The 144,179-nt window shown below is 41.4% G+C and overlaps 3 protein-coding genes across 4 annotated transcripts in view; 2 read left to right on the top strand and 1 right to left on the bottom strand.

Moving 5' to 3' along the window:
- wnt5a (wingless-type MMTV integration site family, member 5a) overlaps nucleotides 1-504 on the top strand; it is a gene marked incomplete at both ends in the record, with an annotated part of 6,666 nt that extends 6,162 nt beyond the window's left edge. The window contains one exon of the mRNA XM_083976262.1: nucleotides 46-504. Coding sequence (XP_083832388.1) covers nucleotides 46-504 — 459 coding nt within the window. The remainder of the gene's footprint in view (nucleotides 1-45) is intronic.
- Nucleotides 505-23,628: 23,124 nt separating this feature from the next.
- On the bottom strand, nucleotides 23,629-137,344 carry cacna2d3a (calcium channel, voltage-dependent, alpha 2/delta subunit 3a; the record flags this gene model as incomplete). Its single annotated transcript, XM_083974739.1, has 37 exons — nucleotides 137,214-137,344; nucleotides 136,852-136,933; nucleotides 114,778-114,894; nucleotides 101,890-101,949; nucleotides 88,717-88,879; nucleotides 84,022-84,153; nucleotides 83,245-83,456; nucleotides 82,060-82,134; nucleotides 78,463-78,552; nucleotides 77,740-77,853; nucleotides 71,261-71,339; nucleotides 66,365-66,498; nucleotides 64,720-64,737; nucleotides 60,838-60,909; nucleotides 60,393-60,473; nucleotides 59,664-59,738; nucleotides 58,054-58,137; nucleotides 57,878-57,949; nucleotides 57,171-57,232; nucleotides 56,956-57,023; nucleotides 54,949-54,994; nucleotides 54,359-54,456; nucleotides 54,119-54,212; nucleotides 53,835-53,930; nucleotides 53,564-53,685; nucleotides 52,631-52,708; nucleotides 39,387-39,448; nucleotides 38,668-38,712; nucleotides 38,515-38,577; nucleotides 36,552-36,622; nucleotides 34,444-34,519; nucleotides 34,293-34,345; nucleotides 32,417-32,472; nucleotides 29,795-29,909; nucleotides 25,557-25,690; nucleotides 23,867-23,955; nucleotides 23,629-23,721 (listed from the first exon to the last, which is right to left on the bottom strand). Exons 1-37 carry the CDS (start codon nucleotides 137,336-137,338, stop codon nucleotides 23,629-23,631), a joined length of 3,306 nt encoding a protein of 1,101 aa, XP_083830865.1. The 5' UTR covers nucleotides 137,339-137,344.
- Nucleotides 43,752-51,698, top strand: lrtm1 (leucine rich repeats and transmembrane domains 1). 2 transcript variants are annotated; one of them, XM_083974741.1, is made up of 5 exons: nucleotides 43,752-44,128; nucleotides 44,209-44,355; nucleotides 46,547-46,931; nucleotides 47,056-47,261; nucleotides 48,504-51,698. In XM_083974741.1, exons 2-5 carry the CDS (start codon nucleotides 44,319-44,321, stop codon nucleotides 49,034-49,036), a joined length of 1,161 nt encoding a protein of 386 aa, XP_083830867.1. In that variant the 5' UTR covers nucleotides 43,752-44,128; nucleotides 44,209-44,318; the 3' UTR covers nucleotides 49,037-51,698. The 2 variants fall into 2 exon arrangements, with proteins under 2 accessions (XP_083830867.1, XP_083830866.1); XM_083974740.1 differs by having other exon boundaries at nucleotides 43,752-44,355.
- Nucleotides 137,345-144,179: the final 6,835 nt, after the last annotated feature.

The following is a 144,179-nucleotide window of genomic DNA, read 5'->3' as shown; positions in this document are numbered from 1 at the left end:
AGTCGTCTGTTTAATCCAAGGATTTCTTTTCCTTTCTGCTCTCAGACGGTGTCGGATCTCGCCCACGTGTCCTGCAAGTGTCACGGGGTATCGGGCTCCTGCAGCCTGAAGACCTGCTGGCTGCAGCTGGCCGACTTCCGCAAGGTGGGTGACGCACTGAAGGAAAAGTACGACAGCGGTGCCTCCATGAAGCTCAACACGCGTGGAAAGCTGGTGCAAATGCACAGCAAGTTCAACGCTCCCACGAGCCACGACCTGGTGTACATCGAGTCCAGCCCAGACTACTGTCTGAAGAACCAAAGCACGGGCTCTCTGGGCACAGTGGGGCGCCTTTGCAACAAGACGTCAGAGGGCATGGATGGGTGTGAGTTGATGTGCTGTGGCCGCGGTTACGACCAGTACAAGGCCCAGATAGTGGAGCGCTGCCACTGCAAGTTCCACTGGTGCTGCTACGTCAAGTGCAAGCGCTGCACTAAAATCGTAGACCAATTCGTCTGCAAGTGAGAAGAGGAGCGTTGCCTGTGTGTGTTTGCTTGCAGACGATGGCCGTACATCTGTGTGTATTCATGAGCAGAGGAGCAAAGGAGTTGAACACAGTGAGAGAATGGAAGAAAAAACTATATAAATTATATTTATAGAGTTAAACAGTTATGCCATTGCAAAAAGACTGACTCTTTTTTCAAAAAAAATCTTATGTCTTCAGAAACTGAGAGTATCGTGAAATATTTATTTTGAGATTGTTATGTTTTATTTTCGCCCAGACATCACCAGCCGATTTTAACCCCTTCAAGTGCCTGATAATGGCTGGAAGTCCTCCCCCCCAACACCCACCTCACCTTTTTTTTTTTTTTTTTTTGGTCAAATTTCAAAAAACATCCCTTTCCTTGTCAGATGGGTCACGCTGATTGCGAAATTGGACTGTGTTTTCTCATTTCCTGACCAGAGTATAGAGTTTGATATTTGTGGCATAGTTGACTAAGAGGTCCTGATTTGTTGTTTGAGACCGACTGTGTTGAGAGGAGAACGCCTGTGTGCTCGAGTGTATGGATGTTTTCATGGGCCCGGTCCCAAGCCGCCCTTCACATCCTCACCCAAAGTCTGCCTTGTCCCCTCTCATCGCATGTAGAGTCAGGAACACTGTTGGTTCGTTTGGAGTACAGTGGCGACAATGAGAGGGCTGTTTTGGGGATTGGGCCATTTATTAAGCTGTCCCAGAAGCCTTAGTGTTCCCCAGGTGCTGCAACAAGCCCTCCACCATTATGCACTTTGATACAGAGGCTTAAACCTGTCTGTTCATGTCTGTTCAGCTGTTCTTTTTTTTTTTTTTTTCTTACTACAGTGCATCAGAAAATATATCAATATTATAGCCTTCATTCTTTTCCATATTAATTCATAATTCCATTTAACATTATTCTACAATACTTAACATGGTTTGAATATATATGGGCAATGTTGTGGTTACAGTGGTGAAATATTCCATGCTCTGTGTATATAGTATGTCTATCCAACCAATCAGTAAACTGTATTTATTGTCTTTAACCAGATCCTCCTTTTTAAGCTTAAAACAGACAAGCATCTCCATCAGAGATCTGTATTTAGTTGGACATTCCCAAGGTTTTGGAATCACTTTCGAAAAATTTGTTCTCACTAATGCGGCTCCTCACTGATTTTTCTTTTTGTAAAGGGAAAAGCACCTTATAAAAACACATTCTTTTGTTTCCTCACTAATGTTCAGCTTTACTGTTACACACAGACACACACACACATACACACACAAGTATATATAGATATATATCACAGATGTTCAGATCTTATCATTGCCACAAATTTTCCAAAACCACTCAGATAACTGCTCACTATCCCTGTGATCATTCTCAATAGAATTTTTACCAATCCAGCTATGTATTTATAAGCAGGTTTGTTAAACTTAATGTGTTATAGCTGTTATTTTGTTACTTTTTACAAATTGGCTCAATGCTCTACTTTGTTTCAATAAATATCAAATGTAAAACCAGCAGAGAAGTAGTTACTCACAGTATTTATTTGTCTGTGCCTTTGACATTGAAGTTTCCATTTAATCTCCTGACATAAACCTCTTTTCCTCTCTACACATACATTACTAAATAAGTTTGTCTTCCTCAAAAAGTGCTGCAGTAGAGATTTCACTACCAAGATAGAGGCTTTTCTTTTCCGTTTAATTCAAACAGCACACAGGATTTTTATGAACCAGTTACATTCCTTCAGTCGGTCTCCTCACCCATGGGCAGATTTAGTAACAGACAGTCAAACCTATGTTGGATGACAGCTGTTTCAGCCGTGGAGTGAACAAAGACGAAGGAGAGCTTGCTTGAGAGCTTTGGAAGATGGTCTGGAGATTGGGTGTCTCTCAGGAGGACGGTTGAGGTTGTATTGTAAGCGCCCCTCAACAATCCAATGACAGTGGATCAGTTAATGGAATGATTAATCATATTGTGTCAGGAGAATAGGAAGAGGGGGATTTTCGATGTGGGGGGAATGGGGCTGTCTGGGAGACGACTGGGCCTTGTCAGAGTCTCCCGCAACTCAAGAGGAGATGCAGAGAACAGGAGAGAAGATTGGGTAATGAGAAACGGGGGATTACATGAGGGCTGGATGAGAGGGGAGTAATAAGGAGAGTGGTTGTGAGAGGAGAGGCCCGAGGGAGAGGAGTGCTTTAAGGAAAGTAGAGCTGAAGGACTGCCATTACAGTGTAAACGCTCCTGACACTGACTAATATTTACACTGGTAAAATGATACTGACTTTAGGAGCACATCCCATATGTGACCCTGTCAATTGGCCCCATATGTGTGTCCGTGTACTTGCATATGCACCCACTTGCGCAAAATGTGTTACATCATGACAAGTGTTTACATTTCTGATTGGTGTCAAGCAGGCCAATAAGCAAAAGCAGGAGATACAAAGTTTTCGAAAAAGGAGAGAAAGTGAAAGAGAGCTAAATGTTACCAAAAAAAAGAGGAAAGACTCAAAGGAGACCAAGGCCAGCGAGAGGTTTTACATATTTGAACCTTCTGTCAACAGCAAGGTTTATAAGGATATGAAATCACCCTTCAGCTTTGTATTTTTTATGTACATGGAGGTCAGAAACTACTTGCACATGCTGGACTGGGATGTCTGAGTGAGTGACTGCCTTCATACCAGCAGGAGTCTTTTAGCTGTAGCATAAACACAAATCCAGGTGCACAGCAGGCTGATACAGCAGGCGAGCGAAACCTGAAACCCACAGGTGCACAGGTATGACTAACCTGACACAGTCATTTAGAGAAAGAGGTGCGGATACTTCGAAATGTTCAAACAAAAAAAATACTTGGCCTCTGCTCCCATGAAGGGTTTGATAGATAATGCGGGTGGCTGCATAAATATTTATACGCCTGTTCTGCAGAGAACAACGACGTCTTTTTGGGGCTGTGGTCACAGGGTGATAAGGTTGTGATTTAGGTTTGCACACACAATTAACTGTTCACCGCAAAAGCACTTTGTAGCTTCAAGAGTGCACGCACACTTAAAGGCGGAGGTGCTCAGCATCAGATATTTTAAGCCGGTGTAAGACTTGGCTTCTCTGTGTCATCTGCGCTTCACAGTTTATCTAAGAAAACAACAGGCTGTCTAAACGTAGCCCTCTTCCATCTGTCTCACATTGCTGTCATACTTTCTTCCTCATTTAATCTTCCTTTTCTCACAGAAAATAAACAGAGGTAAATGTTGAAATATGCAAGCTTTTTTTTGTGTGTTAAATGCTTGTTTGCTTCTGTGTGCGTGCACGTGTGTTTTTGTATTCGTGCAAAGGTGATAATTATGACGATGCAGCGAACGGGGCTGGATAAAAACTGAGGTTCACACAGCTTACTGAGCGGTTTCACTCTATTCTTCTTCCACTGCATTAAAATTCCTCAGAGGTTCTTCAGGACGATTACGTGACAAGTTGTGTTTTCCTAAAACAAAGCAGCTGGTTGATATAAGAAAACCTCCCCCTGCTGAAGCCAGATCTGCTGACCGCAACTTTGTAGATTCATAAATATTTTGTTGATTCTGTTCCTGTAGTGGAAAAAGGCTGAAGTAATGTTCTACTGTAAGTGCAACACACCAGGCTACACATATTGATGTAATACATTTACACCACATTTTACCATCTGTGAAACAAAACCTCAGCTTGAACTCTGGCCTACACTATAGTTTGTAACCGTGCTACACCGTGCTCCCTAATAACTTTTTGGGGTCTATAGAAACAGTCTTCATTGCCTTTAATCCCTACATCAAACCATGAGCACCAAAAGGCACAGGAGGAAACGTGCAATTGGACAAAAACACACTCCGTATTGATCTATGCTGGCCAGCTTTGTCTTCTAAAGCCTCACAAAACAGAATACATGAGCTGTCAGTGCAGCTCTGGCGAAGCTCATCTCTCCAGGCCAAAATGGAGCTTGTTCCATGCCCCGGCTCTTACTGTAAAACTCTCATAAAGCGAGAATGGGGCCAAAATAAGAGCGCTCCGCAGAGCTGCATTTAGAGCTATTTGGGATTGTGGTTGTGTGTTTTAGAGAAAAAAGGGCAGGACACCGCACCGTGACGTCGCAAACAGTCTGGACTGGATCAGAGGGATGGGTCGGTACCGCAGAGTTACAGCCCCCCTCCTCCCTTCACCTCTCTCACTGCCAGTTCTATCCCAGTGTCCGCCCCCCACCCAGAAACCACTCACACCACAAGTTGTTTCAATGGGGCACAACTCTGGCTGAAAATAGAAAGGTTAAACATAGAGGTCACAATTTCTCAATGTGCATGACTGAGGCTTTTGTGTGTATGAGTCTGTGTGTGTGTGCGTCTACACGTGTGTGTGTGTGAAAAAGAGAGTGACAGAGAAGACGGACGACTGAGAGAAATCAATATCAGTTCAATCCTATTGTTATGATAATAACTTTTATTCCAGAGGTTTATTTTAAATCCATGTTGAACTAGTTAGCCAATGTCCTGTAATCACGATTATTAGGGCTCTTAGTACTAACAGTTGCAAAGCTGAAGAATTGAGGATATCCCAGGAGACAATTGCAAATGGAAAGGTAAACACAGCAGAATAGCTGTCGGTGCATGTGTGTGTGTGAGGGTGTGTGTGCGCACCACTTCAGTAGTACAGTGAACTGCAGCTCATCTTGCTTTATTGCTCACAGATGTGGAAACATATTCACCTTCATATGACAGCAAAGGATTATGATCTGTTATTCTGTCTTGAATGTCACACAGAATGACCATTTCACCAAATGAAGTTTTTCCTCATCGAAGCACTTTAATAGATTTTACAGGACTTTCTTGGAAAAGGTAAACACTCACCGTGGAGCGTTCCACTCTGACATTTGATCTACTCTTCTTAGAGACTCTGATGCTGTGCACGTCTGTCTCTCACACAACTCCATTTCTAAGTCGGACTAGACTGAATTCACTCTCACTGTCAACGCATCCTCATGTTTTGGTTTCTTTTCCGAGTGTTTGCAATATATTACATAATCGGACATGTTTACAAGCTAAGAACAGACTTACTTGTTTGTGGTTTGCCATGGGATCTTCTCTATCTTTCCTCCTCTCTAGTTTGTGTGTGTGTGTGTGTGTGTGTATATGTGCACAGCTTTGCCCCACAGGGAGCTGAGTGCCAGGTCAGAGCCAGTAGCTGAGTGATTCTGTCAGCCTGTTAAGCCTTCATGGATTACACTAAAGTGGGCCCCTGGGGTTGCTCCGACATCAGTGCTGCTCTGCCCAGTTATGGTTAAAGTATCATACGGCAGCTATTGAGCTTCTCTTTCCATCCTTGTCCTCAGTTTTTACTTTACATCTGCATCTTTCACAACTTCACTCTATCTTGAAGAGATGGTTGAACTGCTTCTAAAAGGATGTGATAACGGCACAAACAGCAGGTTAATGTCAATAGATAATAGATACTAGAAGAGATAATACCAATAAAACTGATTCCTGATTTGAGCAAAAATACTGGCAGCGAGTGAATGTTTGTGAAAGCTATATGCAGCACTTGGGGGTGATAACATATCCTTTGTAATAATAACAATAATTTGAACATATTTATCTCCCGTGTGAACATAAATGATTCCCTTCCTTCAAATCTCACTTGGTGTGAACCTCAGCCTGGCAGAATTTATTCTTGTGTATGGAAGATTATCTGGATGGGCTGCCTTAATTTGAAGAGAGAGAACAACAAAAGATAAAGCAAACAACTCTTGCTAGATTCATGTCATACATCACCATCAACTGGGCACACATCCTCTCATTGCAGAGAGGAGTGAGATTTTTTTTGGGGAAAAAAACAGTCACGGAGGGGAAACGGCAGAGGAAGCAGCAGACAGACAGTTACTGATGCGCTGAGGGTGGAAGTCATTTGCAGGATGAAGTCATTTGCTTTAATGTTCATATTAATGAAGCGTATCAGTGAAGTGTTGTTCAGGTTTAAGCTCAGGTTTGAGAGGGATCCTGGTGAGTCACTGGCCACCGGTGGTAATCAATCAACTTCGAGCCACCTCTCGCAGACCCCTTCACTCCAGAAATCTGAGGTGAAAAGGTTCTGAAATATTTTATCTAGAATTGTGTAATGATAATAAAAGAGAAAAATAAATCCTTCCATTCTTACCATGAACATGTAATTGGTTATGCTAAATGAAGAGTAAAAGATGGATTTTAAGGTGCAAAGACGGGCAAATGACAGGTGTGTAGTCTGGGACAAAATCGGATTCTCTAAATGGTTTAAAAGTGAGTGAAGAGGAGCCGCTGTCAAATAAATCAGAGAGGCAGACAAACTCACTAATTTGCTATGTTGAAGACAAATACAGTAAATGGACCGTAGTATTACTGCAAGTGAGTACGGACGCCCAGTCATGCAATTATGAAACAGAGAGAACTGTGCCACTGCCAGCCTCAATATGAGGGAACAGCGATGCAAAAAATCCCCCACATAGGTCACACAGGATGCGCTTGGACCGAGAACTAAAGGAGAATCGTCACACATGCACACACACACACTCATCATAACTTTTACCATCACAGAAAAAATGTAATAGACCACAGAAAAACATATTTTTCCAACAGTTTTTGGCCATTTCTTTCCTGATGACTGACACCCAGGCTAGTTAGCGCCCTCATTAAAAAGCACTTAATGAAATAAGGTGTTTAAACAGGGGCTTTTACACTAAGGTCTTTGTGGTTAATGAATCAACACAGTGCAGACGGAAAAATGGAATAGCTGGATACGCAGGTAATGTCCTGCTAGATCCAATAAACCTAACACCTTTTTAAAGGTGAATATCCCTCTGTAAGCCCCTGTGTCTGCTCGTGGAACATTCACACTTCCTATTGGCTTTGACTTTTCTTAGAGGGGGGCTTGGAAAGGCCGCCGTACTCCCACATATTGTATGTCGTGTTTATTTGTCTGATTTGGCAAAGACTGAAGCTTTTCTAAAATATTGCACATTACATTTTAGTACTGGTAATTCTTTACTGTTGTTTTAGGACCACAACCACAGATAAATGCTAGAAGGCAGATTTTGAATTTTTCATACACACTTTGCTTTTCAGGTCCTCGAAAGGAGAACTTATAATGGGAGAGAGGGACACTGAGCAATGAGCTGGAGTTGGTGGATCCAGCAGCTTGTCTCTTCTTTACCAACGTCACAGAAAGATTAACGCAGTTTTTCATCATCGCTTACTGATTCGGTCTAACAAGCTGACAGAGGAGCTGCTCAGAAACATTCCTTAAGATATGAAAAAAATGAAGGAGAAAAACAATAGCAGAAGATAAAGAAAGAAAAGGGAGATACAGTGGGACCAAAATCAAAACAAAACAGAGTAAGCAGCGAGAGATATGATGTGCCGTGACGCTGCCGTCCAGCGCTTTGGTAAAATCATTTCCTCCTCTAACAATATCAGGGTCAGACAACGGTTAACAAAACTATGGTTTAGATTAGATCAAAATACCACAAGTTTTCCCTTCATAATTCATATCACATTACAAATATCCAACAACCGTCAATCAGCACAAGCACACTTATCAATGTCTGTTGTTTTTGAAACGTGAACGTTGTTTTTACTCAACCAAAATCTTTTTGCAATGAGCATTGCACAATTCATTGTTAGATTTGTGCCCTGGTGGCGTGCATGAGAGTGTTAATGTGAGGTTTTTGAACACAGATGCCTGAGGGTATTTATGAGAAGGAGAGCGAGTAAGAGAGTAGGGCTAACCTGTCTATGCAGATGAGGGTTGGCACATTACTTTAAAACACGACATAATCCAATAGTTCATTGCCTTTGCCCACTCTCCTCCAATGTAATCAATCTCTCAGACCTCCGGTGCCATAAAACGCTGTATTTCAGTCCTCAACATGATGAAAATCGGACAAATTATAGCTCAGCATGTGGAGCAATAAAAAAAAGTGTATTTATTGCAATGTTAATTAGGTAGACTCCTATAAAGCCTCCAAATCAAACAATTAAGCCTACTTAATCATATTAGAACACAGAATATTTCAAGCGTTCATTTAATTTTATAACAAGGAGCATATGCAATGGAAACGTCAATAAGAAAAAAATCTAAAACTTTCCCTAAGCCATGTTTTGAAGATGTCTACTATTGGTGTGTTTGTATGCACATACTGGATGCTTATGATAGCTCCTGACCCACTCAGTGTGCTGTGTAACTCCTGTGTTGAGGGGCCACCCTTCTTCAGCCATTTGGTTATCCAGCTCACATCAAAGCTGATGGAAGGCTGGCTCGTGGCCCAGCGCCATGACAGACTGGCGGGGAGCCCGGAACTCGAGCCCCTGGATTGAGGCCTACAGGCCTGGGGCTGGAGGTTGACAGGGCCCAGCTATGAGGGCCTGATGAATGGGTTCTGGCACTGGACTGGTGATGTGTGTGAGACTGTGTGTGTGTGTGTGTGCGCACGAGCACATGGAGCGGCTTTCAGGCCCCCTTAAGCTTGATCTGAGTTACAGAGGGAACCCAGGGAAAGGTTATGATTGGCCACAGTGTCAAGCACAATGAGAGGACCAGCTTTGGGTCTTCTTACACCCAGAAATTTGCCTCTCAGGGTGGGTGGGGGTCTCTCAGACACATGTAGAAATACATGCACACACCCACCAACAAGGACATATTTATACACCCCCGCACACTCACAAACACTAAACCACACAACATCACACATCGTGACATGTGAAGTTCTCCTGAGCCCTCATGCTTGAGACGTGGAAAACATTATTCATTACTGACACCGAAAATAATAATGTGCTTTTCAATCCAGAGGGCTCACATACTTTCAGTCGAATTCATGTAGTCTGACTTGTGTTCAGAGCTTAGAAAGGCCAGTTATCTCATTTAAGGAAAATACATACCTCGTATTCACTTGGAATCACAATCCATTTTCCACTGAAGCTTATGGCTTGTGTGCTCATTTGCCAAAATGGAAGCTAATTTCACAGCAAACAAGATGAAACAGCAACTGTAAATGGCATAGAAATCATGTTTGACTTTTGAGTTGTAAATGTAAAATGCATGAGACATAATATATTATCCTGTAAAGCACAGTCCTACTGGTTTTAGGCATGTGAAACTAATCCAATTTCTTATTGATTATTAATGGGTGTATTTGTAATGATTACAAGGGAAATTGTAATGATGACAACTTCAGCATGTAAGGAAAAGTGGGTAAGATGAAACAAACTGTAATAACGTGAGCATGTCGGATTGGTTTAGGGAGTAAAAATAACTTTTAGTGAGAGACATAATAAGGAAGGTATTTCTGTCACCAAAGCACATACAACACAGGCTAAATCTACCTTTGAAAAAGGGGAAATATCCAGTGCCAATGTTTCCCTCTTTGTCTCCTGTCCTCACAGCCCCTCACGTTCCACTCTTTGTCTGCTTTCCGCTCACACAATCCACGGTCCAGCTTATCCCTCTTTCCTTAGCTCTTCCAAGCTAGATGTCAACAAAGAGATAGGATATAGTTCTGTTGATACAAAACAATAGACAAAAACAATATCTGGCAGTGATCTCATCCTGTCCTTGTTGGAGCTTCACACGTCTCCACTTCTTTTACAGGCAGCTACATCAGGTGCTACATTGTGAAAGGTTGGTGTGTTTGATAGGGCCCAGCCGTCACTGTCTATGAAAGCTATATATGTGTGTGTTTTAACGCTCTGATTCCCGGCCAGTCTCCAGTTTATGCTTTAGCTCATCACTCGTGCTGTGGTTCTTAATGGCTGCTGGAGCACCGCGGTGTGCCGCCTGCCCAGGAAAACAAGCTAAGACTAACTAAGGCAGTGTGTTAACCCGACGCGTAGTGCCGTTTGCCGTCAGGCCTGAGGCAAGGCTAATGAGACACGATTAGATTATAAAGGTATCCTGCTGTGCCACCTCTTTTTATACTGCTTGGATTGGGCCACATTAAGTGGCAAGAACCCAAGACACACATATTGAAATTTGTTTGAAAGTTTAACTAAACTCTAGTCCTGAGGAGGGAAACCTGAAATATCCCAGGTGTTAGTGTGACTGGCCGTGCAAGGACTGAGCTCGCTTCTGTACATTGTGTGGAAATCTCAGACTTAATAAATCTAAATTCAGTCTGAAGACATCCTGTTCAATCAATCGGAGTTTTAGCAACATACACTAATGAGGAAGTTGCCTACATGGCACCACATACAGGTCTGCCCAGGGAAACTGTTTCCACTGCTACAACCCGATCATGCTGTTCCATCTAGTTTGCCCCTCTCCCGCGGCTCGTGCTGAGGGGTGCAGGGGTAGACCAGTAAAACCAGTCACCCATCCTAGTGACAGTCCAGTGCAAGCATGCAGACATGCTGCAGACCTGTACAAATAACTCACTGTCTACAGAAAAGATTTTTCCACCTGGAAGTCTGAAAAGGAGCAGAGGGGAAGTTTCTTTGGGAGTGTAGAGCATTTTTGGGTCTTGTCCATCTCTATAACGCGTGGATAGTATTTCATTGCACTTTACCTACTGAAGGCAAAGATACAAAAAAATGTTGCTGATGTTAGAGAGGGTAAAGGTAGGCATGGAAAAGATGACACAAGCTATGTGGTGTATGTAGTATTTGTATGGATTTTTGCATTTCTGAGTGTGTGAGCACAAATGGCTTTTATGCATATTTTGTGTGAGTGCATGTGTTCAGCCTATGCATGTGTGTTTGTGTGAAAGCGTACATTCATGACTGTGTATGTTGGATCAGGATGTTGAAGCTCTCTGTACACTGGCCTCTATAAGGTGCAGGTGTTTTCAGTCAAACCGTGGTTCCTAAGTCTTTACCCGAAGGGTTTTAAGAGACTGACATTCCTTTTAGACCTGTCCCTCTGCTCTGTAGCTCTGGGGAGACTGTGTACTAACTTATCCTGTTGCAGTCACCAACTCACAGACTTCTTTTACTTTTCATTTACAGTGTAAATCTACAGAACCTTATTTCCTAGCACAGCAGAGATGCACCTTTTTCCCATGAATATAGCCGCAACTGTCATAAGTGTCATCAAATGCATTCTACAGCCTCTGCTGTTAAAGCCAGACAGCATAAAATTCACGACACAACATTTAAACCACAAAGGCCGCCATTTCAAGCTTATACTGTTCTGAGAAAAGGAGGGTGCAGAGACAGGAGGACGACATGGTTGTCTTTTCCACTATGGTAATATATGGCCATTCCCCAGAGCACAGAGGTCTTTAAAATAACACAAATCACCACTGCATAGATGTGAGCATGCACACACACACACACATACACTCACAAGTACAGACTAGTGAAGCAGAGCCAGGAAGCAGAGGTGACAATGGCAATTTTATCCAAATTCGATTGGTTACATAATTTAAAAGAATTACCGCCTTGCGGTTGTATGCCTCCGCCAACCTGTCAAGTTGCAGGAAATATGGTCACAACCTCCCCTGCTGTTCTTGAGTTACAACACTGAACAATGGCCATATATGTTTTTGCAGAACACAATGTCATAGTGAAGTTGACCTTTGACTGTTACACATTATGTAGTTACGTTATTATTTTATCCAATTGTCCTTATTATGTATGAATTATTTAGTCTTGTGACGTCACGTGAGCTTTACCTTTGACAATCAAAATTTAATTATTTAATTCTTAAATTTAAGTGGAATTTTATACCAAGTTTAAAAACATTTCCTCAAGACATTCTTGACACATCACGCTAAAGGACAGACAACCTGAAAGCTTAATGCCTCTGGTCACGGCTGTCGCTACCATGGAGGCATAAAAGCCACGTGTCTGCCTTTGCCTTGATACCTCTAGAAAATCATATGTTTTCCTTTGTATAATGCAGCTTAAGTTGTGGAGTGGATAAGTGGCCATCTAGCACCATTAAATAATAAATGAGCAATTGACAGTAGTAGGAGCTGTCAGTGGTGTCCCAGAGTAACATGATCTCTCCCCAGGGGAGTTCACTGCAGCCTCACACAAGCTGATCGTTTAAAACCCACAAACAGCAGCACAGATTAAAGTGATCAGTTTTGGCTTTAGCAGACTAACAGTTATGCTATAAGTCAAATGGTATGCCGTCTGATGGATTCAATCTGACAGGGGAAAATAAAATGAAGCTGCCACGTGGAGCGCCCCAGATAAGCTTCACACCACAGGTACACATTTTTAAGGGTGTATGCACATCAAAAACGCCTTGACGGTTCATTTGTTTTGATTGCATCTCAGAAATATGAGAAAGATGAAAGTTGTGTCTGTTGCTCTGGAAATTCCTACCATAGTCTATTTAGTCTATCTGGTTTGGTTTAAGAAAAGCAAAAAAATGAATGTACTCATAATGTCCAGAGCAAAAGATTTAAGTGTGAGATTTAAGCTTTAAGAGTTTTCAGAGGGAAGCAAGTATAAACCTGTCTGTGGACAAACCTTTTTTAGTGTTCTGGGAACCCAGTCATCAAAAGGTCTTAAACCATATATCTGCTATGATAAGAATTATCTTTGCACGGGTGTAGATCACACTTAGAGTTACTGTGCTTGCACTCAGTTTGCCTGACTAGCACAGACATCCACTCCTGTGGCTAACAAATCAAGTTATGTCAGTGCCATGATACGGTGTGAGCGCAGGAACACAGAGCATATTCTGTGCTCACATTTGTTTTATTGATAGAGACCTGAGGTGAAAATTCCATATTTCTTTTATTACATGTCGAATTGCTAAGAATGTGAGCTAAAACATCCCATATGCAGGCGGCTTTCATTTCTTTTTATATAAAGTGCTTTTGATTTATGAGCCCACAATGTCTTTTTCCTGCATGAAATAAATTATGGAGGTGAATTCCAAAAAAAAGAAAGAGAGGAAGGGAGCGAGCGACAGAGAGAGACAGGGAACTGCTGAGAGCACAGGGAGAAAAAGACTAGGGGAGTCCTCTGACCGTAGTGAGACTGATCTGCCAAGTTTGGAGTGTGTATCGGTCCTACAGGTTTTCATAAGAAGGTATAAGTATGTGGTTGAAAAAAAAAGTGGGACAGCTCAGCTGTTTAACAGCTTGACTGTTTATCTTTCTTGTACTTAGCCGGGAGATTAATGAGGGAAGTGGGTATTCATTAAACATTTACCAAAATAAACTTTGGTGAGTTTTATCATAGAACATAGTTCATGTTATGAAAACATTACATTTGAGGTGTTCAGCTGACACTCTTATTCAGACCAGCTGAGTGCACCAGTGAAGTAAGCTTTAATTCTTTCTCATTACACCTAACGGCAGCCATCGGTTTAGATCTTTATAATTTTTTCTTTGTTTTTTAAGTCTGTGTGACCATTTGTAAAAGACTGTTTTTATTAGCATTTTGTGGAAGTAATAGAACTTTTTACCCATGTCTGTTGCTTCTGTAATTGCTTAAATCTGGTGAGATGTCAGAGCAGATTAGTAAAACTGGATGATTATCACTGGAGTAGCCATGAGGGAGGAGAAACGAAATGTTTCTGACTTCATAAAAACATCTGCAGTGAGCTTCATTTTGCTTTGTCCCTACATTATTCTCACTGGATGACAGACAAGGTTCTAGTCTAAACAAGCATGTGAAACATCATAGACACAATATCCATTGAAGAAGAAGAGAGAAAGTGAAGTAAAGAAAAAAACAAAAAAAACATGATGCTGGAGCGATGAAGTGTTTTGGTGATTTTGGGCCAATAAATAAGAGAAGAAGAAGAAAACCTGGAATTTTGTGCATAACCTCACTGTTAAAAAGGTAACATCCTGCTTTTTATGCTGACTGTCAGATCAGGAGCGAGACACAGACTTAACCTCAGAAATAAGCTGAAAAGGCTGCATTGTCAATTGCAAGACTGTTGGCAACATAAGTGGGTTGGAAGACTTGAATAAGGATCTATTACATGGTATATCTGCACAGAGGAGATCTTATCCAACAACATATCATCAGCTAACTCACATTCCCACTCTGCTCCAGCTGCCCCACCCTCACACAGCCTACACACACGCACACACACCACCTACTTCTCTGTGACTCTGGGACCTGACTCCATGGATGAGCATCACTTTCTTTGTTCCAGAAACAATCACATTTAAGCATCAACTTCAGCGTGGGAAGACTCTACTTCCAGAACAGGTGTATTTGATATTTAGAGGTGGGTCTTGTGGTTGTCGGCTGAGATGAGTGCGTGACAAGAGGCACACTTGCCTGCTGGGTCCAGTTTCCGTACTCAACTGACTACCAATGACAAGATGCACACCTGGCACTTTACATACACACATGGGATTGAATACACACACAGAGTCACATACCTGATACAAACACACCTGTTGCTGTTGTCAAAGTTGTTGAGAGGAGACAGGATGTCGGCCAGGACGTCCACTAAAACTGGAAAATAAACCTTAAAAACGTACAGCCCCAGAGTGAAAGACAAAAAGGAGGGATTCAGAGCATGTGTCGATTCAATTTATGCCCACTTTCACCTTCAATTCACCTTCACCCAAGGGCGTAATTTACATTTCACCTTTGGAGGAGACATCTGGGAAATACTAAAGACTTCTCAATTATAGCCTTGTTCGTGTTCATAGCACACAGCAAGTACTATGTGCAACCCTTTGGCACTGGACAAATTAGTAGTATATAAACATGATTTCTAGGTGACAGAGCTGCACTTAACTTGACACTGTGCCCTGGAAGTGTGTAGAGCAAAAAGGAAGTAAACTGTAATTTACACTGCAGAGGTGATCATATTATGGTGGCTTTGACAGCTCAACATGCTGCAACTTAAAAAAAGATGAAAAAAAACCCCCACATGCACATAAACAAATGAGTTGCAATTTCAGAATGATCTTCATTAATATGACAACATATGCACTGCAAAAAATAAATAAATAAAAACTCGTGCCACAAGACTTTTTTTTCCTGACTTTGCAGTACATCTGTGCATTCACATGTGATTGACCGCTTCATTACTAAATGATACAAAAAAATCATTTAATAAATGCTGATAATTAAACTGCAAATTAATCTGGTGTTGAAAATGTTCAGCTGCTAAAATTACCACCTCGAGTGCTGCAGAAGAATGGTAAAATTTGATTGGATATCTCACAACTAGGTTTTTACCACCAATACAGAAAAATGTGGTTTTTATTATGACATTTCCATAAAGCTCCAGATGGGATTTTAAGCCACAACCTCCTTGTTACTAAACCTGTTTCTTTAGCAGCCGAGTTCCAGGAGCTTTTTCAAGAAATGAATGAATCCAGGTGGAGTCTCGTGGCTGATGAAGATGGATCCTGAAGGTCTTCTGCAGGTTGGAGCTCCAAACTGAGGCGAGCATCGCTGCTTAAAGGAATATAATGGAATTGGAGCACAACAACTTCTTCCCAAGGCCACACACAAGTGTAGAAACTCTTGCCAATAAACTTCAGCCAGCATGAGCTCAAAAACAGACATATGGGAGACTTGTTTTTTTCTTCTTTTTTTGATGCAGGTGCACCTTCCTTTGCTGGAAGGCTGTAGATGCCCTTCATCTCTTTATCAGTGAGATGCTGCTGATTTGGCCCATATCTACTCTGCTTCCCTGCACTTCATCTCCTGGTCTGAGAGTTTTCAGTCAGAAACAAGCACAATTGGAGAACCCTACTAGAAATAATTCTTTCTACCTCATGCAGTGCTGTTTAGGACCATCCTTGATCATACTGTACTGAGTGGTTAAAGAATCCAAGCAACTGAAAAATATTTTCACAGATCCCAGAATAATCAGCCAGACATTTACTCTGGACTGGCACAGTGAGGCAAGGAATGAAATGATATTCTTCCTCTCATGCTGCTGGTTTTTACAACATTACGTATTTTACATGTTTGGCAATGAGGCTATACCCTGTCTCCATTCTTCTTTATTTTTGGGTGTTACTCTCGTTTAGCAATTCTACATTTCACTGTTGCACGTCAAGCTGTAATTACTCTGAAAACTTTGTCCACCAGGTTATCATTAGGTTTGTGCATTCAAAGCAGCAGTTTCTTAAAAGTAGCAGGGATCTGATTGTTTAATGGAGCAGGCGTTTAGCGCTTTAGAAAACCACACACATTGTTTACACCAGGGAGATTGTTAAAAAAAAAAAGTATATAAACAGATGCTGGCCAAAATTACCATTCTGACTCAACTTGTTACCCTTGGTCCATAAATACATAGTTTATTAGGATCAGGCCCATTTCTTCTCCATCAACACAATGGCAAGGCATTTGGCTGGTGAGCCTGGGCCGGGCTGGTTTGAATGGTTTACAAAGGAATTATTTTCTCAGATAAACAGCTGCAGGCCACAGAACTGATTAGGAGACACTCCATTATGCAGGAGCTCCATCCTGTGTCCTTTACTGTGGCTGTGGCAGTGAGAGCAGCCTGATTGGCCTAGAGGCTGCGAGATGTTTATATGTCTGATTGTACCTTTGTATATATGCTGAAATCTGTGGATTTACAAACCTGAAGCTTTAAGGAGATGCCTTTGTGTGAAATGCGTATTCTTATTGTGCAGAAAAGGAACCCATCACAATCATCACAAAGTTTCGGTGTGGTTAGGAAGTTGATGGTGAGTTGCAGCCAGAGGAGGGGGAAGTATGTTTCAGAAACGAGTGAGGGAGTGGATTCAGTGAGAAGGAGGTGGAGAGATGGGGAGAAAATTATGTCCAGAGGGAGGAACTAAGGTACAGTAAGAAGAGGAAAAAATGAGGTCCGACAAGAAGGAGAGGAAATAAGGTTCAGTCGGAAAGGGAGGAAATAAGGTCCAGAGAGAAAGGGCGAAAATACTGTCAGGTCCAAAAAGGAGGAAATAAGGTCAAGTGAGAAGAGGAGGAAATACGGGTCAGCAAAAAGGGGAGGAAATAAGGTCGATGACAAGGGGGGAGAAGAAAAGTCATGAGTGGGAGTAAGAGAGGAAGAAAATCAGGTTGACTGAGAAAGGAAGGAAATAAAGTTCATTAGGAATGAGGGAGAGTCAGTTCTGTTCTTCCAGGTAACCTGGGGAAGAACCACATTAGCAGATGTTGTGATTTGGACTTGGACTGAACCAGGGAGGTTTGCAGGAACACGTAAAGGTCAGTGTGTGTGTGTGTGTGTACGTGTGCATAACTTCTTCCTCTCATTTTATGAATGATGACAGCATTTCAGGAGAATTACCGCAATTCTCTACGCTGAAAGGAGCACAAATGAACCGTTTCTTGTGCTTGTCTCCCAATTGCACCTACACAAATATATATGGCTGCAAAGAAGAACACCTTCTTTCTCCACCATCTTCATCCCTCTCTCTCCTTCACGTCTCACTCCTTCTCTTTTAGCCTCACCTCCTCTAGTCCTCTCTCCATTGAGGACCAGTCATCCGGTGGGTTAGCTTTCTCCTCTTCTTTCCCAGTAATGACACAGTCCAGGATTTTTAGCTTACACAGCTCATTAACTATACACTCCACACACCCAATAATATGCAATATGAATCACAAATACTCATATATCCTCCCACACACGCAACCATACACACACCATGCCTCTGAGCTACGACGAGATCACGTCCTGAGTATATTATAGCCTTGATTATTTTTAATTACAACATGGCCTTCAACTTTAACTACAACAGTTACATAAATGAGAGCCCTAATCAACTGACTCTCCAGGCCTCCCCTCTAACTGTGGATCTCAAAAAACAAACAGACGGCGTCATAGCCCCGCTCGCCTGTACCGCAAAGCACACGTCAGCGCCCAACATTACCCCGCTGTGATGTCATGCCCTCTAAATGCTCCAGACAGTTAGGGTGAGAGAGAGCAGGAGGACCGCATGCATGAGACAAACACACGCATAAATCTGAAGCACAAGTGCTCATGTGCACACTGACACACAGATCTAAGATACAGAAAAGGGGCGTGAAGGTGGTTAGAGTGAGAGAGAGCAGGAGGACGTACAGCGCTGCGGTCGATGTCGAGAGCGAGGCTTTGGATAGTCCTACGGTCAAGAGGGTAATGATGGGTGAGGGCCGGGTGAGAGAGGGGGTGAGTGGGGGACACTAGGGCATATAAATGTCACATTGCTGTAGTGATTTTGCTGTCAGGGCCTGTGGTTGTAACCTTAGCCTTCCTTTCACTGCTCTGCTATGCAAAATAAGGGCGCTGAAATCCCAGGGCCAGGCATATACAGAACATGCGGCTCATTGGTCTGGCCAAAATGTGCACACGCGCACACACACACACGCACGCACACACAGACACGCGCACACACACACACACACACACACACACACACACACACACACACACACACACACACACACACACACACACACACACACACACACACACACACACACACAGACACACACACACACACACACACACACACACACACACACACACACACACACACACACACACACACACACACACACACACACACACAGAGCATAAATGCAAATACATTGAGGATACACTCTGTCTGTGTGTGTATCAACTGTACAGCCTGAAAAAAGCTAAACCGGCATGACACACACACTCACACAGACACACACTCACACACACTCTAATGTGCCAATAAGAGCAACCATTTAGTCCTGTCCACACTGAGTTCATAGAGGGTTAGCAGGAGCAGCTCTCCAGCTGGGGTATAAAGATACTAATCAAACAAGACAGATGGACGCACGCACGCAGGCACGCACACATGCACACACACTCACACAGTCGCACACGTACAGACTTCTATAAAAGTTTGATGTAACCACACCATGCCCAGAGACGCCGTGCAGAAAAAAACAACAACACTGCATCAATTATCACATCAACATTCAGCCTTCATCAGCACAGCAGGATTTATAACAGGCAGCATGGAGCCAACAGCAAATAGTCCCTAACTCATTGATCAGACCTCCATCCAAGACAAACACAGTGATGCTGATGAACTGTGATCCGAAGGAACTCTAAAATGCTCACAGCGCTCATTGCAGTTCTCAATCCCAATCCAACACAGAGACCTGGGGACAAACCGAAGCCGAGAACCAGTGGTGTTGCTTTGCTTTGAGCCATTATATGGTGAGACCACCTACTCCGCTGCAATCAGCGCGCCTTTTCCCTCCATTGCCTCCCTGACCTCCAATCTAGCTTTCCTCCTTCGCTTGCTTACCCTCCCCTCTCTCCACTTTCTTCACTCCTGACTGTCAATTCTGTTAAGCTGGCCTACACTCTAAAAACAGCCTGGGTGCATTTGAGTGGCAGAGGCAAGGCAGGGGGGCTCCTGGGTCTCCATTTAGCCACTTCCTGTTTGAGGGAGCCAATATGTATGCCCCTCCAGGCCATTGCTTAGCTTGCCATGTGTAACCGAATGAGGCTTTTCGCAAAAACTCCATGAGCTGGCAGAGCTCAGATGGCAGCTACAAAGACTCAGCTGAATATGCAAATGTTGAAAAATCTCCCTCAGCCTGTTTGCACAAACACAGATTGGAATGCTAAATATATGCCTATGATTTGTTCTGGTTTTGTTATTCAATATTTGGCTGATGAGAGTAAGCTGCCTGTCTGACAGAAAACTGATGAACTACCAGCTGGTGAATTACGTGCACTCTTCTTCCCAAATATATACTGCATGCTAATCCTAATCAGAACACAAAAACAATGAGATATAGTTTCTCAGTGTTGCACATGAGCGCACACACACATACACACATACACACTCTCACACACACACACACACACACACAGTATTAGTTCAGCTGGCTGTCAGGTCTTAAAGCTCACCAAGAGGTCCATAAGGCTGAAGGCTTTTCTTCCTGTCACCGTATGGGGTATACAGCTAAATCAGTGTATGTATGTATATGTGTATGTGTGTGTGTGTGCGTGCGCGTGTGTGTGTTGAGAGTGTATGTTTTCAGCTGGCACCTCTCAACCTTGGCAGCAGCGTGTCTCCTGGCACCCGCAGGAACAAATTTGTCTTTGGGGTTTGGTTCGGTTTTCGTCTCCGATGTGTGTGTGTGCGTGTGGGGGGGTGGATGCGTGCATGTGTGGATGAGGTAGTCGAGAGGTCTGGTCATTATCACCGCTGCAGCCAGAGAGCATGTGGCCAGAGCAGCAGGGAATAAGGTAAAGCAGGGTGGGGAAGGAGGTAAATAAGGACGGAGCCGAGAAACGATGCTTTAGAGGGCAGGGGGTGAAAATAATGACCACATTACAAAAATATAATGCAAATACACAATTCACACAACAAAGATCAAAATCCAAAAGCACACAGACCTTCTTTCTTCAAATGTCTCTTAAAAATTAGATCCTCTCTACTGCGAACCTATTCTCTTTGGAAACACGCAGTGAGTTGCAGGGCTGATATTTTGCTAGTCACCCAGTGGAATGCCGACAAAGTCGTATGTATGTTTTCCCAGCTTGTCTTAGCTGTGGCGTGTTGTGGTCACCGGGCCTGTGTGTGGTCCTTGTGTGGTTCAGCTGCTCAGAATCATTTCCATTTAAACATATCTGTGGTCTTCAAAGCAAACCACCAATGTTTCCCACTCTATTGGAGGTAACACCAAAAGCTTTGTCCTCTGTGTGACCGCCTGTGAGCGTGCACGCCGTAAATATACGTGCTCGCGTTAATGCATGGTTAAGACTACGGCTGTATGCACAAACGTCTGAATGTGTGAATGCCCGTGTGATTCACTGTCATCTATCTTCCGGTGTATTAGCAAAGGCGATTCCTCATGTGGTCAAGATAATAGCGAGCAAACAGGATTAGAGTAGTGTGAGTGCTGATGGATGGGTGTGTTTTGAACTGCGGGGGCCTCTCGGGGGCATTGTGTCCCAGTGATCAGTGACTCCTCTCTCAGGGGTTCCTTCCCACCACAAACAGCAGTGTGGATCGGATCATTGGGAAGGAATGTAGACGCCTGCTCTTCATTGATGTTTCACTCGCTCACTGTGTCTATGAATGTGGCTCTTTTGACAGCCAGGGGTTAGGTGTGATATTTGCATTAGAAAATGCACAAGACAAGATGTTTTTTTTTGTGTAAATAATAAAGGTTATCGGTAAAAGTTCTTTTTTTTACCTTCTTTTCTCTTTCCTTGTCTGTTTTCTCAAGCTGAATTTCATCATCGACTCTGTACTGACTGATGAATGGAAGCTGTGTCTGAACACATTTGTGGGCTTTTTTAGCATCTGCACAGGCTGTGTTTCCTCTACCTGTGTGTGTGGGAAAACAGCTTACAGAAAACAGAGATGAGCATTTATCACTCACTGGACCTCGAGGTGGCAACAGGGCTGCCACTGTGGCATCTCCCCAGAAAGAAGATTGCTTTTCCCCAAGTCTGCCTTTTGTACACGTATTGGATGCACTTTCCCATAACTCATCTGGCAAACAGGAAGGAATCACAGACCGGATTAGATGCGTGTTGACTCAAAACAGCTCCAATCCCATTATGCAGTGATAAATGACCCACCAGGGAGTCTTTGGACCAGAACAAGAGGAAGAGCAGGATGAACTGAGAATGATTAGAGAGGCACACAGTTCTGCTCGAGGGACAGGATCAGTGAAACAGTAGAGAATAGATTAGACCACTAGGATGGCGAGAATTACCTTGTCTGTGGAGGAGGGAGGGGCGAGGGGGTAAGTGGAACTGGCTGGGCTGGGAGGTGGGGAAAGAGCTGAAGTCAATGCATGTCCCTTTGTTGACCACAGGGACCTTGGTGTTGACATGGAGAGCACAGCAGAGAACTTTTAGTTGCTTTTATACTCATTGTACTCCTATGTACTCACACACACACAGCAACGTTCATCCAAGAGTTGGCCTGGCATGGCACAGTGATCCTGTTCTTGCATATACAGAATGTGCACATTGGTATGTTTGTCAGAAAGTTTGATTGTTTGTGTCGATTTCCTAAACAAATACAGATGTATGTTGTGGTTGGCCTTCGATTCCAGTGTCATGGTCTTCATTGTCTCTCTTTGTGTGGGGGATAGGCCTCTGGGGTAGAGGCGTACATGAATGACAGAAGAGGAAAACACCAGATGCACACACAAATACTTGCATGTGTGCACTCACTCACACACACATACACACACAAGCCTGCCACATCTCACATCTCATGTGGAGGGCAAAAACCAGCCAAACATTTCCCTAACAATTTAAGCAGATACTGTATTCATAAGTCGAATCTGCCAGCAACAACAGAACAATCTATAGGGATGAGAACCAATCCTTCATATTATGTGTTTTGTTCTTTTCAAGCTTTGCTTTGCTTAAGAGCCTTTTGACAACAGAAAACATTTTAAACATCATTTTATTTCAAAAGTACACAAACAGGACCAATATCGTTCAATAAGGCAAAGCTCAAATATTAATAACCACTCACATCAGAGGACTCAAAATCTCATAGTCACAGTTTATGGGTACCACTTGCAAATCATAAATAAAACTATTTTTTTTTCTTCATAATATATACTAGAATTCTTTTTTCTCAACATGAAAAAAAGATTAGACAAACATTTCATTACAACCCCAGCCACATATAAGTATCTTCATCTTCAGTATTTTTTTTATTTTTATTTTTTTTATGTTCAGTATCATTATTGTCCATGAAAAGTCAGAGTGGGCCAAGGAAAGGTGCGCCTGTCTTTCTCCACATTGGTGTTGCATGGCTCTAGTGCCCAGTTCAAAGCCCAGCTACAGAACCCAGCCCTTAGCTGCTACCTGAAAGGACTGAACATAGTGGGTGTCAGCGTGAGTGGGTATTACTGGGCCACTTGTGCAGTTCTTAAGCTACTAAGTGCATTATTAGAATTATTACTTTGTTTAAAAGTTTGTATCACCCCCAAAAAAACCTCTCTGTGCAGCTCATGTGATATTGCTAAAGCACCTTAATGATCACTGTTTAGCAGCTGTGACAGCTATCCATAACCAATCCTTTCAATTAAGTGTCTTGGAGGGACGTACCTCTGGGCTAGGGGCTTTGTAGGTGGTGAGTTGAAATTGGGCACGTTTTTATAAGGGGCAGCAAGAGTGTTTTTTTCTGTGGCATCATTGCAATTCTTTTGTTTTCGAAGCCAAGCCGATCCAAGTCGAGTGCTGGATGGAGAGGCGTGGCTAGCTCTGGTCACCTAGGGAACAGCGCCAAGAGGACACAGAGCAGAGTCGCCGCAAGAGATGGGGCGAGACCCACAGCTCCTCCGCACTCCATTGAGTTCTCCTAGAGACAGACAGACAGAGGCATTACATTGGCAGAGAGAAAATATTTTGATAAAACACAAAGAATCAGAAGAGGGTGTGTCATGAGGGTGTGTCATGGAAGAGTGCCGTGTGTGTGTGTGTGTGTGTGTGCGTGGTGCAAATACCTCAGGGTGAAAGGGGTGACAGGTATCTGGGCGCCTTCTGTCCTTTTGCATTTTCAATCTCTCACACTTAAGAGATTCATTATGTGCAGCTGAAGTCAAGGCAATAACAGACAATGTGTACCCTCTGCAGGGTGTTTTCCTGCTGGAGTGTATTTCTTGTTTATAATGGAACGGAATGCATGATTCTGAGTGCACCATGGAAAGAGGCTCTACTGGAGGCAGGGATATTTTTTGCAAAGCACAATGTGCATTAAAAAAAAAGAGCCAACTTTGAGCAATGTTTGATTAGTTTTCTTTTGTCGCGTAGCAACAGAATCGCATGCTTTATGCTACAGTAAGCACTCCACAACAAAATAAACAGCGGTGGACATGTATACACAGCGTGACTGTACTGCACTGAATTTTCAAGAAATGTGCAGCGTAGGAGAATCCAGCTTGGGTATGTGGTGACGAGCTGAAGTTCCTTCAGTTCGAATCCGCTCTGAGCTGTGTCTGCTATTGATCAGTATCCAATCACAGTGTGGGCTGTTGAGCAACACAGTCCAAACACATGCACATGCACATCCACACACATACACACACAATTGAAGAAGACTTGCACTGGAGTGCCGCCTCAAAGCCTCTGCTTCAGATCTTGTCCCACACAATATTCCCATCCGTTCCATTTACTGAGGGGGTAGAGGGCAAACAAACTCCCCAAGGCCTCCCCACAAATTAAGATGATCTCCATTATTCCCATCAGAGTTACGTCAATGGACACAAATTGGCTTTAATGATTCTGACACTAGAAGGCACGAGCTGGAAGAAAACAGACAGCTCCAATAAAGAAAAAAAACAAAAAAACATGGCATCACCCATAAGTTTCTAAAGACCAGTATTAAGCTCAGAGTGGGCCGTTCCAACGTCAGCATCTTGCCAGTACCTACAGTACAGTAAAGACCAGACTACCAGCAAATACAGAAATGGGGACAGAGGAGGTACGTGTCGTCTTGTGGCAGGCGAACACTCTGCAACTCAAAGTGACAAACCCTTAATTATACTGAACTTTAAGCCTTAATAAAATTGAACTGAATTGATTTATATATAAATTCACCCCCGAACAGTTGTCAAAAGGAGTAAAAAAAAAAGCCCTTGGGACCAATACTGTTCTTTAAATCAAGTTGTAAACATTTATTTCTGCTGTATAAAGCTGGTCATTTCAACATGAGGGTCTGTGGGGATTGACTCAGCCTCTAGTGGCTCTTTTCATAAAGTACAGTTTTTAGTACCTCAGCGATGTGACTTCATTATTCAGCCTCGGAGGTTGCTGCTTGTATTTCTGTCAGTGTGGGTGAGCCTTTGTGGGGAGTGTGAAACAGGTTGTCATGTAAGATTTCCTTCAAGAACCATCCATCTATCCATCTGCTAATTCGTTCGTTAGTTTCTCCTTTCACTCTCAATGTTTCCCAGTATGTCTAGAGCGTATAAGCCACTCTGAATGTTTATTGGAAAGTCACACATCTCCCTGAAATTTGAGCTTGTAATTATTGCTAATTGTTGTTGTTACAAGTCAGCGAATCTTGTAACTATATCAGCAGCCTTGACAGAATTCCTTGTTCTCAAGACTCACTCAATGTCACTTTCTCATGCTATTTCCTCTATACATTAAGAATACCCCCTTCCACACATATACACACACCCAGCTGTCCACTCTTTGGCCAGTGAAGGATATACATGATTTCGATGGGGTCCATGGTAATTGGCTCGAACATGCTGCAGTCGCACTTGTTGTCCACCACCACCATGAAGAGATTACTGCTGGGAATCTGCTGGATCACAAAGGACCTGCCAATCAAACCCAGAAATAAAGAGATGAGGAAGGATGGAGAGAGAGGGAGCATGGGAGGTTGAGAGCTGGATTGGCAAGTGGACAAGGCGCATGGCTATGATGTAAATTTCCATGTGTGTCAGAGGATTTGTGTTATGAGTGTTCACATTCTCCCCTGGCAGAGGAGAGACACACTGAGGAGACTCCACTCGACGCATGTGAAGAGGATGACTTGTCTCACCGCCAGCTGTCAATAAACACACAGAGACGCAGACAGACTCACAGTAATAGACACACATATAAAGTATACACACATACTTCTCTAACGCACTCCATCCCCTCCTCTTCCTAACGCTGTTGCCTTCTTTTGTCTTTGTTATATCCTATCCAGAGCGAGCACCAATGAAGTGTTGCCGTATATAAAACACTCCAAAGAGAGACAAATGGGAACCACACTTTTGTGCTCTGAGCTTCCCATGGCTGTGTTCTACTGGCCTGAAAGATCAGGCCTTGCCTCGCCCTCCTGGCCAGTGATTTATGACCGTGGATAAGCTTTATGAAGAAGAGAGGTCATAAAAATGATCTCTTCTTTCTGTCACCCTTTCGTTCTTTATCTCTTGCTTCTCTCCCTCCCTCTCTTCTGCCACAGCTGGGTGATTTATCAAGTTCACTGGAGGCATTTATCAGACACGTATGAGTACATGCACGTGTGACTAAGTGAACACACACAGATGTAAAAATATACACACGTTCACTTTCTGGACTCTTGTGAGGGAGGACAGGAACTAAGACAAAGAGGGCGAGACCTGATGGGTCAAAACAAACCTCACATCTCCAGGAATATCTCCATCCGTTCTAATTCAATACCATGACCAATTGCATCTGACCACAAACAGCCTCCAATCCCTGAGTAGCACCAACCCACCGCACTCTAATAAAGTTATTCCAGCGTGACCAACCAAACCCAACCAAACCAACCCAGCAAGCAGGCCAAGCCAGTTCCAATCAGGGTGAATTAGGATCTGCTGATGTTTAATAATCTGTGCTCACCCCTGCACAGTGCCAGGCCGGCCCAGCTCAGCCCGTTGATAGAAAGCAGAGCAAGTGTTCTTGGAGAAAAGACTTAAACACATCCTGACAGCACAGCTGCTGGCCTTGAACATACTCGCTGCTGGGAAAGGGAGCACTACACCGCATATGAATGCACTCACACATACACACACAGATTCAAACACTATGCACAGATTTTCAGAGACAGACATCACTGCATACTGTACACTCTTGCACAAACATACAGGCAGGATAAACAGATAGATGTGTTCTTGACATGGTCTCTTTGTGCTGTGATATTGGCCAGAAGAGGAATGGACAACAAAGACATCCAATATGTCTCTCTGAGAGATGATAGGGAATGACAGAGAGACAGATCGACCCTTTGAGTGACACAGAGACTGACAGCAAGAGAGATAAGTCAGTAAAAGAGAGAGGGATCAAGGTTTAGAAAGATGTACAGGGGAAAAAGATGAAGTCAAACACAATGGTGTGGTGACAGTGTTTCCACTGACAAAACATATCACACAATCTGTGGCTGGATCTGATAAAGGGTAGTTCTGCTTATCAACACATTTCGATCACGAAGGAAAATCTTTAATCTGTCATCTTTGTGTCATCTTTGCTGAAACTAATTTTCGGGGTTAGAGCTGTGACAAGTTGATACTAATTCACAGTACATGCTCTGGTCTGCGTGTCTTGCTTTTTAATGCTGAACAGTGGCAATGTCTTTTTTGTAGATTTCATGGTGAACTTGTTCTGTTCTCAGTTTTGGCCAAATGCAAAACTTTCTTTTGCGTGTGTGTCCTGTAGTGAAGGTTCACATTTTTCCAATGATTTAATCATTGCATAACTTAACCATAACCATAACTGCATTCACTGTACGGTCTTCAGAAATATCTGTCATCACAGTAGGGAAATGTGACCAGTAATTACTGTGTGTAATTTAACAATTACTAATTCAGCAAGTTGAAATTGCTCCAATAAAATCTCAACAAACAGACTGGCAAGTTTTCAGTGCAATGCTGTCATTTTATTTCCATTTCTCTTATTATTTCTCTTAGAAAAACGGGCGCTGTAATCCGAGCAGTTAATTTATGTATTCTGGGGCAATAGATAATTTTGGTAGATAAAAGCGATTTCAGATTTTTATTTACAGTTGTGGTTACAAATGAAGCTGACATGAGAGAAATTATATGATATATGTCACTAGAAAATGTCAAAAGAGAACTATTTACAAAGGTCTCAATTTAAAAATAAGTTGGAACCCGATTTACCCTAAAAAATAAATCAAAACCCACTTCACTGGAGAATTAAAATATCAAATTAAACAGTTTTTACTTTTTAAATACACAAATACTGGTTCCATTAAGATTGTACCAGTTCTCTTTTTTTTTGCAGTAAAATATGGATTAGTTTAAAAAGCACTTCTTGTCTGCAACTGTAGCATTACAATCAGTTTTAAGAGCTGTGTGATAGATAGGAAACTTGTCTTGTAACATGTCAGGAGTCACAGCTTCATAATCTACACAATTATCTCAGCAATACCACGGTTATTAGAGGTAAATTAATATAAAAAAAGGGGAGGGATGTATTTCAAGAATCTCAGATGAAACCACATCTACATGTGGGACTGTGGAGTTGAAGCCATAGCTGACTGTAACTTTGAACCTCTCTCTTTTCTGGACATGTCTCGTCTTAGACGGTCGAGAGAAACAAAAAGGAGCCTGTGGAGCACGAGAATATATGGCCATGAGTATTGTTGCTAATAGTCCCCTTGAAGAACTTCTCTGGTTAGAGACATGACACACTCTTTTTCTTAATCTCAAGTTTCAGTCCAGAGAAGCTGGCAATGCATTAATGGAGGTTAAGTCATCCTATAGGGCCACTTAAACCATTATATCATTCACAAGTATGTGTATGTGTCTTACGTGTCTCGTGCTGTATCACTCCATTTCACCCATCAGGAAGTTACAGACAAATACTAATAACCACATCACACACAGGCACACATGAACACACACACAGTCAAACAGTACAGTAAAGAGAGGTTTAACAGGCAAGAGCTTAGGGTATATTTCCTAGAGCATAAAGTACACACACGTGTCCCAATGAAAATATGAGAGAAAGGCCTCAGTCAGCCTGTAACGTGAAACAGATGTTTATCACCAATATCCTCTATTACTAATATGAGCTATAAAATTCCATATAACCGAAATAAAAACTCCATTTTACTTTGTCAAATTCATTGTGCTTTAAAAAAGATTTATTTGAAGGCGACATGTTGCTTGGAGCTCTCAGCCCTGCCCGCTAATCCCAGTTCTGGTGTCATCGTTGGAGATGAGGCCATTCTTCGCTTAAGCACGCTTATGTCGTGTGTGTGTATGCGTGTGGATGTGCGTGTCTGAGAGGGTGCTGAGCCTGTTTAAATGTGTGTGTGTGTCTGTACAGTATGTGTGTTTGGGGTCTGACTGCATCCCCAAACCTCATTTTACTCCTGGCACCCAGGGCAGTGGTTACCCTGCTGACCTTGCGGGGCTGTACCAGCAGCAGACACACAATGAAAACACACTCACGGACACATACACACAAACACACACACACACTGAGCTTCCCTGGCAGTTCCACAGCTGGGAGCAATGAAGGGCCCATTGGAAGGATCCAGAGAACACCCCACAATTGCCTGACAGAAAAGCCCAAATTGTTAATGGGGACCACACTCATTTTCCCATTTTTAAAGGAAGCCTTTTTTCCACCTCTCTCCCTCCTCTCTAAATGCCTTGTATTTCAAACTACTGGAGAAGAGAACGGTTGTCTGACAGTGTCTGCATGTTTATCACTGGTGAACTGTCTGGATGAAAGAGTTTTCAACAGATAACAGATTATTTAAATATGTTTCTCATTATAGGGGGATTACAGAGATAAAAATATTTCGCCAAGATCAGTCAGGCGCACTATTCATTTTTCACATTTAAATTGGTTTGCTGAGCACAGTGGCCATCGTAGATTAGATTAGATTTCCGTTAATGTGTTAATTTATGTCCACATGTGTCTGGTTGCATGTCTCATACTTGATGCAGCCGCTGCAGTCAATGTTTCCCGTGTTCTCTTTGATGGTTCTCTCGGAGATGAAGGCCGGGTACTCGGTGTCGCATGGCACCTGCATGGACCGACCCATCCTCTGAGCTGAGGGCGGGAGGGAAGAAGGGGAGGGAATGAGTTAAGTGAGCGAAGAAAGGAAAGAAAGATTAAAGAGGTTAGAAAGAAAAAGGAAGTATAAAAAAAGAAGAGAGAGACTGAAAAAAGAAGCAATGAAAGAAAAAACGTAAAGAGAAAATTAGTCAAAGTTGGTGGGAAAGTAATGGAACATTCATTTCAAAGTCAAATATATACTTAAAATAGTTATGCAAATATATTGCAAGCTAACAGTTAAACACACCACATCCTTACAAACATACACGTTTGAAAGAAAGCAGCATTTCTGAACCCTCTTGTCCTGCTGGAGATATTTCCAGTGTGAATCTAGGCCAGCCATTCATATAACATTGCTTGAACTCTCCTGCCACCCAGAGGTGGGAAACAACGCTACAGGATGGAAAAGACTGAGGAGGCAAAAATCACACATTTATATGTTGAGTTCATATTTTTTTTAAAGCCAGCCTATTAAAGCGAATACAAGCCGAATTTGCATATCAAACATAAACATTTTAATTCATGTGGTTTTATTTTGTGAGCTCTGTAATGTCAGGGTGCTCTACACACATTTTCTTTACAGCACACACACAACAAGACCTCTTAAAATGGTGGATTATGTGTGTAATTTGAATGGAGTGGTTTAATTACTGGGTGTCAGCAGCGCGGCAGCACTGTGTGAAAAAATGTGTGTGCGGGCGTGTGTGTGTACAGTTGTATATTAACTATATGCATGTGAGAAACGCAGCCTACACGTATAAACGTCTGGGATTAGTTCAGCTTCAGAGGCTGTGTAGATTGAGTTACGGGTTGCTAAATTGGGGTGTTTCAGCTGTGTGTCACAGGCCTGTGTCTCTATTGTAAAAAGATATAGAAAGTGCTGCTAAGACCTGAGGCTAGCCAGCTGTGAAATTGTCTCGACTGCTTGGCGAGCACCGATGCCCAGCTTCACTTCATTCGGGATAAGAGTGTGCAAGGAAAGCATTTTATAGACTTTCATTTTGTGGTTTTCTCTCTCCCTCTGTCTCTCTCGCTCCCTCCGCCTTTCACATTCACATATGAAATATTTTCATATTAGTTTTGTCAAGAATTAATTCTTCAATGTGATGCCGCTTAGTGAGACTTTAATTTCAAACGGGCAAACAGTGTTCAACACCCCATAAAGCATTAGGCATCCCAGCGTTGGGAGCTTGGCAACGATCGTATGAGAAGTGTGTGTGTTCATGGAAGAAAGTGAGACAGAAAAAGAAAGGAAAGACATAAAACCAGAGAGGGAGAGAGAGAGAGAGAGAGATAGACTGAGTGAGAAAGAGGGAGAGAAGCCTTTTTTCTCCTGTTACAAAGCGGATATTGCTTCCCCACCGCTACCAATATGACACACATCCTTACAGGTCATAAAACCATCAAGTATAACCCCTCTGGACACACAAACAAACACACACTCACACATGCGCGCACACACACATCCTCTCTCTAAAACTGAGGTCACTTGAGGTAATCTTGTGTTCTGCCATTTTTACTTTTAGGTTTTGGATTGCGCCTCTTTATTCTGTTTTTCCAGTGGTCACACTGACTCAGACCGAGAGGAAATGGAGGGGAGATGGCGAAGATGAAGACAGGAGGTCAGCGCTGAGGACACTGGCTGTTTACTCTGTACGCAATGAACTTTGTTCAGCGTGAACACAAGTTTGAACAGCAGGCACGTTAGGCCAGCGTATGGTTTTATCTTCAGACTGTTTAATCAAAAATACAAATTCAAATATTCTAAAGAACTGGATGTTTTCATTTCTTCAAAAAAATACTTTTTAATTTTTAGGAAACAGAGAAAAAACAAGTTAGTTTAGGACTGAGCCTTGAAATTTTACTTTGAAAAAATATTATGTTTGCTGAAAATATTATTCGGCAAACATTTAAGGTAGGCTATGAGATCCACAAAAACACCTGTCTGTGTCCAAATGAAATAAATGCAATATAACTTGAAAGATGTATAAAATCAAAGAAAAATATTTTTCCTTTCTCATTTCAATTTTTTTTGGTTTATAATAAAGAACATCTACCATTTCTGTTGTCTTCCCTATATATAACTTCTTCTTTTGCCTTTTCATTTCTGTTTCTGATAAAGAAAATTCATAATGAGATATGTACCTATATGTGACCACTGACCACCATTATCACAGCATTAAGGGCCTGTAATAGGTGCTGCTAGTAAAGGGACGCTTTCATCTGTTTTTCAGTTGGGGGGAACACATTGATGTGCACATTTATCCGGATAAACTGAGCACTGTGCTATGAATTACTGTGTTCACAGCATACAAAAATACAGCTAAAATGATACGCCTTATTATTATTATTTTTTTTTTTATAAATATGAATTTGAGCTATGGGTGATAATTATTTGAATAACAAAATAATGTAGCCCTTCATGCATCTTATATAATGTGGTGATTTTGGTGGTGTGTGTGTTATGTGTGTCTGTGGTTTGAGAGTGAGTGAATTCTTACCTTTAGCTGTGAGGTCAGAGTACCACCAGCTGTACAAGTTGAACTCGACCAGGAATCTAAATATGTACAAGACATCAACCATAACAATACACTCCAACGCATGCTTATATATCACACACTGCAGCACTCTTTACAGCAACCATTTTTTATCAATATGATTTCAGTTTCTGTGGATGTGCAGAAGAGAGAAATTGTTTATTTTCACAAAAAGGTAACTAATCCGGCTTTAAAAGCAGCCATGGCACAGATACAAATCTAAAATCTTTGTTCACTGCCAGTAAAATATCTACTGAGAATTCCTGTTTATTGTTATGGCTGCCAGACCATGCAGGCCAGCGCTGAATCTAACTGTTTTCATTTAGGTAATCCGAGAAATTATCCTCACTTTCGTAAAACATCAGTTTTGTTTTGTTTAACTTGTGAAGTTGGTCAAGGTATGTTGAAGTTATTATTATGAGAACTCATAATTAATGATTTATGTGTACAGAGGTACTGTGTTTTCTCACCGCCGTACCCGCTGTGCTAAACTTATTTAGTAAAGCTAGACTTAGACTTAACACCAGTGCCAAAATAAAAATAATGTCAATGTCAAGCAATGAAGTGAAAAATAACAGTTTTATAACTAATTTACAGATGATTCATTATACATACAGTACATACGACATACTGTAATTTTTTAATGACTTTGTTTTTGGACTATGACTAGATATACTTGTGCTTCTGTGTAAATTTCCTATGGGCTCAAATTAAGGTGCAGCTATTTAAAACTGACTATGCTATATGATCATTATTTTGTGACTTGTATTATATATGATACATATTTAATATGAGGTTTTGAACTATTATGAGTTTATGATATATTTCTGTCAATCATATGTAATTATTTAGCTCAAATAAAACAGAAGTCGAAGTTGAAGGTCATAAAAAACACTAATACCTCAAAGACAGAAAGATTGTCTGCACTTTGACTGACAGTAAAATTACAACTGACAGCTGGATCCTCCCATGACACACTGCGGTGACAACAGACCACCCAGGAAAACTCATTCCTGGGTCATCACAGGAAGACCCGCGCCACGGAAACATCAGGTAGCTATTACCGCTCATGTTCGCTGGTGATCACACTGACGTAGATGTGAAAGCAGTGGTAAACAAACATACAGTTCATATACACTCACAAACACACACACACTTAACTGAGACAGAAGAGGCCACTATACACGTTTTAAACTAGCGCCTCATGGCCGGGTGCCTCCGCCAGATAGTCAACTGGCGGTTTGCATCCATGTCAGTCCAGACTCATATAAGTAGTAAAGACTTTAAATGGATTTTATAAAAGAATAAAATTTAAGTATTTCAGTGCATTTTTTGGCTAATGGGAATTTACTGCCAAATTTACTTGCACGATTCTAGTGAATAATTTGAGAAACATGCTGCCCTTCAATAGAAACTATTTTTCATACACATCTTCACTCTGGGAGAAAAGATTATCTGTACAATCACCACAGTTTTAGGGTGGCCACCTAAGATTACTATCTAGCAGTGTTAGCTAATGGTCAGAAACATTGATGTCTTATTTCATCATTTTTTCATATTAGATATTTGTGTGGGACTTTGTTATAATTAAGATATTAGCTCCTGAGCCATTAAGTGTTTTGTGAGCTCATCTTGAACTTTGGACACCAAATTCTAATCACTTTATCTTTGAATGTTCCTTCCAGACGTTCCTGAGATGTCAGGTACAGTCAAATGGGAAATTGGACATGAAAACACGGCTGCTGCCAGCGTGGAGGCATAAAAGCACATATAACGTACGCAGCATGAGTATGTCGTTACAGACGGATACAAGACACTCTCACACACACAGACGTCTTACATGACAAGCTCGGTCAGGATCCACTTCACAGCCGAGTAGAAAGCAAAGTAAGGCTGGAGAAAACAGAGGAGAAAACATATTCATCAGACACTAATTACATATAATACCCCACAAAGAGGTTCAGCAGTGTCAAACAATATGCAGTACTCACATCCAACAGTGTGTGTCCACTGTCACTACTCTCTGAAAAGACCCAGCAAAGAGCCTGGTAGTCATACAGAGTCACTCTGTGAAGATTAAGATAGAAAAGAGAGGACATTGAGTTAGACAAAGCGGGAAAGAGATAGAATGTTTTTGATTTGATTTTTCATAATAATACTTTCGTCTGGCCCGGATAAGGTGATATAAGACTTAATTCACACATTCCCTCTACTATTACATGCCTGTGGGGCTCTTTGGACTGCTGTGTGGGAGCAGGAAGGAAAGATCCCACCTCTACTATAACTGCTGTGTTACCTACGGATAATACATTGGATGAATGTGGCAAGAATGGGAAAAGGAAAGCAAGTGAAAGCCGAGAGCTTCCCGAGAGGTTCCTCAAAGTGATGTAGGAAGAGGTGTGTGTGTTGTGTGTGTGTGTGTGTAGATGATTTGGGGATATTGAGGGGATATCAGAGGATTTAAGGGCTTAGTAGAGCCTGAGGGTGTGAGGTCTGGGTCTGTCTAAGTGAGGTTATTGAAGGGGTTCCTAATACACAAACACACACTCACACAGGACACTCTTTCCTATAGCCCACGGACAGCTTCCTATATATACTTGACAATATGTTATGCGTGAATGTGCGTGTGAGCACGTGTGTGATGTCTGAGTGGGCCCAGTCTATCCGCAGCCCTGGGCGATGTTCAAACCTCAGTCACAGCGCTGGTGACACACCGCCAGGAACCAATTAGTGCTAAGCCAGGCCACATAATGGTGTTAGCAGCAAACTTAGACCAATATAATATTTGTATATGAGTGTGTCTCTGCACGGGTGTGTGAGCACGGCCTTCATTTTTGCATGAGTGCATAACATCACTCTCAGCATGTTTATTGATTTGTCTTTCTATACTGCTTGTTGAAAAGACAGATAATCCAAAAGAAACTGAGAATGATTTGCCTACATTTGTTTTCATCTACAGTCGTGATGGTGACAGACGCGTTGGAGCTGTCAGCTTGCTTCAACTTTAAGTGGTGTGCTTAAAAAAAACATCTTTAATGTTTTTTAATCAAGACAAAATCTGCGCTGTAACTTAGCACATTGATTCTCTACAGATGTTACTGGGTCCAGACAGATGGGACTGGATCCATTAGTGTTAAGATCTATAAGATCTATTACTCATCATGCTAATACGACACAAGTCACATTATTCATTCATTCATCATCATACGTCGTTCTCAATTTTAAACAGTCCCTCATCACCCGACATTAAAGATTCAGTGAAAGCTCTTTTATGCCTCCTTGTTTTTATGAGTGGGACTGTAAACCATTTGCTGTCAGCTTCTGAGGTTCATCCCTATGATAAACAGGCGTGGTTGTCTACTCATGTGATGATTTGTCACCAATGATTTTTATATACTAAGACAGCATGGCAAAAGAATTCCTCACCCATGTCCCAAAGGCAGAAATGAATGCTGGGTACAGTCCTGCTGCCGTGTTGGAAATGTGGTTGTAAGCTTCTGTGCAATCTAAATTTACACTTGACTGTGCTGCTTCGTTAAGTTAAGATTCCACGAATGTTAGACCATACCAGTTTGACTGCACAGTCCAACTACAGTATGTGTTGGTCAGTGTCTGCTTCTCTGTATTTCTGCTTTGTATTTCTGGGAAAGGTATCCTCCTGGGTTAAATTTCCAAATTAATTGCAGAATGTCGCCACCCACTGCTCCTGGCATTTTCCAGGAGAAACAGCACTACAACAAGCAGTGTGTGCGTGAATGTGTCCACATGTGTGTGTGTGTCCGTGTGTCCGTGTATGTGTGACTTCAAGTTCCTCCTAATTCCTTCATTTCAGGAAAAGATTTGCTATAATCCCCTAACGGAGAACTCTGCTGAGCGAGGGGTCGGAGTTCAGCGCTGAATAGCTCAACACGATTGGCCAAGTTAAGAGCTGTCAGCGCCAGGGGAGACATGCTCTCATTCTGCGGCCTGCCTGTTATTATGCACATACATTTACACACACATGCGCACGCACAGACACTTGTGCACACACTTTGCTGGCACATAGAAGTGCACACTCATACACCCACCAACCCACACACACACAGTTTGAAATCCTTACCTCTTGAAAGAGCCCATCTGCAGAAGCTTACTCATTACAGCTCCCTCTGCTTCTCCAAAAAATTTCCCCGTCTGAGAAAGAAGGCAAAGAGATTTTCTTTAATAAAATAAAAAAAAGAAAAATTCATAATAAAATTTAACACACTTTAAGAATAATAGTGTTTAGATGGCTGAAATACCTCGCAGGTACAAAAAGACTGACACATGCACAGTCAGGATTATGCACAAGAGAAACCTTCAATTACTGAACCAAGTGGCTTTAGCCAAAGAGAAAATTCAGAAACACCTTCTAGGAACAAAACTAAGAATAAAATCTCCCACAAAGAAAAATTCCCAAATCCTGTCTCCAAGACCTTATATTCCAAATACACACAAAAGACGTGGCGCAAACATTGGAGAGCAGTTTCTTGATAGTTTGCAAAAAGGCTAACCATCACATCACACCTCATTTAGCAGGCAGAGGCAGGAAGCTTTTTTTCAGACTTAAGTTTTCTCCACTGCAGATTTTGTGACGTCGTCAGAAATCACATCCTGCAGGCTTTGTGCTACTTGTTCTCACTGGGAGAACAATATTACTTTTTCAATTAATCTACCAAGTGATCACACTTACACTTCCTCATTTGGCAGATGGCCTTAATCCACAGCAATTTACTTAGTATGAAGTGCAGGAATATATCATATACTGTAAAATGCTCATTTAAATTTCCAAAAGACCAGTCCAAAGCCAAACGGTTGGAATCCATTCATAAGGACATAAAAAAAAGACAAAAGGTACAAGTTGTCATGTATGCGAAGCTGCAAAGAGGTGTTTGTGTTTGTGGCTTTTTTTATTATGTCATTTATGTCTCAACACTACTCAGTGTTCTTCAATAACGTAAGATGCAGAACCAGGGTTTAACTTCCACCTGTAGTGTGGACAGGTATTACTGTCCAAACTGTCTCAAACCAGCTGACGCCACAAGGACAAAATACTCACTTATTAACCACACGAATTACCATCAGACATTATCAGAGACAGGGCTGGGAGGGTGAACTACACCCTTCATCTCCCCACATCCTAAATTTGTTGACACTTTAGAGGCAAAGAATCCCACCTCAGCTGTCTCTTGCCGACGTAACCCCCTCCCAGAAACAACCGAGCCTAACGCCTGAAATGGCACAGCCTGGTAGATCCTCAGGCTGACCTGCACAGATTTACTCGAGACCCCTCACACATTAACATTTAATACAACATTTTGACGGATCACGTTAGACTGGTAGTTGATGGCATTTTCCCTACACAACAACAACGAGACAAAACAGTTTGACAAGTGGAACCCTAAATGCTCCATCACCTTCAAATTAAGATCAAATAAAGGATAGGAGCTGGGAAGTGAGAGACACATGAAAAGAACAAGCAGGGGAAGGGCAGGGCACTGACAGCCAGCGGACTGGCTGCTAGATGAGCCAAAACCAGAATGACAGCATGTCTGGTGACAGTTAAGCATAGGGTACATGCTAGGACAGCAGCATGTCTCCTTGAGAGCAGTCGAAACAACGATAGTATGCACGAGAGAGTGGCAGAAAAATGATTAAAAAAACAGAAAAACATGCCAGCACCAGTGATTAAAATTCAAGAGGAGCTCAGGATCACAAGTGACCAGTGACTTGAATGAAAATCCACAAATATTATGTGCTGTAGGCTCTGACAGCTGTCATACTAAGACAGTCAAACCTCTCATACACTACATGTATACGCTCATGTAATTAACCCAGACTTATACTGTAAGTCATGGATCTCACACTGCAGCATAATCTGGCAACAACACAAGCAGCTAATACTAATGATATTAGGTAAAGCAAATAGTTGTCTTCATTTTCTGTTAAAGGCAAGGCAACATTTTCTGCCATCCTTTCCATTGATCTTGCCTTTTTTAAATATGTGTGTGTGTGTGTGTGTGTGTGTGTGTGTGTGTGTGTCCTACCAGAGTATAATCCTCTGCTACCAGAACGAAGCCATTGTTGTCAATGAGGTAGCAATTAATATTCTGTTAAATAGGAAACACAGTGTTAAAGCAGTCGTGAGAATCAAAAGTGACAGACTGGAGAGTTAGTTAAGAAAAAGAAAATTGACCCACCTCATCATCACAGCTTATGGAGCATTTCCCATCTAATGCTGCACACTGTAAGATAAATAATAATGAATGAAAAAAAAATACATATTTGTGTTTGTGTCTGAATGTCACCAAATATACACTGTTGCCCATAAAGTTGGAATAAAACTTTTTTTTTTAACCTCTTCTCATGAAATGATCATGACAATGTGATTTAGTCTTAATACAGTAGATAAAGTGTATATCATCTCAAAACTGATCAATCTCTTCCAAATATATCACTGTGGAAATTAAACACACATAACCTTTACAATATAGGAATAAGAAGAGAAATGCATCTGAAAACAAAATGTATTCCAACTTTATGGGCGACCGTGTAGATGCTCTTATGTTGAGAACATAGACCCATCTGTCTGCTGAAAACCTTTACTAACTGCCAAAATAATTCTAATATTTAAAAACATGGAAAGAAACATACTTTATATGTGTTAAAAGTTCTAATAAAGTTCTAAAGTATCATTTAACTTTGAATAATCAAATAGTGATAACACGTAGAGTACAAAAACACCATAAAACAAATGCTAATGTTTACACTTCTGACTTTACTCACCTTTGTGTTGAATTTGTAAGTGTTTTGAAACTGCTGCGTAGGCAGTGTAATTGGCTGAGTTACAGGAGGTGATTTTCAGTTTACAAGTGTGTTTGTATTATATGTGTGAATGTGTGTGTTTACACATGTGTACCTGTCTGCTGGCTGTCCAGAATTTCTTCTGAAAGAACTCGAGTTTCATTTGGATGCCCACAGCTGAAAGACAGACAACACAGTTACTGAGGCGTATCAGAGGGGTGTGTGTGTGTGTGTGTGTGTGTGTGTGTGTGTGTGTGTGTGTGTGTGTGCATGCTTTCTCTTTGTTGAAATGCATTAGCACTATGATCTTTATCACAACAGAAATTGTTTCATTAACCTCAACTGAAGGAAAAGCAAACAACTGCTGGACAAAATGGGCCATATGGGCAATTACACCCTGCATCATACACATGTCAGCTTATTTTTCTGGAAGGCTTTAAACATGTGTGTGTGTGTGTGTGTGTGTGTGTGTGTGTGTGTGTGTGTGTGTGTGTGTGTGTGTGTGTGTGTGTGTGTGTGTGTGTGTGTGTGTGAGGGCGTATGTTACACTGTACATTCTACACACATCTGCACAGATGCTGCTAACCACACTCAAAATGCAGTTTCACACGATTCTGAACCAGACCCCTCTCACTGTGCCCACATGAAATCCATCTCATTCCTCAGTCTGCCTCCCTGTTGTTATCCCAACAGGCATTTCCAGAGTTGGTACACAGAGCTGCTCTCATACCCATAAGCCTCATCCCAGCAGGTTCCGTAAATGCATAGATCTGACCAGAATTCCTTGACTGAAAAAAATGAAATAAATAAATAAAAATACTGTTGCTGACATTAAATATGTCAATTTTTTCAGAGTTGGCTGAGGAGAGATTGACACATTCACCACAGGCTTTGACTCCCCTCTTCCTGGCCCACCCCCACCCAGCCTCCCACTACCCCCCTGCCACTAAGACTCAGAGGACCCTAGCTCTCTCTCAGTAAGGGTTTGTCATGCTTCGGGGGGTGTGCAAGTATTTCCAGAAGAAAAATTTAGAGCGTCATCCAAACGCAGATCCATCAGCCAGTTACAGTAGTAAACAAAATGGAAGAGAAAGCATTTTGGACTTAGATTTAAGCGACTTTTTTTTTTTTTTTTTAAATCAGGGTGCAGATCACACACAAAAAACAGTTAATCAAAAACAGAGGAGTCAAAAAAATGCAACCTCCAAAAATAACTGTGTGAGAGAAGAAAGCAAAACAAACAAAATGCGACAAAATAAAGATAGTGGATAGTGTCATGAAATGTATACACTAAATGACAAACCCCCTTTTTGTAGCTAAAATGTAATGTTTTTACCCATCAATTTTTTTTTTTTTCGATCTCTCAACCCATCTACAAGTTGCCCAACAGAGATTTAAATTCCAAACAGAAGGTCCCACATCTGCACAAGCAAACTTAACTCAGGATTTATTGATTAAGGAGATATGGGAGGAGGTATTTGTCAGTTTATGCATCATGCTCCCTATCATTAAGCAAATATTTCAAACATTATTGGTAAATAATTAAAATGAAAGATTTGGTCAGTGTTGCCCACCCGGTATATTACTAACAGTGTTCTGATTTATACTTTTAATTAGACACTTGATTAATACAGAATCATTCTTGTAGCGTAACTATGTTGATTTAATCCTAATTTAAATCAGACTGACATTTTGAGTCTTATGACACTTATACAGTGTTTCAGTATATTTTTATATATATGTTGTATTTTGAAATTAGTTGTTAATGTGCATTTGCATGTATAGAAATATTATGTATTTATTCTGTATAGAAAATTCTAATGAGAGATACAATGCAGTGTGCATGCAACATCAATAAAAATCCTCACTTGAAGCTATGGAAAACATGAAATATTGAAAACATCACTGGATGTCAGCATGAAAGGAACATTATCAGTAAGAAATATTCCATTGGATATTCCATACTTTTAGCGTGATTGCATGTCTGCGTGATTGTTTAAGTGCAGTGGGGTGCTGCTGTGGCCTGTTTTAGCCCTTGCCCAGAGAAACAGGTGCAGATTATCCCATCATAAGCTTTGCCAGATCCTTTCAACAGCCCACCATTTCTACACCCACATGGAAAACCCAGGAGGAGAGTCTAATTTAAGATGTTGGGCAACAGCAATGGAAACACACATGGTATGAAACTAGGGAGAACCTAGATCATTAGCCAATAAAAGATAAAAGATCATCTACTCAAAAAAATCTGTAAAAACAAAGGAAATATTGAGAAGGAAAAAGATAAAAGACTGTGACTTCTGAAACATGAACCTTTCAAATATTTTGAAGATACAGTATAAGATTTGGAAGTACAGCTCCTCTGAAAGTTGAAATATTCCATTGATTTCAATTGGTGAAACATATCTGCTCGACAGGGGAAATAATTCATGGAAACATAAATCCAACGTGAGCAGTGTTTAATAATTATATTTTAGTAGAGGTTAAGGGTGCTCTGATGTTGGCTGGTACCTGGAAGTTGGCTCAGAACAAAAACAGAAGCCCAAATCTGTCTCACTAATGCTTGGGAATTTTCTGTATGGGGGAACATTTAATTTCCCTAGGTATGATTTAAGAACTTGGGGGTATTTACGCCCTGAGCTGCTTTTATGAGTTCAAAGATGAAGAGACATCAAATCCACTCCAAATCCCCACCACCACCAATCTCCTATCAGAGCAATCCCAGGCAGGGGGAGATGACAACCGGTTTAAAGCCTACAGATAGTTGGAATTCTAATAGGGATCATATAAATGTATGCAGCTATTACCATATGGGCGCATCTGAGTGTGTGTATGCAACATAGCAAGGGCAATCATGAGTGTGTGTTTTGCGCATGGGTCTTTTCTCTTTGTTAAAGTCTGTGTGTCTATCAGTTTAAATCCCAGTGATCCCCAAAACACCTCCACACAAGTGTCACAAACACACACAGCTGTCTGAGAGAGATGTAGTGATTTGCAAATTCGGTGCAGCATTTTGTCCGGCAGCGTAGCTCCACAGCAGCAACACATTGCAGGGGCGGATCATGTCAAGATGCTGAGCAACATTCAGAGGATGGGGAAAACAGGAGGCTGTTGTTAAGGATGCTAGCAGTCTACAAGACTCTGGCTCCTCTGACCTTTCCTTTCCTGCGTGTTTTTGTTGATGCAATACTGAGACTTGACTGCTGGTGCCAAATCTAGACAAAAGTTTTCAAAATTGGTAAGGCAGTTCATCATTTTATAGTCATAAGACATAAAAATCAAACTGAATGAGTCAGAGGATGCAACAAAAATGATCATATCTAAATCATGCAAACCATTGTCGTACTTTGGCCTCAAGGCTTCGATGCCACATGCATTAAATGCGTCACAGGAAATGCATGAATCACATGATGTTAATATATGACATTGGTTGGAGGAGGAATAGTAGGGCATGCTCTCTCTCTCTCTCTCTCTCTCTCTCTCTCTCTCTCTCTCTCTCTCTCTCTCTCTCTCTCTTTCTTATAATTTTAAACATTTTCGGACGTTGCAGCACAAACACAACAGACTGTCTGCACACAAACAATATGGGCTTTTAGCAAATACAAAGGTGTCATCACACATTTGAGGATGCATTTGCCCGTGTAGGTGTCCATTACTACTCAAGTGTGCATGTGTGCATAAAAGCGAGTGGTTGCATGTGTGTATGAGTGTGAGTGTGTGTGTGTGTGTGTGTGTGTGTGTGTGTGTGTGTGTGTGTGTGTGTGTGTGTGCACACCACTCTGTGTGCTCATCAATTGCTCAGAGCTAACATCTTCACACATTTACCCCAATAAATCAACTAAATATAACCTGGTGACACACTGACTTGAGTTTTTACTATAAATGACAGAATGAAAATAATTGTCATGCCCTTCAGCAGGAGAAAGGATATAAATATGGATGGACAGGAAGGCAAACAGCAAGCCAAGGTCAGCTTGTAAGCTTAATCATATTCATCGTTAACAATGATTCAATCATTAATCTCTTTATGTCTCTTCCTCTTTGTTCATTTTTTGCATCTCCTTGAAGTGACCGATGAGCTCATATGAGCTTAACTTTCAATCCACTTGCATACAAAAAAAAAAAAAACCCTGAAAGATTCACTGCAACAGCTTAATATCCCGCTGTGTGCATGTGTGCGTGTGTATGTGTGCATTTGTGCATTTGTGCGTTCCATGTTGCTGTGCTGGGGGTGTGTTCTGTCAGCCCTCCTGCCCACGGCTCATGCATAATATTCTTTGGAGCATGCCACAGCAACGGGCATCCTCTGAGTCTGTTCAATGTGTTTGAGTGTTTGTTTAGACACTCTGCAATCCAGATCTAATTTTGTCTCCTTCAACTCCTGCCAGAGCAATGGGAGGTAATGTGAATGTCAGTGAATGTGTGCGCGCTGTGATTTAAGAGGCACAGCTGTCCACTGGGAGATGACACACCATCCCACTCACCAATACAACTGGGGACATGGGGAGCGAGAGAGCACAACATACAGAGAGAGAGAGAGAGAGTTTTGATTTTGGATTCAACAGAGGAGCAAAAATGAAATAAAACCAAGAGGAAGGAGGAAGCAGAAACACAGAGGCAGAAAACAAACCATGAAGAAAAATACAACAGACAGAATGAGAGGTTGAGAGACACTGAGAGAGCAACAGAGAAATACACAGAGCAAGAGAGAGAGGGTGAGTGAGAGAGCAAGAGAGAGAGCAAGAGAGAGAGAGAGAGAGAGGCAGATCTCCCTAACTCCAGTGATTCCCAGACTGGCTGGCTGGCAGTAAGCTCTGTGCTCTGATCTGCCCGCTCCGATGGGGTTTCATGCCTGTGCAGGTAGTGTTGGGGGATCCTGAGGGCAACACGGGGTTCCTGGTGTTGATCTGCTGCTAATTACCACCTACCGACCATATCAGCCTACACAGATGAGAGTAAGGACCAGCTAATCTCAATCCTACTGACTGCTGATGGATCATCAACCAATGACAGTCACTAGAATCCAAAAAGGGAGCTAAAAGAACAACAAATGCGAGCGGCCCGAGGACAACTGGCAGATATGAGAGGTAGGAGCTCCATGTGACAGCGTGCACACATCTGTTTATATGTGTGTGTGTGTGTGTGTGTGTGTGCGTGTGGTTGTGTATAACCACAGCCATCAGCTGTTAACTACTACGTTGTTGCGTAGTTGCTATGTTGCGTAAATGGTTGTGCATCGTTGTGTAACTGAGTGATGATAAGACACTTGCTCATAACAGTTCCGAGATTAAAGCAGGTGCAGCACACATGCCAACTTCACACTGACACTGTTTATGGTTGTATGTTAATGTTGCTTCTGAAATGCTTCCTGCATTTGCAAAATAGGTATCGACATCGGCGCTGAGCTGATTTAAAGTGCTACTTGCTGTGGGTTATATGTGCATGTCATTACAAGCTTCCCTGTGTGTACTTTGGGCTGGAGGGACACATCAAAGCGGAGAGCCATTCCCCTGTGTTGACCTCATTGCAGAGCTGCTGTTACAACGCTCCACTGAGCTGATGCTCTGTTGATGTGTTTCTATGTGTGCGCTCTATGTATATGAGATTGTTTATGAGTAAATGCACACATGTGTAAGCGCATGTGATTAGATGCATTCTTGCATACACACACTCTCATTTCATTAACAAGGGTGCAATTAACACAGGGCTTTACGCTGCTGTGCTCCAAGCCTCAATCCAATCATGTTTGGATGCTTTTTTGTTGTTGTTGGAGCAAGCAATATAATATCATAATAGCAACACTGCCAGGAGCCACTGTACAGAATATAACACCTGAGATTAGACCTGGGAGCACTTTTCTAAACCTGTAAGTGACAAGCCATGGCTAGAGGTCCCAAAGCCATCCAAGAGACAAAATCTGATTACATGCTTTTAATTAGCAGACTATGTATGTTTATTCACATTTTGAAAGAGCAGTAAGACAAAGGCTCAAGTAATAGTGCTGATTAACACCTGAATGCCAAATATCAGTTGTGTGACTGGAGTTTTGTGCACTTAAAAAATTAGAAATTTGAAGAAAAAAAAACCCCCCACCAAACTTGTTAATCTATAAAATTTTGGTGTATTTGAAGTACAGGCTCCAGGTTAAATAGGACTTTCTCAGGACATACTGCATGGATCTTCATGTCCATGACTTCTTTGAATTTGTGTCTAGAAAATAATTTGGATCTGACAGACATGTGTGGGATTGTTTGGCCTTGGTGGAGGTATGAGCTGCCACGAGTGCCATACTAGTTTGATTATTATTATTTATAGCTGCATAGTGTTTCCTAATATGATTCTGGAAACAAGTATCAGGTTGTTGTGAGACTCTCAGAGCTGCTTCATAACAAAAGGATTAAATTAGGTGAAGATTCTAGCGGGAGATGCCGACTGATACAGGAAAAGATTAGATAATTCCCATCTGAGAGAACACATTACCAGTAGGGAAAATGGCTTCTTATTCACTCATTGGAACATTTTAACTGCTGTACCTGTGGAAACAAAAGCACAGTGCAGCTTATCCGTCTGTTCAGATCTATGGGTGCACCTTGTGAGCTAGCTACATTCCCATGCACTTGTTTGTGCTTCATTTCATCGAGCCTCAAGCTAGTCCAGCCGATGCTATAAATACTGCTGTAATGTTCCAGAAGGAATGGACATGTGAAGTCATTTCAAAGGGAATCAGACACCTAATATCTGCTGTGTATGGATTTGTGTGTGGGTGGAGTGTGGGTAAGGGGTTATGAGGCTTTGGTGAAGTCACCAAGGGCCACTGTCTAAGTGGGGTGGGAGGTGGGAGTTGGCATATTAGTAATAAGTTTACTTTCTTGTTTATTAGACAAAGAATAGTGCTATCTGAGAATAGAGAAAAGGCGTCTGCATTCTTTTCTAAAAACATGATTTCATATTCATATCATCACAAACAATCTGGAAATCTATTTGCTCACTTACTGTATGTAAATGTCTCATTTTGGTGATTAATACATTTATCTGCGTCAGTGATAGTGCCCATGCCAGTTGAAAACTGTGGTGTCAATGTATGCAATTATGTAATAGTACACTGCATTGCTGAAAGAGATTACATCTTCAGTCAACTCTGAAAATCTTGTGTGCGTGTGTATACATTATGTATCTTATATAAATGTAGCTGAATTTTGTTACCTTTGAATGGAAATACTTTAAACATACTGTACTTATAGATTTCTAATTCAACATTATGTCCCCCTCTCTCCACAGTGGTACTCGTGTGTGCCCTCCTGCCCCTCCTCTCTTTGTCACATGCCTGTCCAAAGGAGTGTAGCTGCAACAGCAACACCAAAGTAGTAGACTGCCGGGGTCAAGGCCTGTATGACATCCCCCGACGGCTGCATCCTGACACCCAAGAACTGTACCTCCAAGATAACCGTATCAGGGGGCTGGGATCAATGGCCTTCAGAGAAATACCCCTTGTCCGCATACTTGACCTATCTAACAACTCTATAACATCTGTTTCGCCAACTGCTCTGCTGGGTCTCAGGACTCTGCAGCGCCTCAGCTTAGCCTACAACAGCCTGAGAGAGCTTGACAAACGGTTGCTTGGACCTATTCGTTCACTTTCACACCTCGACCTCTCACACAACAGGTTAAACAACAAAACTGGGGCAAATTTGTTATGTGTCCTTTGTCGAACAATACCCTCTGTAAGCTTGATGCCACATAACTCATTGTATCTTATCTGATTTCCTTGCCATGTCCCTTCCTCTCAGCCTGTGGGGCATACCCGGCGCCTTGGGGGACAGTTTGAGGAACCTCAGCCACCTAGGGCTAGCACACAACAGGCTAACACGGTTGGACCGCTCCCTGTTAGAGGCCCTGACCCGCCTGGACAGCATCACGCTACGTGGCAACCCCTGGAGGTGTGACTGCCAGCTCATAGGGCTCAAACTCTGGCTCGAGACCCACCTCTTTAAAGGTTAGACTGCTAATAGCTCTGAGCAGTGGCTGGGGAATATCTGCATTTGTTTCAAAAGCATTTGAAAACTTGGTTTTCAAATGCTTCATCCATCACAATGCCTTTCCTACTGGGACTAGTATTAATTTATGGTAATATTCAATTATGGTAATACTGACCTTTAACACAAGAAAGTATCCTAAAGCTAGTACAATAGAAATGGCTGGGCAATATTCAAGAACGATACATATTTATGTATATGTAATTTGCCCTTGGAGAGACTGACACAGCAGAGTTAAGACCAGGCTAAGAGGTTTGTCCAGTTACTAAAGATGGTCAAATAAATATGCCTAATGTTGTTTGGTGTGTAGCTGTGATGGTGGTGATGATTTACAACATTTTCTAGAGACTTTATTTGGATCCTTGGTTCATTAACATCCACTTAAAAAGACTAACCTCAATGCTTAGCCTGTTGCAATCGATTAGTAAGAATGTTCCACAAAATGTTTGTGATGTTAGGCACTATATGTAACTATGGTGGAGATTGTTAGTCTACACAAGGTAATTGAGGGTTAAGCAGTCAACTGCATTGTTTTCCATGCTAGATCAACCCCTGCATGCATTAGATAACAAAATAACCATTGTACAGTGAAAGCTACACTCGCTCTGAGTTGGCTGGCCCGCCTACATTCCCGTATTACCCTGACACAGCTTTCGTCTTAAAGGCTGAAAATTCTAATTACTGCAAACCAGAACAAAAGCACTCAGATACAAGGATGTATGCTTAATAGAAAACCAGTGGTTAATCAGTAAGGCAGAAAGAAAATGTTTGACAGGGCATGCTCGACATGAATACAGAGAGAGATGAATAATAAAGAGATTTACGGCACACACAGAGGACAGCTGATGAAGCCCTAACTCAACACTTTCTCCAACAGACTTGATTCATTCAGCTCCAGTGATCCAACAGAGACTATATTTGAGCAGTTAATCATATAACACTTGCTAATAGGGCCCATTAAAGTAAGCCATTATGGCCCAGATTAATAAATATCTCAAGTAATGGGTTGGTTCATGCCCAGCTATGATAATTAAGATTATGGCCTCCTCTCTAGAAAGTTGCCAAATAGGAAATGGGCTATTAACAGCAGGTAATGAGCTTATGATACACAACAACTGACTGATACATGACTCCCTATTCATCCCTGCCCCTCAGTCTTTTCCTATCACTCTCTGATTTAACTATCTAACTGTGATCTCAAGGTGGAGCGGTGGACGAGGTGCTTTGCTCCCAACCAGAAGAAATGAGGAGCAGAGACCTGCAGAAGGTCCCTTACCAGCTCTTTCATGTCTGCATGACTACGAGCTACCACTACCTGTTCGCCAACATACACCACCTGGAGTCTGAGAGGCTACTGCGAGGCCACACCCATGGCAACCACGCTCATCCCTCCAGCCATGCTCTCCACGTCCCCATGGCAATGGGGGAGGGCTTTGGCGGTGGGGCAGGAGGAGGAGGCGGAGGAGGCGGAGGGGGTTTGCCTGAGTGTGAACCTAAGCAGAGGCCGCGGCCTGTCAACTTGCGCCACGCTATTGCCACAGTGATCATCACGGGCGTAGTGTGTGGAATCGTGTTTCTGATGATGCTGGCAGCAGCAGTGTACGGCTGTGCCTACGCTGCTATCATGGCCAAATATCAGCGGGAGCTAAAGAAGAACGAGGAGTTGGCGGCAGTGCAGGGGGCAGATCATGCCACAGCAGACGAGAAGGAACCACTGGAGAATGCTATTGCCTAGGAGATGATAACGTGAACCCTGGACTTAAAACCTGGGCCTCATCCCTTTAACCTAATCGTCTCTGGATGCCATGTGTGTGCTTGTGCATGTATGTTTGGTGAGAAAGAAGGTGAGAGTGAGAGCGAGAGAGAGTGTGATTGTTTATGTATATGTACTGTATGTTCACCTCATTTCAGAGACTTGGGTAGCTAAATTCCACAGGTATTTGACTATGCACTGATGAGAGTTTCTTCTACTATATGTGGGTTTGAGGGGTTGGCCAAAGAATTCAAACGTATCAATTCCATTTTGTCTGAGAAATGCATATCACAGCTAGGGACAAATCACTCTATATTTATATTTGTGTATTTGTAGGTATAGTAGTAGAGCTCTGGTATTTAAAAAAAAATGGATTACTGAATTTGGTTGTCTTTTGGTTGTTGTTTTTTTATTTTGAGTCTGACTTTGAGGTAATTTTGAAAACTCATGGTAGGCAGCTGCTGTCAGTTTTGTTCTAAGTTGCTCGTATCATTAACATGAGTGTAAGAGAAACAAGGATGAAAGTGTCTGTGGTAGTGTTTCATTTTGTGCTTGAATGTGTCTGAGTGAAGATGTATACTGTATGCACATATGTATAGAGAGTTTAAGAGTCTGTGCCTAATAATGTTATGTAGTTTTGAGGTTTTTTTCATAAAGGATATTTTTCTGACAGCTGAAGTGAGGGTTGGAAATTCGTTGAAGCAATAATGAAACAAACACAAATGAAAACAACAACAAAACCTGGACTCAGCCTTGTTGTTTTTCTACGACTTTACGGGTTCTTAAGTCTCAATTCTCATCCTGCTGCGCAGTCACACCTACACACACACACTTTTAGAACCAGAGTTTTTAAAATTGAGTCTTGTTGTTGTTAATGCTGATTACATAATGGTAGTCATGTCCTTCAGTATGTATTATATAAAATAAAGGGAAATATTTGAATTGATTACTGTATGCATACTGGTAATTGATCAATCATGTCTAATATTCCGACAAGGGAAAATGGGGATGTTTATGTGCATTTCAATAAGGATGCTGTGGATTATACAGTACTTTGTATTATCTTGATAATTTGCAAGCCAGAAGAGATTAGTATATACAATTTTTATGTCTTTGACATTTTCCTTGATGGATTTTGTCCAACCGAGCATCATGACATGGTAATTATCAAGTGCTGTGTTACATAATGCATCATTAGGTGTCTGATGAATCTAGGTTTTGTCTTTCGTGTTACTACAAGTAAAATGTCACGGAAAGAAAATGTTTGTAGACTAAATTAAAAATGTAGTTTCATGTGCTCATAACTAGCATCCATTATTATCATCCATATTACGATAATTAGCCATCACAAGTGATTGTTCGCTTTCAGAGCAATGTGGGGGCACATGAATGTACACAGATGCCTTTGGTCTTAACGCCTGACCTGACTTTCATGGCTCTGTGTATATTGCGGCAGCAGACTCACTGCACGTGGCTGAGGATGTGACCACAAACACTGACACACATGCACACGTGCACACACACACACACATACACACTCAGGCGTGTATGTACGCACACGTTAACATTGTGACTCAAGCAATGTCTGCAGGGGCCATGGTGTGTGATGTCATCAGCCTGTCCTGTTAAGTTAGTGTATTAGCGCGTTCACAAGTCTACAGCTCAGTGGAGTGCAGGGCAGTGAAAACTGGCCCTAACCGGCCCACACTAAATTTGCATTCTTGCCTACATCTCTTCTACCATCTGACTCTCTTATGTAAAATCATCCTCACATACATCCCCGGATATGGCACAGCACGACTGCACAACTATACATCTGCACCCACTCTGACAATGAAGTCTTCATGGATCCTTGATACTGATTAGTCATTTCGATTGCTGCGAAACAGAACTGTAGAGGACGGCATCATCTTAAAAGAACAGTGATCGAGTCAACAGTGTCAGATAATACTGTGGGCTGGTGTAAACTGTGGCCTGCTTGTGTGGGCTAGAAATCTGATGAATTCTCTATGTGCATGTGTGCGTGTGTGTATGTGCGTGTGTGTGTGCACTGTGGCACCACACAGACTCTCCCATCTCTGTCCTTCTGCTCCAGTGGTTTCCCCCAGGCCAGGAGTACCCACAATGCACTGCTTTCATGTCAACGCACTCAGGCACCGTGAAATAATTTTCTCTTTCTCTGCCCTTTTATTTCTACTCTTATTTTATCACTGCTTTTTTCCAAAAGATGCTCCTGTTTTTTCCTTTCTTCACTTTTTCTTTCCTCTGCCCACATATTTTTTTCTGCGATTCCTCTGCTGGCATTATTAGCCCTCATCTGTCGACAGGAGAGCTTACATAGATAATCATCTGAGGAGCTTTTTAATACGAAGCAAAAGCTGTGCTCCACATTGGTCCTTGATACAAACACTGGGAGGTGGAAATGATTGCAATACTCCACATGCTCTGTGTGCTGTATTTTACACTTTGTATGCTGTATACTGTGGAAAGAATACCTTGTTAATTTAAGATATTTGTACTGTGTGTATACTGACGACATCAATGTAGAGCACAGTGGAAAAACAGGACTCCCAAATGCATTAAAGAGGGATATAAACATGAAGACATTTGGAGACACCCAACCGTGAGCATAGCCGCCTGAGGAATAGCACTCCAGATCTGCATATTTTAGCAATTTCATATGTTTTTATTTTACTCAGTGTATCCATTTCTACATATCAGAAGCTGTAATAAATATCCTCATTTTTGCATGCAAGTTTCTGCCAACTCTCTGTGGTAACTCCAATTGTTGTCAAGAGCACTAGGTCACTTACAATCGATATCTTAAACTTGTCATTCTCATCTTTGCAGCACCACAGTAACACCATAGTGTGGAATTACTTACATAATCCCAAAAACAATGACTGAAAGTCATCTCATGTGTTCGGTAGAAGTGGGTTAGGACTGACGTCATATCACAACTTTCCTAAAGATAATACCATGATATGTCTCAGTTTCTAACCTGTCCCATTTTTTGCTAATTTTTCCACGCAATCTGTTGCTTTTCTCTTAAGAAACCGAGATGATGGCTAACAGAACACGGGCCGCACTTCATACCATCAACTTGCTGATCGCACAAAATTGCACTATATGGGCGTGACATTGTGGGGCTTGTGAGTCACTAGGACGTGAGATGAGGCAGGCCACAAAGAAATCCTCTAGACCACAATATTCCTTAAATAAGCAGAGGCAAACATGAACGCACAAAAGGCGTTTATGAAACTGGCTTCTATTAATACATTTAGGGATAAAAGTTCTTGGATGCCAATGTCTATGTTGCACTCTCGCCTTCTACTGAGCATACGTTCATGCAGGGGCAGGCGCACAGACAAAAAAAGCAGCATAGTCAGTATACAGTATGTGGGCAGTGAGCGTTTCAAGTCAAAAAGCAGAAAAGAAGTTGGGGTAGACAACTGCAGTCCAGGAAAACAAAGCCTAGCATAGCCACAGTATTGTAAAGAAGAGAATATTACAGCCTCTGTCCATGTAGAAGTGTAGTAGTGTGTGAGAGAAAGAGCCACTTGAGTTACCACTTACCCGCAGCTATGGGTGATTTCCTCTCATCCAGAAGCTGAATGGCAGTGCTGGCCAATACAACACTCTTGTTTTCTGATCCTAAGCCACACACATGAGCACACACAAACACAAGACACATACACACATAGAGAGTTCAAATCACAGTCATATCATAATTTCTTATATTAGTTCTGAACTGACCACAGGGTGATTGGAGAGAGAAACAGTGAACATAAATACCACAGAGTACTATTTCATGGCTACAGCTCACTGCCACAGTCCTCAGAGGAAGAGTGCATCCAAGGCAAGTCCACCGAGTAAATAAGAGGCTCTCAGATCACTTGTATTAGCTGGCACTAATGGAAAGCCTGAGGCTAAGGACAGATGAGAACACATTCTCCCTCTGGAGGAGAAACCATTTCTTAGAGACATAGTTAAACTGAATATGCGAGAGGTGCCTGTGTGTGCGTGTGCATGTGTATCTTTTGGTGAGTGTGTATTTGTGTGTTCTGGCTAAGTCACTATGGAAAGGGCTGAACCTCTTCCTAAAGTATCTTATTTCAACCCACAGCAATCAGTCCTTTCCACAAGAACACAGCCCAGAATTAATATGAGAGGAAGGGGAGGCAGGGATGCATGGCGAGAGAAAACGACCAAATATGGGTAAAAGAGGAAAAAAAGGGGATAGAGGATATTTAAAAAGTCCTTTGTGACATAAATGACTTTATAACTTCATCTGAGTATTTGACAATCTGTAAACGTATCTTGACAAACCTTGTACTGTAGTAGGTGAGAATGTGTCTTCACTTGCTGGTAATCTTACAGCACCCATGAGATTTACACTGAACTACAGTAGCAATGGCTGCTGTGTAGAACTACTGTATAAAGAACATTTTATGATTTTGTGAAGAGGATTGATTTATCATCTTTCAGAAATGTAAACGTACAACTAACCTGTGTTGAAAGGTAGAGAGTAGACAAAGGTGCCAGGAACTTGTTCTGCTGCTCTCTTGTACCACAGAGGAAAGTGATCGGCGTTGAACACCCCCTCTTTGTCTTCGGCAGTCAGGAAGTCTCTTGAAGCAGACAGGAAGCAGAAGTGAAGATACGAATGATGCATACACAAAATATAGGATGTGCACCAGCAAGGGAGCAGCTTAAATATGTATACATATTACATAGAGTATAGACTATAATTATATATACATAAAGTAATCACACTTACTGATTTGTGAGCTCGTCAGGCACCACAAACAGGTTAATTCTGGAGAGGCCTGTCCTTGTGCCCAGGTATGCTATCTCCACTCCTTTGTCAGAGTTCCTGTGTGTTAAGAAAAATACATAACCTGCAACTGTGCACAATTATGTGTGTTTGTTATCAGCAGTCAATCACCAGCATCATCAAAAGAGAAAAAACTTGTACAAGAGATGAAGACTTTTGCTGTTCTGTAAAATAAAGAAAGAAATTAGTTGAGTTCTTTAATAACAAGAAGAAGAAGAGTGACATACTCAGACTTGTTTAGCACAAGGCTGGTCCAGTAGGCCTCCAATGGGGCAGTCACAACTGCGTCAAAGAGAACCTCTTGAATCAGCTCCTTGTCACCTAACAGCAAACAAAAACAACAAAAATAAGGAATCTTTATTTTAACACACATCATGTTCATAAGCAAACCAGTGACCACAAAATACAACAGAGTTAATATCCGTGTATCAGTTAAAGAAGTAGGGCTGTAGAAGAGTTTAACTAACATTGAAGGTGGGGTTCGTGGCCACTGAGATAGAGTTTGATCGCCTCTATCTGGGACAGGTAGCGATGCTCTGGGTGCTCGTCTGTGTTGCAGTATGTCCTGTCACATAACAAGATTTGACAATACAGGTACTTTTTTTGTGTTATATAACATACAGTCACAGATAGTTTCCTTTCAAAACTGATTTTTAGGATGATTTTTTTTTTTATTATCTGCTTAAAACTGCAATAACTATTTATCCACTATCAGATATCCCAGTTCCTTCGAGATTGCAAGGCATCTACAATGAAAAAAATGTGAAGTAAAACTAAGATGGTTTTCCCATTTACAAGCATTAGTTTGAAAAGCATTTACTGTAATTTGTTTAGATGTTGGTTCCGAATCCTGGTGACCACAAGTCATCAAGTGACATAAACCATCAAGTCAAAGTCCTACAAATCCCTAAGCGGTTGTATAACTGTTGTATTGCAACAGAAACTATAACTTTGTTTGATTTTATAATTGGGCAGTATATTTAGGATGAAGTCCAATCACAATGTCAATTGGTGTATTGTCAGAACAGAATATACAACAATGTTGATATACTCTTACCACTCGTCTGCCAGCGCTACATCAGGATGCTCCAAGTCATGAAGTCCTGTAACACAATAAGAACTACATATCTCAAACTAAATGAGCAAAAGCACTCACCATGAACTCATAATAATAGGGCTAGGCATCTACACCTCAAATGCACACACACATAAACACACACACCAGGGGTGAAAAATGTGTTTTTTGAATGGATGTGACAGGTCTGATTAGATCAGGAAGAGCCAAGTCATGCTCAGAGGGCTCTGCTTGATGGACATGTTTAGAGAAACACACAGACACAGACACACTCACACACCACCGCTACATGAATATTAACATGCATGAGGCTGGACATAAAAATAGACACATACAGGCCAACATAGTCAAGATGTTGACTGTCAAGACAAGGACAAGTACAACGCACGTAAGGAGCCACAAAAGAAATATTTAACTTCCTGCCCAATTGTGGCTTTCAAGTTCATTATTAATACATTACTATTGAATGTGTGTGTGAGGGTATGAGCGACAGAGAGACTGAGAAAAATGGGAGAAACAAGAACCACATGAAAAATAATCCCTAGTTATGTATATATTAGTTATGAGTGGTGGCGAGAAAGTAAGTACATTGAAGTTCTTAAGTAGACTTTTAAAGTACTTGTACTGTATTTCCATATTTTCATTTTATGGCATTTATAACTTCTCTGCTAAACTTCTGAGGGAAATTATATTTCACTATTGACTCTCAACACTCACAGTGTTTCAAAGCCATACTATCATGTTACTTTGTATAGTTTACAAGACACATAATGTGTTTATATTAAACTTCCCAAAAATTATAAAGTTTATAGAATTAGTTTTACTCCCTGGTGCACCATTAAATCTGCTCTTACATGTACATCCATAAATTATAATAATCCTATTATATGAAGTTTGATACTCTGCTGATACTTTTCCTTGTGACACTTAAGTAATATTCTGTCCTTTTCCTCACTTCTGTCCTAAGTCGTTTTTTAAACCATCGACTGAAAAAACCTAACTTTGTAAAACAATAACCAAGTTGAACAAAAGTAGCATTAGTAACACTTGTGGGCTTTCTATGCTCCACAACTCCCAACCACTAACAAACCCAGTTTTTCATTTTAACCCATTAGAAGCCAGTGACTGCAGCCGGGGCCGGTCCTAATTGAACACACAGCTATCCGCAGCTTATCCCTAGAAAATTAACTACTACAAAACATTAACCATTGTGTATTAAAATTATAGTTTCTTTTTTTATGACTTTACGTAATTACACAATATGAAAACACAACAGTCTCCCATTTGCATTTAACAGAAGAGAGGCCTGTACAATAAAAATTAAAATAGTGTCGATGTTCCCCATTTATCAGTACATTTCTCTAACTCGTTTACCAGGCTATATAATATCTTTTCAAAAGCGACCACCTTACCCGCTTCTGAGACAACTGGCCTTCTGCAGCTTTCCACTTTCTCATTCTTATCTTCTTATTCTAAGATGCCAACCATAAAGGCTTGGATCTGTGGCCATGACCACAATACATGGACTAAGCTAAATAACAATCAGAAAAAAACAAAACTATTAGTGAAGAATTCCGAATGGTATTAATCTTATTTTGAGGTCTGTAGAGACTTGTTTAGTCAATCATTTTATCCCAATCACATTCTTCAAAAGAACTGCACCAATCATTTTCCCGCATTGTTTTCAAGGTGGTGGTGGTGGTTTTGTTTATCACATAACTGGAGATGGAAGGACGGGGATGAAGGAGTTATCATATATACCAGAAGGACAGGCTTAGGTATGAATTTATTTTTTAAAGTGTGTGCAACTCCTTTCCATATTACCTGCAGATGGAAAATGAGGGGATGTGATTGAACACTGGGTGGCATTAGGATGGGGAGGGTGGGGGCTGGGGTCTCACATACAGAGTGTAAGGAGACAGAAATGATAACAAACACAAGAAGGGTGAAGGTAAACAACACAGAAAAGGAGAGAGGAAGATGTCCTACCTTCCTCCACTGTGACATTCCCTCTGAAGAAAAACTTCCCATGACCTCTGGAGAGAGCTACCCCGAGACTAAAATGAACCAAAAAACAAACCAACAAAAAAAAAAAACATTTTTAATTGGATAACTTCCCGGTTCTTTGTTGTGCAGAGAAAATTGGGAACCCAGAAGCTTCAGTCACTCTAATTCAGTGCTCACAGAAATGCCATTTTGCTTACCTGAAAGGAGTCCCTTTGATGTCTGTGTAGTAGTAATCATTATGCAACACCAATACACGTTTCTGAAATGAAAGAGATTAATAAATTCTATTATACGCTACAGTAAACAGTTGGCAGTGTGATGGCTGTTATCTGATGGGATTCCCTGCACTCTGGCTCCATCTAGTGGTGCAGACAGAACATGCTTTTGGACAGCAGTCTAACTGAACCTGTGACTTGAATATGCATGTGCATGTCGATTTGAAAGAGTGTATATGTATTCATATATGTATTTACATAATGAATGTCTAGTAATCAGACTAATGTAAATTCTCCTGACTAAGCTTTGAAAATGCTAAGAGTGTGCATACAGTACACACAGAAACACACACCCACACGCACACACACACACACCTGAATGCCTCTCCCTCTGTCTCTCAGACAGGCAAACAGTAAAAGAGAATCACTGGGCTGCTGTCTCTCCCGTATTCAGCAACATGTGCTTGGTGGAGATAAGGGGCTCACACACAGACAGACACACACCCATGCATGCAGAGCAAACCAAATCAGAAACAAAATCCCCCAGTCAATCCTGTACAAAACTGTGCCAAGTGTAACAACCCCTTGGCGGAGTGGATTCTCCCTGCTGAGTATTTTCTCTGGCTCACCCTTTGGGACCATCCAAAAAGTGCTTGTTAGTGTGTGTTTCTGAATTCCGGGCTCCTCACCCCTTTGTCGACACTCTTCTTCACCTCCATGGAGAAGGTCCCTGTCTTCCTGTTGACCATGGCATTTCTCAGCTAGCAACACAAATCACAGACCAAATTTTAAACATCACATTTTTTTTTTTAATTGAAGTGATCGTGTGGTGACGGTTACATCAGATTTATTAAAAGTGTCTCACCGTGTCGTCCTTATCCTCCCATTCCACCTCAGACAGATCCACACTGCTGTAGTTTGGCTTCTTTCGCTTCTTTCCGTCCCCATACTTGACACACAGGTCCATGTAAATACACATGCATCCACAGAGATAGAGACAATGAAGAAAATGAACCACAGAAGAAGACTGCAATCCATTATTATTAGTATTATTAACAGTGAATTATTCTATTATATTATGGTATTTTCTGGATTACTGTATATGTTACAATCATCAAAAAGTGTCAGAACAATGTGAATATCTTAGTTTGTTGATCAGCATTGTGGGAGTCAGTGTATTGTTTGTCAGCCTAGAAAGTTATAACCTTCAAAAAAGTAACATTTACGAATCTGGAAGATAAATGCTACAAATAAATAGATTACAAAATTAGATTTTATTTTCAGGACACCGGAGAACAGAGACAGGAAACTTTGCTTGGATATGTCAAAGTAATACAAATTAAATTCGCCAAATAGCTTCACTAAATCTAATTAACGTTAATCAACACATTATATCTTATTTGCTTAATCTATATAAAAACAGAAATGTAATGTAGGACCATTTTTGGATTTCACGGAGTGATATTATACAGTACACCAACTACTCTCTAAGTTCTGAAGTCTTATCATCACTATGAAGTGACCAGGTGACCACACTTAGCTGAGCAGATCATGTCCTGTCTCTACAGAAAGACATCAGACTGTCAAACTATTCCCACAATCAATGATATCGATTTTTCTTGTGATTTGATGATTTATGTATCTGTGATGTTCATTTCTCTCCTCTCCACTCCTTTCATCTCATCTCCTCTCTTCTCTAAATACAGGTGACAGAGGCCAGGTCTTTGAGCTTATTGATGTGTAGTTTATGTGTCTGTCTGTGTGTGTCTGCTGTACATGTGTACTCGTGAACCCCCCTCTCCATTCATCTGTCAGTGAGGACAGCATCCCACCTCTCATTAGTTGTTAAACACTGTTCATTAGCGTCTTTAATTAGACCGCCATTAAACCATCTGTCTGTCTGTGTCACTGTCTGTTCTCTCTTCTCCTCCTCGTCTGTTCGCTCCTCATCTGTCTGTATCTCTCCCGTGTTGCATCCCGCTTTGTCACCCTGCACCTATTCTCATATTAAGCAGGTTCCTTGCTTTCCTCAATCTCCCTCTCTCCCTTCCTCCCTCCCTGCACTTTCTCCCCTCATCCTCTTGTGAGAGGAGTGAGTGAGTACAATGGAGTTAATCACAGCCATTCAGAGGCTGTATCTCTGTCTATTCACGGCACAGCGGAGGCCTGGAACACAATCCCCCTCATCTGCATACCACCACATAGCCAACGTACACACCAAGGTGCACAGCACATAGACATAGAGCACCGACGCAACTACACACTAAATTTCGATGTCAATCGACATCACAATGTGACAACGAAATCAGTAATTGACTTGACATGAACTCAAGAGTTAGTATTCCTCAGTGGTCTGTACAAAATAAATTAATACATTTGAACTTCAATCTCTGCGCAGTAAAAGGGATTGTTATGATAATAAGGTTCATCCTCAGTTAACTGGTTACAGAGGATTTGAATGGTGCTAATACTCACAAGTGGCCGTAGATCAGGGTGTGTAAGGATGTAGCCGTTGTTGGTGATTGCAAAGGCGTAGCCATGAATGCCCAGCTAGAAGGATACACACAAAAAGACACACAGATACACACATTAATGGATGCATGACAAATTTGTACCTCATTTCAAATCCCCGCTAATCAAGCTCTTTGTCATTTTTATGGAGACAATCTTTGTTTCTGTGCTGAAACTCACAAAACTGCACAATACAATGAGGACAGTCTCAGTCAGCCATGCCTGGACAAATAACATACTTTCAAAGCTTAAAACCTTACACCCACCCAAGGTTCATATCTACAAGTAAAAGGAATCAACACAGGGGGTGTGGCGCGCAACACTATCAGAATGCATTAGTATACATAATGTGTATAATTTTCTTGTCATAAGTGGACATGAGGAATGAGCTGTGAATAATCAGCGTCAAAACTTCAACAAAACCTCTGATTTATCTCCTACTGGTTTTGGCATTCAATTACAGCACTGTGGAGCTGTACTGACCCAACACATAGTCATGAGTTATTAAACAAAAAAAAGAAAGAAAAAGATGAATCTTTTCACTTGCTTTAGTTTGCATCAAGGTAAATAGAGCATTCATAAGGTGTTTAAAAAGTCCAAGTCTGGTTCTGAATTAAAAAAAGGAGTGATGATGTGGAGCAGTGTTTCATATGGCAACTTGCAGGAATAAATGAATGATGTTGGTAGTGGTACCTTATATTCGGGGATGGCCTTGAGCAGCTCAGAGACCGGCACATCTGTCCCAACCACCCCTAGAAGGATCCCACGGTTTCTCTGGAAGCACACACATTACAAATACTTGAATGCTGCGTTTGAAAGGTTACTTACATAATCAAGTCTCTTACAGATCCACTGTTTATGATATGAGAAATGTCAGTTTACAATATATATCCAATTAGTGATGCTCTACTGTGTCCTCATTTACACACTCCAATCAAACTGAAATTAGTGTCCCTCAGATACAAACGTAATTAGACATTATTTAACAATTTGTGTCTAATCTCTCAAACCTCATTTCTCTTGAGTTACTTAAGAAGTAGTTTCATAGTTTTCAAATGAAGCCGCAAGTTTGCTGGAGAAATATAATTGGCTGAAACACAAAGTTCATGGAAATGTACGACGTGCTATGTGAACTTACGGTCTCGTTCTTGGTACTGAACACTGGCATCGCCACCGTGGTCATCAGAACTGGACCTTGACCGTCATCCATCTGAGTGAGTCATGAGATACGAACAGCGAAAGACAGAGAGAGGGTAAGAAGGAGGAAGAGAGACAGATGGAGGGAAAAGAGGGAAGCTAATGATGAAACATTGTTGTTATAGTTGCAAAATAAATGTAACTGCACAGAACACCGCGTGGCATCATGCATATTATATGAAAGATCTTACTTCGTAACACTAAGTGAGTGATTATTTCAAACTGCATAACACCCGTTGCTTTAGTAGCGAACCTGATAGGGGTTCTGCAGCAGACCTAGTCATATTATCTTCTTGAGGGACCTACAAAACTTCCATGACATGTTTTATTCATGTCTATTATTTGCCTTAAAATGTATTCAATCACAGCCTGCCTTTGATCTCGTGCAGAATAAGCTTATCCAAAGGCAGTGCTTCTAGTTTGGATCTGGGTATCTTCCTTCCCTAAAGACTACTGGAATAATTATGATATTTATCTTTCCGGCGGCTGTCTGTATCTGCCGATGATATCCATTAGAGATGAAAGCTTGACACTGTTATGAGGAGACCGGAGGAAGGCTTCGTACTCGGCAAAAAGTGGTCTGACCTTGTCCACTCCTAAATGTCAAAAGTGTTGAAATGTCACTCACTCGTGCAGTTTGTGTTCAAGTAACAACAATTGTAACAGTAATTGGTGCTTTAATTGCAATATGAATCCCACAACCAAATCCACAATGGTCAGAGTTAGATACAATGTCAAAAAGCATAAATCGCGTCATGTATGATTTATTTCTGCTTGCAACAATAATTTTTTTCTGATTCTATCATGAGACTCCAGGGTAGTACTTTTCTGAGGGAACTACCCATTTAACCAATCATCTTAAATGAATATTACACGCCTCCTGTGCAGTCAACTTCCTCCAGCCCTCACCCCTTTTCCCACAAGTAATAATAGGTAATGACAGGAGGCTGCTAACATCCATTCAGTCTCCCTTAGACACGGGAAAAGGAGGAATTGGTGACCAGAGCTCAGACAGCTGGTAATAGCAATCGAGAACCCAATATTGGACATCAAAGAGAACAAAGCACACCTAAGTACAGCTGCTGTAACAATGGACAGCCTTGCTGCCAGAGAATGGGATCGATCAGAGGACAGGAGAAACGACCGGAGCCTCGTTCTAAAAATACAAAATCTATTTCCAAGCTCAGGTCTATTGGATCATATATCACCTGTCTGTAAACATATGGACTGACATTTATTGTGTATCTCTGTGAACTGTTGTGGAGCGGTCACCGTCAAATGCGTGCTCTCTGTACTTGAATCCGAGTTGTTTTATTTTTCGGTATATATGCGTTTGGTGTAAATCAAGCCTGCCCAGCTGCTCTGGCAAACAACATACTGTAATTAAGCAGATAACAAGAGCTGCATGGAGAAAAACGGCCAGGAACTGCATCTGTTGGACTCAAAGCCAACATCACACTACAGATGATCCACGCTTGCCCTACCCAGGGGATGAAAGCCCTTCAAACCTGTGCTTCATTATCCAAACCCAGGAGAGGAAAGAGGCACTTCCTTGAACCCTACATGAACGTCCTCCAACATGACCAAGGCCCAAATCCCTAAGGGAGTGCTCTTTTACTAGAATTTGACTTATCATACATCCCCCCTCTGACCTCTAGTGCAAGGTCGGAACTCACAGCACACATTTGGACCAGATCTGCATCATTGCTGCCTCCGTGGATTTATCTTTATCAGTCAGAATAAATGAGGTGTGTAAGTCCTTTCCCCTGCTGTGGGTCAGAGGATGAAAAAGAACTCACTGGGCTCTAATGCACTAACTCCCCACTGACACAAATACCTACCACACTAACACCCCTCAGAGGGCATGGATACACACCCCTGCCCTGTGTTTGGAGTCTTCACAGGTCACCTCTTAATCTAAGTTGCTGTGACAAATTGTGTGCCGGTTGGACGAGGTGACTCTTGTTTCCTTGGAGACCGAGCTTAATGATGTTGGTGTGTGTAAGTGATGGAGCTGCAGCACCCCGTAGGCTCTTTTGGGGAAAAATTTGAGCATAACCCATGGGATGTAAGTGCTTGCACAGCCCCTCCAACACGTTTTTACATCAGGATTTGCCAAGACGCCTCTCAATTACTTCAATCAACATCAGAACTTCTGGTTCAAAACAGTGGAGTTTATGTTAATCTGTAAAGACATTTTGAAAAGCTTAAGGTAACCTAAAACTCTCAAATGTGTCTTCCTTCGTGCTTGTTCTTTAATCTCCACTGCAATAACCACCACCTGACCCCACGTGTTTCTTTACATCCTTTTTATTATCCACCCACTAATACTGTATCACTTATCTTTAAATACATCTTACACTCTGTGTCTAGCTTTCCTCACACTTGTCCGGAAATATTCCCCCCTCCCCTTCCCCACAAACACCCCAACCCAACCCCACCGCTCCACCTCCCTCCTCCCATCATCCCTGAGCTCTAGTGTCAGTTCATCCGACAGAGTGGGAAACAAAGCCAAATGAGCCAGAGAATGATGGATGAACCTGGTGAGACGAAGGGGGAAGAGGAGGAAGAGGAGGGAGCGGTAGGGGAGGGTGGGGGATCGGGGGGGTGGAGGGATGAGCACAGGTGGAGGGAAATGGAGAGATGGAGAGGGAGATGCAAAGAGGAAGGAAGCAAAGAAAGAAAGAGGAGATGTGCTACAGGGAAGGGATGTTGCACTATGAGGAATGAGGAAAAGAGGGAAAAACGGCAGAATGAAGGGGACGTGTGGAGAGATGCTCAGATGCTCCTAATTTTACTAACACTGACTGAGCCAATCCAAGGAGTTTTGCTAACTTCATATCGAACAGTATCCCCACACAGGGGCATGTGTTTCACTTGCAGACGACTGTTGCGCATGTGTTTTGCACAGCGCCCAGGCCGGAGCTGTGCTAGGGTGATTACATGCAAAGAAGCATTGCAGATTCCTAGCTAATCCCAATTATCATGTCTAACAATGCAATATCTATTCCTGTTTTCCGCTGAGCTGCTTCGATGTCAATCAGCTCGGGTCTATCACACTAACAGTACTATGTCAGACATATGGGCTGCCAGCTGTCTGATGCGACTGCTCTATGCTCTATGCTGATAGGGGAAAAGGGGAGGGGGGGCTCTTCTGCCCTACCATCATCATTGTTATGATTATAGAGCTGCTTATCTCAACCCACATATGATTTATAAAACACTGAAAAATAAAACACTAAAAACGATAAAAAGGCATCAGAACAGATCATCCCGCCAGTCATTATACACTATTGGATTTTCACCAACAAGATGACAAAACAGCTTTTTCTGGAGAATTCTACCAAAACAAATAACACAGGCAATCTTGTTTTCACACCAAAATCACACAAGCAAAGGAGCAAAATGTAGCCTCACATTTACACACACGATCACACTGCCAGGCCGGGGAGATACTGGCAAAGCACGGCCAACACAGAATCATCAGTGATGAATGAGCGCGAGTGTGCACAGATGTCTTTGTGCGTGTGTGTGCGTGATCAGACGTGCAGGGGAGAGCAATTATCTGAACCGACGACAACCACAATGCATGGTTTGAATCGGGAGGCTGACGGACAACATACGAGAGAGACAACACAAGAAAATGCCATGGGTCAGTATGGTGGTTAGTTCACCAAAACTATGCCTTCATCTCACAGAGATCAGAGACCAGAACGCACATGCACATGAACACACACCAGGCGTCAACACAGCACAATACAGCGATGACCTCAAAGCAGTTTTTTTTTTGTTTTGTTGTTTTTATTTATTTTATTTTTTTTACCTTTTGCGCTTGAGGGAGCTAAAGAGCAGATTAAGGAGGGAGAGGAGGAGGAGGAGGGAAGGAGGAAGAGGAGGGGAGGGGGAGAGAAAGGGTCAATATGTTTGTGGATAAGTGTCAGAAAGCCTTCCAGTCTAGTTTCCACTGAATGGAGCTCCAGCACCAGTGGGTGCGCTAAATCCACTGACATTGACTTTGACTGCAACTTTAAAAACAGTGGCTGCAGTGTCAAGAGAGGAGAGCTTTATGGCTATCAGCCTCACAGCAGAGGACGCAACACTTAAGCTGTTGCTGTTGAGTCAGAGTCGAGTGCACGTACTTTGGCTGTGATAAACGGATGGGGGATAATGAGGACAAAATAAGGCAGAGAAAGACAGATAAAAGGTAAAAACATGAGGGATATGAAGAGGACTGCAGAGAGAAAGCGTTCACTTTCATGCACTGTAGTGCTGATAGCCTGTGGGTATTTCTGCTAGAGGGCACTTACCTTTGTCTCCTTACATTTTTGAAGCTCTCTGTCTCTTAATCTATTTAGAAACAGCTGAGGACAAACGGCCGCTTCTCACTCTCTTTGACCAAACACAATAACTCGGACAAAAAGAGGAGCTCTGTGAGTCCATGAAAACTGCGGTATATTATGTGTAGATTATATATATTACAGAGATTTGTATAGGTTGGGTACTATCCTCTTGAGTATTTTAGCTGTGGTAATGCATGTATAGGGGATTTCCTGTAGCTATGCATGTGATTATATAAAGTATGTGCCTCATTTTCCATGACCATTGCACCGAGTTGCCAGTTTATTAGATACTCCTCACCACAACTAGTGGTAATGGTGGTAGTTTACTACAACAGCACTGCCATAAATCCTACTTTCATAATGATTATAAGGTTTTCTGTTTTAGAGAGTTCATTCAATTGTATGACTCAGAGGTCGCAGTTTGTGGTGCTGTTGCATTACACTGAATGGGTTTTTATTGTTTGGTTTATATCAATGAGGGTAGATTACAGAAACACCTGTCAGTATAATATATCACCAGAAGAGTAATCCTGAAAAATAAAAACAATCATAAAATGAAATCATCACCTCCCTCTAATAAAGTTTCACTGAGTAGTTGCATTAGTTTTAGCTTGGCGTGCCAAAGAAACAGGCAACCAAGTGTATTTCATGTGTGTGTCTGTGTGCGGGATGATACAAGGTTGAGAGATCGGAGACTAACTCACCAATGTTCTTCTCACGCTACACAACTCCCAAACACACACAGGAGACTCATTGACTTAATAGCTCCATCTGCTGCACATACACACGCTTTCACACAGTCACAGTCTGAGACATAAAAAGGCAAAACACACAGCCAGCCCTCCACTTGCATTCATCACTACTATTTTCCTTTGGATTATACAATTCATTCTGAAAACACTAAAGTATTTGTTCGAACACACAATGAAGCAAAGTGCACGGTGGATCAAGTTTTCTCATCTAAGTCTCTCAATCCAATATTTTGGACCCATTAAGTACACAACCGTGTGTGTGTGTGTGTGTGTGTGTGTGTGTGTGTGTGTGTGTGTGTGTGTGTGTGTGTGTGTGTGGAGAGAACTATGAGAGCTTGAGTCTAGCAGCATGTGAGAGTTAGCCTTGTAAACTCACAGTGCTATCGATGTAGGCCTCAGTCCACACCGTGTCATGCTCGCGGTCGATCACCTTGGGACGACTCAGGACATGAAGATACTCCATCACGTTCTCTTGCACATCAGCCAGTGTGGAAATCTGAGTGAAGTAGCCTGTTTAACAGAGAATGGGAGAGGAAGAGAAAAGAGACGATGAACTGTTTTAACTTTTGCTTGCCAAAAATGGGGTGTGACAGGATTCAGTCTCCTCATTTATTACGCTGCGTGAAAACATTGATCAGATGTACTGTAGAGTCTCCATGTCTCCAGATCTGCTTCACATTGCAGTCACAATGTCACATCCAATATCAGCTTGGCTTTATAATCCTCTCCATGGCTTGATTCCAATTTTACTTACCTTTGTACCTTTGTATCTGGAATACAGTGCGGTAGGTGGCAGATATTTGCTTGATGAAGCAGGCAGAAACCTGGATACATATATGAGTAATAGCTGAAGAATTCCCTGCAGTGATGTACAAGTGAGCTCAAACCAGCATGGGTTTGTGAATGGGTAAGTGGTATGTAAATCTAACAACAAAACAAAACAAAAAACGATCTCAGTTAAACCAAATGTGATGCCATTTCCTACGATGGTAATGCTGCCATTATGATGCTAATGTGCATATGCAGGAGGGGATATACTGTTATCTCTGCAGGGGGACAGAAATGGGGGGAGGAAGGGAATCAGGACAACAGTAAGACAGAGAGAGAGAGAAAGAGAGAGAGAGAGAGAGAGGGGGGGGGGGGGGGGGTTACAAAATGTGACACAAAGAAGAAGGGAAAAAATAGGGACCACCACCACATTTCTACCCATCCGTAAAAACAGCAAACTGCTTCCATCACCGTGAAGCAGTCAAGGAGAAAATCATAGCTGGAGGAAATAGATTTTGGGGTCATCGTTCCCAGCAACGACCTTTACTTCACGGGGAGAAAAGAGCCAGAGTCTAGACACAACACACAGAACTATGATGGATGGGATGTATCCTCCCTGAAACAACTAAGGAGAGGATCAGATCCAATAATCTTTTATCAAATCTACAACCATAAAAAAAACTTTAAACAAAAGACTCAATTCACACACTAACGCTGGAGGCATTTTAACAACATAATTACTGTAGTCACTACAGCAACGAGAATGCACTTGACTCTGAACTTGACCTGGAGGTGAACCCTTTAGTGCTGTCTCATCACTTCATACTTGCTATGTGGAGTGCATAAATGCATTCACACTGACGAATATGGCAACGTTGAGTGCCCTATGAGTGCCTGGATGACGTCATCATACTGGACAAAAAGTTGAGTACAAAAAGCTGGACACTTTTCACTGTCACTGGTCGCCATCTTGGCTATATAACAGAAGCAGAGGGGACACAGCCAAACCTGTGCAAATGATGATTACAACTGGCAATTCCAACTTCAGATGACGGGTTACTGGGTTAATTGGATGTAAGGATAATTATTCACAATAGTCTGGTGTAAGAGCTAAGGGATGTGTCGCCGGCCCCGATGGCAGTGTATTTTCCACCGCATGTGAAACAGGCAGCTGCTAGAAATGCTAGAAATAGCAAGAGCAGGTTCATTTTAAAGTCAGGTGAGCAAATAAACAGTAAGATATGTTGGCAGGTGAAGCAAAAATCACAGACAAATAGGGTGAATATCATTTCTGGTGACTGTGCAACAGCTGCCTTTGATTTGAGACTGCGGAAATTCCGGCACTACACTAAGCACGCGGTAAACACAGCACACTACATGGAAGTATTCCAGAGGAAGTATACCAAATGAGACAGAGCACTTGACAGATTCATCCCTTTTATCCTCAGAGACATTCAGATTCGGCTATTATTCCAGCAGACAGTGCAATGACAACACACACATACAGACTCGCACCGCACAAAGCAAGCTGCCTCAGTCTAACTGCATCGTTCATCACAGTGGTGAGTGAAGAATGACTGCTCCCACTGGAAGGCTGAGAGTGTCCTTCGGGCTGAGCCACCAGGGGCCAGTGAGATGAGCTGGGGAGAGAAAAAAATGAATAGTCCCTGCTTTCAGTGACATGGTACACCTGTCGCACAGACAGGGCAGGCCAACCTCAGCACAGTCTGATCGGGATGAGGGAATTCATATATTTTTAAAGGACCTTGGTTGGGGTGATGTGTAAGTAAAAAAAACAAAAAACACAAGGTATCCTGATAAATGAAAGTGCTGGATGAGGCAGATGTGATAAATGTCATGAGGTGAAACAAAGCTGAGCTACAATCCAAACTGTTCATGGACACCCACACATATGTGACTGGTAAACATCAGATTCCATAAACATGGGCTGTAACTGAGTGACACACATGATCATACAGATTCTTGTATACGGTTACACAGATAATTTTTTCAACATGTGTAATGTACAAACTGCTTTTCCTGCTCGATGTGAGCTTGACGAGAAGTGCTTGGATCTGAAAGTTTAAATAATCCAAACTCAGACGTCCCTCCTCAACAGTGGCATAAAAGCCAGGAGTGAGACTGGGGTGTATTTCCTACTTTGATGCCCAGCATTCAAGTCTTAACAGGAACTGGTGCAGGAGGCGACATCATACAAGAGATTTGTGTTCCTTCTGAGGCTGTAAAGACAACTGTGCTACACTCAAAGCTTAATACTGTATTTATGAGATTAACTTCACTACAAATAACACCATAGCTATGACTACGTAATGCCACTACCAAAAGACAGATAGACAAGTGACCAGGGAGAGATTGTCATGGCAAACAGTTGCCATGTAGTTGAAATCTGGTGTCTAAAATTTCCCGTAACAATAAATGTAGCAGTTTCCCTTGATAGGTACAATATATTTATATATATTGTTGGTTATTGACTGTACATTTGATGGAATACAGTGTATATCACCAGCATTATAAAATGTGTCATGTCTTCATGCCATGGTCACAAGTTGTCAGGTCTCATTTTTGATTGGCTGCCAGTCTCACGTGGGTAAGTGTTACAAAATATGAGCTGACCTCAGGGCAGACACCAGGGAAGCCAGGTTGGAGGAAGAAGAGAGGAGAGCTGCGTGTGTCTGAGGGTGTGACTCTTTGGGCTCTAGTTTTGTGGCGCGGCCCAAGGTGGCGCAGGGTGGCACAGTGCAAGTTTCGTGCAGCGCAACACGGCGCACGGTCAGTTTGGCAGTTTAGTAGACGGAGGTGTGCCGAGATGGGTGTGGCGGCACAGCAGGGGGAGGTGTCGACAGATTCAGCTTGGCGCAGTGACAATTTCGTGCCAAAAGGCGGCGCCGAAGGTGCACTGAAAGCTCGCCAGCTCCAACTTGGTCTACTCTCGGCGCAAGGTGAAGCGCAGCCCGTGCGCACACGTCACCAAGACCTGCGCTGCACCTCGCCTGCGCCTGGTCTAAGAAACTAGAGCCCTTTGTCTTAACCGATGATGATGAGATTCTTTATTCAGTCACATGACCAAATAGCTACAAACATTATCAACAAGGTAGGCCCATGAGGTTGACTTGCTGTTTCACCACTTTGCTGATCTCCTCAGACATAAAGTTGAGTGGGTTTTTGATCTCTTCTAGTTCCTCGGCTAGTTTCTTGATTGTCATCGCCATCTCTTTCCAAGAAGATCACAAAAGAAGAAGAAAGAGAAAAAAAAGAGTTCTTCTGGGTAGACTTAAAAGATGTTCTGTGTCTAAACAAAACCCATGTGGTCCTAGGTCTTCAGCAATATCCTTGGTTCCAAAAAAACACCAAATTTTCAATATTTCCAAAGAGATGAAAATGAGATTGTTTCTTGTTGACTGGCAACCATAGGAATTTCACGTATGTGTGGTTTGTTAGTAGATTTTACAGCCCAAAAGCTTAGTGTTAAACCTGGAGTTATTTTACCAGCACTACCTGTACCATGACACATAGCTTTTCCAAAGCCTTAACAATATTCTTTGCTCCACTCAAAGGCCAAGGGAGAGATTTTGTCATCACAGCCTTCAGTGACAGGGCAGACAAGGTGACACTTTTTCACCTGGTAAGCTACTTACTGTAAAACAGTGAAGAAACGAAAACCAAATCTGCTGTTTACAGAAGAGATGGAAAAGAGATAATGTGCCGGAGGAGCAGAGGAGAGAAGACTGTTCTGCACTGCTCCCGCAGACTGGAGAGGATGTCACTGTCACCAGCCTGTATCATCATCCTGCATGCAACCACACACATTATCAAGCACCACACATACACACGCATACACACAGACGGGTCTCATCATCACCACTGACACCCTCAAACTGACTGGATGGATTCTCTGATATCACTTCTAAGCAAAACTGTGGATGCCCTTGTCCTCTTATCAACACACGTATACACACAGATACAAATACACACGCACACACAAACAGCTAAAACACATGCACACCCCTTGTGTGACCTATGGCTTGCTTGTCTTATCTACGGCAGCCTGAGGAAATGGAGCCAGACTGTCTCTGTCACCCACCTCCCAGCTAAATATAGAACCTGAAGGAAAGTGCTCTACGCACTGAGACAACCATGACCACACACAAAGCAAATGAAAAATGGTTTATCGCCAAGATAGTTTGGACTTTATAGGCTTAGAAGAAGATGTAATGTGACATATCTGGTCTGTGCAACTGGAACCAGCTGCCAGCTGTCACATACACATGCTAATTCTGATGAGCGCTGACAAACACATGTCTATGCAACTACATGCACGCACACAGACACAGTCGTACGCCAAACAGCCCAAACAAATCCCGAGCTCCATAATGTATTCATTTTTGCCTGGGTGACAGGAACATGCAGCAACTTTCCGCAAAAACAGATTATAAGAGCAAAAAAAAAAAGTAGAGCAGTCTATGCATGTGTTGTAAGACCCCACCTTTGTTAGCACATGCCATCCATTTCAGATTATCTGCAAAGGCTGACTCTCGACCAATCAGGTAAGGGAAGATGCGGACCTGCAGAGAGAAAGCAGATAGCTGCCGTCAGTCATTTTAATCGCATTTTGATAGGGCCCACACCACACCACCAAATAGAAGATAACACTGTCAAAGCCAGGCAGAAGGCTCACACTTTATCTGCCTTTGATTAGCAGGCCCTTTCTCCTTGTTTAATAGAGTTGATTGTGGACTTTTAGATTTTATTTCAAGTTGAAATAATTCAAATCATTTCCATCAGATCAAGAAATTAAGTAGACAAAGTTGTTGTTTTTTAAAATAAGATAAGTGTTTCAAGAATCTGAATCTGGAATGAATACACATGGTAAAGTATGAAGTACATATTTTCAGATTAAAAAAAAAAAAAAGACAAACTCAAGCATCATATGCTTCGATCCTGAGAATCTTCTAAACTCTCTGTTGCCAAACCCATTTTTGCCCAGCAGTGCTCAGTTGGCTCTCGCAGCAGGTGTAGTTGGCAGGTGTGTGTGTATGTGTGTGCATGAGTGTGTGTGAAGAGCAGGTTGCCAGATTGGACCAGATGCAAGCCTCTGGGGGCACAGCTGCCTTAGCTCCCATGCCTGCATTTTTCACTGTCTCCCTCTGCCCTGACAGCGTGTGTCTCTTTGTGTTTGTGTGCATGTGTGTGCACACACTTATCTAGATGTGGGTACGCTTATGTCTATATCTTATTCTGGGATGACTACGCTCTCAAAGAAAGCTGTGAAAATTGCAAAAACATAATCTATGTATTGATTAATACCTCTTTTTAAAGGTATTTCTAACTCACTGTTTTCCAGAGTGTTATTGATGAACACCTTATACATTTAGTTATTTGGCTATTGCAAATAGAGATACAAACCACAGAGAGCTACTTCAAGGGTCTCATTTTCATAGGATGGATATTGGTAGACTATTGTCAACTGTAATGAGTTTCACTGTGAATAAGTACAGTTCTGACTGTCACTTTTAAGCAGCCCTAATTATGGAGACCATAATCATCCTCTATTCATATTAATCTCAGCCATTTGAATGGCAGGAAAACACGACATTGCCAATATGATCATAACCCCCGCATGTGAGGCTGTGGTTAAAATGTGTCACAGTGAGATTTTATGGTTGTGGGTAAGTGTTTTCCTTCACTGGTAGCCAAGACAGAGGTCAATCTACGGCGGGGTGGTTATTAAATATGGAAGAGGTTTACAGCTGAGTTAAGTACTGTGGAGATAAAAACCAGCAGGAGCTCTGGCTTTGGCATGCAATCTTCAACCTACTTGAGTGCACAAATTTTATATAGGCGGGAATAAAAATACATATGCATGCAGGAGAACCAATGCACAGACGTGTATGTATACACATCTGAACGTATCTATGCATGCACAGATGCACAGACACTGATGTAGGAAAACACATACTGAGGCAAGTTTCAGGCCGAAGCACATGCTCTGCCCTCATTTTAAAAGGCAAGTTGTTATGTGTGCAAAAAATCTATTTGTTCACTCCTACATTATATATTTAGTACTTAACTCAATAATTCATTCACTTCCCCTGTGTAAACATTCACACAAACATTTAAAGATTGTAAGTACTTCTGTAATGCTACATGTGTTTTAATGTTTCAAAACACATAGTTGCAACCCACACTGTAGCCACCAGGCTAATTGTTCTGATGTTACTGGTCTCATGCAATTTGTGGCGTAATCTCTGATCAGACAGACACACTGTTGATAACTGAACCCCAGCTAATCTTTGTAATCCTGTGGTCCATGAAGCTACATAGTGATGATTCTTAAAATTCACTGTTTGCATACAGTATGAGTAGTATCCACTGAGGGTGGTGATGATTACACATTGGTTATGGATAAGTGTAGCTGTTTTGGATGCATATTTTAATTATGTAACTGATTTAACATATTGTCCTACAACAGTTCCTCATGCTACACTTAGTATTATACTGTACGTATATTGTTAATGGTGTCGTAGTGGTGTTTTTTTTCCCCCTGATCTGAAGACATTAAGAGTCTTTCCTGTAAAGAACATCAACATAAAAAACACAGAAATAAAGGCAGCAATAATTACTGAATAATTATTTGTGTGATTGTCTAATACACCAAGTAGTTTTAGACACACGACTTGTAGACATTAGTAAATCACAAGACCCTGATAACTCTGTGGCATATTTTGCAAAGTTAGCAGCTGGTTTTATTTTTTCTTTACTAACTCATCTTTTTCATCTATCTGTTCTCTTTAATGAAATTCTTTATCTTAGAATCTGCTTCTCTTCCACCATTACAAAAAGATGGTGACCCAACACTTCTAAATGACTGCAAGTCAAACTCTAATCAGTCTTGGCAAATGCTCAGGAAATGGAAATTTCTAATCACTTTTAGTCTAATACAACTTTATCTGATTATCAGTCATGGTATTTTTGAAACTGACTAGCGGGAGAGCAAACTGAATCTGAGATAGTGTGAGTTTCCTTTGCTGTATGTCTGATGCCCTTTTTTGTTGCTTAGTGGGCCAAGGCCAGGTTGGAGTCTCCCCAGATATTTTATAGACCTACATTACTGTAGTGGAGGATTCCCAGTTTTGTCTGTGTCTTTGTTTTTCAGGGCTCATGGTATCACCAGTCAAGACCTTTCTGCCTGCTCTACTGAACATGTGCCCATCACAGCTGTGCCTCTCAGCCGTGGGATGGAGCCCAAGGAGCCCCCTTAAAGCATGTGCTGCAGCAGTGTAGCCTGCAGTCACTTACAGTTGGCCCCTTACTGGTGGGACAACAGAAACAATATTGGCAGAGGACAGGCACCGGGACCTCATGACTGCCAAATGGTACAGGGCATTGCACAAGCAGACATGGGCAAAGGTGTGTGTGGCAACTGTGGCCCCAGCTTATCAATCTACTGAAGCTGGGGGAAGTGCATGTAGCCCACTTCCAGTTTTTTTTTTCTGTACCCTCACATTCAAGGACAACTCATGACAGGATTGGACACAGCATCTTTTATCAGTGGGCAGTGTTGTCGAGCTTCACCTTGCCTCAGCAACATGGATTACAATTGTTGCTATGGGCACATTACAAGCCCCAAAAGTCAGTGTTGTTCTGTGCAGCAATTTTAGAGAAGAGGCCATTGTCTGACTTAAGAGACATTCTTCGGCCCAGAAAGACAATTTGCTAAATTGACTATAGAAACAGAACAAGGGGAAAAAACTGTATCAATGTAGGCGTTTTGTACAGAGCTACAGTACAGAAGCATACAGAGTGTACAGAACACATTTAAAGAATAGCCTTAAAAATGGTTACAGTGTGAGCCATTAGATGCAATGTAGTCCACATTCTCAGGTGATTGAAGGAGTTTGGTGCCACAACAGACAGGAAATGGCCAACTTGAGTGAGGACTGCCCACCACCACTGTTTTTAATCAAAGCCATAATTTTTCGAAGATGGTGCGATAGTCAAGGTGTACACAAGGGTGCTGTTCTGCCAAAATTCAACCTACAACATCTCATGTTACTAATCATCATTTGAGAGTGTATGATGTGGCTGAATAGAAAAAATTCAGATGCCCCCTCTCACAGTAGAATGACTAAGGATAAACTGTATTTAATGACTTTCACAAAATACATTTGCAAAAATTCTTGTTGTGCTTGGTTATAACCGGCCCCACTATTTAGATGTGGATAAACCTCCTCTTTAACCAAAGGTAGATGCAGAGTACAATGCATAAAATAGCGTTTTGGTTACACATAACAGCAAAGAAACAGATTTAATTGCTTCTCTTTTTTCTGTATACTGTATATTTAGTGTTCATCTGTACTGCTCTTCCTTTCTATATAGTCTACTTGCCAACAATGAGTACCCGGAAATGTTGAGTACCCCAAAGTTTTATGTTAGAAATATGTAGTATGGGTCCCCAGTATTCAGAAACTGCCGGATGCTAACTTATATTGGGCAATTAGCGTAACGGACATAATTAGCATAAATTAGCATAATTGCCTATATGGGCAATATTTCAACAAAATTGACTTGGCTGATCTGGGCAATATTGGAGTGGTTTTAGGGGTTATTGATGATGCTGAATCCATTTCTGACATTTTCAAAATTCAAAATGGCTGTCTAAACCGGAAGTGACCAGATTTTAACCGCCAGTGGGCCGATTTTGATGGATTTCATCTGGTCACTTCCGGTTTAGACAGCCATTTTGAATTTTGAAAATGTCAGAAATGGATTCAGCATCATCAATAACCCCTAAAACCACTCCAATATTGCCCAGATCAGCCAAGTCAATTTTGTTGAAATATTGCCCATATAGGCAATTATGCTAATTTATGCTAATTATGTCAGTTACGCTAATTGCCCAATATATATAAGTTAGCATCCGGCAGTTTCTGAATACTGGGGACCCATACTACATATTTCTAACATAAAACTTTGGGGTACTCAACATTTCCGGGTTCACAATGGGGCCCTATGGGCTGGCAAGTAGACTAATAGTGTTCTGCATGACAAAACTACAACTACAATATTGTTTCACTGCATACACATTCATGTGGATGTGTAAGAAATGGCATGTGTGAATTTATGGTTGTGAGTACGGTCAGCCATCAGTTTTCTCTCAGTTGCTACTGCATTCAGTTGCAAATACCACTCACGTGTAGTATAAGGCCTGACTTTGCCTAAATTGATGCAACTTTGATGTAGAAAATGCATAGGATTGTTGAGATTTTGGACAGATTGTCTCTGCTGCTCATGCGTGAATGTTTTGTCTTGTTGTTTGCATTTTCATTTCTTGTGTAAACTTAAAGAAACGAGTGGGCTCAGTAATCCATACAAGCGTCACGCTGAACATCAGACAGCAGAATCAGGTACGCTCCTAAACAAACCAGCACAATGGTCTTTAAACAAAATTTCAGTACTTTGTGTTGAATTTTATAAGTACACTATGGTGTTTGAGGTCATGCCACAAAGAGCACAGATAAATCCAAAATAACTTCAAAAAAAGTCTTTATCTACAGAAGGCTGTTATCTGAAAATTGTGACATATCTCTCTGAAAATAATCACTGGTGTAACATGAAAGCAAAACTCATTACAGAAATGTATTTGAAGTCTTTCAGTGTTTTAGACTTTTTTTTATCAGCAGATGCTATTTTTCATGCCAATTCTTTCTTTATGACTGTATGATCTTTTTGCTATGGCTTTTCGGAATAAATGCAATTTGCATACTGATATTCAGAAACATATTTGACATCAGGTTTTCCTAAGCATGCCCATGTACGCAGCGTGATGCTACGCAGTCATGAAGCTGTAAGGCTGGTTGGAAGGAAGCCATTAAAAACCAGCAGTGGAGGAAGTGAGAGAGAGAGAGAGAGAGAGAGAGAGAGAGAGAGAGAGAGAGAGAGAGAGAGAGAGAGAGAGAGAGAGAGAGGGTGACAGAGACTGAAGACTTCTATTATCAGCAGGGCTTCTTCTAAATGGAAGTATCTAGCAGCCTTGTCCCCTCTCTGCTCACTGCTGTATAGCCTAGAGGCGAAAGTGTTGTTTTTTTTTAGGGGGAGGGTGTGCGCGATCATACCAGACTTTCTTTTACAGAGGAAAATGACCTATGAATGAGCCTTTTTCTTCCCCTCCATCTACTCCCTTCCTCTCTCCTCCCATTTCATTTCATGGCCTGTCAGAGGAGCACCACAATTACCTTGCAGGACAGCAGGAGAGATGGCTCAGACCTCAGAGACAGGGCCATACTTAACACTGTTTTAAAGCCCCCTGAAAAGAACACATGCTGGGCCTGCTCAATACCTTCTGCTCGTCAAAAACTTAATCTAACTACTCATCCGAGACTAACACTTGGCAAAAGCATGCTCTGAAATATGACAACAGAATAAATACTGGTGTGTCTGTATGGGGACATTTTGTCTTCTTTTTTTATGGAAATCCTTCTTGAAAGAAGTGCAGAATTTGCCACCTCCTGTAAAACATCGCCCAACTATATCACTGTCATTTGACTGTGACAAGTTCCTTGGTATCCCTTTAAATTAGCTATTTGTAAGTTCTGCTATGGTCCCATAACCAGCTGTATGTACCAGTCAAGAAAAAAATATTGTGAGTTAAGCGTCATTCTTTTACTTACTAAGAGCTGTTTTTAGCAGGGCAATGTAAAGTTCTTGTTTTGCTTCAATTTAGCATGCTAACCAGCTACCCCCAGACCAGTTGCTCATTTACAAGTCAGTCATAACCACAGACAGGAATGCATTAGTCCATTATTGTCCAATGTTCACCCTTCACTGGAATACATAGACTCAAGTCCATAAAGTTATAAAAGACTTAATAGGAAAATGAGCTCAGCTGATCTCACAATGTAATTGTCCTGGTACACAACTGCAGAATAATGTGACGTGTGTGTGTTTGTGTGTTTGATACATTACCTTCCTCTCTGGCCAGTTGTACTTGGCAAAGATGGCATCATATGTGTCCACTGCCCCATCTGTCACCAGCATAATGGCTTGGCTACACTCACTACCCCTCCCGGTCTCATTGAACTGGAGACAGAGATAGAGAATGGGAGGGGGGTCACCAAAAAAAATTGACAAAAATGAAACAAAGCTTATTTTCAACAAACCATATTCAAATCAACTTATTTCAGCCACTAACCAAACAGTTCATCACATACTTCTGAATTTCGCTTGTATCTTAAATGACTACCTTCTGTCATAGAAACTAACTGTGTTGCATAGAAAGATGAATGGAATAACAATACTGAGACATCAACTGTGTCAGTATCATTATGTCAATGCCACCCTAATTAAGCAGGAAGGGAAACATTTGTCATTGCAGAGTACTTTAGGTAAATGTTGAAATATGAGCATTTAAAAAAACAGGATGGTTAATGTGTGTGTCTGTGTTTGTGTGCCTATGTCTTTGATTAATTGCTTGCCCATAATGAGAGATGTTGAACCAGTAACCTGAGTCATCAAGTGTCTTGTTTACTCAGTTTGTGCATGATACTGTTGATTTAGCTAATAATTACAATGCAGTAATTAATTTTGTGCATAGAACTGTTTATTTTCTGTGTGTATGCGTGTGCTTATCTGTGCATGTGAATGCACCCTAGCTGCGTGTGGGCGATCATGCATGAGTGTGTTACTTACGTCACCGAGAAGATTGAAGGCCTCGGTCAGAGCTATGTCTAACATACCAATGCCTTGAGCAAACAGCTTGTCGAGGTGCTCCCGGAAATGCTGGGAAAAGAAATGTTGGGGAGAAGCCATTATGAACATGATGACAAGAAGAGAGAACATGATTGCAAAAAAAAAAAAGAGAAAAATAGAGGGTGATGTGATTAGAGGTCATTATTGATTTTTATGGAGAGAAGGCAGAGAGAAGATAGCTACAGTTAAAGGATAAAAATGCAAAGATATTGATTTTAGTTTCTCATAGCACAGAGAAACATATTTGACTCAACTTTATTTTCCATCATTTAGTTGTGAACCAAGATTGCACTTGCTGATCTGGAGCCAGTTGTGCAGCCAATGAAAACATCCTGACAGAAAGAACTAACATGACCAGTTTTCCCTCCATTTTCTTTCAGATGATCAGCACTAGGGCATTTGTGTCCGTGTGTGTGTGTGTGTGCATGTGTGGTCATGTTCAGGTGTTATTGTGCCAAAAAGGGCACATTATCTCTCTGGCAATTAATGATGAGTTTAATGTTGTCAGCAACCTAACAGGTCTCACAAGCATGTCTCATTATTTACGCCAGCCTGGAGGCAGCGAGCACACACTCACAAACACACAAACAGGGACACACGCTTTTATCCAATACAATCTATCTACAGCTATTTAGACCCAGTTGTCGGCATTTCAAAGATTTTCTGTTGTCGTTGGTTCCCTCCTACTACAGTACCTGCAACAAATATTTTCACCAAAACGGTAATCATCCCTCACACACAAACATCTCGATATGACTCTGTCTCTCGGTTTCTATGATCTCGGCCTGCACCTGCATCATTATCCTCATCAATCTCTCATCTTTCTCTTCCTTTCTACATCCATCTCCTCGAGTCTTATGCACCTTACTGAGGGGAGGAGAGGAGAGTCTCAGAACACAGTAGGAGACTCAAATAGCATAAGGTCATATCATGGCTTGCTCACCTGGGAGCTAAAAATGCACACAGAATAAATATGTGCACATAAACAACCTCCATTGTCTCTGATGTCCCCATACGGCAAAAAGAACGTTTGCTTTGATGTGGATAAAACTGCTAATATGTTCCAACAAAAGGCTGTAGCCTACAGCACAGCAAACTTTACCTATTGTGTGCATTTGCGCGTCTGTGAGTGTGTTAAGATTCGTCTCAGAACAGCGGGCAGCGGGCTGAGTTAAATCCCTGGCGCAGCAGTGTACTAAAGTGGCACACTCAGACAATGTGCGTGTCTGTGTGTGCACGCAAATCTAAATGTGTCTAGCCACACCACAAGAGCTCTGAAATGTACATTACATTGGACAAACCCTTCAGTGCAGCAGACACTTGTTAATACTCCAGAATTATCACAGCAGTCAGTTTGATGAAACCTGGCTACAGGGACAAAATAATGAATGGACAATAACAAAACCTAAGCTTTTGATTTCTGTGGTCAGTTATTTATGTCATCAAGGAGATAGATGCAATTCTGACAAATGCAGGGGGAAAAGTGGCAGAAAAGGAGTTGGTTTTGCTGAGCAATTGAAAAGAATAGGATAGGACTGTTTCATTGATAAATCAACAAATATTGTGTGATTAAATGACCCATAGATCTTAGTGGAAAGAAATAACTATGTAAGTAAACTTAAAGCCTCAACCCTGCATCCAAAACTCTGAAAGTCGAAACCATTCTCTCAGAATATATTTGGAAAATTGCAGGTGGAAAGATGTCTACATTAAAACCTAGAAAAATAGGTGAAGTTGGTCAACTGTTACACAATGAAATGCTATTAAAGCAGCGCTTTGATAAATGCCAAAAGAACAGCTCTAACCAACCACACTGTTGATGCTGATTTCTTTCTACTCTTCATGAAAACAAAACTAATTTGATTATGTTGGTTGACTCAAGTTTCACTTCGTCCGATTCCTGCTGACAAGTCTAATCAGACAAAGAATAACTAATCAGGATAATACGATGAATGCGTGGTGTAGCATTGAAGCTTGGCTACAGGTATTTATGACCAAGTTGAAGTTTGTGTATGAAATAGCAGATTTTGGAAAGACAAATCAGTAAATTCTAAGTCTTCAGTGTGACAGTCACTTCCTGCCCCCAGCTGAAGTAAAAGACATTAGCCTTATCTACTAGAGCAGACTGCCTTTCCCTCTCAGCTGTCTGACTCACCCCACTTAAACTACCATCTGGAGTTAAACACATAATGCTAATCCATATGCATAAGTGTACACTCATTTAGAAGTAAACAGAAACTAAGTTAAACACAGGCGCACACCCACAGATGTGAAAACACACAGAATTCTACTATAGCATTTGCATGTGGTACATTGAAAGTAGTCCATGCATTTGCTTGTCAGCAGCTGTGTCCTAGTGATCTGACCTGGACTAATGGAGGTGAGCAATTACATTTTTAAATGGAATTTTAAAGAATTTGGAAGAGATGGACTTTTTAGTGGTGTGCACCTGGAGATGCTGCCACCATTATTATAGACACCTGAGAGGAGCAGAGACTCCATGCGACGAAGGGAATCATGCTATAATAAGAGGGAAGAGGCAAGACTTATCACATGTGCCGTCTTGATGAAAACACCATTTATGAACAAAATTTACAAATTACAGTGAAAAATAAAATACTCCCCAAAACAGCATAACATAGAAATATTTATGCCGCTCACTTTAAGGAAATCCAGATGTTCATTTTAAGGAATGCCCTCAATGTTCTCTAACACTGTCAAATTAATCTGGACACACAAAGCAGAACCAGAGATGCATTTTTTTTAATCGATGCATTTTCTCCTTTGTCAAAATCTGTTCTTGACATTAGCCACACAAAGATTTGTATATTATGCTTAAAGCAGTTAACAGACTCTTAATGTGTTCGAGCAGAGATGAGAATCCAGCTACAGAGTTCTGATAAATTCACTTCATAAATCCACACCTCCAGATGTTTTAATTTTCAAACCTGTAATCCTCAGCCCCAGCCACTGCTGCTTCAAGTTACATCACTTAGGGCAACAAACACATTTCCACTCCCTTGAGCCACAAAGGACTTTATAAAACTTTTTGTTCCTATATACTGAGACATGTAGACAGACATTGATGGACAGACAATAGCCTTAAACTAACTCTGACCCCTTGGGAAAAGTTATTGGATAATTACCACTCCACCACACACAGACAGTTTCTTTCCACAAGTAATGTTCAGGTCATGCACATCCGCCACTGCAATACTGTCTTGCACTGTACAGTCACTATACAATATTATATTTCAGCCTTTAGTCAGTGATATCTTTTCAGAAATATGTGTTTACATCCCTTATTTGTGGTTCAGACTATGCTATATATACAATTCATATATTTTTATTTTTATTTTACACTGTATTGTATACCCAAATTTCAGATTTTCTCATTTATAAATTGAAGAAGATGCCTACCAAATTACCAAATTTAATTATGTAAATTCTTATTACGAAAGCCACTAAAATCCATCAGGGATTTCAAAATGACTGTAGGATGAGAAAACAATAGGAAGCAAAGAGAGAAAGACTCACATCTTTGTTGGTGACGTCTGCTTGGACCAGAGTTCCATTCAGACACGGCTCCACATAATGCAATTCCTCATTGTACTGGAATAACAAAAAGTGAATAATTAAAAGTTATTATATTGACGGTTTTCAAAGAAACACGTTGTATAGAAATGTGATAAATACAAAACGTGACAATGTTAGAATCTGTTCTCATCTTGATGAAAAGCGCATACACACACATGGCACACTGCACGGTACACAATGTACTCAGCGCCTGCCCTTCTCTGATAAAACTCACCATTTAATGCATGAGTATGAATTAGACTTCAAAGGGCAAAAAAGAGAATGGGAGTTTGTTCTTCCAAAGCCAGTAATTTTGCCCTAATCTGTGTAGGTACATGCATCTGTCTGTCATCGCTCTATCGTTGTGTGTGTGTGTGTGTGTGTGTGTGTGTGTGTGTGTGTGTGTGTGTATGTATGTGTTGCAGGATGAAAACAATTCTCATTGTAGAAATTTCAGAAAAAAATCCACAACAACTTTGACACTTCCTGTGAGTTTTCCAAGATAGTTTAGTAAGTAGCACAAATAAAAAGACGAAAGAAGAAACAGACGAGTCAAAATGACACATCCTTTTAAAGAGTTTAGGGAAAACAATATGTTTCTGCCTGATTGTCTAAATCCTCTTTTCCTCCATTTTTCAAAAGAATAATTTTCAAAATAACATGATTAGGATATCAAATGATAATGAAGACTTTGTTCTGTGGGAAAAGAGAACAGGGGCTGGCAAAGTGACTAGCTATATTTTGATGTGAAATAGCGTCAGACACACACATGCGGAACTGCATTGTCACACACACGCGCGCGCGCACATACATACACATGCACACGTATACACATACGCACTTATGGAATTTCATCAGACTGAGATGCGATAACAATGGTTTGGGTGCCTGAGGCGGGATCCAATCACAACTGTCTCTTTTGCAATTCAAATCTTTATTCAACTGACTGCTAATTGGTTGTGAGCGTGACAGAAGAGAAAGCTGATTCGTTCCAGCATTTCCTCTGATCTGAGGAGGAGAGGATGTGGTCCTGTGTTGTGTGTGCTTGACTGTGTGCGTCTGAGTGTAAAAAAAAAAAAACACGCAGCAGTTAAGTAGTTTATGTACCCCCCCTTTGCAGCTGTGTGCACATCTGTGTGGACTTACAGCAATGATGTTGAAAAAGTCGTCGTCTCCAAGAGTGTCAAGTATGGAGGAGACGGTCTGTCTGGCGATGGTCAGCCTGAGGCCTTTCATGCTGCCACTGACATCCACCAGGATCACCACATCTTTCGGTGAGGTGGCAGCCTGGATGTACCACTTCCGGTTTCGACAGTCAAAGGCTATGACGCCGTGCTCATCTGGCTTCCATTTGATTCCTTGAAGAGCATCACACATCAAATACAAATGATGAATCGCAGTAATGCCGTGTTGCATCATTTGTATGGAAGGAGAGCAAACCATTACCTCGACAGAAACGGGGGGGGAAAAACGGTGTCCAGGAAATTTGTTCTTTGAGCCCTAAAGGCTTTCTGCCAAAACACCCTGCTTTTTTCTGTCACAACAGATATTTTTCAAAAACATGCAGCATCTGCTTTTTAAAAACTACCTTTGCCTCTGCTATTTATAGAGATTCCACATCCCACATCACACATATAGACATTCCCTTGCTTACTTTTAGTGTTATCTAGTCATGCAGATGGTGAATTGAGATTTCTGCTGGCACCACAAGTCCAGTGGAGGAATATTTATATTGCTCAAAGCACTGAGAAATTCGACAGCAACATGTATTTTACCCTGCTAGCCTCAAGTCTCTTGCTGTCAGTCACCAAGCATTCCCACACACCCCTCTTTCTGCTTTAGGGAGACAGTAACTTAATTACAAACACACACATGCCCTCTACCCAACACCAATCCACTCTCACAAAAAACACATAAACTTACCTGGGTACTGCCTGAAAAAGCCTTTGGCACTGCCGAAGTACTGCCATATGAGTGATGGGTCTCTCTCAAAGTTATCCACAAAGACTTTATTCAGGGCCTCAGACCAGAACACCCCATTGACAATTGCAGAGTCTGAGGAATAAAGGGGAAAAAATGAAAGGGCAAAGCAGACGTGGAGAGGAGCAAAGAAGCACTACTTGACTAAAAAGGTTAACATTGTTTTTACAGTCCAGGAGGTTGGAACAGGTACTCTAGTGCCTGTTCATCCATTCATATCATAACACACAGCACCTCCTCAGATCACTATCAGGACCTATTTCTTACACACAGATACAGGCAAATGTGAGCAGCAAAACTGAGAAAAGGGGAGTAAAGAAAAAAGGAACTATACGGATAAAAGAGAACAGAAATCAGAGAGACTGATGATGATAGACTAGACAAAGGTAAAATGCAATGACCATATATTTGGTGAATATTGACATGTTATTGGACTTGGTTAAATCTGTTTTATATCAAGTGAAAACAGCATTTTAGATTTAGATTAAGTCCAATTTAGAACTAAAACACAGTAATGGCAAGTCTGCTGTGTAGTTACAGTAGTTACTGCATTCTAGCTTTGTATTAGTTTCTTTGATGGTAGCAACCATATTGTCATATTTAAATTTATTAAATCGTAAATATTTTTCAATTACAGTCAGCAGCAGTAACCTAGCAAAACAAAGATGGTATATTTAATTGCTATAAGAATCCAAAACTATCAAACTATTAAAAATTAAAAAAAAAAAAAAGTTTTTGTTTTTTTAAACATATCCATCAAAAAAGAAAAGAAGTTGCAGAACCCATTTTTCTGGTAGATTTTGCAATATTTCCCCAGGATTTCATAAAGATTACCCAAGTGTTACAGGACAATCATTTTTTAGGGTAAACAAAGGTACTGTAACCTCTGTATACTGTATGGATACTTTTTTTTTAATCTCAGTGTTTCTGTAGTTACTGCTCCCTTTTGTACAGCAGTAATATGTGTGAAAATGTAGCAGTGTGTGTCTCTACAAGTGAGCATCTCCACAATATGTGCTCCATCTTCCACCTATTCTTGAGAAAACCGAATGTAATATATGGTGAGGCATATCCAATTATTTGAGCCTCTCTTCAGTTTACAGGCGAGGAATGAGTGTAACTGGTTAGCAACCAGACAGCCAAGCTTATTACAGCTACTTACTACAACAATTTAGCTTGGTTAAGAAGCAGGCCGGATAAAATGGAAGCAGAAAAGGATAAGAGGACAGACAGACAGACACAATCATACAGTGAGACAGATGCACAAAAGCCTTTAGAGAGAGATAACAAAAATGTTTTAAAAAGAAAGCCAGGAAAGCAGACGGAAAGGTAGGCAGAAAATTACTGGGAGACGGACAGACAGACAAGTACCTAATGGACAGGGAAAAAGCAGATAACAGATTTCCCATCATTTTCTATGCTGGCAACATTGTTCTGCTGTCAACAGTCATGCCAATATGCCATGATTGAATTAGTCTTCTGGAAGCAGCACACTAAAGCCCTCTCTTGATAGTAAACACCTATCCACCTCTATGAAGTGGAGCAGAGAGGAAGCTGGATTTGATCCAGGCTCCATTTACACAACAATACAGTCAATTTTGATGCAGTTTGAGTGTCTATTACAATCTGAACTCGCCATGATGAGGGGGAAAGTATAGGCTCTACTTTCCTCCTAAACTGTCATTTAAATTCATCTCAACTAATGCACTCCTTAATTCAATCTGATCAAAGGAGCTCCCATGATTCTGTATTCACATGCGCACGTGTGCTCAGATTAAAAAGTAACTACGTACAGACCCACAGCGCACACATGAGTGATCAGAGCTGAAATCAACTTCACTTTATTAGGTTACTTATGATGATTATGAGGGGATGGTTTTAACAAGAGGAGGGAGGAATGAGTAGAAAAAGAAGATAGGGGAGAAGCAATGGGTGTGTGTGTGTGCGCATCTCTATATGCACATTTCACACACACGCTGTACAGTATATATGCGGCATACACGTCCACACGCTGTGTGTGCACTGTGGGCACACATATAAATGAACATGGCTTCACTGCATCCATGGTGCATGATCCTGCCAGTTAGCCTCATATAGTACGATGGTGGGAGCTCTGTTTTGGTCGTCATGTAAGTTCAGAAGATGGATGTTTGATGTGGGGCTTTCCACCTGCGATTAATCTCCGGGGGCACAAAGCTTTCTGCTGTCATAGACTCAACCTCCAATTCATCACTGCTGCCGCCAAACCATTCATGATGTGCACAGACTTCAGCCAACAGGTTCAGACGACAGTGATTGTCCAGTAGACATGAAGAAAATACATCCACTGCAGTTCATTTCTGTTAAACCACAGCATTCACAGTGGAATGCAAAAAACGAAAGAGAAAAAATGATGATGATTTATTTACTACATAGGCCAAATTCAAGTGCATATTTGTAGATTGTCTTCTGACAATAGTTTTCTGGGAAGTGTTTGGGAATCTGATGAAGATTAAAATTCCTGCAATACATTTAATCTTTTCACCTGCACCTTTGTAAAAAAAAAAAAACACTCACATTGATACAACATCTTGTGTTTTTTTGTGCTGTTTTCTCTCTAAACAACTTATTTCTTGGCTGGAACGTGAACGTATTAATTACACTTCAGTGCTACAGCACTGTGACAAACAAATGTTCAGAGTCCTTGTTAACTACCAACAATACTGTGGTGATAGATAAGCAAACTTCTGCAAATTGGTTGCAAGGAGAGAAAAAAGGAAAACAATTTAAGTAAGAGTGTTTTCAAATGTTTTAAAGAATCGTTCACAAAAACAGTTTCCTTGCCCCAAGCCAAGCCTCTCAGACTCCTTTTACAGAGCACTGAGCGGAGAGTTTGCCCGCCAACAAGCTCCCTGTAGTCCCAGCCAATACATCCATGTTATCACTGCCAGTGAACAAAGCCTGCAGATCTAAAACTCTTAAAGCTGTGCCTGTGTGCGTATGCATTCGTGCACGTGTTAGTGTGTGTATGTTCTACTCATTTGCCTGTGAATCAAGTCAAATCAAAATTACTCTTCCTCTCCTTGTACCGGTCTGCCTGCCTGCCAGACTCACTCTCCTCACACTTTCATTCAATTCCTTTCAATTTCATTCACTCTCCTCCTGTCACTCTCGTGTGCTCTTTCTCTTTTTTTCTACCTAGCTGTAATTAATCTGTTGCTCAGACCTTCCATCAGTCTGACTTAACCTACTTTCTTTCTCATTTACTTTCTCCATCCCCCCCTCTCTCTCCATATAATTTCTTTGCCTGTGGTGGCTGGGTTAAGCCGACATGACATTCACTCTGTCCACTGAGCATTGTACAAGGCCATGGCTTCATTGGTTGGACTTGGGTGGATGGTAAATTAGCAGAAAGTCTGATTATTTAACTGCTAATTAAGTCAGTGTGTGGTAGAGATGATCCAATGAGTTACAGTTAATGAACTCAAATCCTCCTCTGGACACAGGCGTACATCCATTTGCACCAGCTCTCATACTACAGTAACTGTGGTACGGAGGTTTGTTCATTTTTTTGACTGTGGTTTCAATTATCCACATTAGAGGAAACAAGCTGAGACGTACTTTATATTTTCATGGCAAAAGTGTTAAAGCAGAAGTAAGCGATCCGGTCGTTTTGGCTAATGCTGCGTTCCAGGCAGGCTTTTGAAACCGTAAATTACAGCTTCAATCACGACTTACGACTTTGTAGCGTTCCAGGCAACCCACGACCTGTTTTACCTGTGAAAGTGCACTATAACGGCCACTCGTAACTTCCGACCCGTGAACTCGTACCAGATCGAACTGGTACGACTTCACAGGTCGGAAAAACACGAGTTACGGGTTGCCTTGAACGCATCATAACTTCTTGTCAGCCGATGGAGTTAGCAGCCCCCGCCCTCGTCATGGATCTATTGGTCCTCGTCCCTACGTCACCACATTCAGGTACAATTGTACTGTAGGATACGAGAAAAGTTTTCTCCTCGGCTCAGAGCAGAGCAGAGGGACTGACAGACCCGTGTTTCGGTCCAAACACTCTATGTAAGTGATTGCTGACGGAAGATATAACTATTTAAGACTTATATTAATATAAATATCGCTTAAGCGATATTTTTGTGTTAATATAAGTCCCTCTGCTCTATCAGTCTCTATCAGTCCCTCTGCTCTGCTCTGAGCCGAGGAGAAAACTTTTCTCGTATCCTACAATTTTTATCCAATGAGGAGAGAGAACGGCATGAAGGGCTGTGTGTGCAGCCAAGGGATGCCGTGAATGTGGTGACGTAGGGACGAGGACTGTTATGGTGCGTTCAAGGCAGCCCGTAACTCGTGTTTTTCCGACCCGTGAACTCGTACCAGATCGAACTGGTACGAGTTCACGGGTCGGAAGTTACGAGTGGCCGTTATAGTGACTTTCACCGGTAAAACAGGTTGGAAAAACACGAGTGGGTTGCCTGGAACGCTACAAAGTCGTAAGTCGTGACTTGAAGCTGTAATTTACGGTTTCAAAAGCCTGCCTGGAACGCAGCATTAGCCAAAACGACCGGATCGCTTACTTCTGCTTTAAGGTTAACCTTTCACGCACACTTACAGTATATTATTGTAAATTATAAATAGTGAACATACCTTTATTGTACATGTTGGTGGGTACCTGGACCACACTGAGGCTCAGGTTGACTGACAGGTTGTTAAAGTGGTCGTTGGGCTGCAGGATGAATTCTCCTCCAAGCTCTACGCTGTTCCCCTCCTCATCCACCTCATTGATCAGCACTGCATTGAAGTATTCATACTAGAAGGTAAGAACAGAGAGATGGGATTACACATACTGGTGCTTCACTGAATACTTTAAAATACAATCAGAACTGTGTAACTCAGGTTCAACATATTCATCTTGATGAATCGTGTTGTGGCTCTATAGGATGACTTGGTCACGTAGATGCTGAGTCAGAGGATGGTGTGCGTACCGATGTAACCTGAATCCCTGGATCATCCCATACGTGCATGTTGCTACAGTGGGAAGCTGCTGACTTAACAGATCTCTCCTCTGCCTCCACACACTCCCTTCCAAGCTGGATGCTGCATGTGCTGCTCTGCCTCTTCTGTATTTTTAGGACTGCGCATACTGGGGAGACTATTAATAAATCATAGAGTTAGATAAATATAGAGCACATGGCTCCCTGCATCCCAAAGGCTCTGAAGTCTGAGCTACCACACAGGGGCACAGCCTACAAAGGCTGCAGCCAGTGCAGAACAAAAGACGACAAAGAGATAAAGATGCTCAAGCGATTGAAAAGAAAATTTGGCATTTTAGACGAAAAGCCCATAGACAGGCATATTTTTGTCTGCTCGGGTGTAAATGAGCTACACATGCAGCTACAGCAAAACTACAACAAACTTGTGTCAACAGAAGCTCAAGTTGATCAAGACTTTATAAGATGGTTGTGTGCTTATCTGCAGAGAAACAGATGCAGTGCAGTCACATGAACTAACACAGCCTATAAAACTGTGCCCAAATAAGAAGTGAAGGCTGTGTACAAACTTTCAGGTTCTATGAGTGTGGCCCGAAAACTCTTTTTTTTTTCATTTCAAACCAACTTTACTTTGATGACATCTGCAATCTTAGCCAGATGTCAATTCACCATAATGAATTAATAAACATTTTCTTCAACGCAATCTCATTTACTCAGATGCAAAGGATAATGTGTGGTGTTAAGAATCTGATGTACAACCACCTTCACTTTTTTTTGAATAAAACTATCTAACTGTTCTCACTGTTAGCAGCAATGGCAGCAGCACTGGTTCAATTCCTACTGCAGGTGAATGATGGTGATTACGTGGCTCAAGGCCACACTGATTTCTCTTGTAATGATCAAGAGAATAGGGTTTGAAAAGGGCCTCTGAGAAGAATGAATTGCCATTCTCAAGTGTCCAATACAAAACCTCAGCACATGTCATCATTCAGAAGGCTGACAGACACTTTTCGGACTTTGATTTCTGGCTGGGACTGAAAAGGCTGTAAGTCTAAGTACAGAGTGAAATTGTGCAGAGAAAACAGCATGGAGCACACATTTAAAAGAAACCAAACCCCGACTATTCAAAAAACCCTGTTAAGCCTTTAGACCTTAAATATATTGTTGCTGTCGTGACACTGACCTCACTGAACTCTCTTCTTTATATTCCTCAATTAACACTCACCCCATCACTACCCTACCTTCTCTATTCTCACTCACTAACCTTCATTTGGGCTAAATATTTTCAGCTCCTCCTGAGGAACACCATCATCCCCTCAGCCCAGTGCAAAACACAGATAAAGCCATCAATTAGGCTGGCAAACGCAGAGCCTATCAGTGTAATTAATCAGCCCTGATTAGGCTTATTAGCCCTTTATCAAAGGGAACACTGCCATTTCAAGGTGAGGGAGCACAGACTTGCAATATTTCCTACTATATTTTCCTTCTTGTCTTTTACCTGGTTGTTATTTGGAATGTGAGCATAACACATAAAGTGTGGTTTCAAAAAAAATATCTACTATCTTTTCTTTTTTATTGTCATTCAAGGGGCTGATTTTTTTTTTTTTTCCACGCAGTACACAAACCAAATTTCTCATCTTGAATAAGTGTGGCAGTGTTTCACATAATGCAAGTCAGTGTAGGCCACAGGTTCCTTCATTCAGCATCTGTATGCAACTCACTCTTGACTCTTGACCCACCAATTGAGAAAATCTGATCTACATTGACCTTTACATTGTTTGGGATACCAGCCATTTTCCACAACCAGTATGGTACCTACTTTTTCAGTGCAACAGGGTGAACAGAATCCAAATAAGCTGACTTTGACAAGGACATTTTTAAGTGAGAGTTGTTGTTTTGCTTTGGAGAACTACTCCAAACTTAATATAAGACTAGAATTTATATTTTTTTTTCTAAAATGTGCTCTTCACACTCTAAAAACTCCTGGGTAAAAAGTAACCCATAATAGGTTATTTTTGACCCAACTCCTGGGTTAAAGGGACTACGAGGAGTTTCAGAGAGCTAAGTGTTTTCATACTACATGAGCCTTCGTGCGCATGGGGAAATTCTTGCGCTAGATGGACGAAAGCTAAAGCATTTACCAAGAATGTTTTCATTAATCAAGGACGAGAGTCTGAGGTTCGAAGATGATCAGATACCGTTGTAGTTCCGACCATAAACGATGCCAATATATCAAAGAGAAACAAATATCATTTGCACAAAACAAGCAAAACACCTGTTAGAAAGCTTCTGCTGAAAAAGGAGAGAAACTCAAAACTAACAAAACAAAACAACCAGCCAGAGATGTTGGTTGAGACCAAAAAGGAGCTAAGAGACAACAGATTATTGATATCATTCATCATAACGGCAAATTAATGTAAACACTGCTTCATATTTTAAAGCTAGGATCAAGGACTATTTGACTGCTGAGTGCACATGTTCTCTCGCCGAACGCAGCTGGTGATTATAATGTATTGACGTGATTTGCTGTTATTGTTTTAGCTGTTTTTATGTTTGTTTTGTTGATGTTGTCTAAATGTGGATGTACTGTGCTGCTTTCTTGGCCAGGACCCCCTTGCAAAAGAGATTCTGAATCTCAATGGGATTATTCCTGGTTAAATAAAGGTTTAAAAAAAATATATATATATATATCAGATGAATGCATAAATAGGTAACTGTTTGCTGACAGTTTATTCATAAAAAGGGTATTATATGTACTACAGACTATACAGCCTAATATCTTCTGAAACCTTTGTAGTTTGCTTTACTAACAAGGCTCTTGAGGCTCCTAGGCTGCAGCAGCACCACTTGAGCAGTGATCAGAAAACAGTTGCCCTTGACACCAGAAAGGGTCCAGTGGCATAAAATCTGGTGAGGTTGCAGGAATAACAACCTTCGGGTGTAGTGAGAAACTCTGGCGCAGCTTCTCATGCCAGAGAATTGCTTGCGTGTCCTCTTCTTCACCTCTGGCTTCCACTGTACCTGACCTCTCTTCCTCTGGCAATCGTCTCTCTATTCCCTGCCAAAGAGGGCCACAGTATCCACAGCCAGCCCTAATTTAACCTGATTATCACCTTCAGGTCCTCTTCAGGTCTCTCTCACCAAGTTGCTCTCCAGCCAAAAGAAATTAGAAAAACAAAACACATGTACAGAGAATAGATTAATATTAACTATCCAAATTGACTTTCAGCTAAAAGTATAGTTAGAGATTACAAAGGAAAGAACAGATTGACTGTTTTTTTTCTTCCAACGGTCATTTAATTTTTTTTTTTCAATTATTCATTCTTTTCAAATAATTCAATGCTTTTAACAAGCACAAATTACCTCTCTGCAAATGATGTAAAGGATAAAATGGAGCAACTGTAGAAAATCTTCATAAGATTTATTCAGACATTTCAGTGCACAGGGTGTAACTGTATAGAGCAAAAGATTTATTTCCCCCACTTGGGAACAAAGAAACCAGAAATGACCTAAACTAGAATAAACTAGGATAGTAAAAAAAAAAGTTCTTGAGTTTATACACAATGTACACACAGGCTACAACACACACACATAGAGTATACACACACTGTGACACATGGTACAGAGGCTTAGCCAACTGCACCTGCAGAAGACAAGGCCCCATTGCGTCTTCACTCTGTTCTCTTTCTGCCACTGTCTAGTTAGTACCTGTTCTATCATCCTGTCTCTCATTTCCTCTGTCTCACCCTCCCAACCTGTTTTTTTCCTTTCCCTTTTCTGGCTCAGCCTGTTTGCTTCTACCCATTGTGCTGGCTGGGCTCTATGCAATCCTCATCAAGTTCTTCACCACCCTCTCTCTCTCTCTCATGCTGGTATTCAGCTCCTGTGGCGTCTCTTGTGCATACGGCTCTCATTGGCAAGGTTTGGTTCTAATCAGTTCTATCTGTGAGACCAGCGTAGCAATTGCCAGGTTGCCTCTGTCTATCTCCCCTCTGTCTTGTTTTCCGTCCTCCCTCTGTCCTCTCTGCCTGTGTGACAGCTGGAATAAGAAAGTAAGCCAAATCTCAATCTCTAAATAAGAGTAACTTTGAACACCTGCAGCTCTCTCACACACACACAGAGAGAGAGAGAGAGAGAGAGAGAGAGAGAGAGAGAGAGAGAGAGAGAGAGAGAGAGAGAGAGAGAGAGAGAGAACATTTTTATAATGGCAATGACTATCTCAAGATTCAAGACAGAAAACAAATCACTAATGACTTCATTAAGAGAAACTATCTAAGTTGTGCAGAAGGAAGTGTCTTGAAAGATGGTGGGAGAAAAGGCAAAGACAAGAGAAAAGGCCACCCAAGGCACTGGCTGTTTAGAGCATTGGGAATCAAGTAAAAAAAAAAAAAAAAAGTAGAACAAACAATGGTTAATGAGTCTGTTAATTTACTTATTTAAATTCACAGGATGTGGCCTTTAATTTTGATTAAAATTGTTCCCATCAGCTTTTGAGTTTCAATCATGTGGGAGTGTGTGTGTGGGTGTGTAAATGGAGGCAGAGGCAAACCATAGTGTGTATGTGTGCAGCCCTGCACGCACCCGAGCATCACTTGATGCTGTCTGTGTACAGCATGGGTGGAAACGCATGTGTGTGTGTGTGTCCAAGTGTGGGTGTATGTGTTGAGTAAGTCAATTATGCCATTCCAGCATTACAGTCAAGGAGTGCCCAGTGCCACTAATGCAGTCCCTGATCATGGTGTTAACAACCTGATCTTTAACGCTGGAGTGCATTACGCTAAGAGATCGCACATGGAGCAGCAGCACCCACTCACTCGGTGTGGGACTGACACAGAGGGAGAGGAGGAGGAGGAGGAGGAGGAGGGGTGAGTGGAGATAAACAGTGGAGCATATTTCACTTGTCTGTTTCAAAATAAAAGCTATAGAAGAATGGATGTCCTTACGATGTGATATGTGACACTTTACATCAAACTGTCATTGCTGCACTGACTGACATAGAAGATAAATATATATCCAATAACACAAGGGAGATAATTATTGTTATTTAACTATAAATTAAACATGCTAGCATTTTCTGCCACACTCTTGAAAGACATACTTTCCATTGTGTGTACACAAAAATATTCACTATATTCTTTTTGGCTTTGTTTATTTCAGGTATATCTTTTTATCTGCCAATTTTATAAGTTGTAAATTCTTTTGAGTTTTTTGTTTTGTTTTTCTTTTAGTAATTTCAAGGTCTAGACAAATCATCAGATCAATCAAAAACATTCATAACAAAAAACAACACACACATATTCATTCATACTGTTGTTTCAAAAGAAAGTCAAATGTCGTCATGTCATCAATTTTTAGGTCTAAACTAACTAAACTTTTTTGCACATACCATTTCATTATGATTTCATTATGATTTATTTATCTAGGTGAGGTAGGATATCAATAAATAAAATGTGAATGATCGTCTCTACAATAACAGAAACAGTTTTATCTCATTAGGTTTTAATCTTAATCACCTTTACCGTTTATAATTTTCTTTTCTTTCAGCAGGCTTTCTATTAAATGTGTGTTTTTGTTATTGTATATTAATGTTTTCTTCTTATAGCATGCTGAGATTGTCAGTTTTCTCTTAACAATTCCTCTCAATATTTTCTTTTAAATCTTTGATCATTTATATTCCTTTCAAAGTTAAACAGTTTCATACTGTATGTAAAATACCCCAACATGGCCTCAGTAGGAGTAACACTATGACGAACCTTCTTTACTACTTCTGTGGACTTTTACTGACCTGTCAGAATCTTTTTTTGTGAGTGCTAGGTGAGACTTGTGCAGAGTGGTATTATAGAGACACATATTTAGCACCGACTTTAATACTGCTGTTTCCAAACGATCACTGAGTTCAGAGGCTTTTATCAAGCTGTTGCCTAAATTTGCCACGCAATGTTATTAGTGTAAGCTGCTGTTTTTAAAAATACTTTTTTGAGCACATTTTTTTAATACAGCCTTAGTTATAATTGTGTATGGTAGGAACATGAACTGAATTAGTCACTTCATGGAGTAGCACCTTTGCAGTTCAGTGTCCCACATACACCCAGTCATGCACACAGACTGGGTGCAAACGCATGACCCACATGCATATGCTCACATGCAAATAAAAAACACCCACTGTTGATTTTGATAAATACTCTCACAGCAAAAAGCGCAACAATGAGTCACGAGCCTCAGGGGGCAAAGAGGGAGAGTGAGACAGAGAGGAGACCACAAGTGAAAGGGGGACGTGGGGTGTAGGGGGGTGGTGGTGGTGTTAAGTGTGACGCTCCACCCTCTGGTGTTCACTTTCAACTCTCATCTCCACTTCAACTCTACTCTGTTCCTCATCCACCTCCCCACTCCCCTCTCTTCACGGTTGGGAAAGGGGAAGACACCGATCCCCAAGTGTGGAAATGTAAGTGGAAAACAACCAGGGGGCATGGATACAGGTAATCAGAGAGTAAACAAGACCGCAGATTGAGTAAATAACTTGGAGGAAAGGCCAAGTATGGGCTCATGTGGTGGGCTTAAAATCCGTCTTCGCGCATCTTAAAATTTGTGCCCACTCACTCTGACAAAACATGAGTGAAAGTCATCAGCCACGTGAGGTAATGTTGCTCATTGCACAGCTTAGAAAACTCTTCTGTGTGCGAGGACAACATCATGCAATCAATATTATTTAGCGTAATCAATGCACTATTGTGTACGATGCATGATAAGAATTATGTTACAGTGAGGCTTTGAGAGTGCACAAAGCAGCATGTTGATAAAAACAAATGAAATGCTAGTTAAGCTTTATCCAGCAGATCTTGTGTTCTCTGTCCAAAGGAAATTAATAATTCATTTGATAACTGGGTGCTTATCTCCCCAGACTCTCTCTAGACTTTGAATTGTGAAGTCAGTCTACAATGAAAGCCAGATAAATCCTCCTACCTGATGTTTCAGGTTCTCAGCTTCTGTGTGATTTATATGAAAACCAACAGTTGGCTCTGTGCTGATTGCACCATATCTCTTTAATTTCCAGGCTGAAAATAAGTTAGTTTTCTGAAAATCACAGTGTTGGTGGTTCCAGTTTTATTGAATGTTAGTTAATCTAAAGACAAATGAGCAAATACCATACTGTATAAATGCCATGTCATTAAGATGTATGTGGAAATCTTTTTAAGATCAAATACTTTCGATCAAATTTGTTCTGGTTCTTGCATGACAAATACTATGATACAAACACAACACAACAAAAAAGAGAAGCTAATGAGGACAGTGTATTGCGAATGTTTTTTGTTTTTTAATCGCTCATACTCAGAAATGAACTGAAACAGATTCATTCAAGGTTTGTAAAGGCTTGTCAAAGCCAGTAATTCTAGGTAGCACTCAGTCTGAACTTGTAGATGAGGATACCTTGAAATGCTTGGTGCCTGCAGGTGAGGTGTAATATGTGTATAGATAAGGAAGAAGCAGTGTATATATGTAAGTGTGCATGTGATACATTCATGCGTTATATGTTGGGCAGTCAAGGCCAACTCTTGAATAAATGGCTTGGAAATCCCATCTTCGCATCACTGGCCATGCATGCGACAGGACAGCGAGGCAGAGTGTGGGTATACAGCTGCAATCACTCAGGTCAAACAATTTTTGCCAGTAATATGACAAGCATATTGGCAAACTAACAAGCATGTGGCCACCTCTCTGCACTATGGTAATACCCTTGACAAGGGAGTGTGAGAACAAAAAGTGACAAAAAAAAGAAGATTAAACATTTCTCTCCCTCCGCTCCCTCCAGTCTGGGGCTACATTTTCAGCCAGTATCGGGCTTGGCAATTGGCTGTTTGTTTCCAACCTCCAAGGAAGGATTTCATTGGCTGCAGAGGGCATAGGAGACTGCTCTCTGCTTTCCTATTTACAGTACATGAGCATTGCGGGTAAAAGAACGAGGGAGGAAAATCGCAGCAGATTACCGTGCCAATTTCACATGGAAGCAGAAGAGCTCTGGAAAGGATAGATAAGGAAATTCCTATCAAACTGCTGCCAGCCAAATATGTATCCAATAGCGAAAAAAAACACACAAACATTTTATAATAAACCCCGAATAGTGATGGAGGAGGTTTCACCCTACAGTGTGGATGTGGTATTTTTAGCACAGCTGGTGATAATTACCATCTATTCACCACATTCTGCAGTAAAAAGCACTATTAGAAATGCCACCATCAGAGCGGTGCAGAAATGAACACACACACACAGGTGTGGATATACAACAGTAATAACATGAACAAGCATATTCAAATGCACATATAACGCAACTAAAAAACAAAAAATGTGATTTGCAACCAAAGAATGCTCAAACATTTAATTTGATGCCCTGGCAATTCAAAATACAATTAGCTGAGAGAAATTAATGGCTGTGACATAATTCGCCAAGAGGTACTGAAACCTGCTTAACGAAGGATAAATACTAAAACACACACACACACACACACACACACACACACACACACACACACACACACACACACACACACACACACACACACACACACACACACACACACACACACACACAATGAGACGTAAGCACATACCAGCTCACATGGACACACGAACATGGGTACAGAACAAAGCTGATTATTACTTGTTATAACCATGATGACTGAACGGGTGAAGCAGTGAAACCTCTCACATTTGAATAGGGACTTATTTTGCATTTCATCTTTGACCATCACGGCTTTTTAATGCATTTACATAATTTAGCAAGTTCTTGATATGTTGTTGATGTTATGTGCTTGTTGCCCAGCAATAACTTTACTTTACTGATGGCAAAGTTGATGATACGTTTACTAGGCTATAAAGGTTTAATTTTCTTCTTAGTATTAATATGAATGAGTATGGTATTTTATCATAGTGTCACTGTAGGATCCATAATAAGGATTATATTTGTGTGTTTGAGTGCTGGAATGATTATGGCTAATGGAAACCTGAAAGTCCTACAGGCAATGAGCTCCTGATTTGATGTCCTACTTTTTCGGTTTAATTTCTTTGATCAAACACCAACTACATCTGTCATTACCGTATGTTAATCTCTGATTAAAGTGATCGGTATTGCTGCAGTAACACACAATGCCAACAAGCATCTGGCATGTATATATGTTTGTCATCAACATGATCATTTTTATCCTGCTTTATCACTCACTCCTTTCTCTTCCTATTTTACCCATTTGTACCCATTGATTCAGCTGGGGTCCAAAAGTGTGACACCACTTTTTGCTATCAGGCTTCTGTACATTTTCCAGAATGGTAATTCACACCCAGAGTGAACTTTCTGCAATCAGCTGTAGGTATTTTTACAGGTGGATTGCCCATGATTGTCACGCAGTAGAAAGAAAAAGTGACTTTTTACAAGTAAAAAAAAAACAAAACAAGAAAAACACAACATCTTTAAAAAAAAAAAAAAAACACTGTGAGACAGCAGTGCGTTATGGTCTAAATTTGGATCTCATGTCTCTCAGTACAAAACTGTGGGTCTTGACAGAAGCACCTGCTGATTCTTAGTAGCTTAAACCTTAAACAGTAGCTTATTATTTTCTTACATCAAACACCACTGTATAAATCATGCCAGAAACTAACGGTTATTTTCATTATAAAATAATCTAATATTTACTTTCTTCATTAATTGATTAATTGCTGTAATGTAAGACATTTATGAAAAATACATATCAAATATTCACAGTTCCAGGATAGCATCCTATACTGACTTGCAATTAAATAAAACTGACAAAAAGCGAGCTGGAAACTGGTTGGAGAAATGTCTTCAACAATTAATTAATTTTTCATGGATGAACGGTTTTACTTATCTACATCAAACAATTAATATTAAACAACATCCAAACCTAATTGGACCACAAATACCAGATCTTGCTCCTCTTTGAAGCATTGTTTAAGAGTTAATGGGATTTTCTTTTAAAGCGCAGGAGACAAAGTTGCAGAGCATGTGGAGAATCAGGCAGGTGCCTGAAAAAAGGAGAAGGGAAACGGGCACTATGAGAGACTCAGATTCAGAGTTGGACAGCAGTCAGTGGTTAAATTTAGTAATTGATCCTCCTTAATGACCCATGACAGTAGAGAACCACAGGGCATTCACTGTAATGCCTTAAAGAGCTGACAGAGTAAACACATACTCACCGCCACAGGCACAGACACAGGCACAAGCACACATAACACACACCACAGAGTTTAAAAGTAGTTTAGCAGCAAATTCTCCCAAGTCGGCTTAGCATCATATTTCCTCTTTAAAACTCAAGTTTCTGTTGTTGCTCCTCCTACTTTAATAAACTCTGCTCTGAGATGTGCTCGATGCGCAGCAAACTCAAGACGAAAACATCACAAGTGCGCACACACACACACACACACACACACACACACACACACACACACACACACACACACACACACACACACACACACACACACACACACACACACACACACACACACACACACACACACACACACACACACACACACACACACACACACACACACAATATAAAGCTGCACTCTAAAAAATAAAGCTGCTCAAATGGATTTGAGGCAGAACCATGAGAGCAGAGGCTGGGTTTGGGGGTGTGTATGCAGATATGATTAGCTGAATGCATTTGCCCAAGTCTGCAGAACTGAGGGTGGAACTCCCAGGGAATAGTTTAAAATGTGTTGAGTTTTTGAGTAGGACTACGACGGCGATATAATACCATAAATAATTCATGATTTATGTTTCAGACTCAAAATTTGTTTGTTACTGTAAATTCTGGCATAAAAACATGAGGATTAATTGCTTCACCTCTGACAAAATAGATAAGAAGCTTCCCACACACAATTCAATCGCTACTTATTATTATACATCTGTAGGCAAAATCATGGTAGATTTATTCTGCTGAGATTAAAGGTTGGGACAACAATACCCCAGGGTTTCCCCCTAAATGTTAAACTCTTCTGATGCTCAAACTACTATAAACAAATAGAACAAGATTTAACAGCAAATACTCTTGTCAACTGAAGCACTAATGAACATCTGCCTGTGAAGCGTCTGTCTTTTGCAACAAACATAGAGGTACTGTATGGTCCAGGTAGATACCAGAGACCTACCATTTACTATTGATTGGTTTCCTGTTTGTGTGTGTAATGAGGAGGGTGAGCTGGGGGTTACACTCTTGTCACAATGTGATGATAGCTCATGTATAGACGTTTTCATTATTTTGAAATAAAGCAATTTAACTAATTACTAATCAATCTTCAGGGATACATTTTATTATAGTTTATTTACTCAAATTTACACTATTTAAATCCAGTACTCTGTAATGATCTCTCCACAACTCTACCCTCATCACCCGTCTCCAGGTCGTTCCACTTCTCTATTTGCATCTCTGCTTGTTCTCCAAAAGGGTCTGCCTGTGGCGCAGCCTCCTGCTTGCCCACCAGAAGGGCTCAGTGAGTCTTCACCTTCTGCCACCACCTGCTCAGACAGACTCCTCAAACTCCATACTGGTCCTGTCCTCACCAACACCCTCTGGACTGGACCCGCCTGTCCAGCCTCAATGGTGGCCTCCTCCTGAGCCACCTGGTCTGGCACCCCAGCCTCTGTCTCCAGCCCTGGTCCTCCGCTCAGCCCTGTTCTGCTGCTGAGCCGTGCCCCTTTGGGCCAGACAGGTGCAGAGCAGGGGGCCTCAGGAGCTGGGCATGAGATTGGGGTTGGAGACAGAGGCCGGGCAGACAGGCCGGGCAGCTGTTCCCCTGAGTTTCTCAGCCCCTTTTTCTCAGAGCTGCAGGAGGAAGTGCAGGGTACAGAGCCAGCTCCACAGAGAGCCAGCTCCACAGAGACACAGGTTCCCAGCTCCACAGCCAAGCTTCAACCACAGATCTCCAACTCACTGCCCTTTTTATGGACTTTATGTTTGAAGTCCTGTGTATTAAATCCTATTTTATTTTGAAATTATACCTTCTTGTGTGTCTGTTGGATGTGTTATTTCTTGTTCATCCCTCTTTTGTAATTATCTGTGCTGCCTTGCTGTGTTTCACCTACGCCCAGCTATCCCTGCTTCCCTTTATGTTTTCAAGTGTCTTTCCTCTTTCTTATAAAGTATTGTCAGTTTGTACATTTCTTCTTGTGCCTCTTTTCACAGTTAATATTTTTGCTTCTGTTCTTATGAAGTACATTTTGTGTTTTCTCTCCTTTAAAAAAAAGTTCACAAAGAATTCACATTCACTCCTTGACAGTACAGTATAATGATGTATGGTGTAACCAACGTAATAATGTATTATAAGGTAATATTGAAATTTCCTACTTTCAATATCGAACATTTTCTTTACATTGCTCATGCAATTCTTTCAGTTCACAGCATAAAAAAATAACTCCTCATGACATCCTCGTGATATGCATGTTTCGAGGCACGTCTGCTCCAGTGAGACTGTGAATATGTGACAGTGTGACCGTAACGCGGCCAGACATACGCTGACAAAATGATTACAGAGAAATGTGCACTAACACACTTTTAAAAGACTGTTAAGCCTAGTCATGTGCAACAGACTACAGAACAACATTGCTAATGTTTCTGCCTGTCTCTCCCCTGTTGTGTTTATAGAGGCCCATGTCAGTCACCGGACCAATCTCACACAGCACACGGGCTTCTGTCGAATGAATTATTTTCAGCATGAATTAATGGGCATGTTGGTTTTTTATAGTGGTTGGGTGGTCTGTATATACGCAGATGCGCGGGGAACACACACACACACACACACACACACACAGTACACATACCTGTAGGTTTGGATCCTCCTCATGCTGTAGGTGAGCTTCCTCTGCCGCTTCCACCAGCCTCTACAGGAGAGGTGAGATATAATAGCTTTAGCACAAAAGTGAATTGATTAAGGGGGTCAAAAAATAATAGGCAGAGAAACATCCATACAGAAAACAGCATTACAACTGGCTTTATAAGTACCCCTAAGCACTAGACCAACACTTCAACCCCTAAGGACACGCATACACACAGACACAGATAGCAGACAGACATTTGGCGATCTTGTGAAAAGAGGCTATTTTCCTAAATGGTTCAGCAGTAAAGGTAATGACTGCCTCGGGTTCTTTGGACACAACCACAACAAACTCCATCATCAGTTCATGCTGTTTTACACATGCACTCTCTCTCTCTCTCATGCACTCAGTAACACACACATACACAAACATACACACACTCTCACTCCATCATCACCCTCTTGCTGCTACCGTCTGCTGTGTGTGCCTGTAGGGTGGTGCGGGTATCTGTGTGCCTGTATGAGACAACGTTTTTGCTCTCTCTCACTTCCTCTCTCATGGGAACAATCACCTTTTGAAAATAGCTTTTTGTCAAAAGCAGGCAACAAGATGTCATCGTCATCACTCTTCAATAAAGGACAATCACAGAGAAATGTAAGTTGCACAGTGACATTTAAATTAAACTTCTCCCTGGTTTATGGTTGTCTCTGGGTGTGCAGCAGTAACAAGGTGAGAAAAATATTAGACCACAGAAAGAGCTAGAATCCAAAATTGTAACCCTTGTTACAGTGTATAGATGGTTAGCCTGAGAAATACAACTTGGACACAGACCGTTTGAATATGACGAGGTGTGACGTCACCCATTGTCGGGCATTGGAGCAGGTTGTAGTTCTTCAAGTCTCATGTTGTCCAACTAATTATCAAAATCCCAAAGATGTTGAGTTTAAAAACAGCAAAAGACAGGAAACCCTCACTGCCAATGAATGTTGGCAGGTTTGCTTGATGAATCACTTGTTGTCAATTCATTTTTGTTGCTTCTCTAATTGATTTCAGCATTAGTGAACATGTGTGCTTATGTGGGAGTTTGTGTATATATGTGAGACATCTTGTTGCCCCAGAGGGTGATTTGTTTTCACAGTTTGTCCTTGTATTTCACATAGAAACCACCAAGATATGCAGCACACAATACTTTGTCACGAATACGCATGCACATTCATGCTGCACATATCCCAACTCACATTTCTATACATGTAAATGCACGCTCACACAGATGTGTCAACAGTGTCAAGGCACTTTGTGCATAAGGGACAAGGCTCCTGCCAAAACAGGCTCTTCTCTATTTTACAGTAAAGCTCAGCATCTATGACCAGAAAAGCAGCCATGTAAAAAGCAGACTGAGGTTATGATCAGTGTTATTTGCTAGTACAAAAAGCATGTCATGGCCCTCTCCTTCATGTCTGAGAGGTTGGGGTAGGGATGCAGATTATTTTGGAGGGCGTATGCGTGACGCCGGAGAGTTTTCTGAGCATGGGGTCTTTGCTTATCCTCAAGTAAGATGGCATAATCACAGTATGTGAGATATAAAGTGATGGATGAGAGGCGAGATACAGTTATTTGTAAGCTGCAGAGGAAGGGACAGAGGTTACTCAATGAGCGCCTCTGGTGTATGTGTTGGTGATGATGGTAACTATATCAATTACTACAGTGGTGTCTAAGGACATTGTAAATCGGTGCTCAATAAAATCAGTCTATGGTAGTAATGGCCGGTGAACAATAGCACAGAAAGGCTAAAGGTGAAGGGCCTGTGGGAAGCTTTTCTGGCCTTGATCTTAACTGTCCGTGACCCCCACCCACCAACGCCCTCTCAATCCAAACAGACACACAAACACACACACTTCTTTCTACTTCTAGCTGTGATGCACATGGTATGTTCTTAGCGCAAATCACTCTTCTCATTCACAGCTGGTCGTGGTGTCTATGAGTTTTGGTAATGCACTTCCATTTTGCATTTCCATTCAAATGGCTTTACTCGTAAAACCACTGCAATCAGCCTGCTTATTTCAGCTGAGCCATGTGTGAGAGTGTGTATGTGTGTGCTGCTGCTGCTGCTGCTGCTGCTGCTGCTGTTGTGTGCAGGCAGGCTGTTTTGGGAAGCAAACACTGTAATCTAGAACCTGGCCAATCATTTTTCTTCACCATAGCAACACACCTGGCTGGCCATTGCATATCACTCTGTACTTGGTTCCATTCGGCTATTGATTCATGTATTTGGCATGTTACAGGCAGAGAGGGATAAGCTAAACAGCGAACACCTCTGTGTCCTCTTTGGCCTGACAGATCTTTTTCGGAATCAAATAAGAAACTCTTATGTCTATGTGAGGGCATGTGTGCTTGTGTTTGTGTGCATCCGGGCACTAAGAGGCATCACAAAACCTCCAGCAGGTGCATCTGCTGGAAATTCACAACAAAGCATGCTCCAGGAACAAACAAAGATAAGGACGGCGGGATAAAGGGAGGATGTGAGAGGAATGAGAGAATAACATTCCCTAAAGGTCTGAATGCTTAACCTCACACTCCCAGCAAAATGTCAGACTCTGCCTGTAAAGCCGGTGTCGATAGAAACACACTTTTCGCATTTATGAGTGGGTGATGTGTGTGTGTTTGCATGCACACGCGTGAGTGTTAATGTTTTCCTCAGCTGACACGTGTTAAGATATTAGCCCTCTGACCTATTTTGTCTTGCAGCTACTTTTGCAAATGTCAATCACTGAATGCAAGAGTATGTTAGTGAGTGTGATGAAATCTGATTGAATCCAAGTATGAAAAAAAATGTCACAGTATTGTTTCTTGTGGTAAACTCAAAATCAAGCCTATTAGTATGTCCTATTGCAAACAAAAACAGTTACCTTTGAGAATTGCACAATTCATCACCCATGGAATACATTCATAGATACATGGCCGATGATAATTTCATCTCTACTGCAGTCTACTGAACATTTAAACACTTGATTCTCACCGGCGGATAATCTATTCTGGCATATTATTCATGTAGTGTAGCTTACCATGGAGGAAGATGGGACTTAGAGCTCTTGGGTAAAAATAACTTCCATCATGGCAGGGAGTTTTTCAATTGGAAAAACAGATTAGAGATAAGTAGGTACCACTCACTCCTCTGAATTTCAATTCTACCATATCACCAGGATGAACATTCCAGGTGGTGTGTTTGTCTTTGTGTGCATGTTGTGTTGCTGTGGACATACCCGAGTGTGTGTGTGTGTGTGTGTGTGTGTGTGTGTGTGTGTGTGTGTGTGTGTGCTCTGCCTGTACGCGTGTGTTTGCGTGTCTCTGATATATTCAAATGAGCCTGCCACATCTTTTTGTCAATAGGTGGTCCTGCCAAGGTGCATGATGCAGTTTAAAAAGAAAGAGGAAATGACTTTTCTTCTCAAGTCATTCTGTCGAGGCTGGGGCTTAGTACGTGATGACAGCAATAATTAAACTGACACAGTCAGAGAGGTAGCCCCCACCCCCCCCCCCACCCCCACCCCACCAGACACACATACACATGTGCGTACACACTTACAAGCCTTCACTGTAGCTGACAGCCGAACACACAGAGGTAACGAGACTCGCTGAGGTAACTGGATTTGTTAACGCTATAGAAAAAGAATCTGGCATCTCTACCTGATTACAGATCCCTGATTGTCTGCTGGCCTCCGTCTTCACAGAGCTGCCATTCGCAACACAAACCTGATTAGACCAGGCCCAACTCATCTGGACATGGGCAGGCTCTATTTTTCTTTTAATTCCCTCAGGCTCATTTTATTTGAGATTTGTTTTGAGCAAAATCTAACTACAAGAAGCCAGATGTGTTAACACGTAACGTTCCCATGTAGCTTTGTCAGCACACATAAGCAATGATGCCTGGAAAGACTCTGTTAGCATCAATGTTTTTGACCTACTGAAAGGAAACATCTGAGGAACAGCATAAAGTTTATGATATTTAGGTTTGAACTTGACTTTCTTAAAGGGGAACTATGAAAGTTCGGTCACTTTTCTGCTTTTTGTTAAAGGGACAACGAGGAGTTTGTATTTGGTTATAAAAAAGTCTCATATTAATGTGGATTAATCTACGTTACCCACACTTGTTAATGGGTCCATTTTCAATAAATATATCGTTTTGTCTTTATCGTTATTTTGTTATTATTATTAGTGGTCGCTCGCCCAGCATTTCCTACTTTCAGTTACGCGGACGCTGCCCGGTGGGTCATGGGAATTACACCGCTGAATCACCGTTTATGGTCGGAACTACAACGGTATCTGATTGTCTTTGAACCTCCAACTTTCATTCTTGATCAATGAAAACATTCATGGCAAATGTTTTCGCTTTCGTCCGTCTTGCGCCGGTCCAAGAATTTCACCGTGCGCGGAGGCTCATGGGAAATGTAGTGTGAAAACCCTTCGCTTTCCAAAATTCCTCGTTGTCCCTTTAACCCTCCTCCCAGTCATGTGCATTGGTCAACGAAGCTGGCGAGAACACAAGGTTGGTTTTCGGCCAAGAGGCACTACGTGGAAGGCAGAGACTCCATTCTCCCTTGTAACAAGTTACAAGTCATTTGTTTCACAATTACTCCTAAGCTGTTAAATTAAGGTAAAAATGTAGCATATAAAAATCCTGCATAGTTCCACTTTGAAAAAATCTTACTCCCCATTTCCCTAGCACAAGTTGAGGCGCTGTCTTCCCCTTCAATTAAACACAATTTCTGTTCCTATTTCATCATTTTTCATCCCGCCCCCTTCCACCCGCCCAGGCCATTTCTCTGACATTTGCACTCATCTACCCCCTTTCATTATCTGACATCCTGTGATTATGATTTGCCTGACAAAGGATTCAGCTTGTTTACACATTAAAAAGTTCATAAACGATCCCCCTCATTTAGCTGTCAACCAGACTGGCTTATTGTTCTTGCGCCGTACTGGCTACGTGGCTACGTTTCCTGATGGCTGAAGCTGCTGACCTTAACAGATGCCTATCCATTATGAATGCATCACTAAAGCTGTGAAAGTTAGCGAAGGCTGTCATATATAGCTGAGCAATGCTAACAACCACTGTCAGAGAAGCAGAGGAGGGGTGGACGATGTCACATACATTATTGACTAGTAGCGGAAGTCTAGGAGTTTTTTTCGAGCAGTACATTAAGCCTTGCCTCGGCAAGAGGAGAGGAGGGCAGTGGCCTGAATCTGAATGTTCTCTCGAGGTAGCCTGGAATAAGACCACAGCCAACTTCACTTCTAAATAGACTCACATAAAAAACATTCCCAGAGGTGCAGTATGCTGTCGGTTCAGCATTCATTTTGTACTTTCAGTTCAAACCTAACTTTTCTCTCTCATCTTTTGTGCTTAGACTTTGCTGAAGAGCTCTGAACATTTTACACACTTTGACAGTTGTTTCTCAAATTTGAATGTTTGTCCATTTAAAGCATCCATCTTCTTGACCTTACACAAATAAAGTACTAAAAGCAAACTTTTTACTTTTACACAATCACTTGACATGATTCTATTTGGCCAGATGTATAGCTTTTCCATGGTTGTAAGCGGAAATGCTAACTAAGCCTTGGCCCCCTGGATCAGGGCAGGTCCAACGGGTCTTGGTTCTGCCAGAGGCTTGATCCGTCGAGACCTCAGCTGAGCTGAGGCAGAATGGCTCAGGTCAGCCCATCAATAGCACTGTGGACAGCAATTAATATCGTCAAACCAGCCAGGGAAGAGTTGCAGCATCAACAAAAATGGAAAAGTGCGCTGTGACACTTTGCTTCCTCTGTTTTGCACACTTAGATTGGGTACAAGGCAAGGAGACAGAGCATGGTGGAGAGACAGATAAAAAAGGAAAATGAAAGAGAGAGGGAGGAAAGTGGTGCACAGTGAAACATCAGATCCCAATAATCAATACGTGACAAGTTCTCAGCAGTTCTGCTGACTGAAAGGGAATATGAAGTGCTTAACCCAGCTCTGCCATCCTTCTCACATTTCCTCTTTCTTCATGCTTTCTTTGCTTTCATTTTATGCTTAGACTGAACTTTTGACTAATCCTTTATTCTTGACATTTACCTTTCCCATCCTTCCAGCCTACATCCTCATTTCATCACTCTAGAAAACAATATAATCTCTCACCCTTTGATGATATAGTGACAGAAAAACAACCAGAGAGAAGAAGAGGGAAGAGACAATTGTTGTCCTGACATCTACTGGCTGGCTCCGCCTTGTCATTAGTAGCCATCACTCTCAACACACACACACTCTCACACAGATGTGACAATGATCTGAGACTGAAGACAGCTAATGAAATGAGGGAAATGAGGGAAGCAGTGATGTGAGCTCAGCATGACAGTGCAGTGTCCCAGGGAGGAGGGAAGACAGGAGGGAAAAGGACACGACAGCAGGGACGGACCACACCATTAAAATCTTTTTTTTTTTTTTAAACATAGTCTGCAATAAAAAAAAATTAAAGTCAACATTTTTGTTGTGTATTCTTTCTCCATATCAGAAAAAAAAATGTTGAAAGAGAAACCTGAAGACAAATATTCAGTGTGCTTCCTTCTACTTGTTTTGTGGGCATTTTCAGCATCCAAAGAAATGCTGTCATCCCATTGTGACTCACTTTGAGCTCTAGGGAGGCCAGAGAACAAGCTGCCATTGCATTACAACATACTGCTGCTCATGTACGTACTTGAAAATAAGAATTTTGTTCTTAATTTGCTCGCCTAGTTAAATAAAGGTTAAATAAAAAATAAAAAATATGACAATTACAAACTCAGAGTTAATAAAAACATGTGATTTAAAAGTCCATTGAAGTTCCATCAGTTTGAGGTGATAAGGAGGCTGCAATATTCCTCATATTCAATACAAATATATATCCAAGTCCAATATTCCAATCACAATTTCTACATAGTTTAACTTCTAATACTTGCAGAACAGCTTTGGATGGAAACACGCATTGAACTGAATTTTCTTTCAAAGACTTTGGCGAAACTGAGATGTACAATAGATTTGGATGGCAATTTTATAGCTCTCTGACAATGACCTTAAAGGGAAATTGTGGTCTATTATGGTCCGAGTACATTTTGTTAGTTTGATTCTTTCTTTAAACCAAACTGTAAGCTGGTAATTTGGTTTTCCATTTCAAACCAAAATTTGGTTATGGAGGAAACCAAAATCAAATAACAGTCAATTATGATTGTCACAAAATTCCTCTTTTCATTTATGATCTTAAACAAAACATTAACGCCAATGACAGACCGTTCAAAATAAAAGCTCAGTGAATTGAATTATAGCCTATAAAATCTTTTTTTTTTCCTTGTAAATGTTGTGTTATAAGCATATAGATGCATTTTCACAGCTGTTTGCCGCTTATATGTGTATGTTTTGTTTATAAAAAGATTTTTAAAAAACATATTACGATCTGCTGCAGTGTTGGCCACCTTAAGGAATAATGCTGGGGGCAGGGTGATACACACCAGTTCTACTCAGAGACTCATTCCGACCCTGAGATCTCCAACCCCGGGCATATTTGGCAGATGGCAACGGCCCCTTTATGGTTCTTTTCCACTCTTTTTAGCCACATGAGATCCAGTCCCAGACCTCGGCTACAGTCAGGGATTTCATCAGGCTCCCAGGGCTTCCCTTTATTTGGTGTCAGCCGTACTCCAAATAAAGGGATTCCATCTCCAACTAAACTGTCCAGATTGTGTCCAGTTGTTCTGGACCATCCCTCTACTTTTATGTGTGCCTGACTCTGATTTATTTTGCATTTGGTGCAGCTTCTTTTATAAGCTACATGTGTAGTTCTGTCACTTATTCCTGCTGAAATTTTCCCTATATGGTAAACTAACTTGGCTGCATCTAGGTTGCAGCTTCTTGTCCCCCCACTTTCAGGAGTTGTAGTGGAAACTGTTAAGTCTAATTGGCAGCTTTGCGTGGGGAATCACCTCCACGGTGCTGCACGACTTCTTTCATGACAGGTGGAGCCTACACAGAGGTATACAGACAGGTGGAGCAGGCGGCAAATTGATATGGAAGCTGGTTCAGGAGATCAGCGAGAGGAGATGAAGCAAACAGAAATCATGATCGCAGCAGTAAGACTGTATTAGTAACAATGAAAAAGTCTGTAACTATGCGAGACTTACTCTTAGCGATGTCATCACATTCTCAGTTAACTTGCTGATGCCATGATACAATTACTTTATAAAAATGATAACTATGAAAATAAGACCAAAGTAGTAATACACCAGCATTTCCCATTACATGTTGGCGCTTTTCAGCTAATAGAAGGAAACACATCTTTATTCAGATCATCTCCTGCAGACAGGGAGTTACACCACATTCTTGAAATGCTAAATTTGTGTTTGAAATTCATTGTGCATGTTAGCAAATGAAAATTAAAGTTCATAGGAGGTTTTGCTGGCAGCAAAATTTCATTAAAAGTCCTGTGTGTGCCTTTTATTTTTAACCTACACCCACGCAGGCTTCCTCTGCTCTACATTGGTAATCATGTTGAAGACTACAGAGGCATAGCTGCCACAGGTAAATGATATCAGCAGGTACAGAGCAGAGACCGAATGCCATTACAGGAGAAACAGCCCTGGCAGCAAGGCATCCACTCTGCTTTGAAGTGCATTTGTCACATGAAACACAGCCATGCTTGACTTCAAAGAGGGCATTACAATAGTTCCACGCCTTTCAACTTTGATAACAACATGTTCACTGTTTCTTTAACCGTCTGCTGTTGCTGCCATTTCTAGCCAGCAGACCAGCTTTTTTCAGGAGACATAGAAAGAGGAGAGGTGAGCTGAGGAGATGAGATGGGAGGAGAGGAGAGGAGAGGACAGGAGAGGCTGTCTGCTTCATAATGATAATATCCCACTGACTCAGGAAGTGATGAAGGTAATGGTAATTAAAAAGTAACAATGGTGAGCGAAGTGCTTGCTGAGCTCAGGAATAAACATAAATACACACACATCACTATGGATTTACATTACACATTCAAAACTACCCAAAGGACACAAATACTTATACTCTCTCTCTCACACACGCACACACACAATGTCCTTTGCAAGCGCATGTTTACTTTGAAACATTGTGTGAATGGCCTTTTTAATCTTATCTATAGTGGAGTTGCAATTTAATTGGTGAAGCGACTGAAAAACACAAACTGCTCTTGCTCCAAGTTTTATTTTGTGTCAGACAGAGAGGAGGCTGTGTTCGCCATAATAATGTGGCGATGATAAGGGAAAGAGAATAGAGACATGAACACAATCAAACACCGATTCTAAATGCAATTATACACACATACATATCACTCTTTCTTATGCACAAAACCATACACGCACACAATCTGCAGGAGGCTAAGGCACTACTAAGTTTACAATTATGTTTCTCCCTGTCACCAAATCAAAAGCATTATCTTAACACACAAGGATGTAGGCACAAACCTTTACTCGCCTAAACACACTTAAAAAGAATGACATCAAAAACCCTACACACACTTTAACAGGTGCATCTCTTTACAGCAGTGGAGGTTGCCGTCTCTCAGCAGGTGGCGGGGAGCGATAAAGAGGGGGAATCGATGTGAAGACGGGGAGATAAAACCATGTTGACGGACAGGGGAGAGCGCCTGCACGGAAATTGAATCGCTGAAGCACCACATATACTTTAGCAAAAAGCAGAGAAATGGGAGGGGGTGGAGTAGTGCGAGGAGAGACAGAAAAAGGAGTGAGGGATGCTTAAGGACAGCTAGAGTGCACGCCATGCCAGACAAAACTGAATTTCAGTTATAAAGGCTCAGAAAAGCCAAAGAAAGATGGAGCAGAAGACGAGGGAAAATGACTCACAGGCACTGCCATTGTGTCTTCCAGACTGACAATTCAACACAAGGCTAAATATCAGCACTGACAATGAGAAAGGTGGGGGGTGAAGTGGAAGCATAATAGCAGCTGTTTAAATGCTCCACGGATGTGTACACAGCAGCCATTATTTTCACTGCTCCACTTTTTTTTTTCAAATTTCCTGCCTATCACATTTATTCTTCTTCTTCCTTTCATCTGTCTTTATGAAACCGTTACTCCACCACCCCCAGTGACCAGGATTACCTCTCATCTCCACATCAGCACTCATAACTTTTTATTCCACACACTGAAGTGTGCACAACCCCCCTGGGATCCAGAATTATCAGGCATCCAGCATCCGGGCAGGCATTTCTAGAAAAGCCATTAGCAAACCGAGCCCTCGAAATCTCCAGGGGCTTGACGCACTCTCAAGGAGATGACACACACGCAGACAACTGTGTGACTAGACTCAATACATCTAATCTCGCTGCTCAATGAAAATTACTCGTGTCAACAAGTAAGAGGGACAGTTTAAAAGGGTTGATAAAATGACACTAAAGTGACAGATGGGTGAATTAATTACAGTTTGGAAAATGTATATAGCGGTGGTTTAATTACAAAACAGCGTTCATTATTGTTAGAAAACTGATTAAGACCTTGCTTTTCTATTACATGAGTTAATAACAGAGATAGTAAGAATATTCAATTAGAATCTTGCTTTCATGCCAACAATTATTGTGTAAGAGCAGGATAAATGTTTTTCTCATGCCTGATGACTCACATTAACATGAAGTAGTGGCTCAGTGAAGAGTCGTATTCATGTGATTGAGTGGAAATGTGAACGTTTTCAAAGGCGATCTATGGCCGTGAAAACAGGCACGGTCATGAAATCCAAATGGCCAAAGGTATCATGCATAAGAATAATAACACCAGCAGAAGCAAAGCTAAAGCACGGAAATGGTTTGTCACTATCTGTGCCCCTCTCACTCCCTCCCTCGCTTTCCTTTCAGCTTGTATCCTTGGACCAGACTCTCAGAGAGAAATCCAATTTCTGTGAACAGCACCATGTTGTCCTGATAGGATCTATCACCTGGAGCTAGAGCAGCAGCCAGAGAGGCAGTGCACCGTGGACACATCCTGAACTGCACCTGTTACAACACACACACACGCACATGCACACATACATATCCGCAGACATGCAGTCATGCTCACGCACAGACGGTTGATAAGACTGCTCATACTGTTCATGTACCGGCAACAGAGGTGAATGAAGCATTCATATCGTTTTAAAAAATGTCAAAATAACACAATACAAAAATACACCTGTATCTGTCCTTTATGCACTTTTTGCTCATGGGAAAAAGTAGAAGTAATCAGCAAATCACTGTCAGGGTTTTTTTTTTCTGGCTCACCTCACACTGATGAATTTCCAATAAATATGGCCTTTGGCGGCTCAGGCACTTGTTTGCAATCACCTCATCAGCACAGGTACAACTTAAATGTGACTGAAAGAACCACATGAGCTTGATGTCATGTCCTCCTCTGTCTGCTACATATTTCACTGTAAAGTGTGACAGAGGCCATATGTGATGTGTTCTGGTGGATCAGGCAAGTGATACATCCTATTCTTATACCTAATCCATCCTTGCTCTTTCCCTCAGAATAATGTATCATTTTATAGATAAAGGATTAATGATTATGCAGTACATGCTTTGAATTGATTAGCTACAGTGATGCAGTGCTCCAAACAGAAGACATGGCACACAGCAGGGGACAGAAGGCTTATTAAAACAATCAGAGGGTTGAGACATGACTTGGACACCAGCTTTACACTTAGACTTCAAAAAAGAAAGACTTGTGAGCATCTTATTTCATTCTTACTACTGCTTCTGTAGCATGAATACAGTATAAACAAACTAAATCAAACCACACACGCAAGAAAAAATGTTTCTACAACGCAGTTAGCCATAACAGCTGAACCAGGCAGATGCCATCTTTGTTTTCTTTTGATCAAACACAGAGACAACTGTTTAAAAGATTCATGTTAACACCACTTATAATTTGGAAAGCTGTAGCTGAGACTCACACAGCTTGCCCCATTATGCTAATAGTTATGCAGCATGGCCTCTTTCAGAGTTTATTTTATCATACACTTATTGGATCAGTGTGTCTGATGCATTAATATTTTAGTAGCATTTTAATTCCACTACTTTGACTGAAATTAAATATTTTTTATATATAATTAATCAGCTAATCATATTTTTATGTTATAGAATCTGAATCTGCAAAGTACGCAATGACTTCAGCTCTCAAATAAATGAAGTAAAAAGTGCAACATTCACATCTGGAATTTCCTAATCTGTATTTACAGAAAGGATTAAATACCTAAAACGTAACACTTAAGCACAGCACTTACTGTAGCTGTCGTCAATTACAGTATGAAGTTGACACATAAACACATAAAAAAATATATAAATTCCATAATTTCTGTTTCTTCTGGTAAGCGGCCTCGTATGTTTTCTGATGTTTGGTCTGAGCAGATCAATAAAGTGACACAGGCACTGATGGGTGGATCACAGCTTCCCCGTGTCTGTCACCTCATTCCTGACACCCACATATCTCTCTCACACATATACACACCACACTCTGGATGTGTCTGGTTTCACTGTGGCAATGTGACACTACAGCACTTCTTCAGACATCCAATAGGGTCAGAAATAAACACTTTACCAAGTGATTTCATCAAGCTCAGCCCCACATCTTCTCTTGATTCCCAGCCTCTTAGGGAATGGATGTACCAGTAAAATGATGTCTTTAGTTTTTTTTTTCTCATTACATGGTCTTTGTGTAACTAATTAGAAAGGGGCATTATCTTAAATACATCTTTGTACAGGATTTGTTTGAGACTTTGATAGTTTGTATTTTATCTTAATTCTAAAGACTTTTAAAAAAGAAACCGCTTTGGTGTGATTGATGCAGATTCTGTTATTCATACATCAAAGTTACACATACCTTCATTGCCTCAGCTTTCTTGTGAAACATCTCCTCCATGTCCTCTGCCAGCCGCTTAACCAGCCGTAGCCCATCAATCTCCTCCACCCGCACAGCCCGTTCAAACTCCTTGTATTTCTGGAAAAAAAAAAAACGCATAATCACGTTAACAGGTTACAATTACTGCCATGGTTAAACAATCAATGGTGTGTTTTCACTGCATTAAATAATTTCAGTGGATTGTGGAAAAAATGCACATCATATTAAATGCTGGCATTTACCGCACTGTGTGCGCTCATGGTAATGTGCGGAGTCATAATGTAATGTGTCATGCAACAAATGACCACATTTGCCATGGAAAACTATCTGATGAATAAGATAATCCCATGTTTTACTTTATGTGTTTAAATTAAAAATAAGAGTTATGACAGTATAAATTTACTATAGGTATTGTTGGAGGATAACAAGCTTTAAAAATAGTTTTCAATAGACTAGACTGTAGTTAATTAATACAAACTGAATAAGGCATACAATAAGGGTTGTTGGCTATGTGTATGGTGGCAAAATGACAACACAGAGAACCAAACTCAGATTATACAATGATGGTGGTATCTAGAAGGAATGCTACAAAGTAGTAGGAATACATTACCAGCCGTTCAAAAGAGGAATAAAGCTCAGAAGCAGTTGCTTCTCCAAACTAATCTACATACAAACGAAACCAATCAGCTCAGCCCAGAGAATTATCAGCCACCTTCAAGTTTTACTCACCACACATTAAGCATTGATGACACACCGCTGCCCTCAGTATCTGCTCTACACTAAATCACATTATTCTGCTCTAAACCTATACTAGGGTGCTTAGCTTAACCAGCGCCTTAAACGGGGGACAGTGACATTAAGTCTCATTAATTCCACGCCCATACATGCCACACACACACACACATATGCAGAGCTGATCTAAGAGAGGGGTACACTTATACAAAAAAAAAATGAAGAAGAAATAGAAGAAAAAGAAAAGAAAACCATTTTTGAAATCTGTGCAAAGCTGCAGGCAGCTGTGTTTCACTCTTGGGGGATTTAACAGAAGATTACCGCCATATCAAATAGCATGCTCTCTCTAATGTTATGCCAACCTGCTTAGATGCATGCTCCTAGCTGCTCCCGTGCAGCAACACACATGTGTAGCAGAGTGAGGGGAGAGAGATCACAGCAGGAGGAGAGGAATGTGGACAGCATCAGACACTCAGGCAGTAGCGGTTGGAGGCAGTAGCGGTTGGATTTAGGCAATCATCTGAAAAACTGCAGGACATCGCCGAACAGAGAAGAATATATCTTTTTTTTTTAGCTTCATGCCAAAACTTTTGATAAGCATGAATTCTTTAGTTGTCGCTGAAGGTGACAAGTGAAAGCTGAACAACTGAGCAAAAATGTTCTGTGACTTGAGTGCACAACTCCTGAGACAAGTTACTTTATTGAGCCCTGGCTGAAAACAACGAAGAACAAAAAAAAGGGACACTGATAGGGAGAGACACTGACTTTGATCACTGATTATCTTTTTAGCAAATGATCAAACACGGGTAATTGTCTTTCTTGTGTTTGTGTGTTGCTGTGTGATGTGGAGGAGAATATTGGCACCTTTGCATTAGGGTCTAGCCTGCCTGTGAGAAAGACACAGCCACAGCCACAGCCACAGCCACAGCCACACAGACAGATGGTTGAGAAAGCAAAAGACAGACAAAAGGGGAAACAAAAAGAGTGAGAGAAAAGATACTGTGATAGGAGGGCAAACACTGTGTGGGTGTATAGAGATTCAAGAGATGCAAAGACAGGTAGGATGAAGAAGAAAGGGAAGGCGGAGAAATGTTAAGGGTGAAAAGCGAAGGTAGAAAGTGGAGGAATAGGATGATGGATGATCAGAAAGAACGTTGAGAGATAGTATTGAAGTGGGAAGGTCAGAGGGTGGTGTGAAATGCTATCTGTATTTGCAGAGCTGCAGGCAGACATAAATGGAGGGAAGCAGTTTAAAAATCACTAAATTTCCATTTAGTAAAATATTTGATGACAAAAATAGTAAGAAGAATGACTTACAATGTAGAAAATAATAGATTAAGTTCAAATCTGTTGATCAGTACATTCATCATTACAAGCAACCAATTATGAGTGCGAGGGCCAGAGCCTGGAGGTACAGTGATACCAGAACGATCGTGGTTTTTGGAAAAACTTTTTTTTTTTTTTTTTTACAGCAATTATAGTGATTAGAGGAAAGAGGGTCTGATTCATCAAGGTACTTTTTGAGAAGATGAGGGTCCAATTTGCAGTATATTGGAAGCTCGGGTGAAAGTCCTGTTATGTATGAGTGGGACAAAAGGGCTTTTATATCAGTGGAGAGAGATGTAAAGACAGGGGGAGCAACGCGGTGCATAGACAGCAAAGAGCTGCTGACAGGAAGAAACCACGGAGGGCCGAACAGAATCGGGTTCCTTAAGGGAAACGCTCACTGTTTCATCTTTATCACCATATCATAGCATCAACACTCTGTTCACAGCCACAACACTGAGCAGTCTGTGTCTTTGAAATGCTGCCGAAGTGGTGCCATTGCTGCCAGATTCATTTGCATGTCATGGCCAAACAGTTTGGTATTAAAATTCTCTTCGAAAGCCCCAGCAGCGCAGCCATCCAAAAACGCTGCTGTTTCACATACGGTAAAGACTGGATCAGACACAGGAGGAAAGAAAGAAGGAAGATATTTTACAAAACAATTGAAAGTACTTTTGAGACACATCTTTTTCTCCAGATCTGTTCTGCATTGCAATAACCACATTTTCTCACACAAACCTTAGTTCCTCACCCAACATCAGCTAATTAATTGCTGCCTCAAGTAACATCATCTGTGGCCAATCAAAGTGACTGGGCTGATGACTCACAAACCAAAATCATAGCCACCCGAACCGTATGAAAATCGGGGCAATAATCCCACTGGCTGACAGACAACTGCGGTATGTCAGGGGGACAGAAAATCCAGGTTTTAAACCAATCCTGGTTCCTGGCTGGCTCTGGTGGGCTGTTAAAGCTGACAGGTCAGCAGGATATCAAAACTCCACTGGCTTGACTGGTTTCTTCAACTATTTCTTTCTTGTCCTTTTCTCCCCACACTGTCTCCGCAGAGCTTCTTCTCTCTAGTTTGTGTATCTCATGGTTCCTCTTTCATCTCTCTCCTCCTCTACTGCACCCACTTCTTTTGCTAATTATAAAAATGAATGGGCTGACTTCATGGACACACTCATAGATTATTCCTTCTTAAGACGTTCCCTAAGTCTTTCCTATTGAAACCAATACATTCTTGTCCTCCAGCTCCATTAATTCCCTGTCTATGAAACTGGCCCAGAACTGACAGATATTACACACCTCACCAAGGAATAAGGAAAGCACAGAGTTCCCACAGCTTGAGCTGCAGTGTTTATGTTTGTGATCACGTCTGTGTGGTCAGCGAGCGGCTGAGACGGTCCAGCTGACCAAAGGCTGTCTGCAGCGCTATGTGCAGTCAGGCTGACCAGAGCAGACCGCGCCCAATTAGCCCGGCACTATCCTCTTCACATCACATCATCATCACAGGAAAGCCAACTGACATACATCCAGAACCACCATTTCCCAGGAGAAGGCAGAGGAAAGCTTCTACAACAGGCCTCAATGGAAACTTTAACAAAGCTCGCAGTGAAGTGAATGGAAGACAAGCAGAGGAGTAGAGGAGTCAGATTCAGGCTCTTTTGTTGGTCTAATGAAGTATCTGATGCCCTTCAAAACCCACTGTTGAGCGGTTAAATTTGTGTTTCAATCCCCCTGCAGTGTACGGGAGAATCTGAAAGAAGTCCAAGAAAGTGAGGGAAGACACACACATACAGTACGGTAAAATACTATCGTCACCTGAAGAGCACATTTTCAGGTGTAACATTTAGCTCTAACACCTCTTCATGGCCACTTGCCTGACTTTGGAGAAGTTCCTAACTTACAGCTGAGCATATCAGGTTAGGCTGTGTGAGCATACATTACACATAAGCAAGCAGTAAGCACAACTGGGTTTTTTTTTCCTGTTTTCAGCAAGGGTTGTCTTGTTTGCAGGAAATAGTTTTAAGGTTGAAAGGCAGTACACTGGCCTGACCTACAGTATAATATGAGCTCAGCTCTTGTTTTTTTCATAAAAACAACAACAACTTCAACTACAAAATCTCACTTATCTTGGCTGCCAGGCTTTTAAAATGTGGACGAATGGACTTTTATTTGCCCTGTATTTCCAGATAAATATCCTGGAAACAATTTGAACAAGTCACTCTTCACTGACTTTCACCGTGTTAAGAGTACATTTTCAAGTCTATTATCACCAACAATTCAAAGTGAGTGTGTGTACTGTAGATGCATTCAAAGTAGATTTCCTGTTCAGTTCACAAGCAATAATAGCATCACAGTAATTACACCAAATGAATGATTGCAGTTTAACAGGGAGTGTGTACGACAATACACACAGCTACACCTTCACCTCGGAACCTACAAGTCTCTTCATTGCACAACAGCAGCAGCAGCCCTATAACAAATGGTGCTTCTCAAAGCCAACATAATCATGTCCACAAATGAAACTAGTAAAATGCCCAGACACAAATTTACTTCTCCCTCAGCAAGGTACATCTTCTGATAGTAAATTTATGCCATATCTCCGATAAAAAGGAATCTCAGTTGCTTTGAGGATGGAGAGAAGCGGTGGTGACACGGACTGAACAGTCTGTGTAACTCAATCCTTCTCTTCTGCAACCCCCTCGCCCCCTCTGCTTTGGTGCATCACATGGATGAGCTGATGCAGCTAATCTCTCTCCTACACAGTGTGCTCTGACTGTGGGACAACAATCCCCATATCCAAGCTGCACCTTAGCACAGCGACATGTGCAAGCCCCAAAGTACACATGCACACATACATATACACAACAACACAGATTTTGAAGATATAGATCCAAAAGATATGTATACGTGGACCGTGGGTGGATACGTGTTTCGCTGGCCGTGGCAGGATAGGTGTGCAGTAGTTTTCACCTCTATCCCTTAGCTGGTTCACCTCCATGATGGAATATTAAGAGTGAATGCATATAAACGACATGGATAAGTATCTGTATCCATGTATGTGGTTTCACTGGGGTTTGATAATAAAGTGATTAATGAAGAGGAACAACTTCATTTCACACTAAGACCGAACACCAATCCCCCAAATCCCAGCTCATTTTACGCGTCACCAGAGCCCACTTTCCCTCATCCCATTCACCCATAATCTCACAGCTGTTTGAATCTTTCCCTATCTCTCTCTCTTTCTCACTCATACACACACACACAGAGGCAGATGTGTGTATACACTTGCACAGACACAAACATACAGTATAACCACTACTCTGAGAATTCTTAATTTATTCATTACATTACATTTTTTGGCACATTAACTATTTAAAATTATGAAATATGTGGCCAAATGAAAAGGACTAAAAGCCAAAAGGGTATATTATAATAGTGTTGCTTAATTATTTTCTGTCTCTGGCTATTTAAATGAAGCAGAGGAAAAGGAAAGGCAGATTTTGCTAACATGGGCTGAGAAGCCATGCGTACTTCCCTGAATTACAAGTCTGTCTGCCATAGTATTCTGCCTCATTCAAGCTGTGTTATTTGGTTTTCATTCACAAAAAAAGCAGCCCTGTGTGTTTTGTTTGCTCCTGCCTGCTTGTGGATGAGTCTGGTTTGATGAATAAAAGAGACACGGCTCAGAGAAGCCTCTGATTATGTGTTTGCGTGTGTGTATACACATGTCTTTCTATCCCTGTGAGGACAAATTTAGCTTCATCATTGTGAAGACGTTGTAGCCGACCCTTCCAAATGGCTTTTTGATGGTTAGGACTTGCTTTTAGGGTTCAGGTTAGAATTAGGTTTTTGTTAGGGTCAATAGGGTTGGAGTAGGGGGCAGGAAAATATATTGTATTCACAAGTATCCTCATAACTAACATAAGGCAAGTAAGTGCGTGTGTGTGTGTGTACTGTGTAAGAGATGAAGAGAAGGGCACAGGGGAAATAGAGACCAATAAGTCCACTTAGCAGAGTCTTTGATGCACTGAGCATCTGAAATGCCCTGGATATCTGGAGAAGAAATAAGAAAGTTGACTTGAGAATGCTTGTTAATCCAGGGTACAGGTGCTCAAAGGTAAGAGGGCAGAGGAAAAAAAGAAAAGGCAAATAAGGGGGAGGAGAAAGGGAGCTTAATATCAGCGACCACAACACTATTTGTGTGTCTCTCTCTGTGATTCTTTCATCCATAAAAAGGTGTTTGGATATCCAATTCATTGTCCAATAACTATCTGAAGAATCAACATTTTATTATCACGCCAAAGCTGCAAATCTCAAACTAACATTGAGGAAATGCTCCAAAGCAGTATTTGATATCCATGTCAGGAATGTTGAGCAGTAATCGTAATCAGCAGTAATAGTAATCAGTAATCAACCGTGGTGCAACATACCATCTAATAAAATAGAACTAACCAACACTACTAAGAGAAATGAAATTATTGACACCAAAAGCAGCTAGAACATGAAACGAATAACATTGTACATTTAAGGAGCCTTGTGGAGTTTTATTGTACAGAAACAAAACAAATCTGTCATTTTATTTTGTGCAATTATATAAGTCTTTATGTCTTTTTTGCTCCTTTACCCTCATCCGACAGCTTTAGTGAATCAGGGATTTTAACACTTCAGTCACTGTTGCCCTGTGCTGCATCAGACTCCCTTTCACACCAGAGAAGAATTGCCACACTTTGGCACAATCTATATAAATTTTACAATTTTCCCAATATATATAGACAACATTTTATATTATAATACTTAATATTAATTGGGGGAAAAAAATGTTAAAAATTGTCAAAGATAGACCTTTCTGAACTTCTTAATCAAATCCCAAGACAAAGATGCACAACAGGGAAGTCATTTCCTTCCTTCTGTATGCATGCCTGCCTGCTTGCTTGCAGGTGCTGGTACTTATGCATTAATGCAACTTACATCCTTGTACCCAGGGAGTGTTTGAGCCTAAAACACATTCTTGAGAACATCATTTCATACGAAGGGGCTGTTGACGCCCCACAGCCATGTTCGTAGTTACAGACAACATAGCTCAGGGGGGGAGGGGGTGGGCTGGGGAGAAGAGAGGCAAGGAGAGAGGAGGTGAGGGGAGAAAAAAAGGTAGAAGAAGAGGTATCACATGCCACTGTGTCACTGTGTCACTACTGAGAAAAAGAGACAGTGAGGGTGAGAGACTGAAACAAAAGCACTTTGACTGATGTTGCACTCCACCCCCCTGTGAAACACTCGGAGTCTGTTACTTGAGCGGGGAAAAAGGAGCATCAGCCCAAATCCGCAGCAGGAAATCACTGCTGGATCACAGGATCTCCCAGGAACGCCGAATCGTTGCTATGCCCTCCTCCTTTCATACCCTCCCTTGTATGCCAGCCGACAAATTGTTCCCTCAAAAGAAGAGCGCTGGCCGGAGATGAAGTGGAACAATTAATTTCACGCCTGTCCTCCCTGCCTCAAAAGCATGTTGGTCTGAGTCCCGTATCTGGTGGCACAGAGACACTCCCCGCAGATTGTAAAACACACACACACCCACACATGCACACACGCACACACACACACATAACACACACTCACTGACAAAATGTAAATTAAACACTTAGTGTAAATGCTAATCACACAGACATAAAAACAAGACATCTCTAATAAAATTCAAGGATCATAAACTCTTCTTGCCCGACTGGCCACACCTTCATCGTTGCTCCATTCACCGTATTGCAATCAATCAGTGAGAGTGAAGATAGTATTGATCATAGCACAGACATGTCTCAAAGTCAGATCAATGCACTATGAATGAACGGGGAGAAGTACGAGTAACACATGCACACACATCCTTGATGGAGCGCTCAATCATATTGTGAGAAGAGGCCAGAGTAAAGTGCGCCGTGAGAGGTTGAGCTGCGAGCAGTTTCATTGTGGTCAGTCGCTGGCCTCCAGACATCCACCACATTGGTCAGACACAGTTTGCAAGCAGGCGAAGCATGTGCAGGAAGCCAGGCGGTGGTGTGTGACTGCCGAGACCCGGGTCTCAGTTGTTTTATTGTGAAACATCTGAAGGAATTATAAAAGGCACCTGTTGAACCACATATAAACATTCAGAATTCTCCTTAATCATTTGACGCACTGATAACTGGATTCAGCCTTGTGTCAGTCTTGATAACAGTGTTCAAAAATTGTGGTATCAATCTCTTTGCCTCTGATAGATGAACGTTCTGTTATGTCTAGACAGACAACAACAGCTAAATGATGATCCTACAAGTCTTCCTTTATCATCACTGTTACACACTGGGTTACTATTTTTCGGCATGTTGACAGCAGTGACAGAAGCTGTAAATGGATTATCATCAGAGGGACTACAAGCTAGATTGTATGTTGCAAACAGCAAATAGTACAATTTATAACTAGAATGTGGAACTTTTCACGGAGGCTTTCGCTAGTGTAAAAACATGCTCATTATCTGACTGAGGCGAGTGGTGGCATCGACCAAACTATCCCAAAATGACGGTAAAGCAAAACCAAAAACGAACCCATCCAAATGCAATAAAAAATTTAACTGCATAGGCTGAGAATTACATCTAATGGGGCCACTATTTTCTGAATAGCTTTGGAAACTGCCTGACCAAAACTTTCCAACGTCAGGTTTGATGTATTTGACCATTTCTATAACTTTCCCAAAATAATGGCCTAATGTTCACATCCATTTTTGTGCTGTCAGGTGTACGTCAGGTGTGCAGAGTCATAATTCCCTTTTTCCATCCTTCATACACCCATTTTTAATTTGTCATATGAACATAAGAGTGCCATACCACGAATGTCTGAAAAGAGATGGAAATTATGTGTTGTTGTCCCTGTTTTTGATTGACATTATTTAGGGTGGCCATTTTTTTGAAAACCAAAGTGGTTAGTCATCATCAAGTGGAATGAGCCATGACACCAAGCTCTTTGACTCAAGTCAGACTTAAATGAAAAAAAGATTTAGAACTTCTCAACTCAACTCCCTAAAAATCACAAAAACATGCATCTCAAGTTTTCAATACATAAAATCCCAGAACAATGAATGTAAGGAAATGTATGTACCAAGCCAGTCTTTGCAAACTTAATGATTTGGCCAGCACATTTGTTTGATGTTTGCCACTAATACCATCAGGAAAGCCCTTGTAACATCTTTAAACATTTTTAGATTTTAGGGGACATTTTAATAGTCACTGCTCAGACTACCATCACTATCTTATACCCACTTGCACCAATATTAGCACACTGAAACTGCTAATTTTAAATGTGAATGAACCTCATAAAGAGAGTGATTGACTCCTTTCACACGGCCAGACAAGATTGCCTTTCTCTTTCGGGCCGAGTTATCCCAGACACACACCGACATGCAGTTACAGACCACACACACACAGACGAGGAGCATGGGAGGGAATATCTCCACCAATTGTGAGACTGAGCTGCTAGCTGCTGTGCAGACTGGTAAAATGGATCCATCCCATCTCATCCCTAGGTTTATGACGCTGTATGTGTTGAAGCCTGTGTGTGAGAGCCTTCAGTTGGTATTTAACACTACACAAGTATTGCTGAGGGTGATGGATTTATTTTATTTGGCCATGATCCAAAGTACTGAGCAAACTTAACTGACCTGATGAGGATGTGGTGGAGCTAAATGAAAGGTCAGGGGATCACCAAAGTTATTAATGACAACTTCATGGCAATCAATCAAACAGTTTAGTGACATTTTACTTAAAACTACAAATGTCAACCTCAGAGTGGCACTTGAGGAAAGGTCAGAGGATCACCAAAGTTGGTTTCATCTTCTAGGATCCAAGAATGCCTGCACAATATTTTAGGGCACTCCTCCATCCAAATGCTGTTACGATGTATCAGTCAGTCAGGACAAAGCGGTGGCCCTATCAACAGACCAGGTGACGAAACAATGAAACAATGTGTCTGGAATTACAAGATGTTATCCTTTACATAACTTATCAACCAAGATTTTTGGCTGGACTGCAATAGTGAGGCCCGTTGATGTCACAGTGATGGCACATCTACTGAGCTGATCTGGTTCCCCAGCTGCTTGGGAACCGCAGGGAAGCAGAGGATCACTTCCAACACACTGAGCCTCACCTACACTACGCCAAATAAACTATGTTTGCCATTATTACTATGGATCGACCGATATTGCTTTTTCAGGGCCAACACCATTACAGATTATTAGTAATCAAGGAAACTAATAACTAGGGGTGACCTCAAAAAGTCGACGATTCGACGATTCGATTCAGTGAGGTCTTCACTTTCAACTTTTCACATTCAACTATCAACCCTCGTCGTCGAATCGTCGCAAAATGTGGTTATGAAAAAAAGATTGTACCATTGTGAGTATTTAGGGGTCCTCCCTGCTGCTGAACCTCTGATTTTACATAGATTTTATTTGTTTTCTTATAATTAGGCAAGACTGTTTTGATACAAACAGTGGATCACAGTGGATGCTCAAGCACCGGCGCACCCTTCTCTTTTTCTCCCTCTCTCTCTCTCTCCCACCACTTGATGTCGTCTCCCTGAGGGAAAATTAAATTTGGGCTTAAAGTTTTATTTACAAGATTAAACTAAGGGACACGTTCTCTGTCTAGCGATCGCGCAGCACCTATACACGCCGACACATACACACACTACACACACAAAACAGCGCTGTCCATGGTGCTGACACTCGGGCCCCTGAACCGGCAACAAGCACTGATGCACATTATCATGGCCACACAACAAAGGCACTTGACGTTTTCATTCTCCATTCACACTCGTTAATTCACAGCACATACTCGTCATCACAACATCATCTCCAAAAGAGAGATGGTGATGTTGTGTACGTGAGCCTAATGAGTGAGATCAGAAAAGGATGGAGAATGTCCTGTTGTTGTGATCTTATGTCAACTGAAGAAGTACTTTTGTTTATTCAGGTGTTGTAGCTCTATTCTCCGGAGCGGAAAAAGACGCAAATGAGATCATGAATCAATGAGGGAAAAAAAAACATGATTCGACAATTAGTCGACTAAAGGCAACATCTGACGAATCTGATTCGACTATGAAAATCCTTAGTCGAGGACAGCCCTACTAATAACCAATATTCATTTGCAGTAAAAATGTACATTTTGGTGTTAAAACTCAGAATAACACACCTGGGATTAGACTGCATACAGTATACTGTTTGTTTTTTGTACACTGAAAATCTGTGATCAAAAGACCTTACATTTTTGTAGAATAACACAAAATACATATCTTGATTCAGTGGGGACTGTGGGCAGAACATTGTTACACAGCCAAGAGTGGTGACTTTAGGCAGAGAGATGGCTGCATCAGAGCCACAGGAGTGCATTTTAAAATACATTTATTGTATTGGTTTTCGGTGAACAAAACCCATCTGATATAATTTAGCGTAAAAATGCTGAATATCGGCCGCTATTATCGGCCATGCTGATAATTGGTCTATTCCCAATTATTACGAAAGGAGGAAGAGAAATAACTAAACACAAAGAACAGGAGAGAAGAGGAGATTGCCTAACACTGACCAATTCCACATATTCAACTGAGGGAATCCAACATAAAGACATCTAATAAAAGAGGTTATGGTCTGGAATTAAACTAAATAAAAGCTAAACTATTGTGGCTCCTAGAAAAAAGGTTGCAAGTTGTTGGAGAGACAAAATAAGAAATCATGTAATTCAAGGTGTGCACCTGGTAAAGCACATGCTTTGTCTTTACTCTTTGCCATCTCATCAGCCTGAATTCAAGTCTGGCCAGTGACTCTTTTTTGCTTTCACTCTAACTCTAGTAAAGACAAACTTCTGAAAAGAAAAAAAAACTTTGTCTCAGTCTTTGTCTTTCCTTTATGGGTTTGGTGATTCTGTCAGACGACGTCGCCATTATCAAATTAATTTGACCATAGGCGGTCTCGCCACATACTAGGTTTTGACCTAGTCTTGTTGAAAATCTCTTTAAAAAAATAATTGGTTCACTCACTTCCTCCCTGAGCAAAGGCAATGGTGCTCTTTTATATTTCAGCATAATCTAACCATTTACGCACCTCACTCATTTAGCTCCTTAACTCAATTCATTCACCCCCGGCTCCTGAATGTGTGTGTGTGTATGTGTGTGTGCCTCTGTAGTGCTAGACTGTTTAAAGGCTGCCTGAGGGCTATTGAGTGGAAGAGTATAATAACAGCTGTACTAACACACACACACACACACACACACACACACACACACAAGGCCTTATGACATAGCGACATTTGGGAGTGTGTACCAGGGTGCACTGCGTCTGTTGGGTATGCACCATTGCCCCTCATAGTGGGTGCCAAATTCCTGCTCCCTCTAATGACGGCCATCTTTCAGTGTCCTCACATGCGTTGTCATGATGGGGTGCCCCCCTACCTATGCATAGCCACAGATGCATACACTCCTATACCAGCAGCGGAACTTATCCATTCTAAAATTACTTTTTTTCATGAAGCAAACGGAAAGTCTTTCTACACTTATGCAAAAAGTACCAGAAGCAACCTCACTACCATTCCCACTCCCCTTCTTCTTTCAAACAGCCATAATTCACTTCACCAAAAACATAATAGCACCAAGAGCAGGTCTAATCTGTTCACATGGAACTGATTAATAGTCCACAGTCTATCTGTAGTTGCCTGCATTCAGCAGAGTCCTCGAAAACATTTTTCATGCTTAGCAGCAGGTTCAACGTGGCCTGCTGCTTCCCTATTCCCCTCCATACATTCTCACAGTCTCAAATTGATTCTAGCAGCAGCCAGCGTGAAAGTGAAGGGAGAGAGCAAAACATTGTGGTGGATGTATAAAGGCAATATTCATCCTTGCAACTGCAGATTTATTACGGGAAGTTAAATTTTTTGGACTGCAGTTTCATTTGAGTTTGCTTTGAAAGGCTCACAAAGAAACTGGGGAAATAAATGTACCACCTAGAGTGGAGAAGAACACTTTTGAAATCCATGAAACATTAATCAGAAGAGACTGCAAAGTTTAAACACATGAAAATAATGACCAATATGAAATAAAAAAACATAAAATATCATCCAAGTATGATGGACTGTTTAGAAATAAAATGTTAAAAAAGAAAACACAATCAACACACACTCTCCAGGGATAGCAGTCTATGTTGTTTGATTATACTAATCATGATATTTTGGTGTTCATTTTGTGAATATCTAGTTCCACATGATCTCACAGAAGCTTACTGGGTGTAATGGCTTCTTCAGGACACTTTCATTATCATTGGAGAGAAATGCTGTGGCTAAAATCATTGCTGTACTACTGAGACCAGGCAGGTCTAATACATGGAGTGTCACTGGTTACACTGAAATCTGAGCACCATCAGTATATTATAAAGAAAATGGAATACATCCGGGCCCGAGAGGCCCACTGCAAATTTATGTTGTTTGCTAGGAACTCTGTGTATGTTTATAGTCTTTTGTCAGTATAACCTAATCCTGTTATCCTGCAGTGTTACTATTCTATTAGCTTGAAAGAGCAGTGTTTCCCTTACAGTATATTCACTTAGTAGTGATGCACCACCACCAACGCTACTGGACTATCAGCGCCACAAATTTCCCATCATCATTAATATCAACTGCCTACTAATGATTTTCACTCACACTAAGTACTTCACACCCTCCCCACACCAAATAACCCAAACTATCACTTGAAGGAATTTAAAGGATTCAGACTTTCCTCCTCTTTCCCACTCTTTATAAAAAAAACATTGCAAACCTTCTGCTCACTGCACAAATGTTCAATAATCAAACAAAGCGAAATAATGTTATAAGTTACTTCAATGCACCTTTGCATTCACAAATGCATAGACTTGATTGTTTGCATTGATACTCATACTGTAGTTTATTGCTGTCAGATAAAAACAGCTGGACTTTTTTTTTGTCTGGCATATTTTATCAATGGGTAAATCACATGTCCCCACCTGATTTGATAACAGTTTTGAAAATCCGGAAGCAGCATTTCAAGAATTCCCGGTTGCTGTACGACTGTTGGTGAAAAAAAAAAAAAAACGAAGCATATGTTCAAAAAGCAGCATGTGAACAAGATTGTTGTATTGTCTGGGTCAATGGTAAATGAAGCATTTCCTAATCATCTGTTTGTGTATGCATCACTACACACCCTAAAGCACTGCCAGACATAAATTAAACTTTGGCGGTTTAACAATGAAGTTGAAATGGAGCCATATTACGACCATTGTTCTAAACCACAGTTACATTATCGCAGACTCAAAAAATTTAACTATTTCTATTCAACTGAACAACAGGCTGTCTCTGATTGAAAATGCAACAATTCCTCGATCTGACTAAATGTGACCTTCTTTCCTTCCATGGAGTATCTGTCTTTGTTACTGCACATGTCAATAACACCATCTAATCAATGCAGCTCAACATCGATCTATACTGATCCTCTGTGTCTAAGTAATCGCTTGTCACTTACTCAGTGCTCAGCATTTCCTCATGTGCACATTAGCCAGCTCAGGCCTCCTGTCAATAAATGCATAACACGGCATGTAACGCGACTGACAATAAATACACACAGGAGTGTGAAAAGTTTTTGTAAAGTGTGTAGACTTCAGTGTGCAACAAGGGAGGGCTACCTAAAGGACATTCGTGTACTAATGTGTGGTTTCCCTATTGTTGTTTGTGCTTGACCCTTTTCCCCACTGTACGGTGTGCTAGCAAATGTGTTTGTGTTAGATGATAGCAAGTGCAGGTGAAGGTCATGGAGAGGAGGGGATGCTGTTGTCCCACTGAGCTGGATTTGGCAGCACTCTCACAGTGTATGAGAAGTGTTGTGCAAATGGGGTGTTGTACAGTAAAACTAAGTGTGTGTTTGAGTGTCAGCAGAGTTGATGTAGAGGCAGAGGGGGTGACTTGGGACACATTGAGAGTGCAGCGAGTGCAGGACATTGTGCTGGGCCAGCAGAACTATTTTTTGAGGGTGCGGGCACCAACACTTGCTCCGAACTCTGGTGGCGTGTCCCAAGATCCCCTCCCATGTATTCTTTAGTGCCGTAGCTGCATCCTATTCATTATTAAAGCAGAGGGATGGAGGGAGAGGGGGAGAGGGGGAGAAACTTGGAAAGGAAGTGCGAGAGGGAAGGGGAGAAAAATAAATGGGAGACACAAAGATGCAAAAACATATTCAGTGAAAGAGTTGACAGAAAGGTTGAGGGCACTAAAGAGACCAAGTTGGTTAAAGAAAGAAAGAAAGAAAGAAAGAAAGAAAGAAAGAAAGAAAGAAAGAAAGAAAGAAAGGTGTCCGTTTAATATAGAGAATAATCTGAGCATGTAGAGGTTTGGGACGTGAAAGGAGGCAGTTGTGATTGATGGAGCGGCGGTAATGGGCTCAATGTCCTCTCTCATATTCAGTGTATTACTATATAAGAGCCATCTTTACCTACGGCACACAGGGTGGACCCAAACAACCGGCAGGATGATTGATGTGGACAGCAGCAAGTCACAGACAGTCCTTCACACAATGCCGCACACGTTAATGTGCTTAATAGTACCAGTCCCGCCCCTTTACCAAGTTGGCTAATGTTTACTTTCTGCATGCAATCGAGTCTGGTGCAGACCAGGTGAACAATCTGTCATAATTACAGAAATCTGTAAAAGCACGTGTGTGTATGAGTGTGTGCTTGTATACATGTGTGGTGTCCATTAATGTCTGGTGTTGCCACGGTGAGATGCTCTTTATCTGCAGGCCAACAGCGGCAGAGCCAAACCTCAACAGCCAATGACTGATGACAGTGGATATTTATCTTCAGTGTTCACATTCATCATCCCAGCAGCACTGAGCACAAGGTGTTACACTGTATGCAAACACCGTGCATGCGTGTGTGCGCACATGTGCGTATGTGTATTTTCTGCAGAAACTTCAGCAACAGAATAAAAACCAGCTTCCTCACAGACACAAATTAACCACTAAATCAAATACTTTTCACGCTAGCAAATGAACTTAGTCAGAGGAATAGGGGATAAATCAAAGAGGTAAACTGCACAACTGCAACTGCTAACAAGTCATCAAAGACACTTGATTTTCTAAGCCCACAAACACAGCGTCAGCAGTTGTGCTCTTAAAGAATTGAAGTTCTTTAATCTGGTAGCAAAGGGCCTCGCTCTCTGCTCCTGAGCTCTCTTCAGTAAAGGCAGGGTGCTTGATTCACACAGTGGCTTTTCTCATGCTTTTCTCACCAACAAAGCACTAATTACAGTATGAGTGAGTGGCTGTGTTGGCTAAAGCTGGCCTGCTAGGACATGAAAGGATAGCAGCACAGACTGCACTCTCGCCTGCTAACGCTGTAATTAACTCTGCGTGACACGGCATTCCTCCGTCATTTTGGAACAATTTCTCTTTTTCGCTTTTACACACACACACACACATACATACATACATACACACGAACATCTCTTTCTCTTCCCTCTCCCTCCATAAGCAGTGGAGGAATCAAATTTAGCAAGATCATGCTTTGGTCAATGAGAACAAGACAGGGAGAGAGAGAGAGAGAGGCAGAAGAAGAAGAAATGGGGGGAGGTAAGGGGATGAGGCACCGTCACCGGTACACACCCCTACACACCCCCTTCCCTCACCTCATCGCCAGCCGTGCTGAACCAAACCTGACAGCTATTCAATTTTCCCAAAGCTAAATCTAATCTGCAGTCGTCTCCCCCTCACTGACACACTGTTACACTGGAACGCCTCAGCCATCACCCACCCTTGGCAGCAGATTGGCACCATCGCACATCCTTCCCTCTCACCCTCTTTGCAGACACAGACATTCACACACACACACACACACACACACACACACACACACACACACACACAAACACACATATACTACAGTGATCTATGGAACAAGAAAGGTAAATAAAGGACGAAAAAGAGTAACAGTGTTCTTCAAAGTCTGAAGTAATTTTTTTTTTTTATTGAATTTTTTGGACTGTAATGCATTATCAACCTGAAACATTGAAAAAATCTGAATGAGGAAATTTCATAATCCTTAATATTTTTACACTAGGATGAATGAAATTAAATTCTGGTGGAGAAATATGATATTGCTTAACCCCTTTTTTTCAGGTCATAGAAAACATTATAGGATCTTTGTACACTTACACATGACTCCAGTGCATCCAGCACTGAGTGTACACAATTGGAGGCTACAGTATATCACTGAATGTTAGATTATTACATGTGTATATGTAAGTGATGCAACAGAAATCTTTAAGTTTACTAAAGTAATTTTTAAAATAGTTAACTTTAATAAAATATTTTTGGGAACCTAACTGCATCAGTTTATGTGTAGACAAAAAAGGAATACTTGGCCAAATTTAAAACTTTAAGTGCTGTTTAATATGAGTACTGAGTGGACTTTTTTTTTTTTTTAAGTCTCGCTGTGTGCAGTTCTGTACACAGCAAGAGTCATCCTTCCACTGTTTTATCCAAATATGTAATTAATTTTTAATGAACGTGGAAAAACTGAAATGCATAATCATTTCCACTTCAAAATTAGACAATTAGTCATGCTCTTAAATCTGGTTAGTGTGACTAAAATACATATTCAGAACAAAAAATAGATTTTTTTTTTCCTCAAACAGACAAACATGAAACTGCCTTCTGCAGAAATACTGAATGATATTTTTTTTGTGAAAAAAGTCTTGCAGAAAGGTCTTCAATGGATTGAAACAATTTTTGTGTGTAAAGCACTTCACTTATCACTGATCTGTTGCGTTCCTAAGATTATCTGAAAGCTCATTAGATAATGCCAAATAAACTGGTATCAAAGACAAATAAGCAGTTTTTGGCACTAGGACCGTATAGAAGATGCTACACCAATAAAGAATGATTGCCATGCTAATAATGTATGAAAAAAGTGGCATTTGTTGGTTTTCATGACTTTCATCTATCAGTGATAATATATATTTTAGGATGAGAACATATGAAAAGTGTAAAAGCAAAAAAGGAGAGCAAAGTGTAACATGCTGCAAGATGCATGTCAGTTTGTCTGATTTTCAAGGATAGAACTATATGTTTTGGGTGATGATGACACATATTTCTTCAAAATTACTTAGTGATAATAAATATTTCATAGCAAAAGCTGATGGCCAAGCCACTATTCTAGCACGTGTTCTTCTCCCCAACTCTTTCCTTCTGTACTGCATGAACCATGCATGTGCACGCTGCGTGTCTGTCTGTAAGCCTTTTCCCTCTTCACTTGACTGAGCGACTTCAATACTAATATATATTCTTCATCCAGCGTTTCTTTTTGCAGAATCACTCCACTCTGTCCTCTTCTGCTCATTCTTTAGGAATATTGTCAGCGGCTTGCCACTCTAAGCTCTTCGGTGGTGAGAGAAAATGGTATGGCGTGGCGATGCTCTGAGACCATACATGCATACACACCCAGACGCACACACTTTTCCATCCTCGCCCAGGCAAATCGATTCTAGCGTACTCTTGTCACACATCATTACATTTTGCTATCATCCTCTCTTCTTTTGTTCGAAATATGCGTCTGTGAGTATGGAAGAGGCAGTGTGTGTGTGATTGAGCATGCTTGAAGTAGGAATGCAAACTTAACACACACACACTGCAATGACATACACCTGCTGCCTATTCCTACACTAGCATGTGCTTTCAAAAATAGGAAAGCAGACGTGCATGGATAACTTCCAGAGAGCCGCTGTGGCAATCCCAGAGAAAGATCATTTGTCTTGTATCTTCCATTACCAAGACGCTTGAAGTTATTTCAGCATGGCATAATGGCCCACTACTTTGATTCCAGAAAGCCATAACATCAGTGAGGTGAAAACTAGTCCAGCCAACAACACACACACACACAGCCATCACAACCAAGCTGGCTCATATAGACAGGTTGCTCAATGATACATGAAATTAAAGATTTCAACAGAATAGCAGTGAAGAGGGTAAAACACACAAAGCTAATTCTAACCGTCGGTGGGAGATATTTAATGTGTCTCAAACAGAAGTCTCCGGTCCTTTGTGTGTGGGTGTGTGAGTGTGTGCACACATACAGTGTATCTATATGTATTGGATTTGTACATTATATTGATGAGTGTATTGCTAGCATCTGGTCTGTGTAACAAACTGAAGGTGTCATTGATCACGTTTTTTTTATTTCCCCTTCTTGTGCAAGAACACATACACACAAGCGTGCATATACACACATACTAACACACACGCACTGACTGGTATAACCTTGAAACAAGAGCCGTTTCCGATGGATACAGGAAACGGGCTGTGGCGTGGGAAGGGAGGACAGATCAGGACAGAGCAGCAAAGGAAGGGGAGGGGGGGATTGGAATAATAGGCTAAATCGGCTCTAAGTTGTTGTTTTTTTCAAATTGAAAGATGTTAAATTTGTCTCGGAAAGCCTGATAGTCTAAACCAAATCATTTTATTTGAAGAAAAGTAATTATTTTCAAATATTTACATATACATAAATCCTGTATTCTGGGTCCTTCTGGGAATGAAGCCGTTTTTCAACTCAGCTGTCATGCAATCATTTCATTGACTATTTCCTGTCTAACTGAAATTGCTGAAAGCATCTATATGAATTATCTATGAAAATATTAAATTAGGCTGGCAATGCATTTGGATTAGGGCTGTCACTCAATTAAAAAGAATTAAGTAATTTATTGCATGCTTTTGTGTTAATAATTACGATTAACCACACTTTTGCACTTTATAAGAAGGTCTCTTATTAAAGATGATTGAATTGGAAGTCAAATCAAGCATCAAATTAACACAGAGGCAACACAAAGGAAGTATAAAATTCAATTTGTAGCATTTTAACTTGGAACACAAAGTAACACCATGAGCCACAATAGCTGCCGGCCATGCGGAACTGTACAGAAATGTTATAGAACACAAATCCTGACGAGCATCGCTTTCAACTTTCCCAAAAATCCATCTCCCATCTCCTGTTTTTTTTTCCGAGAATATTTTCTAAACATTTAGAAAAATTAATGTCTTGGTGTGATAATACAAAACTATTTTTAATATAAACATGACATGGTGTGGCAATATGTTCATTATTCAAGCAGCAGCTGCACGCATAGTGCAATTGTCTGTGTGTGTGTATATGTGTCTTGCAGAGGTATGGTTATTTCGAGGGAGTTTTGTTACACTATAGGGTCAGAAAGATAACTGAAGAGAGGCCGAGTCCATCTGTCCTCTGCCCAGGGGAAACACGCACACACACACGAACACACACACACACAAACACACAGGTCTTTTCTCTCAGTACCCTCCTCCTCTCCATGTATGGCGGTGTATATCCCTCGTTCTTTCTGCCTATTTAAAAGCATATGCGCCCTCGGGGGAACTGTTGTCCCTTGTCAGCGCTCCTCAACAAGAGCTGCAACACTGGACACACAATGCAGCCCAACATACAGGACACTGTGACATGTCATGTGTCGCTAAAGCCTTCGAGTGAACGCATGTGTGTATTAATACATCCTGCATCTAAGATGACAGTGAGCGTTCCACTGAAGAGACGCAGTGAAAAACATCATACTTGCAACATACCATACATACAGTACATATATTTGGTGTAAAAAGCTGCACTTTTCCCCACAAAAAAAGGTCTCCAGTCTTTTCTTTGCGCAATTAACCCTGCGGCCTTCATTTGCATTTCATAAAGAGGTCGTCACTCCGTGGGAGGGTTATCTTCTTTTCGGAGGCAGAAAAAGATGAGAAGGGGGTACAGTTTCTATCCTGTCAAAGAGATAACACCACTACTCTGCCTTATCAGTAGCTGATGAAATCCCACGCTATAGGGCCATATGGGTCTATGGGGCCATGCATGTGAATATGCAGTGTGTGGCCGCATGTGCGTGCGTGCGCCTGTGTGTGAGGTGGCTTCTGCATGTGTGCGCTTGTGTATAGGGGAGATGAGTAAGTGACAGACTCGGGTCGTGGTTGTGCATCACATCATATCTGGTGTGGCGCCTTACAGCAGCCACACAAGCCACAGTTGGTCTCTACATCCACAAGAGCCCTGAACTGCTGGCCCCAAGTACTACATGTACATGTGTGTGAGTGTTTTTGTGTGTGTGCGCCCACTGAGAGGTTAGCTTCAGCTTTGCCCTTTATCCACCGGCTATCCATTAGCTAGTTTTAACTCATGCTTCATCAACTGACCCTCCATTAGCAAAATTTGCATTCCATCACACTCAAATCTTGCATTAATGCCACAATGCAAAGTGGACAAGTAATGGGAACAGTCTGCAGAGAGGTACGAAAAGAGGTAAAGGGGGGGGTCAGAAAAGTGAAGAACACATTCAGATGCTTAGGGAAAGAAATTAGTGCTTTCCAGAGAGTATATTTGTGTGCGCGTCGAAGTGCTTGAAAAGTGGACACTCGTTTAAAAGGCACATGTTCTGAATAAGCTTTTAAATCTGCGCCTACCTAGTTGACATGCATTACTGATTCTCATGTGGTTAAAAAGCACAGGTCCTACTGTTTAAGAGATGAGGAGTGACATTTCTCTGAGCTCAAAAATTACTCAACAGGAGTTATTTGCTCTCAATCACATCCGCACAGGTATTTTAAAAGTCTCTCTCTCTCTCTCTCTCTCTCTCTCTCTCTCTCCCTCTCAAAAAAAGGCATCTTTAAGCTTTTAAATAAACTGTTACAGAATCCCACCATTTCAGCTTACAAAGTAAAAAGACCTCTACTAAAGCCAGAGTCCCCATGTGCACTTACAGACTTTTAAAAGAAACTCTCCCCTTCTCCTCCATGTTTTGCCTCAAGAGTAAAAGCGCCCATATGAAGAAGTCTGTGCTCAAGTTCAGTCATCTGAATAATCGTGTGAGAGTATTGCAGTTGCAGGGCTGTACTTTCAGCTTGACACCTGAAGCTCACCTTCTGCAGCAGCTGGGAGCCAGAGTACTTTGCCGAGATGGACTTCATCTCCCCACCAAATGCTGAAGCCCATAGCTTCACCCTGCAAATGACACGTGCACACAGACCAGCAAGGAATCAGAGAAGATATAAATATATATATGAACACAAAAAAACACATAAGTTACAATTTGAAGCAGTTGCACCTGCTTATTTATACATTTATAACACAACAAAATTACATTTTGAAATCTTACTAAAGTTGAAGTGCACTGGAATTCACTGGATTCAACTATCTTGCTTATTTCTGATCGAGTTCAAATTTGTAACTTGGGAATCAAGTGATGCGCGGCGCCTTTGCGTAAAAGAGCGTCTATACTTACACGGACGGAGGAATGCTTTGGTGGGTTCCTCCCACCTCAGTAACCCAGGTGCTTAGAGTTGAGAAAAGTACAAGCAGACACGCACACCACGCACTGGAAACCACACAGCTCCGATCCACCTGCATCTTGGGCAAAAAATACCCTCCCTACGCGCACACTGCGAGTTTTTGGGCTTATGCTGCCACCGTGGATTTATCCCCCACCCCCCTCCAGAGAATCCAAAAAAAAGAAAACGAAAAGAGGAGGAACTGGAGAAAATGAAGTCACCTATGCTGACTGACAAAGTCATGCATGGCAAATGTGTTCATCTGTTCTTGGTGCGGGACGAGCGATGATGCGCCTTGGCAAACGGCAGGATCCTCAGCTTGTGTGAGTTATCCAAAGTGCCGCGGTGTGGCCCCGCTGACCGGTGCGGTGCACACGGCTCTGCCGCCCAGCGGAAAGTCGAGCTCGACTCCTCTGGCAGGTTAAAGTCCGCTTACTCGCTTTGCTGGACCGACCTCACCCTGTGTGAGCTCAGAGTGGAGGTTCAGGGGAAACCGGGGAGATCATCAAACGATGCAGCGCACAAGAGCACGCCTACTCCTCTTGAGTGGTGCGACTAGCCTCCTCTCTCTCCTTCTGTCGCTCTCCCCCTCACTCTCACACACACACACACACACACACTCTCCTCCTTCCTCTCAGAATCGGAGGATAGGCTACTGAGGATGCCGTTATTGTTGCTGAATTACGCCATACCTCTGACCTGCCTCTCTCTCTCTCTTCCACTCATGTGCTCTAATACAGGGCTATAATAGCTAGCCTTTAGCTTTCATGTCAGATCAAGTCATGCACTGTATGCCCAGTTCACTGAAGCAGGAATTACTGCCAAAGTGCTGACGGACAGAGGGAGAAGAGAAAAGAAAAGAACAGAAAGTGTGTGTGTGTGTTTTTCTTGTGTGTGTGTGTGTGCGTGTGTGTGTGTAAAAAAGACACGAAAGAAGGTGGGGGTGTTCAGCCTCTTCATGGAAAGGACCAGAAGATAAGTCACTTGTTCTGGTTAAAAGCATGTCAATTAAATGCACTTTGCAGCAGTGATGTGGCACTGGCAGTGTGTGGGCATATGGCTTGTGAAAGCGGATGAGAGCCCCCAGCAACGGACCCCATGTGACGGATCGCGTTTCACATAGAGCTGCAAGGATTCTGGCAAAGCACTGGGAGGGGATCAACACTACTGACTGAATAGCCTATCTCTAGTGCTGCAGACGGGGTGCCCTGTTGATTATGGGCCAACCCTCTTCACACTAAGACTCACCTTTGACATTTGTGGGTCAAACATCAGTGTGAAACAGCTGGTCTGGGTTGCCTATCACCACACAAGACTACAGTTGTCATCATTGTTCATAGGTTTAATGTAGAAGAATGTACTATATTTGGTACTAGTGCCAAACCTCAAGTAGTTAGTCCTATTGCCATTGGAAATTAAAATGCACTCGGCCCCACTCGTATGTGAGAAAGTGTATATCTTCAGTGGCTCAGGAGGTAGAGGTAGAGGATCATGGTGGTGGTCGGAGGGGCTGTTAGGCACACATTGGCAGCCACGCTTCCGTCAGGGCAGCTATGGCTACAGATGTAGCTCACCACCACCAGTGTGAATGAATAATGGTTTCTGTACCGCGCTTTGGGTTATCGGGTATAGATTTTTTTAAAAAGGGCTATATACTGTAAATGTTTTAAAATGTGCATAATGGTTATCCAGTATTTACTGCTTTTCCCTACAGTAGCCAGTACTGTGATATCACTGGAACAGCTCCAAACCAACAAGCATGGACCGTTTTAATGAGACTATAATGAAGATAAGACTATAATGAAGCCAGCAGCACCAGATCAGTGCGAATACATTGTGGGAATGGGTAATACAATGAGGCAAACTCCATGAAAGAAACATATGTGACAGGCTGTAAAAAGTACATCAAATACGTGTTGCAATGAGTGATAATTGTTAACATTTGCTGCACAGTTACATTTTATGGTTAAAAGCAAAAAGCCTCCTCAGCTGGTGAATAGATAAATTGTTCACATTACAATACATCTTTGTGCTGGGCTTAGTTTTAAGTGTATGACTTTGATTAAAATAGATTTTTAACAAATGTTAAAACAGATGTTCACTTATTCAGTTTGCATTTGAAATGTTTAATTTACACGTGAAACCCTGCAGCCAACAGCATGACAGTAATATCAGAGAATGTAGACAGTTTCTCATTCAATATGAGCCACAGAGCTGTTTCCCATTTTGGGGCTCAAACCACTGAGTTAGAATAAAGAGGCACTACACTAATTTAACACATGAGGATCAGTTTTTGTCTCATGTGGAGTTTTATTCAGCTTCTAAAAACAGTTGAGTTGTATATTTCAATTTATCTACAAAGAGATTTCAAGAGTCTGAATTGGACTGTTGGGCTTGGACACCAATCTGTAGCAGAATTTGTGTTAGGAGGAGGAGGGGGCATGGAGGTTTATGTTATTGAAGTTTGGTTCAGGTTTTAGTTGTTATTTTGTGTTGAAAATATTCTACGTAGGGGCGCTGTGTGATGCAGTGGATAGGGCATGCACCCCAAATGCAGAGGCTATAGTCCTCGCTGCAGTCAGCCCAGTTCGAATCCAGCATTGGGCGGCCCTTTACTGCATGTCATTCCCCCTCTCTGCCTCCCCATTTCCTGTCTCTCTCAACTATTCTGTCAAATAAAGGCAAACAAAAAAAAGAAAATACTCTACGTATGCTCGTAACAATAATTCAGTACATCCATAACGCTTTTGTGCTAGTAGTTTGGCACCTTTACAGCAACACTATGTCGATTTTCGACCTTAAAATAATGCAGCCTGAGCAGTGTTGCACCAGGCTGCAACTGCACTATGTAACTTCCCTATCTGGGAAGGAACACAGCTCCCCCATATTCCTGGTTCACCGCAGTTCCGCTAAGCTCCAGAGACCCGAGCTCAAGCCCAGTCTCCCTGCTCCTCTCACCCACAGACGAGCGCCCTGTGCTGGGCTGCACCGCCGGCCAACCTCCCCTCAAGAGCTCCTGCGATACACAAAACCCCCTTGCTTGGCACCAGTAACAGCATCAGTAACGGCACCGTCTCCATCAACAAATTCACATTGGCTACTGTGCTTCTCCGGGGATACCGCATACAGTCCTATTTACGACACAGGTTATCAGACGGTTGCCCTTCTCAGTACTGAATCTTACAGTGTGTTGCTTTAAAGGAGACATGTTATGCCCGTTTTCCACAAATTAGAATAGTTCCGAGGTGTTCAAAATAAACCTGTTCAGAAAGGCTGGTTTCAGTGCCTGTCCCTTTAAATGCAAATGACCCACTGCTCGACCCACCCTGCCCCCTCTACCGGTACTAGTACTCACAGGTAGGGGTGTAATTATGCAAGTTCGAAAACTAATGACATCATTGTAAGTCAACTGAGGAAACAGCTCGTAAAACCACATGGATTTCAACCTAGGGAGCCTGCAAATTACCGTAGATTTTTTTTTGTCAATTCTCACATTTTGGGAGCCGGGAGCCAAGACAAACACCCTAAAGAGCCTTCAAAAAGTGATATTTCCATAATTTGTCCACTTTAAGTTTTAGTTCATTTGTTACTTCAACCAAGGTTGTTGTGTATTCACCTTTGTCTGTCTGTTTGCTTGTTTGTTTACTTGTCAGCAGGATTATGCAAAAATTGCTGAGCCGATTTTCACCAAACCTGGTGGAGAGATCAGCGATGGCCCAGGTTAAAGGGACACATCCAGGATTTTTTTTGGAGATACAGTAATGTATGGAAAAGATCTGATATGTTGGATAAGTTGACATACTGTATATATGCATTTGTAGTATCTGGATAAGGGGAAAGAAAACGCTGAATCTGCATTTCACACAGAGCTGCTACTGTACTTATTCATAATAAGTAACAGTGCATATAGCACCAACAGCATTTGGGGATGCTTACTACAGTGTTCCATTCAACATTCAACTAATAAAATTATATTGTAACAGTTGAGTCATAGCAATGAGGCAATTCATACAACTGTAAAGCTGAATTTTACAGCTGAATTTTATAATCCTGATGTCATCATTTTACAAATAAAACCCTATACCTGTCTTGAGTAAGGATTATTAATGATAATAAAAACATAAAGCTATACCTTAGAACAAAAGGCATGCAAGATCGTTTGGCCATGGTTGTGATGCACGCTGTACTGAGCGGCAAGTAATGACACTGATGCTGTGGAACCCATAAACTTATCTTGATGAGAAACAAATATTATATTATAATATTATAATGTGGCATTTACCTTCTGTTTCTGATCACATGTCCTCTTTTGTTTTCTTTCTTTGTCTTCTGTCTCAGCATGCTCACACTTTATCTGGTATTGTTTCATGATGGCGAGTGTGGAGACATGATCGCCAGCAACCAATTCACCAATATCTTCCTTGAGGTAAGATGGCACAAGACAAAATTGATTATTCCTGGAAAACTGCAAAAACAATAAATAAATAAAAAACACAAAACTATCAGCTGTGACTGAACTGAAAGGGTGTTTACCCAAAAGGCAAGAGTCTCTCTTGAGACATCCTGAGCGTAAAATCATACAGCATGGGATAAAGAAAGATATACAGTATCAGGTAAGTTCATAAAAGTTTTCAGAGAGTGACAGGAATCTTTTGTCTTACTGGGAATTATATCTCTTAGTTTAATTGTTAGGTTAGGACTTGGTGTAAATGGTGATTTTATATCCAATGTGATAATGAAAAGGCATTACATGTGACACTAAGCCTTTGGATATAGCATTTGGAATTTAGGATATGTCAATAAGTACATATTGAAACAGCTCCACAGTAAACAACAGTCCAATGAAAACATGAATACTGAACATAAATTCTTCTTGTATATTCCCTATGGATTGATTCTTTCTGTCTCACCTCCTTGGAGACAAGTTAACATTCCTCACTCGTGCCCCACGGGAACTCGAACACACCATCCTGTTAGCCCCTCATGACTCCCAATCTGTTGTTATAATAGCTTTTATCCATGATCAAAAAGACACGTCTGGTTCGGGCAGAGGTCAAAAATTGTTCCAGTGAGATTCTTCATTGATATAACAGGTAGCAGATCTATTACCTAGCTTGCCAACCACTTTGACCAGAAAATTCGTAATGATAGATTCATGCAACTTCCAGAGGCACGTCTCAGGAGACATTTTGAATGGATGGGGTGGTAAGGTAGGAGGCTCAAGTCTGGATTAGCAAGGGATTGTTTTTTTTTTTGTACATGGTAAAGTCAACCTTGAAACCAACGCAGAGCATGTAGTTGCCATGGGGAGGAGGTTATTAATGTGGTGGGCAAAATTACTAGAGGACAAACAAAGTAATGCATTTCTAGATAGATGTATTAATATATTCACCAATAATAAAGTCCTGCATACACATTCGCATACACCAAGCAAAACATGGGAGGGGGGCGGGATTAGTCATGGGTCACATCAGAGGGGGAAAAAAAACATCAAAGTCTAATGACCCAGCCTTCCTTTCCATCTTCACACGCCCACGACCCCCTCTAACCCTCCATTTCCTCAGTTCTGAATGCTGTAATCACACCTGATTTCGGAGAGCAAAGTGTACCTAGGCTGGTGGTAACGGGGCTGTACCTGGCATTACAGTGGAGGAAAAAGGACACCATGACATCTATAATGGTGCACTTCCTCTTTCAGTAGTGATGGCTTCCAAAAACCCCCTTCACCCCTCCTGTATAAAATCTGCTGCTCATTATCTTACGCTGCGTTCTGCACTACAATTTATTTTCAAAAGAGAATTTAACACATAACACGCTTACGTTTTAACCTTGTGAAACTATTGTTTAAACCCCACCGCATCATGCCGCAAATGTGCTGAATCAAAGAACCAATTAACTATGGAAGTGGTTTTACAGGATCTGTATTGTTACCGTGTGTACAGGAGATGTATTTCACGTGCACTCAGCAACTACTCTGTGGTGTGCGTTTGCACTGATAACATCTACTGAGCCGAGACAGAAAGACATCTCAAACATTTCAAAAAGCTACACAGAGGGCTTTGACCAGTGTGAGAGCGTCGACATTAGCCATGTTTCCTTTTGTGTTGTCCCTAGTTTGACCCCGGGGCTACCAGCTATTCTGTTTCTCTCCCAGCTCATTAGCACCAAGGTCAATTCTGCACACCTCTACAGAATACAGGATCAGTGGAGAAGGGCAGGAGCGTTGGGATGATTGAACTACATATGCTGCTACTTCAGTGAGCATCACTCGCAGCAGATCCTGTACTGTATAAATTTACTTACTTTTTGTTATCTTGGTCTCAAAATAATGCATGGTTTCTTGGATTACCACTGGCAGAATCATGCCCTGTCATTTATTATTTTAGAGCATGTTTTGATCTAGCTAGTGTTTTAGCATCACATTGATAAGTATGAGTAGGAAAATATCAGGAATTCCCAAATATTCACAACCAGGTAACTAAAACAATAGAAGACTGGTTACATACTGTGTATTTCTGAGTTAATCATGAGGATGAAGTTGTTAATATTTTTCAGCTATTGCAGAGCGGAAGCACCTCTGTCCAGACCGGTTTGTATTTACACTAGAAGGCAGGAAGCAGCAGATTGCGTCTGTCGGTACGCATCGATGTTCTCATCCGCATGGACAGTGATGGGCTCAGTTCCCATTAGTGGCTGTGAATTTCAAAGCACACCATAAATAATTCTTTGTTACCAAACTCAGAACTCACCTTGCTCTTGAAATACCTTGCTTAATTCAATTAATAATGAGATGCCAGAGACTTTCTTCCATCAGCGCTGGCAGAGAAACAGACAACTGTATATGATGATGAGACCGAACATGGCTGGCTGTGGAATATGCACCGTCACGAATCAAAATATCCACCGCATGCAAGATTCAT

The sequence above is a fragment of the Trachurus trachurus genome (assembly GCF_905171665.1).
Source record: "Trachurus trachurus genome assembly, chromosome: 7".
Classification (NCBI taxonomy): domain Eukaryota; kingdom Metazoa; phylum Chordata; class Actinopteri; order Carangiformes; family Carangidae; genus Trachurus; species Trachurus trachurus.
Note: the sequence above shows the minus strand (reverse complement) of the source record. Positions and strands in the feature narration are given on the sequence as shown.

Coding starts and splice junctions, on each gene's coding strand:
- lrtm1 (XM_083974741.1), top strand. CDS start 44,319: ATGCGAGCGGCCCGAGGACAACTGGCAGATATGAGAG. Junction 44,356..46,546: donor ACAACTGGCAGATATGAGAG/GTAGGAGCTCCA, acceptor CTCTCTCCACAG/TGGTACTCGTGTGTGCCCTC. Junction 47,262..48,503: donor CGAGACCCACCTCTTTAAAG/GTTAGACTGCTA, acceptor TGTGATCTCAAG/GTGGAGCGGTGGACGAGGTG.